The sequence below is a fragment of the Vipera berus genome, assembly GCF_964194415.1.
Source record: "Vipera berus genome assembly, chromosome: 7".
Classification (NCBI taxonomy): Eukaryota; Metazoa; Chordata; class Lepidosauria; order Squamata; family Viperidae; genus Vipera; species Vipera berus.
Window position 1 is genome coordinate 45542853 of NC_138209.1, and position 144179 is coordinate 45687031.

The following is a 144179-nucleotide window of genomic DNA, read 5'->3' on the forward strand; positions in this document are numbered from 1 at the left end:
CCATCGTGACCCCATGGACAATGTTCTTCCAGGCCTTCCTGTCCACCTCATTCTCTGTCGTCCCCTTCTTCCTGTCCACCTCATTCTCTGTCGTCCCCTTCTTCTATTGCCCTCAATCTTTTCCAGCATTAGGCTCTTCTCCAGTGAGTCCTTCCTTCTCATTAGGTGGCCAAAGTATTTGAGTTTCAACTTCAGGATCTGGCCTTCTAAAGAGCAGTCAGGGTTGATCTCCTCTAGGACTGGATCTCCTCTAGGACTCCTCTAGGTTTGATCGCCTTGCAGTCAAAGGGACTCGCAGGAGTCTTCTCCAGCACCATAGTTCAAAAGCCTCAATTTTTTGGCGCTTAGCCTTTCTTATGGTCCAACTTTCACTGCCATACATTGCAACTGGGAAGACCATAGCCTTGGCTATGTAGTAGTAGATGGTGTATAACCTGGAGATTTGGGTCACTGATACAGTAACAATTATTACAGTATTTTTTTCTATAAATGCCTTTGGAATGCCTTATGAAGGCATTTATTCTACAGACAACTTAAATCTTATCTAAATGTTGTTACCTGCTGCAACTTCTGTTTATTATTTGATTTATATAGCTACTAATTTCACATATGTGACTTTAGGCAATTTATCATTATATATATATATATATATATATATATATATATATATATATATATATATATATATATATATATATGTATGTATGTAGATTTCACAGCTTTCTTTGGAAGACCACATAATAACTGTGACTAGGGGGGCCTTCGCCCAGGTTCGCCTGGTGCGCCAGTTGCGGTCCTATCTAGACCGGGATGCCCTGCGTACGGTCACTCATGCGCTCGTGACCTCTCGTTTAGACTACTGCAATGCTCTCTACATGAGGCTGCCCTTGAGGACCACCCGGAAGCTCCAACTGGTACAGAATGCAGCCGCGAGAGTTGTGTTGGGAGTCTCCCGATACTCCCACGTTACACCTCTGCTCCGTGAGCTGCATTGGCTCCCAGTTGTCTTCCGGGTGAGATTCAAGGTTCTGGTAATGGTTTTCAAGGCCCTACATGGCATGGGTCCGGAGTACCTTAGGGAACACCTGTTGCCAGCGTCAACTTCCCTCTGCCCTGTGCGCTCCCACAGAGAGGGCCTCCTCAGGGTGCCACCGGTCAGAGAATGTCGTCTGGTGGCCCCCAGGGGGAGGTCCTTCTCTGTGGACGCCCTGGATTTATGGAATCGTTTGCCGGTTGAGCTCCGGATGGCGCCCGACCTTCACTCCTTCTGACGCGATCTGAAGACTTATTTGTTCGAACAAGCCGGCCTGGCCTGATGGGGGATGGGTTTGGATTTTATTGTTGTTTTAAATGTATTTTAACCTATTGTTATAACTTGGGCATTTCGTTTAATTCTTTCTTAACTTTTGTATTTTTATATGTTTGCCCTGTTCACTGGCCTGAGTCCTTCGGGAGAAGGGCGGTATACAAATAAAATTATTATTATTATTATTATTATTATTATTATTATTATTATTATTATTATTATTATTATTATTATTAATAATAATAATAATAATGGTAAACTGCCTAAAAAAAGATTTGGCCTGTATTTGGGCCGGCAAGGTGTTCAAAATACTCTCTCTCTCTCTCTCTCTATATATATATATATATATATAGATAGATAGATAGATAGATAGATAGATAGATAGATAGATAGATAGATGTAGATAGAGATAGAGATAGAGATAGATATATAGATATATAGATATATATATATATATGTATGTATGTATTCGGGTCTTTTCCCGTGTAGGATTGAGGGTGTCTTGGCGACACGGGAAAAGACCCGAATACGCCAAGACCTACATACCTATACCCGTGGAAAATATATATATATATATATATATATATATATATATATATATATATATATATATATATATATGTGTGTGTGTGTGTGTGTGTGTGTAAATTTTAAATTGCTAACAAAGAATTAAGGGAGACTGATATGCATTTCAAACTTATTAGTTTTCATCAGTCAGCCATACCCTTCTGAGATTCGAACCTGGGCTGATTGCACATTAGGCAGTTGTTTTCGCCTCTAAGCCACAGGATCTCTCTCGCTTTGTTAGCTGAGAAGCAAGGGGAGATATATGTCAAATGCTTGTTCAGTAGTTTTAGATTACCTTGCTAGGCCCCAAACATGGGACAAATCTTTATTTCCTGTGTCAGCCTAACCTGAAGGCCATCGACAGGCAGTAGTCACACCAGTGACAGCTCATATTTGTGTAAATATGAAATATATATCCATATTTTAATGGTGTCATTTTTATTTATTATGAAATTCTCTGGATACTATCTAACGGTCATTATTTTAAATCAAATTTTTCAAAGAAACACATTGCTTGAGCATAAATCTGGTCTGATTTAAAACCTTGTTGGTGCTGCAATAAAACTGCCTACATGATTCTTGATGATTTATTTATTTATTTAATGGGACTTATATACTGCCCTGTCTCCCGAAGGACTCAGGGCAGCTAACAACAGTAAAATACAAGTAAAAATACAAATATTAAAAATTAAACTATATATATAGCCCCAACTACAACCAATAAAACCTTAAAACCATATTAAAAACCCCTTATCATCAGTCCAGGTTGGCCTGTTGGAAAAGAAATGTCTTAAGGTCACGACGAAAGGACCGGAGGTCTGGGGTCATCCGGAGCTCCAGGGGAAGCTGATTCCACAGGGCAGGTGCCCCCACAGAGAAGTCCCTATCCTTGGGGGTCACCAGCCGACATTGTCTGGCCGACGGCACCCTGAGGAGGCCCTCTCTGTGTGAGTGCACAGGGTGATGGGAAGTCATTCCTGGCAGCAGACGGTCCTGCAGGTATCCCGGGCCTAAGCCATGTAGGGCTTTATAGGTAAGAACCGGCACCTTAAATCTCACCAGGAGGGCAACCAGTAACCAATGCAGCTCACGCAGGAGGGGTGTAATATGGGAGTATCGGAATGCTTCCATCACAACCCGCGCGGCCATATTCTGCACCAGCTGAAGTCTTCGGGTGGTCTTCAAGGGCAGCCCCATGTAGAGAGCATTGCAGTAATCAACACGGGAGGTAACAAGCGCATGAGTGACCATACACAAAGCATCTCGGTCCAGATAGGGGCGCAACTGGCGCACCAGGCGAACCTGGGCAAATGCCCCCTGGCCCCGACTCCTATATGATCTTCTAAACTGAGTCGTGCATCCAGGAGGACGCCTAAGTTGCACGGCCTATCAACGGGAGGTAACACCTCTCCCCCCATAACCAAAGATGGAATATCCTGGACTACACGAGATGCCAATACGTAAAGCCACTCGGTCTTGGCTGGGTTGAGTTGGAGCCTGTTCTTCCCCATCCAGATTCGTACCGCTTCCAGGCAACGGGACATCACATCGAGGGCATCACTGGGTTGGTTCGGGGTAGAGATGAAAAGCTGGGTATCATCAGCATATTGATGATACCTTACCCCGAAACCACGGATGATCTCACCCAGTGGCTTCATGTAGATGTTGAACAGGAGGGGAGAGAGGACCGACCCCTGGGGCACCTTGGGGTTGACCTCTGCCCCCGTCAACACCGTCTGTGAACAGCCCAAGAGGTAGGAGAACCACCGTAGAACGGTGCCTCCCACTCCCAACCCCCCGAGACGTCGCAGCAGGATACCATGGTCAATGGTATCAAAAGCCACTGAGAGATCTAATAGGACCAGGACAGAGTAATAACCCCTATCCCAGGCCCGCCAGAGATCATCCACTAGCGCGACCAATGCCGTTTCCGTGCTGTACCTGGGCCTGAAACCCGATTGGTACAGATCCAGATACTCAGTTTCCTCCAGGACCAGCGGGAGCTGCCGTGCCACCATGCTCTCAACAACCTTTGCAAGAAAGCGAAGGTTGGGGACAGGACGAAAATTATTCAAAATAGCTGGGTCCAAGGCAGGTTTCTTGAGGAGGGGCCTCACCACCGCCTCCTTCAAAGCAGCAGGGAAGAACCCCTCACTCAAAGAAGCATTAATCACTGCCTGGAGCCAGCCTCGTGTGACCTCCCAAGCTGCATAAACCAGCCAGGATGCAATGAGTTCATCATAATTTCCAGGTGCCCACTTTTTCACTGTATCTTATTTTAGTCTCTTGCCACTTCTATAAATTTGCTCTTAAAAGTATATGGGTAAAAGTTTTATGCATTTTTATATGCATTAAAGCTAACATACAGATTTTTTTACAATATGTACAATTTTGGAAGTGCTTTTTATTAATAGATGTATGCATTCATCATGTTATAGTACTTAACATTTTTAAAAAATCAACATATACATAAATTACACATATATATTTGGAAAATAAATTGGGCAAGCTTTCATAAAAATACAAATTCAAGCAATTTTTAAACTTTAACATTTTATATACATTTTCACAGATCCATGTATGTTTAATTGGGCTGCTGACTGAATAGGGAAAAATATTTTATTTTATATTTGACGTTAAAATTTTTAGAAAACAAAAATCTAAAAATTCAGCAATAGGTTCAGTTTGTGATAATCTACCTATTATTCTGCATAAATAAATGCATCTGCATTATTTTCTAACTCTTTTCTTATTAATAATTGGCAATAAGTGAAATTGCTCTGTAAATCATTCTTTTAACAGTCACATGCTGAATAAACAGCAAAAAGGGAATTAGAGATTACATTTTAAAAATGGTAAAGGGAAACTTCTAGAATAGTATATGGTTTGAAGACATTTTATAACTGGCAAACAGATAGGCCAAAACAGTTATAACAAGGGGACTATTCAGCAGAAACAAGAGGTATGGAAGTTTAAATTCTAATTTCTATGTATTTAGGGATTTCTGTTTCCAAATGGTACAACAAAATCTTTCTTAACTAAAACACTGTTCAGGAAAGAATCTTGATACCTTCTGCACTGTCTTAATACTTAACTTACTAATAGAGTTAACATACTAATTATGTTGCAAGATGCTGGTGCAATGATTAGTGTGGTGGTTTAGTAAACATGCATGTGCTCCAGGTAATCTGGAAAGAATCCACGACAAATCGGGCACTCCCAACTTGTAATGATTATCAGGGCTTTGCACCTAACACCTTATGAAACTCCCCAAATCAAATCTTGGAATTGCAATACAGTTACTAAGGGCAGCTACAGAATTCAGAGCTTTAACAAGTGGCTGGTTGGTGCTATGTGGGTGTAAAAGGGCTAAAGCACCTTTTCCTTTCAAATCCAAAGATCCCACATCAATCATCATAACCTTAATTATTATCACAAAATTAAAATCATAACATTTACATGATTAAAAAGTTGTCAATCTGCTGGTCTAAGGATGTACACAATGGGATTATATTAACATACTGAGTTTGGTTTTTATTCTTGTTAATGTGTGCTTTCAGCATGTGTAACCTTTAAGTGCATTTTTATTTTTTATTTTTATTAGATTTGTTCGCTGCCCATCTTGTTTCAAAGCAACTCTGGGTGGCTTATAGCATTAAAAGCATTAAATATTTCTAAAACAATAAAAAAGAAATTTCAATCAAAGATAAAATTATAGTTAAAAGATGGGAAGGGGGGGAACAGGATGCACAGGGGGGAGGCGGGATTGCCTCTTAATTCATCAACCATCTCCATTGTGAGGCTCCCCCATTGGGATCCAACACCTTGAATTGCATCTGGAAGCAAACCAGCAGCCAGTGTAGTTCAGGGAGCAGAGGTGAAACATGGGCCATCCTAGGGGCCCCAAGAACTGCCTGAGCTGCTGCATTCTGCACCAGTTGAAGCTTCTGAATGTCCTTCAAGCACAGCCCCATGCAGAGGGCATTGAATAGTCCAAACATTGAAATGCATTTCAAAATGCAGTTATATTTTCTCTAATCTGTGAGTCTAAAAAGCTATTTAACTGGCCCACAGGCATGTTTCAGGGGATTTTGGAATAAGGAAGCTATGCAACTCCAAAGTCCTTTTTATATAGGAAGCAAGCTAAATTTTACATAAGAATTGCAATACTTTGTGGTGAGGGTCATGTTTTGTTTTATTCTTTGTTTTTAAACAAGTATGTTTTTTTTTATACCAGAAGACTTTTATGAAACACGTTGCAGTGGAATACAGAAATGTTCAACCCTTTCAGGGAAGAAAAAGTAAAGACATTTAAAATGCAGAAGAAAGCAAAAGCCACGACCAGTTACTATGTTCAAAGGTCCTCTGAGAGTCAAAAAAAGAAAGCCTGGTACCTATACATAATTTGGCTTAGCTTAATTGTGAATTGGTCCACATAAGAAAATAAGAACATGAAGACCATTTTCTTATCCAGTTTAGCAGAAATTTATACTTTTAGAAACCAAATGGCACTCCACCTTCAGGCAATATGCAAAGATACTGAACACTCAGAGATAACATTTCAGTATTCCTAAGGATTGCTGAATTATTGAGGATTTTGACTGTGCCAATAATTTTTTCTCCTCTTCTTGCTCCTATATGTCATTAAGCAACTTGAAATCTTCTCCTAGAGAGACATGGATTTTTCTGGAATGACCTGGCATGTAACTGTGAACCTGTAACAAAAAAAGAATCAGACAATAGAGACTTACCGGTAAGTAGATGCAATCCACTGCAACCAGAAAATACAAGCCTGATTTTTTTTTCAGAAGCTTACTTTCTAGTGCTAATTATGTGCTGCAGAGAAGGCCAATTACAACCAGGAAACACAACCAGGTTCTGTAACTATGTGCCGTTAATTCTGTCACCAAGATGTGTAATACAGTGGTATTTGTTTACTGATCATTCATTCAATGACTCTTTGACTACATCAGGGGTAGGCAACCGTGGCTCTTTTATGACTCGTGGACATCAACTCCCAGAATTCCTGAGCAAGCATGGCTCAGCTTGGAAACCTCTCCCTTTTTCCACAGTGTAGCTGGCTCAGGAATTCTGGGAGTTCAATCCATGAGTCATAAAAGAGCCAAAGTTGCCTACCCCTGGACTACACCAAACAAGAGGTATTTATGACTGCTCCTCATGCACACAGCTATCCCAGCAATCCCTCAGTCAGGGATTGGCAACCACATTGCATTTAACAATAGTTGCAGCGTTTTGCAGTCACCTAACCACAATTACCTCTTCATGAATTACTGCCTTGTCATGGCGAAGGGGCTTGCGTAATTCAATGAAGCTATGAGCTATGCTGTGCAGGGCCACCCAAGATGGACAGGTCATAGCAGAGAGTTCTGACAAAATGTAATCCACTGGAGAAGGAAATGGCAACCCATTCCAGTATCTTTGATATGAAAACCCCTTGGACAGTACCAAAAGGCAAAACGATATGACGCTGGAAGATGAGCCCCTCAGGTTGGAAGGCGTCCAATATGCTACTGGGGAAGATCAGAGGGCTAGTACTAGTAGTGGCAGAAAGAATGAAGCGACTGGCCAAAGCTGAAAGGACGCTCGTTCAGCTGTGGATGCATCTGGTGGTGAAAGGAACATCCAATGCTGTAAAGATTTATTCTCTATAGGAACCTGGAATGTAAGATCCATGAATCAAGGCAAGCTGGACATGATCAAACAAGAGATGACAAAACTGAACATCGACATCTTAGGAATCAGCGAACTAAAATGGACAGGAATGGGTGAATTTAATTCAGATGACCATCAGGTATACTACTGCAGGCAAGAATCCCTCAGAAGAAATGGAGTAGCCTTCATACTCAATAAAAGAGTAGGAAAAGCAATACTGGGATACAATCCCCAAAATGACAGAATGATCTCAGTTCGAATCCAAGGCAAACCATTCAATATCACAATAGTCCAAGTCTATGCCCCAACCACTGGTGCTGAAGAGGATGAAATTGACCGGTTCTATGAAGCCCTACAGCACCTTATAGAACTAACACCAAAAATGATGTCCTTATCATCGTCCAGTACGCTCACACAGGGAGGGTCTTCTCAGGGTGCTGCCAGTAAAAGATTGGAATGCTAAAGTAGGAAGCCAAAAGATAACCAGAATAACAGGCAAGTTTGGCCTTGGAGTACAAAAGGAAGCAGGGTACAGGCTGACAGAATTTTGTCAAAAGAATACGATGGACATAGCAAACACTCTTTTTCAACACCCAGGAGATGGCTCTACACATGGACATCAACACAGAAATCAGATTGACTATGTGCTCTGCAGCCAAAGATGGAGAAGCTCTATACAGTCAGTAAAAACAAGACCAGGAGCTGACTGTGGCTCAGACAATGAGCTTCTCATTGCAAAGTTTAGGCTTAAACTGAAGAAAGTAGGGAAAAGCACTAGTCCACTCAGGTATGAACTAAGTCATATCCCTGATGAATACACAGCAGAGGTGACAAATAGATTTAAGGAATTAGATCTGATAGACAGAGTGCCTGAAGTACTATGGACGCAGGTTCACAACATTGTACAAGAGGTAGCAACTAAAACCATCCCAAAGAAAAAGTCTGGATCCATAAAGAGAAGGAAAACAATATTGTTTATTGTTGCTGTTCTTTACATATAATCCCTAGAACAGGACTTTTCAACCAGTGGTACGGGTACCACCTGTGGTACACTGGCACCTGGCAGGTGGTACGTGACTATCCTAGAAAAGTGGTAGCAGGAGAAAGGAATGAGCTGAACCGGTGGCAGTACTGCACAAGCCTGAGCGAGAGATGGCTGGAGCTGCAGGGCTGTTAGGCCTCAGTGGAAGCACCAGGATCAGCGCCAGGCTCCAGCTGGAGCTCAGCGTTGATTCTGGCACTTCTGAGCCCAGAAGAAGTGCCGATCAGCTGGAATGTTACAGCATCCCCAGGGTCTTGTGATTTACATTCAGATGCTTGGCAACTGATTCATATTTATGATGGTCACAGTGTTCCAGGGTCAAGTGAAGTGACCAAAACCTGCTGCAACCACCCAGCAGATGGGGGAAATAAAAACCAAACACCCCACCCCACCCCACCTCCGCTGCCAATCCTGAACAGAAATGTTCACAACAATGAAAACCTTGGACAGGAGGAAGAGCGTCACCAGGTGGGCAGGCAGGTGTCTTGCTCGCCTGTGGCTTGGGGGGGCACTTTTTTCAGTGCCATTGTAACTTCGAACAGTCACTAAGCAAACTGTTGTAAGTTGAGGACTACCTGTACTTCATCACTTTTTTTCCTTTTTTTTCTTTTGGTCATCAAGTTTTTGACACCTTGCTAGGCGACTGGTGGTACTCGGATTTTGCCATATCCTAAAACTGGTACAATGGGTGAAAAGGTTGAAAAGCCCTAGACTAGAAGAATGATATTTCTATCCAAGATCTGTAGTATACAGAAGAAACACTCTGTCTGGTCTCAGCACCCTACTTCAAGGAAACCAACAATTTTTCCAGAATACACATAGCACACCAGTTCCTCTGGGTAGATGAAGTGGCTCTGCAAGTACCTCAACTGATTAGATAGGTTAAATCTAGCACCAAATTGCAGCTGGAAGCATATTAGCAACCAACCCAATGCCTGTATCACAGGTCTAGTGTGTTCCTGGCACAAAGTGCCAGATAATAAATAGATTATTTAACTGCTGCATTTTGCCCGAATTGTACCTTTCAAATGGTCATTATAGACTGCATTGCTGAAGGCCAAACAGGTATTAAATCAGGATAGGAGATATAGCAATAGCACTTAAAATTATATACTGCTCTATAGTGCTTTTACAGCACTCTTTGAGTGGTTTACAAATGTCAGCATATTGCCCCTATCCTGGGCTTTTTTTCTCATTGAACGCTCAGAACGGAGTTCCGGCACCTTTTTTGGATGGAACCTTGTAGGGTAGGCAAGGCGGGTTGTATAACATGTGTTAGTTCCGGCACCTTTTTCTTTTACAAAAAAAGCACTGCCCCTATCAATCTGGACCCTCATTTTAACAACTTTGGAACGATGGAAGGCTGAGTCAAGCTTCAGCCAGTCAGGATTGAACTGGCTATGGGCAGAGTTAGCCTGCAATACTGCATTCTTTAGTAAATGTGTTTTCTGCTATAATCTGAATGGCTACTGAGCTGATAAACTGATTAGCAGCTGATCATTATATTGTATTCAGCTTCTCAAAGTAGGAGTTGGCAGGAGTCTTGGAATGTACTTCATTGAGGTTTCAGTATCTCAACAGAAACTTGAAAACTTATCAACTTCCTTCTCTGTTTCTCATATCACAATCAAGGCAGATTGTTTTGAATTTATTGCTCAAGTTTCCCAGGCCTCAGATATCTGTTTTGTAACTGTTCAGCATTCCTTTTCTTCTTCTCTGAGTCAAACCCCCATTCCATCAAAATATTTCCTTGACTTAGAACTCTCAAGTGCAATATTTCTGGCTACATTAATCAAGAAAGTAGTATCCTGTAATTTCCAACACATCTGAAAGAACCTGACCATTTCACTCAAGCTTTTGGCCAGCATAAAAAGAAAAAGAACAAAGGATGATCTTCCTGCGCCAACTCAGAAAACTCAGACTGCCAAAAGAACTGCTGATACAGTTCTACAAAGAAATTACTGAATCTGTCATTTGCACCTCTATAACTGCTTGGTTTAGCATTGCAACCAAATAAGACAGACACAGACTTCAGTGTATAGTTAGAACTGCAGAAAAAACAATTGCTACCAGCCTACCTTTCATTGAGGACCTGTATACTACATGAGCCAGAAAGAGGACTGTGAAAATATCTACAGACCCCTCATCTCCTGGACATAAACCTCTCCCCCCAAGATGACATGATAGTCATTGCACACCAGAACAGCTAGACACAGGGACAGTTTCCCCCCACCCCCGTTCCATTACTCTCCTAAACAACTAATTACCACAACACTGTCAAATTACCTAGTAGGGTTGTATTACTATTATCCTTCTCATCTTTCCTATTATCATATTATAACTTTGTTGTTTGTTATCTTATGATTTATATTGTTCTATTTAGTATCCGACCCTTCATGGATTACTGCCTTGTCATGGCGAAGGGGCTTGCGTAATTCAATGAAGCTATGAGCTATGCCGTGCAGGGCCACCCAAGACGGAAAAGTCATAGCAGAGAGTTCTGACAAAACGTGATCCACTGGAGAAGGAAATTGCAACCCACTCCAGTATCTTTGCCATGAAAACCCCATGGACAGTACCAAAAGGCAAAATGATATGACGCTGGAAGATGAGCCCCTCAGGTCGGAAGGCGTCCAATATGCTACTGGGGAATAGCAGAGGGCTAGTACTAGTAGCACCAGAAAGAATGAAGTGACTGGGCTAAAGCCAAAAGGACGCTCAGCTGTGGATGTGTCTGGTGGTGAAAGGAAAGTCCGATGCTGTAAAGATTTTTTCTCCATAGGAACCTGGAATGTAAGATCCATGAATCAAGGCAAGCTGGACGTGATCAAACAAGAGATGACAAGACTGAACATCGACATCTTAGGTATCAGCGAACTAAAATGGAGAGTAATGGGTGAATTTAATTCAGATGACTATCAGGTATACTACTGCAGGCAAGAATCCCTCAGAAGAAATGGAGTAGCCTTCATAGTCAATAAAAGAATAGGAAAAGCAATACTGGGATACAATCCTCAAAATGACAGAATGATCTCAGTTCGAATCCAAGGCAAACCATTCAATATCACAGTAGTACAAGTCTATGCCCCAACCAACAGTGCTGAAGAGGATGAAATTGACCGGTTCTATGAAGCCCTACAGCACCTTATAGAACTAACACCAAAAATGATGTTCTTATCATCATGGGGGACTGGAATGCTAAAGTGGGAAGCCAAAAGATAACCGGAATAACAGGCAAGTTTGGCTTTGGAGTACAAAATGAAGCAGGGCACAGGCTGATAGAATTTTGTCAAGAGAATACGATGGTGATAGCAAACACTCTTTTCCAACAACCCAAGAGACGGCTCTACACATGGACATCACCAGACGGTCAACACAGAAATCAGATTGACTATATGCTCTACAGTCAAAGATGGAGAAGCTCTATACAGTCAGTAAAAACAAGACCAGGAGCTGACTGTGGCTCAGACCATGAGCTTCTCATTGCAAAGTTTAGGCTTAAACTGAAGAAAGTAGAGAAAAGCACTAGGCCACTCAGGTATGAATTAAATCATATCCCTGTTGAATATACAGTAGAGGTGACAAATAGATTTAAGGAATTAGATCTGATAGACAGAGTGCCTGAAGAACTATGGACAGAGGTTCACAACATTGTACAAGAGGTAGCAACCAAAACCATCCCAAAGAAAAAGAAATGCAAAAAAGCAAAATGCTTTCTTAAATGAACAGTGCAAAGAAATAGAAGAAAACAATAGAATAGGGAGGACCAGAGATCTTTTCAAGAAAATTGGAGAGATGAAGGGAACGTTTAATGCAAAAATGGGCATGATAAAGGACCAAAATGGCAGGGACCTAACAGGCAGAAGAGATTAAGAAGAGGTGGCAAAGAAGAACTATACAAGAATGAGCTTAACGTCCCTGATAATCACAATGAGGTGGTCACTGACCTCGAGCCAGGCATCCTAGAATGTGAAGTGAAGTGGGCCTTAGAAAAGCTGAGCAACAACAAAGCTAGTGCAGGTGACAGTATTCCAGCTGAGCTAATTCAAAATCTTAAAAGACGATGCAGTAAAAGTGCTACACTCAATTTGCCAGCAAATTTGGAAAACTCAACAGTGGCCACAGGATTGGAAAAGATCAGTTTACATTCCAATTCCAAAGAAAGGCAGTGCCAAAGAATGTTCAAACTATCGCACCATTGCACTCATTTCTCATGCTAGTAAAGTTATGCTTAAAATCCTACAAGCTAGACTCCAGCAGTATGTGGATCGAGAACTACCAGAAGTACAGGCAGGATTTTGAAGAGGTAGAGGAACTAGAGATCAAATTGCCAACATACGCTGTATCATGGAGAAAGCTAGAGAGTTCCAGAAAAACATCTACTTCTGCTTCATTGACTATGCTAAAGCCTTTGATTGTGTGGATCATAACAAACTCTGGCAAGTTCTTAAAGAGATGGGCATACCAGACCATCTTATTTGTCTCTTGAGAAACCTACATGCGGGTCAAGAAGCAACAGTGAGAACTGGACACGGAACCACTGATTGGTTCAAAATTGGGAAAGGAGTCCGGCAAGGCTGTATACTGTCACCCTGCCTATTTAACTTATATGCAGAGCACATGATGAGAAAGGCAGGGCTAGATGAATCAAAAGTTGGGATTAAGATTGCCGGAAGAAATATCAACAACCTAAAATATGCAGATGATACCACTCTAATGGCAGAAAGTGAAGAAGAACTAAAGAGCCTCTTGTTGCGAGTGAAGAAGGAGAGTGCAAAACTTGGGTTGAAACTTAACATTAAGAAAACCAAGATCATGGCATCCGGCCCTTTCAATTCCTGGCAAATAGATGGGGAAGAAATGGAGGTAGTGACAGATTTTATTTTCCTGGGCTTCAAGATCACTGCAGATGGGGACTGTAGCCAAGAAATTAAAAGACGCTTGCTCCTCGGGAGGAAATCCATGACAAACCTAGACAGCACACTAAAAAGCAGAGACATTACCCTGTCAACAAAAGTGTGTATAGTCAAGTGCTTTGATTACTAAGCAGGCGAGACAGCGAGTTAACAATCAGCTCTTTTATTTAGAACCAGGCAAAGAACAAGGGAACAAGACTTCTATTTATACTGACAGCTGCCGGCGGCTTGACCAATCAGGGGTGAGTCTGTTCCCGCGCCGTAGTCTCCGCCAATCGGGGCCGTCCGGTTTTGACAGCTCGGAGCTGTCATCTGTAGCGCGTGTTGAACTGTCAATTGTTGGCGCTTGCGCGGTTTCGCCCGGCAGCTTTTGACAGCTGTCAAAAGCTGCCGCGGTTTTACCTCAGCCCTGTAACTTCTGTTTAACTCAATATAATAACAATTAGTAAATACACAACACCCCTTCCCCCTCCCTCTGATTGAGTTGATTTTACCCCAACTGTTTCTTTTTTTGGGTTTCCCCATTCGTAGTCTTTTAGGTAGGTGGGAGGTTTCTTTAGTCTCTCGGAGCGCCGGGGGGTTGTCTCGGTTGGATGTTCCGTTTCTCCTGGGGCTTCTCGGGTTGGCTCCGGGGGCAGGGGGTTTGGCTCCGCCGGTTCCGCGTTGATTGGGGCGGGGTGTTGAAATGGTATGTTCCGATCGGGGGAGCTTTGTCGTGCCAATCTTTGCGGCGGTGCTTCTGTCAACGTTTCGTCGTCACCCCTTCCCCCTATGTTTTGAGGACTGCGTTGGCGGAGTTGGTCTATGTGTCTGCGGATATGTATATTTTGTCCAATGTCAATGATGTATGACAAGGGGCCTGTTTGTTCGATGACTACCCCTTGTGTCCATTTGTTCCCTCCCCCATAGTTTCTAGCCCAGACAGCTTGCCCTGTGTTGAGAGTTCTATGTTGGAGGGGTGGCTCTGGGTCTGGAGGGGATCTGTCTGGGTGGAGACGGTCCAGTCTGGTGGTTAATCTTTTGCCCCAGCGAAGCTCTGCTGGGGACTTCCCGGTAGTTGTGCAAGTTGTGGTGTGTTGGGACAAAAGAAATTGTGCCAGTCTTTGGTGCCAGTTGCCGGAGATGATCTTGCACAGTGCCTCCTTGGTTGATTTTACCATCACCTCTGCCAAGCCATTCGTTGATGGGTGAAATGGAGCCGTGGTGGTGTGCCTAATAGAGTTCGCCGTTGTGAAACTCTGGAATTCGTAGGAGGTAAATTGGGGGCCGTTATCGGAAACTATAACATCAGGGAGCCCATGTGTGGCGAATAATCCCCTTAAAACTTGTATTGTGGCTGAGGAAGTTGTGCTGGCTACTGGCGCCACCTCTAGCCATTTTGAAAAGCTGTCTACGACAATTAGGAATGATTGTCCCTGGAATGGACCTGCATAATCTATGTGAATGCGAGACCAGGGTGTCTTTGTAGTTTCCCATCTATGTATGGGAGCCTGTGGCTGGGCGGCTCTAACTAGCTGGCAGGAATAGCAGCCGGCTACGTGTGTTTCAATGTGTTTGTCTAAACCAGGCCACCAGACATAGCTTCTGGCCAGAGCCTTCATTTTGACGGTGCCCGGGTGCCCTTCGTGGAGGCTCTCTAGCACTTTGAGTCTGTGTTTGTCAGGGATGATTACCCTGCTGCCCCATAAGAGACATCCCTGATGGGTGGATAATTCCTTCCGTCTTAAGATGTAAGGTTGGAATTGTGGGTCCTGGGGTGAGTATTGCCAGCCCGTCGTGACATAGCCTAGGACTCTGCCTAGGATTTTGTCCGCAGCGGTAGCTGCGGAGATATCTTTGACAGACAATGGGCATTCTGGCAGCTCTGAGATAGCCAGTATTCTTCCAGCTGGTGCTGGGTCTGGGTCAACTATTGGTTGGGGCAGTCTGCTCAGGCCATCCGCATGGCCCATGGTTTTCCCTGGCCTGAATTCTAATTTGTATGAATAGGCTGATAGAAAGGTAGACCATCTTAGGATGAGGGGAGATAATATTTGTGGTGTTAGCCTGTTTACTGTAAAAAGTCCTAACAGGGGCTTATGATCTGTAAAAATAGTAAATGGTCGGCCATACAGGTAATCATGAAATTTTTTTACGCTAGCCACTATAGCTAAAGCCTCTTTATTGATTTGAGCGTAATTACGCTCAGGTTTTGACAGCGTTCTAGAATAGAACGCTACAGGGGTCTGTGTTCCTTCTTTAGTTAAATGGCTTAGGACCGCTCCGATGCCGTACGGGGAGGCATCGCAGGCTAGACATAAGGGCAGCTGATCGTTAAACAGGGCTACTGTTGTGCTGCTGGAGAGTAAGTTTTTTAGTAGGTTAAAACTTTTATCATGCTCAGGGGTCCACGTCCAGGTTTTGCCCTTGTCTAATAATCTATGTAAGGGTTCTGCAATGGAGGCTTTATGCGGTAGGAAGGTGTGATAAAAGTTAACTAAACCTAAGAAAGCCTGAAGTTCTTGTTTGTTTTTGGGGGTTGGTGCTGTTTTAATAGCTTTAATTTTTGTGTCCGTGGGGTGAATTCCCTTAGCGTCTATTTTAAAACCTAAGAATTCTGTTGAGGGCACCCCGATGGAGCATTTGTCTCTTTTTAATTTGAGACCAGCCTTCCTGAACCTTAGGAGCACCTTAGTTAGTTTGTCAGCTAGGTCTTTTTCTGATTCCCCTGCAATTAGGACGTCGTCAAAATATGGGCAGACCCCGGGAATCCCTTTAAGTGTTTTCTCCATGATTTCCTGGAAGATTCCCGGGGCTGCAGAGATGCCAAATTGAAGGCGGTTAATTTTGAATGCTCCCTTGTGGGTGACTATTGTTTGAGCCAAAGCGGTGTCAGGGGTGACAGGCAGCTGTAAATACGCCTGCGCCAAGTCTAACTTGGCAAATATGGCGCCTGACTTAATGGCCACGAGGATGTCTTTGACAGCCGGGACCGGGTAGGCATGTGCATTTAATGCGAGGTTGAGGGTCGCTTTATAGTCGGCACATAATCTTATTTGGCCGTTTGGCTTAACTGGGGTCACTATGGGTGTTTCCCACTCGGCCCCTTCTACCGGTTCGAGGACCCCTAAGTTTGTTAATCTGTCAAGCTCCGCTTCTATTTTTTCCCTCAAGGCGAAGGGAACCCTTCTGGCCTTGATTCTGACAGGCATCACATTTGGGTTCAGTTTTAGTGATACGGGCGGTCCCGTGTATTTCCCTAGTGAGCTGTCAAAAACGTCCGCGAATTGAAGGCAGACGGATTCCAAATTTGACAGCTGAATGGCGTTGACACCTGTCAACGCTATTCCTAGTGCCTCAAACCAGTCTAATCCTAGCAGGCTGATTCTGTTTTCTTGGGTCACAAGAATAGGGAGGGATCCTTTAAATTTCTTGAACTCTACGGGGACGGAAGCTTTTCCCCGGAGTTTAATGGGCGTTTTCTGGAAGTCAGCTAGGCGGAGTTTGGTGGGTCTAAGGGCGGGCCTTTTCCTACTTCGGTTACAAATGTCCCTGTAAGTTTGCCATGAGATTAGTGAGACGGAGGACCCAGAGTCCACTTCCATCTCACAGGGAATTCCCTGAATCCGAACGTCCACCTTGATTTTGGGCTTAAGAGTGCTGTGGACCGTATGTTTCTCCGCCCTCCCCCTTACATTAAGCACTAGGGTTCTGGGACTCTGCCTGGCTCTGAGTGTATGTGGGGTCATACCTTCGGCTGTCACCTCCAGGTCGTGCAGGTTTTCCCGGCTCCGGCTGCGGCACACGGCTTTGAGGTGGCCTGTCTTCCCGCACCCATGGCATTTGGCACTGCGGAACCGGCACGTTGCTCTAGGGTGGCTTCCACCGCAGCTGGCACACTTCGCCCTGTTTGTCGGGAAGTTGGGCCCCCTCTGGTTGTTGGCAGGCCCCGCTCTGTAGTTGCGTTGCAGCCTCAGTTTCTCGAACCGCCGTTGTACCGCGTCTATGTCTGTGGGGCCGTCGTCGTCCTCGGAACCGCTGGCCCTGCCGTCTTCCTGGTGCACGGACCCCCTGGGTCCGCTGTCAGGTACCCGTCGGTCGTCTCCGTGGCAGTCTTCGTATGCGATGACTTCTCTGGCCACATCGGTCATTGTCATTTCAGGCTTGGCGATCAGCTTCTTTCTCAGCCATTCGTCCTTGAGCCCTATGACAATCTGGTCCCGGATTCGGTCTTCTAAATCCGGGAACCGGCACCGACGTGCGGCGTGCCTGACCCGGGTTATAAAGTCATTTGCTGGCTCGTCAGGAAGCTGGAGTTTCCGAGCGAAGTTCACTCTCCAGTAGAGTTCTGACTTGAGGGGCATGAAGTATTTACTCAGCCCCTCGGTGAGGTCTGCGTAGGAGATGGTGGCGACCGGCTCCGGGGTGAAGATTTAATTTAATTTAATTTATTATCATTTCTATACCGCCCTTCTCCCGAAGGACTCAGGGCGGTGTACAGGGCAAGAATAAAACACAGAAATTTACAAAAATTAAAAGATAATTAAATGCATGCCCGATTAAAATACAATTGATACATAGTAAAAAACCCCAATAAGAATGATAAAAAACCCCACCAATCCCCCCTCAGGCCAGGCCGGCTTGCTCGAACAAGTATGTTTTCAGATCGCGGCGAAAGGAGCGCAGATCGGGCGCCGTCCGGAGCTCAACCGGTAACTGGTTCCATAGCTCCGGGGCGCCCACAGAGAAGGATCTCCCCCTGGGGGCCACCAGACGGCATTCTCTGACCGGTGGCACCCTGAGGAGGCCCTCTCTGTGGGAACGCACAGGGCGCAGGGAGCTTGATGCCGGCAGCAGATGTTCCCTGAGGTACTCCGGCCCCATGCCATGGAGGGCTTTGAACACCATTACTAGCACCTTGAATCTCACCCGGAAGACAACTGGCAACCAATGCAGCTCACGGAGCAGAGGTGTCACGTGGGAGTATCGGGAAACTCCCAACACAACTCTCGCGGCTGCATTCTGTACCAGTTGGAGCCTCCGGGTGGTCCTCAAGGGAAGCCCCATGTAGAGAGCGTTGCAGTAGTCTAGACGAGAGGTCACGAGCACGTGAGTGACCGTGCATAAATCATCCCGGCTTAGATAGGGCCGCAACTGGCGCACCAGGCGAACCTGGGCGAAAGCCCCCCTAGTCACGGCCACCATGTGATCTTCCAAGGTAAGCCACGAATCTAGGAGGACTCCCAAGTTGCGAGCCCTATCTACGGGGGGTAATAATTCACCCCCCATAGAAAGAGATGGAATATCCGAATAGACCCGGGATGAAGGTATGCAAAGCCACTCGGTCTTGTCGGGGTTGAGTTGAAGTCTGTTCCTCCCCATCCAGACCCGAACCGCCTCCAGGCAACGGGACATCACGTTGAGGGCATCACTGGGGTGGTTTGGGGTAGAAAGGAAAAGCTGGGTATCATCAGCGTACTGATGATACCCAACTCCAAAGCCACGAATGATCTCACCCAGCGGTTTCATATAGATGTTGAACAGGAGAGGCGAGAGGACCGACCCCTGAGGAACTCCACAAACGAGAGACCTCGCGGTCGACCTCTGCCCTCCTGTCAACACCGACTGCGAGCGTCCCTGGAGATAGGAGGAGAACCACTGTAAAACCGTGCCTCCCACTCCCAATCCCCTGAGACGCCACAGCAGGATACCATGGTCGATGGTATCGAAAGCCGCTGAGAGGTCCAATAGGACTAGAACAGAGGAATGACCCCTGTCCCGAGCCCTCCAGAGATCATTCACCAGCGCGACCAATGCCGTCTCCGTGCTGTGCCCGGGCCTGAAACCCGATTGGTACGGGTCTAGATAATCCGCTTCATCCAGGACCAAAGGGAGCTGATGCGCCACCACACTCTCAACAACCTTCGCAAGAAAGCGAAGGTTGGAGACCGGACGAAAGTTGTTCAATACAGATGGGTCCAAGGCAGGCTTCTTGAGGAGGGGCCTCACCACCGCCTCTTTCAAGACGGCAGGGAAGCTACCCTCACTCAAAGAAGCTGATATAACTGCCTGGAACCAGCTGCGTGTCCTCTCCCGGGCTGCATAAATCAGCCAGGAAGGGCACGGGTCCAATAAACATGTGGTGGAGCTCAGTCTCCCCATAATCCTGTCCACTTCCTCCGGAGTCACAGAATCAAACTCTTCCCAAGTGATATCGACAAGACCACCCGCGTCCTGATCGCCAGACTCTGCCCAGTCGGAGTCCAGACCGGTCCGAATCCGAGTGATTTTGTCCGACAGATAATTGTTAAACTCCTCGGCACGACCCTGCAAGGGTTCCTCCCTCACCTCCTGATTAAGGAGGGAGCGAGTCACCCTAAACAGAGCGGCCGGGCGATTATCTGCGGACGCGATAAGGGTAGCGAAGTGATTAGACCTCGCCACCCTTATCGCAGCGAGATAAGACCTAATATGGGTTCTTAGTCGCAATCGGTCGGATTCGGATCAGCTGGACCTCCAACCGCTCTCTAGGCCCCGTCTCCGGCGCTTCATCTCCCGGAGCTCCGCGGAGAACCATGGAGCTCGACGGGATCTGCATCGGGTCAGGGGCCGCAAGGGTACAACTCGGTCAAGAGCCTCAGTGGCTGCCCTTTCCCAAGCTTCCACTAAGGCATCTGCCGAGCTGTGAGTGGGGGAGGCAGGTGGGGACCCCAGCGCTGCCTGGAATCTCGCGGAATCCATTAAGCGTCTGGGGCGGTACCATCTAACTGGTTCCACACACCCACGGCGGTGGGTGGCAAAACGGAAGACCAGCCGCAGGAGATGATGATCGGTCCATGACAGGGGCATAATAATTGGGGAGCCCCCACCAAGATCATCTAACCACCGCCCAGATAAGAAAACTAGGTCAAGGGTGTGGCCTCCCTCATGAGTCGGTCCTGAAATTACTTGCGTCAGGTCCATGGCCGTCATGGAAGCCATGAACTCCCGAGCCAACTCAGATGATCCTCCCAGAGATGGTAGATTGAAGTCCCCCAAAACTATAAGTTTCGGGAACTCAACCACCAACCCAGAGAGGACATCGAGAAGCTCAGGCAGGGCTGCTGCTGCGTGACTAGGCGAAAGGTACACCAGCAGCAAGCCCAACTGCGCACCAGGGCCGCATCTCAAGAAGAGAGACTCACACCCGACTATCTGCGGAACGGTGGCCTCCCGCGGAGCTAAGGTCTCCCTCATAACAACAGCCACTCCCCCACCCCTACCCTGAGCCCGAGGCCGGTGTAGCACCCGGAAACCTGGTGGGCAGAGATCAGCCAGAGGAATACCGCCCTCTGGGCCCAACCAAGTCTCCGTGATGCAAGCCAGGTCCGCCTGCTCACCCTCGACCAAGTCACGGATGAGAGGAGCTTTATTAACGACAGACCTGGCATTCAGGTACACCAGCCGGAGCTCAGGAGGCTGCACATCCTCACTCCCGGGACCTCGGGGTAGAACAAGAGGGTCGGAACGCCTCACCGCTTGCAAGTAGCGGAGAGGCCTTCCCTGAGGTCGATACGGCCCTCTGTTCCTGCACCTGCTGCCGTTCCCTAACGTCGTGGGAATAGGCATTCCCACGACTTGCCCTGGAGCCCCGGGGGCGACCGACCTCCGCTCCTCCCCTCCGCGATCAATCCCGGCCCTGGCCTGAACAGTGGTTTCTGGACTGCCCCCCATATCCGAACAACCAAAAGAAGTTCCCACCCCCCTCCCTAACCTCCTAAAAAATTTAACCAAAAAACTAACCAGGGGCCTCCTATTTGGCTTATATCGGAGGCCCCTACCCATGCCCAGCCATCTCTCAGGGTCCCAACACTCGGGCCCTTCATCAAGAGGAGGTGTAAAAAGTAAGGCGGGTCGCTCCCAGGATGGGGGGGCCCCCCTGAGAGCGTATAAAGTCGTGCTCGAATAAGTCAGACGCATGATCTTAACAAGTCCGATAAAAAAAACAGCAAGGCAGACCAGATCAACTCAACATGGGAGGATCTCAAAATAAATAAATCGAAGGCAAGTGACCAGAGAGCCAACCCAGCTCCACTGCCACTGGAGCTGGGAAATCCCGGGATAGATCGAATCCCGCCCTCTCACGGCGGTCAAAGCCGGGGGGCAACCTGGTACATACAAACCGGGGGAGCAATACCCCCCAGAGCTCTCACCTCTGGGAGGCAGCAGATGTAAAAACTTAACCACTCTCCCACAGTGGTTACAACCCGGGCCTTCTATTATAGGGGAGGGGGGAGAAGGGGAGGGAGTTAGAGCAAAGAATCTATGAAATACATCAGGATTAATAAGCCGGCATGGTCACAAAATGGTAGGAGAGATTCTGGTTACATAAGTCACTTCCATGTTGCAAAAAAGACTGGATGATAGTCAGTCAAGAAGGGAAACCACAACATGGTCCAATGATTTTCTGGCGGCGCAGAGATTAAGTTTTGCCTCACAAATGTCCGAGGCAACAGCGTCCGCGTTCCACCACCAGGCCAGGTCACCATATCAGAGAGGCCCACTCCCTTCACCGTCAGCCATCTCGGAAACCAGCTAAACGACGTCTCCACCACTCCAGCATTTTCGCGCCCCCGCCGCTCCAAGCCGCGATTCATAGTCATTCCAGCAACACGCGGCTGGAAGATCCCCACAGCGGCATCATAAACGGCGGGGCCGCTGAGCCAGAGGAGGGCAGCTGCCTTGGCCCGGTCATCCGTGATCTTCTTGACTACCAGGTATCCTTCTACCTGGCCCAGGTGAGATTCCCAGCCTTCAGGGTGGCGGGTATTGAATTCTCGGATGTGGCCGTGGTTCGTCATGCTGTCTATGCTTATGGGTGCCTCTGCTTGCGTTGAGTGGAAGTTCGGCTTTCCAGTGACTTAGCAAGTGACCAGCTCGGCTAAGGGGAAAAATCTCTTCTCCCCTTAGGTAGTGACTTCAGCTTAGGCAAGCAGGCATCCCATCCTCGTCGCCAGTGCTTTGATTACTAAGCAGGCGAGACAGCGAGTTAACAATCAGCTCTTTTATTTAGAACCAGGCAAAGAACAAGGGAACAAGACTTCTATTTATACTGACAGCTGCCGGCGGCTTGACCAATCAGGGGTGAGTCTGTTCCCGCGCTGTAGTCTCCGCCAATCGGGGCCGTCCGGTTTTGACAGCTCGGAGCTGTCATCTGTAGCGCGTGTTGAACTGTCAATTGTTGGCGCTTGCGCGGTTTCGCCCGGCAGCTTTTGACAGCTGTCAAAAGCTGCCGCGGTTTTACCTCAGCCCTGTAACTTCTGTTTAACTCAATATAATAACAATTAGTAAATACACAACATCAAGGCTATGGTCTTCCCAGTTGCAATGTATGGCAGTGAAAGTTGGACCATAAGAAAGGCTGAGCGCCAAAGAATTGAGGCCTTTGAGCTATGGTGCTGGAGAAGACTCCTGAGAGTCCCTTGGACTGCAAGGTGATCAAACCAGTCAGTCCTAGAGGAGATCAACCCTGACTGCTCTTTAGAAGGCCAGATCCTAAAGCTAAAACTCAAATACTTTGGCCACCTAATGAAAAGGAAAGACTCACTGGAGAAGAGCCTAATGCTGGGAAAGATTGAGGGCAAGAGAAGAATGGGACGACAGAGAATGAGGTGGCTGGATGGAGTCACTGAAGCAGTAGGCGTGAGCTTAAATGGACTCCAGAAGATGGTAGAGGACAGGAAGGCCTGGAGGAACATTGTCCATGGGGTCGCGAAGGGTCAGACACGACTTCGCAGCTAACAACAACAACATTTAGTATCCTAGTATGATTTATGTTGATTGCTTATTTAATATTTTATAACTATTAGTCAGTGTTGTTTCTTATGATTTATGATGAATGTATTTTATGATGATTATGATCATTTAACCCTTGTTGCTTGTATGTACACTGAGAGCTTATGCACCGGAGACAAATCCTTGTGTGTTCAATCACACTTGTCCAATAAAGTCTTCTATTCTATTCTATATGAAACCAGGATTGCTTTGGCCATCGTAGAAGATTACCTACACAAGAAATGAATGTGGAATACAGAAACATTATTTTACTGGACTGCTTAGGAGGGCTGGGCCTTTTGGCCCTATTCTATCTACTATATTTACTGTCGCAGGACTGTGATAGGAGATGACTTCTGATGTTGAAGTGCTGTGTTCTCTTCCTGCTGTTCAATATCTACCTGAAATCACTGGTAGATATTATATGGGGCACTGACTCAGATGCTTTAAGTATGCAAATGGCAGGTAGTTCAGTTACTCTTAGATGTTTAATTCCAAGGAAACAGCCAATTCTTAGCCAATTGTTAAGTTCAATAATGCTGGACAAAGTAAACAAGCTGAAATTAAATCCAGAGGCTATCAAGGATTATTCATCCTGGATCCTCAAGGTCCTGGATTAAGTTCAGCTTGTAGTGGGTAGGATTGTACTTCCTCTCAAAAAACTCTCTCTCCAGACAGACATATCCAACACCAACGGTGGCTGCATAATTACATCTAGTGTGCCAGCTGCAAATGAGCTATATGGAGTGGACCCCCCCCCCCACAGCAGTTGTCTGTATCTTAGTTACATCCAACTTATCTAAAGCAAATGTGTTCAGTCCAGGACTACTGTTGAAATGCATCCAAAAACTGCAGGTGCTGCCAATCAGATTGTTAAGCAGTGCGTAATACCAGAAGATCATGTTGAAAGATTTGCATGTTTGAGCACCGTTTTTTCCAATTTAGTAGTCTTGGCTTTGGTCTTCGGCCTTAATGAATTTTGAACTTGGCTTTCTAAGGGACCACCTATCTCAATATGAACTTACCCTAAGGTCAGCAGGAGAGGCTCTCTCAAACTTGCCTTGCTTTCTAAGGTCTCTTTGCTGGGCACATAGGAAAAAGCTCCCTCCTCTGTTGGCTCTAACGTAGCTGTTCTCCTTCCTCAGGAAATGCTCTCACTCTTTCAACTTTTAGAAAAGGACTCCATATCTTCCTTTTCAGACCTAGCTTTGCAATCTGAACTCTTTAATTTTTACAATCTTAATCAAATCTTAAATACTTCTTTAGTTGTACTTTACTTTTTTTAAAGAAAGTGCCCTCTGGGTAAAAGGGTTGGATACGAACGAAATGAAGGTCAAGACCAAGCTTGGCAAGAAAGTGCAGAAATTGATTTGCTGCTGCAACTTTTTAACATTTTAGTCATGCCACGTTTATCATTAGCATTTAACTTAAAGGTGGAATAAAATATATTGCTTAATTTAGCCCTTTCTCCAACAAATGTCAGCATGTTAAATGTAATAATTTTGAAATCACACATTCCTATAATCCAAAAAGATATAGTCCTATACTCACTTTTGAAAAATATGCTTAATGAGACAGGTCTTACCTGTTATTACTCCTTGGCTTGTCCACAAGTGATTAGCAAGATCCATAGAAATTGGTGACTTTTTCTGAGGTGTATCTGACTGAAAAATAAATTAATATGATGCTTTGCTTCTTTTGATAATTAGTGTGGTACAATGATTAAGATATTAGATTAGAAGCAAGGAGATCCAAGTCTAGTCCTCCCTTAGTCACAGAACCCATTATTCACTCATAGCCCTAATTAGGATCTGGCTCTGTGATAAGTCAGCTGATAAACAAAGCATCATGCTTTGACAGCTTAATTGTAGGAACAAGATTTGGGAAGCTCTGGTCAGTCATTCATGTCATGGTAACCTCCTGAATAGATTACTATAATATATACTACTTAGGGCTGTCTTTGAAGGTGGTGCAGAATGTAGTGACACAGGCAGTTATGTGTGCCCCAGAACAGTACAAATTATACCATTGCTTTGCAAGCTTGACTGCCACTGAATACAAGCCAGGGATTATGGTTTATCATAAACCATGATCAACTTAAAGTCATGGTAATTGATAAACAATCTAGTTTATTAATATACCTTGTGAACTGTGTATAAACTGCAATCACTGGTTAATATACAATAACAAATTAAGATTAGGAAAAAAATAAATGGGTAACTGGCAAATTCCAGACATATGTATGAGAACAATTCCAGACATATGTATGAGAACAATAGAAGGAGATGAAATACACATTTGTTATCTCACACATGCAACTTTGGGGTTTTTTGGGAGGGGGTGGGCAATCATTGTTCCTTCAAGTCAGTGTTGACTCCTGATAATTGCCTGGACAAGTCCCTGCAATTTTCTTGGTAGTGATTTGCCATTGTCTGCTTCGTGGGACGACGAGAGAATGACTGGTCCAAGGTCATGAAGCTGGTCATGAAGTTCTAGCCTAAAATGAGGCTAGAATTCACAGTCTCCCGGACCTAGCCTGATGCCTTAACTGCCAAATTGATTCTCATCCCATGTTTACAAACTTTCAAACCTACCCGGAATGTATGAGTTGTATTGGGCCTTGAAAACTGATCTGTTAAGACAGTTCGCTCTCTATGAGGTTGTCGTTCCAGACCATGAGGTACTGCACTGGATATTCTGCTATGAACATGTTTTCCTCTATGCTGGAAATGAAAAGACAAAAGAAGCAACCAATTACTGGGTAGAAAAATGTAAAATATTATTGGCAGTTGAAGTAAATACAATTATTGTATCCAGGGGCTGTGACAATATGTAACATCTGTACATCTGTTTCCTTGCAAGCTTAAGGAATAGATATCTTACCTTTTTCACCACAATTATTATTATTATTATTATTATTATTATTATTATTATTATTATTATTATTATTATTATTATTATTATTATTATTATTATTTTAATTTGTATACCACCCTTCTCCCGAAGGACTCAGGGCGGTGAACAGGGCAATACATAAAAACAAGATACAAAAATTAAAAATTATTAAAAAGTAATTAAACAGTGCCCGTAATAAATTAATACAGATTAAAAGTTAAAATCCATTTATAAAATCCAACCCCATCCCATCAGGCCAGGCCAGCTTGTTCAAAGAGATGGGTTTTAAGATCGCGCCGGAAGGAGCGGAGATCGGGCGCCATCCGGAGCTCGACCGGAAGATGGTTCCAAAGATCCGGTGCACCCACAGAGAACGCCCTCCCCCTGGGGGCCACCAGTCGGCATTCTTTGACCGGTGGCACCCTGAGGAGGCCCTCTCTGTGGGAGCGTACTGGGCGGAGGGAAGTTGACGCCAGCCGCAGGTGCTCCCCACTAATTATCAAAAGAATTGTTAAGTGAATCATGCAGTTGTTAAGCAAACCAGCTTCTCCCATTGACTTTGCTTTTTGGAACCCAGCTGGAAAGATAGCAAATGATGATCACATAACCCCAGGACACTGCAACTTTGCCAAGCATCTGAATTTGATCATGGGGATGCTGGTGTGACCATGGGGATGCTGCTACGGTTGTAAGTGTGAGAATCAGTTGTTACTTTTTAAAGTGCAGTTGTAACTTTGGTCACTAAATGAATGATTATTAGTTGAGGACTACTATAGATGGATAGTGTCTATATATAGTATCCCTTCCTGCAACACTGCTGTGCACCAGGGCTCAAATAGATCTGAAAGCTAATGCACTGTATATAGTCACCTAAAACTGCTAACTGATGAGCAAAATTCCTGAGAGAGGATTTGAACTCCATAGAATAAGGTCTGGCTATGTATATTTTAATGAGGATGAAGCTGGACATATCCTGCTTCCTGGTGGTCAATGTAACTGTTTTTCAATTGACTTTATTGCCTCCTCACCAATAACTAATTTTTCAACCAGCTTCTGAGCACCTAGATAAGTAGTTCTAAAATTACCTACTTAAGACTTTTTCAAAGGAACTTCAGATGAAATGTGTTTTAGCACGAACAGAGAAAACTTTAATTGCACAGGGGTCTGCTCAAGACTAGAAATGATAACTGTGATTAAAGAATGCTATAGGCTGTGTAAATGGCTGTGTAAGTGGAGCACATGTACTAAATTCCTAATATTTTTTTTTTCAAAAATATGGAATTGCCATGCATGGGAAGGACTTCCCATTGTTTTAAGAAAACATTAACATAGTCTTTTGTCAATGGAATAGTGTTACAAATACAGTTAAAATGGAGCTATTTGGAGTTGAATAATCTACCCAGTTTTACCACCTGTTGCTAACACAAAAATCTGCAGTGTGCCAAGATCTACTTTCAAGTGCAGCTTCAAGTCTCATCCTTTATATCTTCTCTATCAGAAAACCAGACTGGAAAGAGAACTCTGATCCCATAGGCTGCATTTTGTCTGAATTTATAGTTCATGATATTAAGATAGCTGGCATTTTAATCTGTAGACTACAATTAACTTTTTTGATTTCATAACTGCATATATCATGTTTTTAATGCAAGATGCACTGGCTTATTACGTGAATTTTCAAAGCAAGAAAAAAAGTGTCAATGTAACAGAAATAATAAAACTAAAACTAAGCAAGCTGGAAAAACAAACTTTTGTTTATTTCACATTCTTTAACTTCTTAAAATTATGGTTATTTTTTTTTGTTCAGAAACAAAGATAGGTTCACCAGATGACTTTTCAAACTTGTCATTCCAAAGACTTCTAAGACTTTAAAATGTTTAAATAAGCAGTTTCCAAAGTGATTAGAAGTACACTTAGCATACTCAGTGTCATTTTAAAAGGTCTGCTGTGATTGTGAGTTTAATGATTGATCGTTTTGTCTCCTGGCACTCACTGGAGATTGCTATCCAAAATCATATGTGAGTGATTTCCCATCGTCTCCTTCACCAAAGAGTTTTCAAAGAACCGATCTACTCCTTGGCTCTTTAGTCTTTGCAGCAGTCATCGTCTCCACATATAGATCTATTTTATATGCCTGGATAATTTATATAATAGACATTTTAGCTTCACAACAATCCTATGAGGCACAGAGGAAAAGTGTATTGTGTAAGATGACTCAAGGAAGTTTCATAGCTGAAATAAATTATGAATGTGTGGGTGGATGTATACATTTTGGGATTATGCAAAGATATGATTAAAAGTTTTATTGGCAACTTCATCCAATACCTGGTCACACTGTATTTTAATCAAGCTGAGTTTTTTTATTTGATGTGCACACCCTAGATTTTTTTAGAGAGACATGAAAACAAGTATTCAATAATTCATGAAACAAATAATTTAGTTGTCTTACAAAGCTTAAGCGTAGTCCGGGAACTGAAAGATATTGATCAATGGTGTCTGAATTTATGGGTGGCAACTTGTTCCGGATAACAGGTGTAAATGGAGATGGCAAACGATCTAAGGCAGTGCATCTGTAGGAAAGCAGCATGGACATAGGAATTAACTCTTATTTCAGTCCCTTAAACTGCTACAAGAGTGCTTCTTATCCCAGTATTGTGAATAAATAACAGGTCTGTTGCATATATAGAAATATTAAGTCAATCTTCCCTAATACGGTGACTTTCAAAAACTGAACTTCTGGAAATTCTGGATATTATAGTCCTAGCACATCTGGAATGGCCAAACTGGGAAGGCAGATTCTCTTTGAAGCACAAGACATCCACTTAAAATTACACAATCTTAATAATGAATATCTGCCCACTTAAAAATCTGGATCTTATTACTTTAGTTCCTCATACCTGCTTAGTTCCTCATATAGGATTCTTTCATTACTCTTACTATTGTGCTACTTTGTGCTACAAGTGCAAAAAAAGATCTGCATGAGCCAAATTTACTGCAGTGCTAAAAATGAGTACATTTTGCAGTCTCGGTTACATTCTTTAAATTAATTTGTTTCTAAGATTACAATGAGTCTTATTTTCATAGCTTGAAGGATAAAATAACATCTTTAGACTACATAGTTCTCTTCTAAATGCACTATTTGTGTTACACAATCACAACATTATTTCTCAGTGCTGTCCAAATGCTCTTATCTGAACTCAACATGATATTGAAGCTACAGTAGCAAAGAACAGAAATAAGGACTTACAATTTTGTTCCTCGCAGGACCTCATCACTGTAAACATTGGGAGTCTTTAAACGTAGTTGATCTTGTGCTATTGACGGTAACCTACGATGGCTCACTGTTTTCTTAGAGGATCCAGGCAACACTCGAGGTAATGATGAAACATTGCTGTCAGTCATTCGCCCCACTCGATTCTTTGCTGAATTAATACTGGAACCCACACCTTGTGGCTTGTCTTCTTGTTCATGCCTGAAAAACAGTTTCAATCAAACATCACTCCACTTATATAAGATTAAAGTCTTCAGCAACCTGAAGCTAAATAATAAGTGGATCAGCATCTCCCAATAAAGAAATGATAAATTTCAAGTCTCATGAATGATTCTGGCATCAGAGATAAGAAACTCACAAGTGTCTTTTTCTGAGAGTAAAACATAATAATAAATTGAGCAAAGAACAATGTACAATGGACCTGAAGACCTGGCTCTTTGAGCTCTCTGGCCCAGGCTGAGAATTTTAATTTTAATTTTAATTGGGGGCTTTTACTTTTTCAGGGACTGTTGTAATTTTTTTTAATCATTTTTAACTTTTGTATTTCTTGTTTTAATTACCCTGTAAACCGCCCTGAGTCCTTCGGGAAAGGGCGGTATACAAATCTAATTAAATAAATAAATAAATAAATACTATCCTTTCATGATAACCAAGATAAAAAGAGTGAAGCAGCTGTGTCTAGAGACACAATTGGCAATGCATATCTTTAATCCCAAATTACTTTCTCCCATCTTCCTAAAATGTAACTAAATCATACAATAAATAGACTATAGTATTAACAGAGGATTTTGAAGTTTAATTTAGCTGTTGGTTTTATCTATAAACTATAAACTATGTTTCTGTATAGTAGATAGATGTCAGGCTAAGTGGGTTGGGTAAACAGTGTTTTAGAAATTTATAAATTGTGTGTCTGCTTTGCAAAAGGGGAGGAGTTATTATCTTTGAAGTATATCAGTATTCAACTAGTGGGGACTATATGTTTTGTCTTTCATTTTATGCATTCTTTTTTGTGTAGTTTTCTTTAGTTGTGTTTTGTTTTTGTATTTTTTTCTTTTTCTGACGTTTTTATTTTAATGTTTTGAATAAAAATAAAATTGATGTTCTACTTCTACCAGGTATGTTATTCCTTTTATCATTTTATAAACCTAATCTATAATCATAACACACTTTAACTATCTAACTAAAATAAATAAGCCCAGGAATAAATAGATAAATGCAGCCTATAGAAAAGCGTAATTTTATGAGGTCACTTTAAAACATACTTTTCAATGAAGCTTGAATATCTTTGTTGTAGTGGTTTAGCTTGAATTGTCATGACACCATTTAAATTGCCATGTGAACTGCTAGAGAAACGGTGGGCCTAAAGAAAGCAACAGAAAGAAACACAGATATGTCATTCAATGAGGGTGAAGGTCATTCAATGTCACAATATAATTATTCCCTAAAATAGTCTTATTATCATAAAGAAGTAAGAAGAGGAAACAAAGCACACCCTTCCCGGACCAAACATGGGAATATTATTGTCCAATTTATTTTTAGTCTTATTTTTCCCCAAAATGTTAGAAGCAGGCATCAGCCACCAGATAATTGCTCCCTTCTGCATTAAATTAACTATATACAGCTCAACCTATTGATTTTTTTTAAATTCTAAAGAAAACATGAAGAACCCTGTTCTTGATTGGGTTCACTGTGTATAACAATGGGAAATATAAAACTTCTTTAGCAGCATCTTTTTTGTAAAAGCCCCAGGCACTACGCATTGACTTAGGTGAATAAAATGATTCATGTTACAGTTAAAAAATATTCAAGACTATGAGAACAATTTTGTTTAGTACAGTATGATCTTTATGATCTCTCCAGCATATGGCAAACATGTTTTTATTTATTTTAAATACAGTAATCTGAATCTTATCCCCTTATCCACTTGGGCTTTGAGTTCTTAGTTTTTAAAACTTATTTTAATATTTATTAGTTTCTGAGTATGACACAGAATAAATGTAATAAGTAAATTATTTAAAATATTATTACATATGTTCTGTTGCAAACTTAAAAAATGGTGTCATGGAGAGTAATGAAATTAAATTCAAGATATGAAATAAATTAATATTTAATTTATTTTTATTAGTATTAATGTCTCTTGCATGGCTTATTCATAAATGCACATATTTTGAGCTTTAGACATGATGATAAATTACTCTGGTCTTTTGTTATAATATTGCAACTTACCATGTTGCTCAAAAGCCAAAAGAAAAAGAAAAAAAGAATGATCAGGAAAATTGTCCCAGGCTTAAGCACCCAAGAACCATGGAGACAGAGGGAACCAAGTAAAATAGAATATTCAACTAAATACATGAAGAAAAGATTGTTCATTCATACTGTGAAGATTTTTCATATGTTGATGAAAAGATATTATTTTACCTGGGATTGTCCAAAATGCAGACCGAAAGACATGGATCGAACCTCTGACCCTCTGGATGGAGGAACACTGGATGTATCTACCATAGCATGGGAGGCTGGAATATGTGACAACTTATTTCCAGTAACTTTTGATTTCTCCGAATACTTGTTATTTTCTAGATCATTATTACATAAAAATAGTAAATATACATACATGAATCAGGCAATATCAGAACCCTCTTAATTTGCTTCAACTGTGGAAGCAATGCATTATTAACAATTATTTATAATAATCTATCACTTCCCCTATTCAGCTGCTAGGATGATACAATTCTGCTTCCCAAGGTTGGTAGATAGGTGGTTTTTCTAGGGGAACCGACAGAAAATTGAAGCTATTCTGTCAACAGCACATCAATATTCTATGACTTTCATGGGTCAAGGTTGGGAAGGTTGTTTTGTTTGTTCAGATAGAGAGGGTGTTTGTTAAATAGCGGGTACTTTGGCGCAGGAATGAAGATGAGGTAGCTGAGTACAGGGAAACTCATATTTTATTTCGTGCAGAATCTGTATTGAGCAAATGGCTGCAACTAGCCACAATATATAGTCTAGCCCCTAGGCGGCAGCCAATAGGTTTGAAACAACCATTGCCGCCTAGGGATAGCCAATTGCAGCGCTGGAGACTTATAGTCTGGGTTGCTGGAGAGTCGTTAGCTGCTCCAGCAACCCACGTAGTATTACTAATGAGCCCAGTACATAATAGTGTTACATGCATGAAGGGGTTCAGATTTAAAGAAAATCCTAATCTCCTAATGGTTTGGAGGAGCTATTAGGAATATAATTTATTTATTTGATTATTTATTTATTTTATTTTAAACAATTATATAGTCACCCATTTAAAAACCAACTCTAGTTGGCTCCTGATCAAATATAAAAACCATAATAAAACTACAAAACTACCGTAAGCACATTAAAACATTAAAACCAACTAAAATCTGGCACCAAGTCATATATTCTCACTTTGGGGAAAAGTCAGGTCTTCAAAGCTTGATGGAAGGCTAGGAGAATAGAGGCCTGCTCAACTTCAGTGGGGAGAGACTGTTCCATAGGGCAGGGGCTGCCACAGAAAAGGAATATTGTTGATTGCTTTGGAACAATTTATTTCCACCTAAACTGGCATTTTTGTCTCTGCCCTAGTAGATCTCTAGGGCAGAGATTAAAGGCAATTGAACCAATAGCTTCTGAGGTGTCAATCCTTGGTTTATGAGTCTAAAGGATTTCTTTCATGGAGTTCAAGGATACGGTAGGATAACAGAGCCATCTGATAGGCTGAAGCCCACATTATGCCAAGGCTCTCAAAGTGACAAAGCAACTGTTCTTTGCCATTGCCAATGCATTGGCACACCCAGAAGAGCCTGGGTGAGGTCTGTAATCAAGGACCTATTAAAATGGAAGAGGTAACCTTGTTGCCTTCTGTGGCATGTCTGGTAGATACCCACAAACATAATTGTTCATGTTTGCCCCAACTTTGGGTTCTTGGTTATAACAGGTCCTAGTTACCCAGTAACACTAGTAACTGCTATGGATAATTTTCATTCATACAACCTAAGGACATGGATAAAATTCTTAGCAAGATAAAACCAATCCAGTCATACTTGACTCTGGAATGGGACAATTTGGCATGGCCAACTTGTCACAGCCATTTCAACAAGGCCATCTCACCACAACCAACTCACTATGGCCAATTCGCCGTGGTCATTTCTCTGCAGCCAACCCACCACAGCGATCTTAACATGGCCATCTCACCAAGGCCAACTTGCCGTGGGACATCTCACCATGGAACAATTCCATGCCGGATAAATCAATGCAATAAATGTTACCTGCCACTGTTTCTTTGACATTATTTCCATTGACAAAAATGGAAATAATATCAGAGAAACACTGGCAAGTAACTTTGCGTTATCCTGCATGGAATTGTCTCTGGCAAGTTGTCCCACAGCGAGTTGGTCGCAATGAGTTGTCCCACTGCTGTGGCAAGATGGCCACAGCAAGCGCAGCAAAATGACCGCAGCAAGTTGGCCATAGCAGGATGGCCACAGCAAGTTGTCCTAAGCCCACTTGACTCTCATCCCTTCTGCTTGATTAAGTCAACCAGGTAGAATGGTTCAACCTTTCTTTAAAATGTTCTACTGGAATTTTCTGGTGACGTCAGCTGAAAACAGACTCGGGGAAAGGTCTCTCTCCTCCCTGGGTCTGAATTCTACCACCTGGTGGGTCCAAATGGACTGAACGCTGCCCCGTAGAGGCAGCCACCAAAGGGTGAATGTCTGAGGACTGTGGTTAGGCAGTAGCCGGACCGCCAGTCCCAACAGAGCCACTGGAACCAGCAGGAAGAAAGGCGGATCGTATTTCATACAACCCGCTATTGCCAGCTGCTCAGCGGAGACAAAAGACTTCTAATCTGCATGCAAATAGTCAGCTGGGTGAGAATTTCCTTCTACTCTCTTTACAAGCCAAGACTCTTAGCGATTAGCACGTTTTCAGCCTTTGAGAGTAAAGCCTTTACTTGAGGAAGGGGGTGGAATTCTCTTTTATCCCCCCCTTTCCAATTTACAAGCAGTGGTTTAAGCTCCTGGAAAAGTGAAAATGCTACTTTATCACAGAGCTGTTTTTGGCTAGAAGCTTGGGAAAGCTTTTGCTTCTATAAAATTGGGCATTTGTGTGAAAGCCACTATGATTTTTACTTCTTATTTTTACTTTTACTTTTTACCTTTTACTTCTTTTTAAACTTGAAAGTTTTTTTCCCTCCTTGCTCCTTTTTTATTTTGCCTGCAAAGGGTGGGACTAGATAGATAATCCCATCTAGTGGTGAAACTTGAAAATTTCACCCACCCTCACTGAACTGTTTTATTTCACACTGAAATTTGGCTGTTCGCCCAGACATTGCCCTGAAGGTCTTTGGCATCTTTGTTTTCGAAAGAAAAAAGGACTCCCTTTGGTCTTTTTGGCCTGTTGGTTTTGAAGATTACTGTTTAAACAAGTCTGTCCTTGAAGCTATTTGATTCCCTTGGACTGTAAGTACACAGAGATTTGGAATTGCTACTACCTACCTCTGAATATAATGTTTTGGATTATAACTTGGGACACTTCTACCTATTTTTATTGCATTTGACCAATTCATATCACTTACTTTTACTATATTTTTTATTGAAATTTTTTGTTTTTTTATTCTTACCTCTTTTTATTATTAGCCTTTTATGGGCCTTTTTTTCCTTATTTTTATTTTTGGGGCATCTCCTCTTTTTTTGCTCCACTATTTTTCAACATACTTCCTCTATTCTCATTTTTTATTATTATCACTATTTTTATTTTTGCTCTTTTTTCTTCTTCTTTTCTTCTATTTTTTTCCTTTTTGCTCATCTGTTACCTTTTTGGGACTTCTATTTTTTTTTCTGGTTCCCTTTACTTTTTACTACCTCTACTATTTTTGATGGTTCGTCTCTTCTAACTATTAGGAGCTCCCTGGATTACAAAACCATTGGGCGGAGATACCACACTATTTGAAGGAAAAGATGAGTATTTCTAATTTATCCAAACTTGGGAAAAAAGGCTCTTCTGCTCCTGCCTCAATTTCTGCAAACCCAGTCTACCAGAAATCAATAACCACAATGTTACAACAGGAGAAGGCTGATACCCAACAGAAGGATACCCAAGCTATCTTACATACCAAAATTCTAGAGCAACCAAAAATAGTCAAACTTTTCTTTGCATTGGCATCCCAAAAGAAAAGAGGAGTAGCCCTTTATATCAAAGAAAAGATGGGTCCCAAACAAATTTATGCGGACAAAGAGAGGAGAATTTTAATGGTGGAAATTATGATGGATCAAAAGCAAAGACTAATCATTGGAATATATGGACCTAACGATAAACAAGAACAATTTTATCTTAAACTTTATAAGAAAATACTAAATCTAAACTACCAAACTGTTTGCATAATGGGAGACTTTAATGCAATTGTGGATGGATCTTCAGACTACAAAAGTGCCAAGCAAGGAAGGAAAGGAGAAAATCTATTACCTAGAGCATTTTTAAAAATCATAGAAGAATTTAGCATGTTAGACATATGGTGAGAGAGAAACCCAGAGAAATTACAGTATACATTTTACTCAAATAGACACAAATCATGGTCAAGAATTGATATGATATGGATCTAATTGGACTTGAAATCGATGATTCAAGAGGTGGAAATTGAAGCCAATGACTGGGCAAACCATAATCCAATAAAAATGACCTGGAAAGGAACCAAGAAGAAACCTAGATGGTCTCTAAATAAATTGATAATGAAGGAAAAAGAATTTCTACAACTAGCAAAAAAAGGAAATGGAATTTTTCTTCAAAATAAATAAGAAACAAGAAACATCACTCCAAAATGTTTGGGACACTGCTAAAGCATATTTTAGAGGCTTGGCCATAACTTATATGGCTAATAAGAATAAAGAAAAGAAACAACTACAACTAAACTTGAGGGAGGAACTCAGAAGACTAGAAGCAGAAGTACAAACAGATCCAGATAAAGTATCACTCAAGAAACAAATGGAAATAATAAAGCATAGGTAAAATTTAGCTGAGATGGAACTAATGGCTCAACAGATCAAATGGGCTAAACAGAATTTCTTTGAAAATGCAAATAAGCCGGGAAGATGGCTAGCATATAGATTGAAAAAAGAAAAAGAAAACAAAATGATAAAGAAATTACAAAATACAAATGGAGAAATACAGTTTCGAAATGATGCAATGAAAAAAAAATGTTAAAGAATATTATGAGACACTTTACAAAGCAAAGGAAATCCCCAAGGAAAAAATACAGCAATATTTTAAAAAAGCAAACTTACCAAAAATTTCCCAGAAAATTAGAAATATATTGAATGAACCAATATCAATGATGGAAATTACAGAAGCTATAAAAAGGCAAAAAAAAACAACCCAGGGGCAGATGGACTACCTGCAGAATTCTATACTGCTTTACAAGACATCTTAACTCCAACTTTGAAAGAACTTTGTAATGAAATTCTCCTGGAAACCAAAATACCAAAGTAATGGACTGAAGCTAATATCACTTTAATACCTAAAGAAGATGCAGACTTGACACACATAAAAAATTATAGACCAATCTCATTACCCAATGTGGACTATAAAACCTTTGCTTCAATAATGGCAGAAAGAATTAAGAAATTCTTGAGTGAATTTATACATATTGATCAAAACAGCTTTTTACCTAAAAGACAGATAAAAAATATTTTAAGAACAATCCTGGATGTCCTAGAGTACTATGTAGCCCATCCAGGGAAACAGATGGCTCTGATATTTCTTGATGCACAAAAAGCATTTGATAATCTAAATTGGCAATTCATGTTCCAGCAATTTGCCGAAATGGACTTTGGGGAAAACTTTATGAATGCAATCCATGCAATTTATGATAAACAGACTGCTAGAATAATTGTAAATGGAGACTATACAGAAACTTTAATATTAAAACGGGCACAAGACAGGGATGTCCTTTATCCCCACTATTATTTATACTAACTTTGGAAGTATTGAACAGAAACATTAGACAAGACTCTGAGATTAAAGGACTAGAGATAAAGGGTGAAAAATATGAGTTACAAGCATTTGAAGATGACTTGGTTTTTATATTGGAAGAACCATTGGAAAAGAGCACAAAATTGCTGGATACAATAGAACAATATGGTGATGTAGCACGTTTGATAATAAATAGAGAAAAAACTAAAGTTTTGCAAAGAACGTAACAGAAAAACAGAAAATGCAACTTGGAAAAAAAACAAACCTTCAAATAGTCAAAAAAGTTAGATATTTGGGAATTTACTTAATAGCAAGATGTGCAACAATAAAAGAGGATAACTATGTAAAATTACTAAAACAAATAAAACTGGACTTAGAAAACTGGAAAAACCTCCAACTTTCAATGTTGGGAAGAATAGCTACAATTAAAATGAACATTTTACCGAAAAACTTTTTCTATTTCAAACCATTTCTGTAAAATTAGAAAAAGCTTTCTTTGACAAACTGAACACCATAATATTGAAATTTATTTGGCAAGGGAAAAAAGCATGAATCAAAGTGAAAATGTTACAAGACGTTAGAGAAAGGGGAGGATTGGGACTCCCAGATTGGAAGTTATATTACCAAGCAGCTATTCTAATATGGATTAAAGAATGGATAACACTCAAAGATAAAAGACTATTATATCTTGAGGGGCATGACCTGCAGCTCAGCTGGCATGCCTTCCTATAGTATGGGAAGAATAAAGTCCATAGATACTTTCAGAACCATACCATAAGACATGCACTTCTCTTAGAATGGGAAAAAATAAAGGAAAAAACTTATATTAAGATACCTGAATGGCTTTCAACAGTGGAAGCTTTTGCTTACCCAAACTTAATTAATTATGATAAATTTGTAACATATAAGGACTTATTGGATAAGGAAGGAAGATTGAAATCTAGACAAGACCTATATCAACAAGGTATTGATTTAGCATGGTGGCCATACTTACAAATTCAAACAACATATGAAAAAGACTTGAAAACAACGGGGCTCTACAATGAACAGACAGAACTCGATCGTATATTGTTAAAAACAGATAAGAAGCTGAATAAAAATCTGTACAGATTTCTGCTTAATCTAAAGATGGAGGAAGAACAAGTTAAAGAAACAATGATAATTTGGGCAAAAAATGTTGGCCACACTATAGAACCTGAAGAATGGGAAATATTATGGGATAGAAATATTAGATTAACTAAAGCTGTATCATATAAGGAAAATTTGTATAAAATGTTTTATAGATGGCACATGACACCAGTGAGACTAGCGAAAATGTTTAAAAATACTTCAAATGTTTGTTGGAAATGCAGCCAAAGACCAGGTACCTATTATCATCTCTGGTGGACATGTTCTAAAGCCAAAAGGTTTTGGCTTAAGATACATTTATGGTTGGAGAAGATGGTTAAAAAACAAATAGAATTTAAACCTCAATTGTTTTTGTTAGGAATGATAGATCCCAAATATGATAAAGAGACTGGGTATTTAATATTACATGTATTAACAGCAGTGAGAATTATGTATGCCCAATATTGGAAAAATAAGACTTTACCAACTGAAGAAATGCTAATTAAGAAAATATTAGACTGTGCAGAAATAGATAGATTAACTTTAGAGATTAAAGAAAAAGAGCATTTAGTCTACTATAGAACTAAATTTTATCAATGGCTAGACAAACGAATTAGACAGAAAGGAATGTGATACTTATTTTTGACCTTATTCTACTAAGCAAAATATTATAGATTGAAAATTTAACATTGTTTACTGTAATTTGCTATATCTATTACTGTTATCAATCATTATTCTTACTACTTCTATTGATATATATCAACCCAGACAATATGCTATTTGCTAAATATTCCTTGTAATTGGGGGAAACCCCAACCCCTCCCCCAACTTTCCCGCTATCCCAACCCCACACCCTATCCCTTCATTTTCCTCCCCACCATTATAAAAACCAATAAAATTTACATAAAATGTTCTACTTACTTGAAATAGATGATTGCCAGTATTTTCTTATTAATTCTTCCAATATTTTAATTACATTCTTCCAGATTTGATCAAACACTTCAGCAGTCACAGCTTCTTTGATGCAGGAGTTGGGAGAAACAGGAGGAATGCCATGTTTAATCTGTTTTTGGGCAAGCTGAGGATTCCTTTGCTCCAAATCTTCATCATCACTAATGAAATAAGGAAATTAAAGTTTTATTACTAAGCACTATTAATTATTAATAACAACATGGTCGATGTAATCAAAGTACCTTTTGATCAAAATACTGCCACACAGTATTATTTCAGAACTTATCAAATTATAAATTATGATTTTATCACATTATTCTATCAAAACTCAGTGGTAAATGCATGGGCACATAAAAGCTGTATTTTATACACACAGGAAATATGATTCTTACAATTTGTACTGTACAAATTGGCCTTCAGTATTCATCACTTGATCACTCACTAACAATAAAGACAATATTGCAAAATATTCTTACAACATTCAATTTTGAATTAAATAAATCACAAAGAACCCAGTAGAAAATTTCTACTTCCTTTAATAAAAACTGTTATACGTACTGAGGAAATAGTGCAATATTAATATCATAGTAGGATTAGTATTTTACGTATTTCATATATTCTCAGCAATTTTCAAGACAAATGATTTTAGAGTAAAAGTTTCTGAAAAATTCACTTCAGGTTCTTTTGCCTAATTGACCAATTCCAATAAAACTAAGAAAGGCATGCATGGTTGACATGAAATTCTTCAGCAGCTTAACTGTTTATAAAGATAGGCATCAAATCCAAAATGATTGGTAGAGCTTTTTAACATTGCTTTGCTCATGCAAACAATCTATTGGTAGAATAAACTTTTAAATTTTGCCTAGCTGTTCTTAAAAACCTCTTTGTTAAATGACAAAAACATTTGTTAGTTTTTAACCATGAGTGTTTAAATTAGCTAACTTTATTATGAAGAAAAAGCAGGTGAAGGTTTCATTTCGAAAACAGCTTCAGTCTAGAACATATTACCAATCCCAACCATTGACATTCACTGATTTAAAGACAAAATAATTTTGCCTGCAAGTTTCTGTTACCAAAGATGCTGCTTAAAGATACAAACAAAGATAAGTCAGATATATGTAGACAATTTCATAAAAAGTCTGATTTTTCTTTAGTCATAATTATGACTCATGAAAGCTATTAAAATTCAACATTTACAGTTCCTTGTCGAATGCAAGATATTCTTCCATTTTTCCTTCTGCATCATAAACTTCTTCCTCCAAGAATGAATATCCGGGTGATTCAGATAAAGAAATCTCTGATAATTCAGAGCTGAATGCTTTGTGCACTGGAAAAGCTGCTGGTATCAATTTTGATCCTGAGATGCATAACCTAAATTATGGTACACAAAAGAAAAAAAATGCTTTTTTAAAACAGTAATACTATAAGCTGTTAGGGTAACTTGTTAAAATTTCTAAGCATAACACATAGGAAAAAACAATTTACATCAACAAAAAAATAAGAATAAAACTACTCATAAAGTAAAATTCTAATGAAGATTAGCCTCTTACAAGCTTTAGTGTGCTTTGAGCATCTTACAGAACATGCCACATCTCTACTCAGATATTTTCCAATTACATTAGTACAGATGCTAACTGCAAACTGCTAACACATGTTAAGCATCTCTATAACATTTGTGATTATTGTTTGGTGGTGAGTATCCCAACTACCTCATACTACTACTACTGTAGTTGGGCAAAATGCTGCATCATAGAGCAACAAGGTACCTCAAAAGGGCTTGCTTTACAAAATGCATCCAAATTCTGGAACCCGTGACTCCCATGGAATTGAAGTTTGGCAAATTTGTAAAACTTTTTACGACATAAAAATCCTCAGAAAGCATTTTATGACATGATACAAAATGTTATAAACACTTTCTGATGTTTGACTATACTATACAGTTCAACACGGGCTATTTTAAAGATAGAAACATCTCTGAAAGTTTTCCCAATTTTTCAAGAACCTTTCCAGTGAAGGAAATATATTACAAACTCTGCCATTTTGGGGGGCATTGAAGAATTTGTTAAGGAAGTTACCCCTACCCCTGGATTCTGTTGAGTTTTGTAAGGGGAAAGGAAAGAGTGCATGACTATATTATATGTGGAAAGAAAATGACCCAACGGTCATGGGTTGTCTAGTTCTCTATATTCCTGTTTAATCATATAACCCTGCACTCAACAAAATATAAACCTAACAATATAATATGCAAAACAATCACTAACATGTGTCAACAGTTATTTCATTTCTTGCAAATTCTGCTATTTTATCCCATGCAATATTTCTGAAATTTAACTACTGTATAATCTATTTGAAAAGTACCTTTTCCCATTATTAAAAAAGCAGTTTGTGCATGAATTACCAATATGCTGCTTCTATTCGGTTGATTGTGGTTGATTAATACATTGGGAGTACCAAAAAGACATAATCTTAAAATGTCAATCATATACCTCAATAAATAAATATCTATTAAATTGATGACAACATACTCTTTCATACTGGTGTTGATTTCACTCAAACTAGGGAGAGATTTTGAATACACAGAACTAGAACTTCTGCTCTGGTAATGCTGAAAACCCTCATCTTTTGGAAAAAGAAGTTGTTTTCCCAAAATCCTGTAAAAAGAATATATGATAACAAAGTAAGGAAATTGAATGTAGGCAGAGCAGTTCAATTCAACTTGATATACAGTAAGATCAGAAACTTGATATAAGACCAGAATCCTATAACTCAGCTATGATTCAAACTACAAGAGACTTGTAATTTAAGCCACTGCAAAAAGCCAGGCAAGTTAAGCATATTAAGTAAAAATACATGCAGAAAATAATGATCTAATGTGGGGACCTTAGATAAAATAAAGTTTATATAGACTTGCCTTAAATGAAGTGATCTATTTGTCCAGTCTTTGCATTCTGTCTTTAGATTCTCAGTTTGAGAGCTCACTTTTCCTTCAAACAGCACTTCATCCACATCCCAAAACATTTGATGCACTCTTTGGGTATTCGCTTTATCAAACTCCTGTGGATTTTAAAATTAAGATTCTCAAACACTATTTCCACATAGCATTGCAGCTGAATAAAATTGCAGTACTATAGATATTGGCCAGTGATGTTATGGAATTACAGCACCACTCTGAGCCTGATTCTAGCAGCTTCAAAATGAAGATACAGTATTTGTTATCCTGAATTCATCTAAGGAGTGTGTTGCACTGCAAGCCCTTTCATATCCACTCAATCCACCTGGGCATCACCCGATTTAGATAATCTGGGAAAGAAGTTCACATATGCACATAGGGAAAGAAAAAAACCTGAATACACCTAATGGGAACAAAGAAACAGAGAAATAATGAAAGGAAGGAAAGAAGCTGAAGAGAAAATATCTTTGGGGCACAAGAAACCAAAGAAGACTAGACTAAATTAGAGAAAGCAACAGAACATTCCTTGAATTGACCATAAGTGGAATCTTCTGTATAGTGAAATACAGAGAGTCCTCATTTAGTGGTCGCTAAGCAAAACCATGACTGTGCAAACAAACTTCAGGTTTCCTTTGCTTTACAAACCTGCTGTAAATGTGAGGACTAGTCTTAAAGTTATTTTTTCATCACTGTCATAACAACAAACTATCACTAAATGAGGCAGCTATATAGACAAGGACTATTTACTGCATTACATGTTGTGTCAGCGTTATGTGTGTTTGTTTGTTTCTGCTCCCCTTCCCTTACAGTGAGTTTGTTTCTTGTGCACTCAAAAGCAAGCTGCACATTCTCTGCTCTGGGTCAGGTGACCAAACCAAAGCGTGAGTTGAGAATCAGCAGTCCTCCAAGCCAATGCCCCCATTGCACCTCCTATAGCCGTGGTGGCGAGCCTATGGCACGGGTGCCACAGGTGGCACGCAGAGCCCTCTCTGTGGGCACACGTGTCATCGCCCCAGTCCTTGGCTTTCAGCTGGGTTTTATAAACCTTTTCGCTTTAGGCCTCTGCCACCGTGTGCAAAAATAAAAGAGGTTCAATCAAATCAATTTCAACTTCTCGCGGGGGAAAAAAAAGTTCTCGCAAACTTGGAATTGATTGATTGAACTTTTTAGCCCCACCCAGTCTGCCATTACCACCACAGCCATGCCCACCCAATTGGCCACACCCACCTGGCACCCGATGATACATGAGTGGGTTTGGGGTTGCAGTTTGGGCACTCAGTCTCTGAAAGGTTTGTCATCACTGTCCTATAGAAATGCCCTGAGTGATTGTTTCCATTTTTCTCAATTACACCAAGATAGATATGGCCTTTTTTTTAGCTTTCTCTCATCATACTAAATTTGGTCCCGTTCTGCTTGTTTTTCAAATTTATTCTTAGAATGATTAGAATGCAGTATTGCAGGCTACTTCTGCCGACTGCCAGCTGACTGCAGTTTGGCAGTTCAATTCTGACCACTCAAGGTTGACTCAGCCTTTTATCTTCCAAGATCAGTAAATTGAAGACCCAGATTGTTGGGGCAATATGCTGACTCTGTAAACCGCTTAAAGAGTGCTGTAAAAGCACTATGAAGTGCTGTTGGTATTGCTATCCTAGTGACAGGCAGGCAGGCATAGTAAGCTCCATTACATAATTTATTTCCAGTGATTCACTGGGTTGGGAATTAAAGGGGTAAATAACAGAATGAAAGTTAGATTATGTAACAAAGAATAGGAACAACAATCAATTTAGGAAATGAACAAGGCCTCAAATATACAAAAAGTTTTGGAAAAAGTGGATCAGAACATCAGTAAAAAAAAGAATAAATGAAGGAAATGAGAAGAAAAAGCACACACAAAAAATTAAATCCTATTTAAAAAGACATTCATGGAAGAATTCAGTAGGTGGCATTCTTCTGCCAAAATTAGAAACAAACTGACTTGCAATATCAGTTGCTGGGAACCAAGGCAGGAAAAAAGTGTTGCTTTTGTGTCTTGCATGTAGGTTTCTACAAATGGGCCTTGGTGACACAATGGTTTAGCTGGGTCTCAGCTATTATGAGCTTTTCCTTTCTTATACAGCTAAAATAATAGGAAGGAAGGAAGGAAGGAAGGAAGGAAGGAAGGAAGGAAGGAAGGAAGGAAGGAAGGAAGGAAGGAAGGAAGGAAGGAAGGAAGGAAGGACTAAGAAAAATTACTGACAAAAAGTGACCAAAGGAAATACATGCACAAGATGAGTGGGATAAATTAGAAGCAGGAAAAGATATATATTAAATGGGAAAGACTGGTGACATGAATCAGCTAAAAGAGAATGAGAGAAGTGCTTAGCCAAAGACAGAAGGAATGGAATGAAGTTTAAAATGAATAAATTCAGAAGGAATGCAGGACTTGTGAAGAACAACATGAGTTATTTAACAAAAGTTATTTAATGTGGTGCAGAACAAAGGCTACATGGAAAGAGCCTTTCATCATTGATCATTATGCTTAAAAAGCAGAATTAGGACAACAAGCTTCAGCAGTACCCAAGAGAAATAATATCAGAGGAATTTATATTCACTAGTAATGAAAATTAAGAACAAGGTAACCTTAAAAGCAGAAATAGAAGATTAGAAAAAATAAAGGAGGAGCTCAGAAAAAGAATAGCTAAAATAACCCATAGTTTATTCTAAGAAGCTCAAACAAGCACAGGACATGTACACTCTTCTCAAAGTTTGCTAATCATTCTGACATCAATACAGGTAGTCCTTCCTTAACAACCATAACTGGGGCAGACAACTTTGTCACTAAGTTAAATGGTCATTAAGTGAAACATCACGTGATGCTGCATAGCAACAACAGTCCCAGAAGTCCTAGGGGTTATTAAGTGAATTACGTGGAGTTATTAAGTAAAACAAAAGGGACACGGTGGCTCAGTGGGTTAGGACGCTGAACTTGTCGATCGGAAGGTCGGCAGTTTGGCGGGTCGAATCCCGAGTGCCGCATAGCAGAGTGAGCGCCTGTTACTCGTCCCAGCTTCTGCCCACCTAGCAGTTCGAAAGCACGTAAAAATACAAGTAGAAAAATAGGGACCACTACGGTGGGAAGGTAACAGTGCTCCGGGCGCCTTTGGCGTCCAGTCATGCCGGCCACATGACCACGGAGACGTCCTCGGACAAGCGCTGGCTCTTCGGCTATGAAACGGAGATGAGCACCAGCCCCTAGAGTCGGAAACGACTAGCACGCATGTGCGGGGGAACCTTTACCTTTACCTTTATTAAGTAAAACATCACATCCGTTACTTGCAACGTCCTGCTAGTTTCCCCATTGACTTTGCTAGTCAGAAGCTGGCTTTTGCAAATGCTGATCACGTACCACACAATAAAAATGTGTGACAGTTGCCAAATACCCAAATTGTGATCACATGACTATGGGGACACTGTGGGGACACTGTGACAATCATAAGGATGAGTCATAAGTCACTTTTCTCAGAGCCATTCTAAATTTGAACAAATAGTTGGTAAGAAAGGACTACCTTTCTTACTATTATGTACTTATTTTTATTTTATTTTTCTTCCTAGGTAAGAAAATTTATAAGACAACAATAAAAAAACACATTTAACACTGATAAATATAAACTATATTCCTTCATAAGTCTTAAAGAGAGAACCATGATTTAATGTTAATTTGGGGTTTTGTTTCTGGTGTTTATTCTTTTTTGTACTTTCAAGTCAGTCTTAACTCCTGGGAACTGCCCTAGACAAATCCCTGAAATAATCTTGGCGAGGTTTTTCAGAAGTGATTTGTTATTGCCTGCTTTCTAGGGGTGCTAGAAAGTGACTGGTCCAATATCATCCTGTTGGTTAAGGTGGGACTGGAACTCTGGTTTCTACCCTACTGCCTTAAGCACTACACCAAACTGAAAGTAAGAAGAGACAGGACTCTGAATCTATCTTTTATTCAAACAAATGTTAAGCTTTGCTGTTATTAAAAAAACTCCACCATATTTTTAAACACATTTTATACCAACTTTACTACTGAAGGTTGACCTACATCATCGCCCCAAGAGTAAACAGAACTTCTTTCAGTAGAGGGGCCAGTGGTACAGCTCTGTATCCCTGACCAGGAGTTATTCAAATCTGTGGGTGTTGTTTGTCCGCTTGGTGAAAGTGATGAAACAGAAGCCCTGTTGATAGAAACAAAATGTAAATGTAATATTATGGATTAATAAAACATGACCAGTAGATCCCAAGGCAATAAAAGATTAATAATTAATCTGCATCTACTACTAGTGAAGCAAATACAGACATTATTGGCTTACATAGCAGAAAAGCAATGACTATTTCACTGGACAGTAGAATATATATTTGCATAAGGTAAAGGTAAAGGTTCCCCCGCACATGCGTGCTAGTCGTTTCCGACTCTAGGGGCCGGTGCTCATCTCCGTTTCAAAGCCGAAGAGCCAGCGCTTGTCCGAGGACGTCTCCGTGGTCATGTGGCTGGCATGACTAGACGCCAAAGGCGCACGGAACGCTGTTACCTTCCCACCGTAGTGGTCCCTATTTTTCTACTTGCATTTTTACGTGTTTACGTATATTTGCATATTCATTTCCAAATGCAAACTTCAGTGACAGAAATGTTGTAAAGGAACAAATTTACAGAAGTCTTACACTTACATGCTCTCCCAGGAGCATGTCTCCTGGGCATCTATGGTGGAAGAGGAGCAGATGTCAGTAACACTGCTTCTACTCCCTGAGATATGCATTTTACGATTATGTAAATAATGTCATTATTTTCCCCAATATGGATGCTTGGCAATTTTATAAGTTATTATAATTTTATTTTAGTTTTAACATTTTAAGGCCATGTAGAATTGCAGCTATGATTCTATAAATGAAATAAAAAATTAAAAAGTATTTTTGTGTACTATGGATTTAAATTCAACTGTACACCTAAGTAATTATGTGTTATAGTCTTGGGAATACAATTAGCAAAATTAATGGAACTTCTAAGCAGTAGATAGGGAGGGAAGTATCTATTCATCCATTTATGAGTTTAATAGGACTTATTCTGGTAACTAGTTTGTGACTATACTTCCAAAACAGTCTTTCATATGTAAATAAAGTTTTTCAGGTCTCTCTCTTGGATATACCTTGATTCTTGGTAATTCTGCGGACTTCTCGGCAATAATTTGAATGTGTTTAGCCACCAGGATAGTTTTTAAACCTGTTAACCCGATCTACAGGAAGTTTGGCTAGGGAGTGCCATGTCCGTCAGCAACCACAGGTGTAGAATGTTGTGGCATGTTAAAAGCTAACAGGTTCATTCAGGTGTAGGCACATATACGTATTCAGGACAGAAAGGAAAACAAATAAAGGTGAGGCCAAAAGTGCACAAGATGTTAATGTGTGACTGCTATTAAAGTAACTGAAGCTGTTACTTACAGGAGTGTTAAAGGAGGGAATCTGACATTATTTTAATTGTGTCTTTGTTTCCTTTTATCTACTGGTGTCTGGAGGTGGAGACATAAGATGAGCAAGATAGAGAAAATGGCTTTGAAATCCAAGACCAGCCATTTTTACAGTACATCAAGATCACATACATGTAGAAAATGGCAAGTCTTATATGATGATGCTGTATCCACTTCCTTGCCCATTTTGTTCCCCATTCCTACTGGGACCCTAATGCTTGTCCTTGGTGAAGAAATAGATATTAAATGTATTTGTTCAAATATTTATAGTAAAATAGTCTCTTGATTCCAGCACCAATTACAGGTCTCCAAAATACACTGTGCATAGTGCTACGCATGTTCTAACAAGATCCATTTTGCAGAAGTTTCCTTTTAAGATCATTTTCAGTGCTAACTATACAGTGTTTCAGGCAAAGGTTTTTCATGAACCATCTCATGCAAGGCATAGGCTTTAACCCAGAACTAAAATCTGTACTATCAAATCCAAGCAATATTTCAATGCTATATGTATTTCAAGTCACAGGAGGGAAATCATCCTTCCAGAGTTTGTGACTTTTTAATTTCCAGATAAAATGTTCAAGCCACTTTATGAATTGCTTTGAAGATGTTACACTGTTTAAAATTGCCATGCTAGATTGAGATGGCATGGGGAAGCAGAATGTTGAAGTGATGTGTTCTTTGAAGTAAAATCTGTCTTCTCATATCAACTTATTCTATGCATTTATTCACTTTTTAGCAATAAAATGAGACAAATATTAGCTAAATACTTAAATACTAAATGTGATTTCAGAAGTTAATACATACAAGGAGTAGTTATCAATTGCTTCTTGTACACTTTTTGTAAAAGGCGCTGGAAGGCAATATTCATTCTTTGCTTGGAAAGGATGGTCCACAAGTCCTTTTGACAGCCCTTTTCTGAAAGAATTAGATGCAATTAATTCTAATTTAGGTCTTTTTTTCATTCATAACTGCACAATGTGCATTTCCTTTTACAGTTGATGAACACTATTATCGGCATATCTGATAATATCTGATGTCATCTCACCCCATGGTGACAGATGATCTCACCCATTTCCGTGCAGAGGTTAAACAGGAACAGAGAAAGCACTGACCCTTGAAGGACCCAGCACGGCAGGGATCGAGGGTCAGATCTCTTGCTACAGACGTCATTCTTTGTCTTCCAGCAGCAGCACACTAGACATTTGCTTCATCTCTCTCAGTTCTTCCATATATCACAGGGCCCAATGAGATCCATGGGTCGAGAGAGATCGCTTAGGCATAATCATATTTAAAACTTCAACTACACTCCTATTCCAGGTGAAACTAGGATTTCAGCAGGTCTATGCAGCAGATCTTCAGTTATAACTCCCAGCTCCTTCTGAAATCCATTGAGGTCCATCGGTCACTGAGGGCAGACCAATTACTAGGTCCCATCTCTCTGCAGAGGGGTACAACCTTAGAGACGTCCATAGCTATCAGATTGTGATAGGCTTGTGCAAGGGGACCAGAGATAGATGAACCACAAAGGCTCTGCTGTGACAAGAACACCAAACCATGTGGGTGATCATTACTCCTAGCCTGGATGACTTGGGACAGGCCCACAGAAGTCATGGCTTCCATAAACTCCTGAGATACTGTACTTCCCAGGGAAGGCAGATTGAAGTCCCCTGAACCATTAGCCAGGAGCTCCAACACCAACCCTGCAGTAGGCGGTCAGGCAGAGAGGCTACTGCACAGCAGTCCCAACTAGCCCCTAGCGCCCACCCTAAGGAAAAGGGGCTGAGAACTAGTCACTTACGGATAACATTATAGCACATAATATTACAGCACATCACATTAAAACAATAATAGTATGGAATTTTTTTAAAAAAAATATATGTAATTTTTAAAATGCATGTGAAATACTTTGAGCATTCACAAATAGTAGATATGCAAAATTATCAAAACCAAGTGAACTTACTGTTCATGTATTATACTATAATGCTTATCTCCTTATTTCTAATTATTGTATTTCATCCACCTTGCCCCTGCCTCTCAAAGTCAACAAATGGTTGGTAGAAAAAGTAATAAAAAGTACCTGCTTTGGGGATCCACTTTTCTTTTATAGATGCACCAAGTATAAAGAAAGGGGTAGCATCCAACATCAAGTCCTTAAAGTCAAGCTATATAAATGCACTTCATACACACACTGTAGAATTAATGGCTCTCCAGAAATTATGGCATGGCAACTGTAATAATTCTGAGATAGGCCATGATGCATAAAGGGCTATAATTCTATCATTCTCCCAATATATCTAAATTTTTGTTCTGTAAGATAAGTGCTATACCTATATACAAATTAATAAATTGATAACATTCTTAAAGGACAGTTACCAATATATTTAACATTTGGTGCTGAATAATACATGTTAAATAATTTCTCACAAAAATAAAATTTTTACATGTTACCTTTTAGATAAACATCTGTGAAGTACAAGTTGTATATTTACCATGGCCCACAAAATTGTTACTAATTAACCTATTCTTCCAGAGGACATGTTAGGGAAAAAAATACACTACTTTCTTATCAAATGACAGCATTAAATCATTCTCAGGAATATAATCTCTTGTATTAAAACTGTATATAGATTATCACAGTACAGTATACAAAAAGGAATAAAATTTAACACTCTTAACCAAACCCAATTTTTATCTAGACAGATTGACCTGCACTATGTGACACTGTTTACATCAGAAGGGGTTTTGTTACCATTTGATTTTGGAATATTTGCTCTAAATAAAATTATTATTGAGGTAATGAACCTGACCCCCTTAATGAAAGAATAATGCAAAATGTCACCTAAAGCAAACTATTTTGTCTTTAGACTTTTCAGGTCATATTGACAGCTGTTTGCATTGTATTAACTTACATCTTCAGAATTATACTGTGACATTTAGCTCATTACAGCAAATGCATTGTTCACAAGCAAGCAGCCCACCAACACAAAATCTGAGCCACAACCTCAAAAAGGGCCACACAATGTTTCCAGAGAAGCTTGCTTCCTTAGCCCTCCCTTCACAAAGGATGGGGCACAGAGGAGCTGAAACGAAATGCTGTAAATATATGCAGGTAGCAGAACGATCAAAACTAGAGCCCTGTAGAAAACCCACAGATGAATTCACATATATACATGCATGCATCCACACCCATCTGCATCCTCGTTCCTTCTGACTTACCCTACGATAACCAGTTCTGGCTCCGTCTCTTTCTGATGGGAGCTAGCAGCACCAGGCAGGTTGCAAGGACATCGTACCCCACTAGCAAAGCGCATGAAAAACACAGCCCAAGAAGCCCCCACCCCACTGCTCCTCCCTTTGAACAAACTCGGCTATCTCTGTCTCAGCCTTGCTTATTCCCAGAGAATCCTTTCATTTCTGCATGTTGTCTTCTGCCTCCTTCCCTAAGAGAGACGAGCGAATATGCATGCATGCCAGTGCCTTAAAGTGTGTGATGTGGGAGTGTAAATGAAAGAGGAGGAGAAAGAAGGAATGGCTGCAGTTTTAAGCTTTCCCCACCGTCTTCTCCAGTTCTGTTTCTTCGTATATTCTCTCCCACAATTCTCTTTTCAAAACATTGTTACCAGATAGTAACACATCTTTGAAAGATTCCAAAACAGTCAAAATCAAAGGGAAGAAGCAGGAAAATAGATCCACACATTTCACCATAGCATTTGAAATCTTACCTTACTGCAAAAAATGGTTGATTTCTATATTATTGAAACTAAGAATATTATCTGCTGTTTGGCTATAATGGTCAACAATAAGATAGTTTATTTTGAAAATGAGAAAGGATGTCTCACATTTCCAGTTTTTGTTATAATTCATGACCCCCTCCCACAAAATGTTTTTTTAAAAGGACACACACAGCACACACACACACACACTTCTTTTATGTATTCATCATTAATTTGTGATATATCAAGAAAGAAGAGAAATTAAGTAGGCTGGGTACTCTGTTATGCTCATTTTTATGTCCTGCTAGCTGAAGTACAAAGTTGTCCTACTGATCATTTTTAATTATTTATTTTATTTTATTTTATTTCTATACTGCCCTTCTCCCGAAGGACTCAGGGTGGTGTACAGGGCAATAAAATACAACATACAAAAATTAAAATAAGATTAAATTAATCTAGCCCTAACAATAAATAATTACAAATTAAAAATACCCCAAACCCATTAGACCAGGCCGGCTTGTTCAAATAAGTAAGTTTTCAGATCACGGCGGAAAGAGCGAAGGTCGGGAGCCATCTGGAGCTCAGCCGGTAATTGATTCCAAAGGGCTGGCGCGCCCACAGAGAATGCTCTCCCCCTGGGTGCCACCAGCCGACACTCTCTGACCAACGGCACCCTGAGGAGACCCTCTCTGTGGGAGCGCACGGGGCGATGGGAAGTTGACGCCGGCAGCAGGTGCTCCCGTAAGTAATCCGGACCCATGCCATTTTAGGGAGGTGACCTCACACTGCAGCCCTTTTCTCATCCCAGCCTACTTTGAAAAAAGCCTAAATTCCTCCATAACCATTTCATTTTTAAACTAAATTGCTTTGTCTTCTTTCAACATAGGTCTTAGCATAAGAATGTTCCATGATATATGCTTCCCCCCTGGTCACTGGGAACTGCCATCACTTGGGGACAAAAGACACTGGACCTCGGGTTTGTGATGAAGCCTCTGCCTGTGTAATGTCTGAACCAAGAATCAGAAAGTGGCATATGGGCATAATAGCATTCCTCATACAGAGCCAGTTTGGTCAATAGGTTAAGAACCAGGCTTAGGAGTGGGAGACTAGGAATTCAAGTCTCTCGTCTTACCCACAAAGGTCAGCTAGGTGAATTTGGGCCAGTCGTTCTCTCTCTCTCAGCCCAACCCACTTCACAGAGTTGTTGTTGTGGGTAAATGATGAGTAGGAAGGTGTGTTGGATATATTTGCTGCCTTGTGTTATTTGTAAAAATAATAAATGTGAGATAAATGAATAAATAAATTATAATAGCATTCCTTATATCCAGTGGCATATAGATCTTCTGAAAGATCATTAGTCTTGTTATTAAATGTGTTCAGTCATTTTTCCAAAGGCTGGTAGATCTGTCTGTAACAAACAAACAAAAATAAAGGGAGTAGGCCGATGGCTGATATAAACTGGATAAGAGCTGAACTGCTGATTCTGAATTGCTAAATAAGGGCATTGCAGATTTTCCACCGACAAGGGTTTCTGCATGGCTGTGCCTTTTACTCTTTTTATTACTTGGAAAGGAGGTCATGCTACCCTAATGCCACATTGCATATTCCATGAGATGCTTTGAGGTGATGCCAATTGTGGCTACTAGGACTTGCTGCACTTAATTGGTGAGCAGGGGTGAAATTGATAAGAGTTCTGCCAGTTTCCCTTCTAGGACTAGTAAACCTGTATCATAGTTTCAGTTGTTAACATTTTTTGAAGAAATAGAGTATAAAATATATGCAAAGTCAGCCTTTCCATGTTACATTTTGTACTCAGCAAGGATATTTTCCATGGCATTGTCAATGGGGCTGGCATGGATAATCTGAACTCTAGGCAGAAGAGCCACTTGGTAAGACACTCTCTATTTTAATATTACCAACTGGAGGGGGGAAATACTCCATACTGTCATCTGCCATCATCATGTACACCTACAGGGTAATAAATGCAGAGTACACTCCCATAACACAGTATGCAAGCACATTTAAGCAATTAGGAGTTGCATGAGTCCAGCCCAGCAGCCAAGAATGCTGCATAATACAGAAACACAACACACACACACACACACACACACACACACACACACACACACACTTCTTCATGCAGTGCCCCAGTCTCAGGAACATAGTCAGGTCTTTAGGGCCTTACGAAAGGCTAATAGGGTTGAGGCCATTCTGCTCTCTGAAGAGAGGATATCCCACAGAGCAGGGGCCACTGCGGAAAAAGCTCATCTTCTGGACCCCACCAGCCGACATTCTTTGCTGATGAGATCTGCAGTACCTGCAACTGAAGCATGCTCATTCTGCATGACCTGGTTGGATGGGTAGAGATTCTTGAAAAAAGGTGACGCCTCAGATACCCGGTCCCAAGCCATATAAGGCTTTAAAGGTGACCACCAGCACTTTGAATTGCACCTGGAAACACACTGATAACCAGGGCAGCTCACACAGGAATGGTATTATATGTGCCATGTATCTGGCACCATTTACTACCGACACGGCTGGATTCTGCACCAGCTGAAGCTTCTGAATGGTCTTCAGGGGCAGTCCCATGTAGAGCATGTTACAGTAGTTTAAACTGGAGGTTACAAGGCTGTGACTTACTGCAATCAGGGCCTCCTGTTCAAGGGATGGACACACACCATCCAAAGGTGTGCAAAGGCTCTCCTAGCCAAATCTGTTACCTTTTCTTTGAGCAGGTGCCAGGAGCCCAGGAGGACCCTCAGATTGCGAACTGCATCTGTTTGGGGAAGTTCAACTCCATCCAGAACCAGAGATGGAAAACCCTTGTCTCCAGTGAATTCAAATACCCACAGTCATTTTGTCTTGCTAGAGTTGAATTAAATCCAGTCTCCAACAGCCTCCAGACACTGGAATGGGATGTCCGCAGTATCACTGAAGGGGCCTTATTGTTGTTGTTATTTGTGAAAACCCCAAATTACAGGGAGTTAGTGTAAAAAAAAGTAATAAATAAAATAAGGTTTCATTGTATAAGAGAGAGAAGGAGAACCACATTCACTTGAAATAAAACCTGCACCTGACTTTAAAACTACTCCTTTTCTTCTTTATCATGCTCTTAGTTATACTGGAATGACCAGCCCTTTTTAAAGATTAGCACAACCCTGACCTTGGCTGGATTAAAGAAGCTAAAATGTAGTCAGACCTGGTTGGTATTTACATGAGAGAGAACTAGGAAATCTTTGGGCTATTGGCCAGGTGGAAAGTCAAAGCAAACATAGAGGCTCCTTGCTATTGCTTCCCATGTCATCAACAGGAGTTGAATTTAACATAAGGAGGTTGTTTCTCCTTTTCTGGGCAGAATATTCTTTCTTTTGCGTAAATATTATTTCTGATGCTTTATGTCCCATTTCTCTTTAATCTAACTGCCCAAACCCCCTGTCCACTTATGGGAAATACTGATTGTATTTATAGCTATAACGAAGCAAACGTTCAAATTCTTAATTCCAACTTTTGATTCATCTAGCCCTGCCTTTCTCATGATGTGCTCTGCATATAAGTTAAATAGTCAGGGCGACAGTATACAGCCTTGCCGGACTCCTTTCCCGATTTTGAACCAATCAGTGGTTCCATGTCCAGTTCTCACTGTTGCTTCTTGACCCGCATATAGGTTTCTCAGGAGACAAATAAGATGGTCTGGTACACCCATCTCTTTAAGAACTTGCCACAGTTTGTTGTGATCCACACAATCAAAGGCTTTAGCATAGTCAATGAAGCAGAAGTAGATGTTTTTCTGGAACTCCCTAGCTTTCTCCATGATCCAGCGTATGTTCGCAATTTGATCTCTAGTTCCTCTGCCTCTTCGAAATCCTGCCTGTACTTCTAGTAGTTCTCGATCCACATACTGCTGGAGCCTAGCTTGTAGGATTTTAAGCATAACTTTACTAGCATGTGAAATGAGTGCAATGGTGTGACAGTTTGAACATTCTTTGGCACTGCCTTTCTTTGGAATTGGAATGTAAACCGATCTTTTCCAATCCTATGGCCACTGTTGAGTTTTCCAAATTTGCTGGCAAATTGAGTGTAGCACTTTTACAGCATTGTCTTTTAAGATTTTGAATAGCTCAGCTGGAATACTGTCACCTCCACTAGGTTTGTTGTTGTTCAGCTTTCCTAAGGCCCACTTCACTTCACATTCTAGGATGTCTGGCTCGAGGTCAGTGACCACCTCATCATGGTTATCAGGGACGTTAAGCTTGTTCTTGTATAGTTCTTCTGTGTAATTTTACCACCTCTTCTTCATCTCTTCTGCCTCTGTTAGGTCCCTGCCATTTTGGTCCTTTATCATGCACATTTTTGCATGAAACGTTCCCTTCATGTCTCCAATTTTCTTGAAGAGATCTCTGGTCCTCCCTATTCTCTGTCCCCTTCATGGATTACTGCCTTGTCATGGCAAAGGGGCTTGCATAATTCAATGAAGTTATGAGCTATGCTGTGCAGGGCCACCCAAGACGGACAGGTCATAGCAGAGAGTTCTGACAAAATGTGATCCACTGAAGAAGAAAATGGCAACCCACTCCAGTATTTTTGCCAGGAAAACCCTATGGAGAGTACCAAAAGATATTATCCTAGGAGTCAATAAACTTGAATTCATTCTCTGGATAAATATTTTTACTTACTGGCTAAAACTATACCACAGTCCTAGTAGACGACCTGTCTAATATTGGCAGACAGCTTCAAATCTTGAGGAACAGCTATCCAAAAGAAGCTGAGACACTGACTATGGCATTACAGTGATACCATCTTAACTTTAGGGTCAGATCAAGCTAGAACAATATTAAGACAAAGTATCTTAAACATAGAAGGCCAAACAAGTATTGCTGCTTTTTCTAACAATGTACCGTATATACTTGAGTATAAGCCGAATTTTTCAGCCCACTTTTTGGGCTGAAAAACTCCACTTCGGCTTATACTCCAGTGAACAAAAAAAAGAACTGTCCCTTCGTTCGGAACAGGCTGCTGAGAGAAGGGAGCGGCAGAGCCTTGCAGAGCTGGCGGCAGTCCAGCGTTGTTTCTCCCCCTCGTGCGTGCATGTGTGTGTCAGACCCACGGGAATGGCTGGTAGGGAAGCGGCATTCCGGCATTCCCCCCCTTCCTGTGTGTCGAGCCCACGGGGCTTGACACACAGAGAAACGCAACTAGCCATTCCTGCGGGTCTGACACACACACACACACACACACACACACACATACGCCGCCGGGCTCGGCTCCTCGGCAGGAGGGGCAGCCCCCGCCGCGCCCCCCTCCCCTCCCGGCCCGCAGCGCCGCGCCGCCGCCGCTTCCTCCGGGCAAGTCGGGGGGGCTTGCGGGGCGAAGGCACCGGCCAGGGGGCAGGCAGGGCGGGAGGGCGGCAGCGCAGCTCAGCGCCGCCCCGAAGCCACAGCCAGCCGCCGCTCCCCCCCCCGCTCGCTCGCCCGCTGCCTCGCCCGCGCCGCCCCGAACTCACCGCCAGCCGCCGCTCCCCCCCGCTCGCCCGCTGCCTCGCCCGCGCCGTCCCGAACTCGCCCCGAGCCGCCGCCGCTTACCCCCCCATCGCTCGCTCGCCCGCTGCCTCGCCCGCGCCGTTCCGAACTCGCCCCGAACTCACCGCCACCGCCGCTTCCCCCCCATCGCTCGCTCGCCCGCTGCGTCCCGACCTCGCCCCAACTCACCGCCGCCGCCGCTTTCCCCATCGCTCGCTCGCCCGCTGCGTCCCGACCTCGCCCCAACTCACCGCCGCTTCCCCCCCATCGCTCGCTCGCCCGCTGCGTCCCGACCTCGCCCCAACTCACCGCCGCCGCCGCTTCCCCCCCATCGCTCGCTCGCCCGCTGTGTCCCCACCTCGCCCCAACTCACCGCCGCCGCCGCTTCCCCCCCATCGCTCGCTCGCCCGCTGCGTCCCGACCTCGCCCCAACTCACCGCCGCCGCTTCCCCCCTCATCGCTCGCTTGCCCGCTGCGTCCCGACCTCGCCCCAACTCACCGCCGCCGCCGCTTCCCCCCCATCGCTCGCTCGCCCGCTGTGTCCCCACCTCGCCCCAACTCACCGCCGCCGCCGCTTCCCCCCCCATCGCTCGCTCGCCCGCTGCGTCCCGACCTCGCCCCAACTCACCGCCGCCGCTTCCCCCCTCATCGCTCGCTTGCCCGCTGCGTCCCGACCTCGCCCCAACTCACCGCCGCCGCCGCTTCCCCCCCATCGCTCGCTCGCCCGCTGTGTCCCCACCTCGCCCCAACTCACCGCCGCCGCCGCTTCCCCCCCATCGCTCGCTCGCCCGCTGTGTCCCGACCTCGCCCCAACTCACCGCCGCCGCCGCTTCCCCCCCATCGCTCGCTCGCTGCGTCCCGACCTCGCCCCAACTCGCCGCCGCCGCCGCTTCCCCCCCATTGCTCGCTCGCCCGCTGCGTCCCGACCTCGCCCCAACTCACCGCCGCCGCCGCTTCCCCCCCATCGCTCGCTCGCCCGCTGCCTCGCCCGGGACCAGCGGTGGCGCAGCAGCCCAGCCAGCCACGTGGAAACAACGCTTTACTGCCACACACACACACACACACACACACACGCACGAGGAGGGAAACAAGCTTGACTGAGGAGGGAAACAACGCTTGACTGCCACACACACACACACACACACACACACACACGCACGAGGAGGGAAACAAGCTTGACTGAGGAGGGAAACAACGCTTGACTGCCACACACACACACACACACACACACACACACACGCACGAGGAGGGAAACAAGCTTGACTGAGGAGGGAAACAAGCCCCCCCACACACACACACGCACGAGGAGGGAAACAAGCTTGACTGAGGAGGGAAACAACGCTTGACTGCCCCCTCCCCCCCCACACACACACCCACGAGGAGGGAAACAACGCTTGACTGCCGCCTCCCTAGCAGACCTCCCCATTCCTGTTAGAAATGGAGCCCAATACTTCTAATCCTGCACCAAAACAAAGACGCAGGTCATACGAAGCTGCTTTCAAACTAAAGGTTGTGTCAAGAGCAGAAAAAAGCAATAACAGTATTGCAAGTAGGGAATTTGGTGTTGATGAAAAACAAGTGAGGGAGTGGCGGAAAATGAAAGCTGAGTTGGAAAAGATTCCAAAGGCAAAAAAAGCTCGACGTGGTTTAACAACTCCATATGTGGCTCTAGAGACTGAATTGCATAAATGGGTTATGGAGTGTCGTCAAAATGGTTACTGCGTAACACGCATGGGAATTCGCTTACGTGCCCTTCAAATGGCTAAAGATGACAAATTAAAAGTACCAGGCATTGAAAATTTTGTTGCGTCAGCAGGATGGTGTACTGGCTTCATGAATAGGTATGGCCTATGTTTGCGGCAAAGAACAAAGATTTCACAGAAGTTGCCAAAAGACCTTGATGAAAAAGTGATGTCATTCCATTCATTCATCATAAAACAAAGAAAGATCCATAACTATGACCTGGGAGATATTGGGAATATGGATGAAACACCTATGACCTTTGATCTTCCAAGCAACAGAACCGTGGCAAGTTTGGGAGACAAAACTGTTTTACTCAGAACCACAGGTAATGAGAAAAACCATTTTACAGTTGTTCTGTCATGTTTGGCTAATGGAACTAAGCTGTGGCCTGTCATTATTTTTAAAAGAAAGACCTTGCCTAAAAAGGTCAAATTCCCACCACGAATTACAGTGCGCCCACATGTTAAAGGCTGGATGAAGATGGAACAAAAAAGTGGCTGGAAGAAGTTTGGAATGGACGACCAGGAGCAGCCTTAAAGAAAAAACCATCATTGCTAGTTTGGGATATGTTCAGAGCCCACACATCTGATGACATAAAAACATTGGCAAAGTCTTCTCAAGTTACTTTAGCCGTTATTCCAGGTGGGCTTACATCTGTATTACAGCCCTTAGATGTGTGTTTAAATAAACCTTTCAAAGACCGTGTGCGAAAGATGTGATGCGAATGGATGTTATCTGGTCAAGCCCGACTAACAAAAGGTGGAAATATGATGAAGCCTGACATAGAACCGATAGCAAAGTGGGTTCGTGATGCATGGGAAGAGATTCCAGAGGACATGGTGAAGCACGCCTTCAGGAAATGTGGCATAAGTAATGCTATGGATGGCAGTGAAGACACTGCTTTGTATGAGGACGACAACTGTGATAGTGATGACAGCGAACTCTGTGACAATGTATATGATGATAACCTCACACCAGCTACAGCTGAAGCTCTGTTTGCAGATACAGATGAGGAGGAAGAATCCAGTTTTGAAGGATTTTGATGCTTGTGTTTTAGCTTGGTTGCTTATTGAGTTAAGGTTTTTGTACATTTAAAGTTATTGTTAATACTTTAATGTTATATATTGTTTTTGTTGAATATACTGATAATATATTGTTTTTGTTGAATATACTGATAATATATTGATTTTGTTGAATATACTGATAATATATTGTTTTTGTTGACCCTCTTTTCCACATGCCTCAATTAAAGCAATTTTATTGTTATCTACCTGTATTTTTATTTTTGAAATTTACCGTGAGCTGCTGCATTTCCCAGCCTCGGCTTATACTCGAGTCAATAACTTTTTCCAGTTTTTTGGGGTAAAATTAGGGGTCTCGGCTTATACTCGAGTCGGCTTATACTCAAGTATATACGGTAATTGTAAATAACCAAATTTTAGCATCTAAATCAGTTTCATTTCTATATCAATCATAGCCTCCAAATTCAGGAAAGTCCTATCTTTAGCCCAATTTAATGTTCTCACAGTTTGGAAGGAAAATATAGGAGGATTCCTTATATATTGCCCCAGTTACATGGGTGCCCTAGAAACCACAGTGCATACTTTTGTGTTGTCAGGGCCATTCCTTAGCAGTTGATTATCCCCCTTTTATCTAAATTTCCAAGGTACTCTGGTGATTTTAATTCATTATTTATTACACAATTAGGATACATTTATCTCTATAACAATAGCATAATTTTGCTATTTTATATGTAAGTTTTGCCTATAAATAGTTGCCAACAGTCTTTGGTGTTAGGTGTTAACTTTGCTTCATTTTATTAAATATATATTTATTGGTCAATGAAAGAAAAAAAGTTTCTAAATGACTTTCTGCCTAAGTGCCAGCCCAATCTACTGAGGGATAAATGACATGGATTATGTAATTTGTTAACTAACACAGTTATTTTCTATTTTGTATTTTAATTTGATGTATTTTCTCTCTTTTAAAATAATGTTGGTTCATTACAGATTGGAATATAGGATAGTTGTATGGATTGGTTAGATAGCTTTTATCATTCCTAAACTGAAAAGATAAATTTTCAGACTGATTATTTTCTCTGTTCAGGTACAATACAGATGGGAAGGGGCGTTGTCTTACCTGAATGCCTTTTCTCAGCATGATGATGGAGAATCCACGAATGGGTTAACTTTGTCTTCCTGCCCAATTAGACTAAGTCAGTCAAACTTGCCACGCCTCTCCTGGGCCAGGATACCTCCCAGTCATGACAAAGGCGAAGCAAATGATGACAGTCCGACGTGTTGGCTCCCATACCCCTGACACAGGACCTGACGGACACTAAGGGGTGGGTGTGGATTCTCCATCATCATGCTGAGAAAAGGTGTTCAGGTAAGGCAACGCCCCTTCACCAGCATGGTAGATGGAGAATCCATGAATGGGACATACCAAAGTTGCCTTTTCCCTATGGGAGGGAATCAGTCTGGGCCTGTGTCCCACCCTGTGGCACTACCTGTTGCAGCACTCTCCGGCCAAATGAGGCACCTGCGGAGGCAAACCTATCCAGTTTATAATGCCTCACGAAAGATGAAGGCGAGGACCATGTCGCCGCCCTACAAATGTCCTCAATGGATGCCTGTGTTGCCCAAGCCGCAGAAGTTGCAGCACTACGAGTGGAGTGAGCAGTGATATGCCTGGGAACTGACAGGGAATGAGATTGGTATGCCCCTGCAATACAAGCCCTGATCCACCTGCCTATAGTGGAGGCAGAAACCTTCTGCCCCATAGTAGAGGGTTGAAAGGAAACAAAGAGGGCTTCCGACTTGCAAAAAGATGCTGTCTACTTAATATAGTGGCGTAAAGCCCTGCGGACGTCCAGAGTGTGCCATTGCCATTCCAAGGCATGAGATGGATGAGGACAAAAATCTGGCAAAATGACTTCCTGTGCTCTGTGAAGCAAGGTATTGACCTTAGGAATAAAGGAGGGATCCAATCGAAGGACCACCCTGTCAGCATGAAAAACGCATAAGTCCTGTCTGACAGAGAGACCTGCCAATTCAGAAATGCATCTAGCCGATGTGACGGCTATCAAAAAGGCCACCTTAATTGTCAAGAACCGCAGAGTACAGGTCCTCATGGGTTCAAATGGAGGAGAGGTAAGGGCCTGCAAGACCTTTCACAAATCCCAAGAGGGATACCAGTGAACCACTGGAGGTTTGGTGTTGGTCGCTCCTTTGAGAAATGAGCGTACCATAGGATGTTGAGCCAATGCCTCTGAATTGCCCCAAGTAAATATGGTGGAGAAAGCTGCTACTTGTCGGCGGATGGTATTGGGTGCCAAGCCCTTGTTAAGGCCCTCCAATAAATAGTCCAAGATCCTGGGGATAGTAATAGCCGAAAGATCTAACTGGTTCTTTGCACACCAACTACAGAAACTCTTCCAAGTGGAATCATAGATCCTGTTTGTTGTAGGCTGTCTGGATGCCTGAATCATCATAATTACCTCCAATGTGTCAGGAGCCACCGTTCAAGTGCCAGGAGGTCTACTGGAGCCTGGATGATGCAGAGCTCCCTGGCTGAGTGAAACGTGATCTGGAGGAATCCTCCATGGGGGAGATCTTGACAGATTCATGAGGTCAGCAAAACACGGATGTCTTGGCCAGTGTGGCGCAAGAAGTATCACCTCTGCCCGCTCTTGCAGTAACTTGCGGATGACTGCCGGGATCAGAGGGAGAGGCGGAAAGGCATACAGCAAGCCCCCGTGCCAAGGGCTGAGGACGGCATCCGTCCTCTCTGCCCCAGAGAGGGGAACCGGGAGGAAAATCTTGGAAGCTGGGAATTCACTGGAGAAGCGAACTGATGGAGTACTGGCCGACCTAACCTCTCCAATATCTCCTCGAAGAGACCAGGATGCAGGCACCATTCAGAGTGATCCACTGTCAACCTGCTGAGAAAATCTGCCTGCTGATTTGCCTCCCCCGAGATGTGCTCGGCTCTGAGTGATGAGAGGTTGGTCTCTGCCCAAAAGCCCAACAGTTGAGCCTCGATCATAAGGGACCTGGAACGGGTACCCCCTTGCTGGTTCACATGGGCTTTTGCCACTACGTTGTCTGTGAGGACCAGGACATGTTGTCTCGCCACCCTGTTGTGGAAGTGGTGTAGGGCCAGATGTATGGCTCTGAGCTCGAACCAATTTATGTTGTGCTTCAGGTCAGACCGGGACCACCAGCCCTGAGCCAACTGAGGCCCTAGATGCACCCCCCAGCCAAACAGGCTGGCGTCTGTAGTCAGGGTGATCTGAACGGGCTCCTGGAACAAAGAGCCCCTGGCTACCGCTGGTGAGGTCCACCACTGGAGGGAGTTTAGGATCCGAGACGGAACCCTTATCTTTTGGTTGGAGGAGCTGGTGCCCAGTCTCTGAAACGGGAGCAAAAACCATTGCAGGTCCCTGGAATGTAGTCTGGCCCATGGGACTATTCCCATGCAGGAAACCAACTTCCCTAACAGTTGGGAAAGAATGGCCAGGGTGACTACATGCTCCCTCTGGACCTGAAGGACCAGGGCTCTGATGCTGTCCTGACGTTCCTGAGATAAATAGACCCTGCACAGTTCGATGTCTATGACCGTGCCCAAATGAAGAAGGCAGGTTGAGGGACCTGTGTGGCTCTTTTGAAAGTTCACCGAGAACCTCAGGGGTCGGTCCTCTCTCCCCTCCTGTTCAACATCTACATGAAACCGCTGGGCGAGCTCATTCGTGGTTTCAGGGTGGGGTATCATCAGTATGCTGATGATACCCAACTTTTTCTTTCCACCCCGAACCAACCCAGTGATGCACTCGACGTGATGTCCTGTTGCCTGGAGGCGGTCCGGGTTTGGATGGGGAGAAACAGGCTTTGTCTCAATCCTGCCAAGACTGAGTGGCTGTGCATACTGGCATCTCGGGTTAACCAGGTTGTTCCATCACTAATGATGGGGGGTGAGGTGTTACCCCCCGTTGATAGGGCTCACAACTTGGGCGTCCTCTTGGATTCACGGCTCAATTTTGAAGACCATATAGGAGCCGTGACCAGGGGGGCTTTTGCCCAGCTTCGTCTGGTGCGCCAGTTGCGGCCCTATCTGGACTGAGATGCCCTACGCACAGTCACCCATGCGCTCGTGACCTCCCGGCTAGACTACTGCAACGCTCTCTACATGGGGCTGCCCTTGAGGACCACGCGGAGGCTTCAACTGGTGCAGAATGCAGCCACGCGAGTTGTTATGGGAGTTTCCCGATACTCCCGTGTAACACCTCTTCTCCGTGAGCTGCATTGGCTTCTGGTTGCCCTCTGGGTGAGATTCAAGGTGCTGGTAATGACCTATAAAGCTCTAAATGGCTTGGGTCCGGATTATCTAAGGGAACACCTGCTGTCGGCATCAACTTCCCATCGTCCTGTGCACTCCCACAGGGAGGGCCTTCTCAGGGTGCTGGCAGTTAAGGAGTGTCGGCGGGTGATCCCCAGGGGGAGGGCATTCTCGGTGGGCACGCCTGCCCTTTGGAATGATTTACCGGTGGAACTTCAGACCGCCCCCGATCTGCGTTCATTTCGCCGGGACCTGAAAACCTGGTTTTTTGATCTATCAGGCCTGGACTGAAGGGGTTTTAGCTTTCAATATTGTTTTAATTGTTGGGCTTAATTAATTTAATCTATTTTAATTTTATACTATTTTTATATTGTATTTTATGCTGCCCTGCAAACCGGCCTGAGTCCTTCGGGAATAGGGCGGTATAAAAATTTAATTAAATAAATAAAATAAATAAACCTGTGGTCCTGGAGAGTCTTGATAGACAAAGCCAGGTCTGATTGAGCCACCTGGACCAATAGGGACTGGATGAGAATGTCGTCCAAATAGCACTGGATGCATACGGGGACGGACCTCAAATGCGCGGTCAGCGCCACCAAGATCTTGGTAAACACTCTTGGGGCCTACAAAAGACCGAACAGTAAGGCTCTGTACTGGTAATGGTGAGATGACTCAGCAAGATTCTGGGAGCCAAAATTACCACGTCTATTCTGGGCACAGACTAAGTCATGACTGGGAGGTGTCCTGGCCCAGGAGAGACATGGCAAGTTTGACTGACTTAGTCTAATTGGGCAGGAAGACAGAGTTAACCCATTCGTGGATTCTCCATCTATCATGCTGGAGAATTTAGGAATAGCTTTTAACATTCCTAAATTGAAGAGATAAAAAGGCTGAAGATTATCTGAAGATAAGAAAAAGTTTGTTAGTACAAATTGGGGTCTGGTTTCTCTCTTTAAGGTAAAGGTAAAGGTTCCCCCGCACATGCGTGCTAGTTGTTTCCGACTCTAGGAGCCGGTGCTCATCTCCGTTTCAAAGCCGAAGAGCCAGCACTTGTCCGAGGACGTCTCCGTGGTCATGTGGCCGGCATGACTAGACGCCAAAGGCACACGGAATGCTGTTACCTTCCCACTGTAGTGGTCCCTATTTTTGTACTTGCATTTTTACGTGCTTTCAAACTGCTAGGTTGGCAGAAGCTGGGACGAGTAACAGGCGCTCACTCTGTTACGCGGCACTCGGGATTCGACCCGCCACAATGCCAACCTTCTGATCAACAGGCTCAGCGTCCTAACCCACTGAGCCACCGCGTTCCTATCTTTAGTGAACTCTAAATGACCTTTTTCCTTACAATTTATGCCTCTTCTGATGTCAGACCTCATTTTAATGAACATGTGTGATTTTATGGGATGCAAATGTGTAACGTGCTTGACCACATGTAACTGATTTCCTATGCAAAGGGGAGGTTACCGTTATCCTGTCCAATCAACTTTCCCTTTGGATGTTTCTTTGTTATGCTAACTACAAAAGGTGTTGTAAGCTAAACTGGGGTTCCCTCTTTATATGAGAGGAATCCCTTTTGTCTGAATATTTTGATAAGTTGCAATAAAATGATCTTCCTGTCTTGGTTTGTCTCACTGGAAATTAGGCATGCCGAGGCATGAGACTAAAAGAGCCACATTTGGCCTTCACTATGTACTACTAAAAAAATCTGATATTTGATTGTGCATAACCTTCAATTGGATGAAACAGTGCATCAAAGGGCAACCATTTTTTAATCAATGTACCTCAAGCAGGTACCTTAAAGAATGCATCCAAAATCTAGGAACCATGAGATTTGTGGGATTAAAATTTGGCAAAGTTGTGATTTCTTCAGTGCTGCTGAGCTGCCATGCTGCTCCACTGCCATACATCCCCCCTGGTCACATGACTCTCATTTCAACACCCCCTGCCAGCTTCCTACAAGGAAGTAGGCAAAAGGCAATTTGGTTAGTAAAACAGCACAAAGGGGGAAGAGTTGAACAATCTCAAACCCAACATGAAGCTCATTTCAGTTTAATTATACTTCTGCTGCACTGCATGTACAGTAGGTAGAATTCATGGATATGGTGTCACATCTAGTGAAAACAAAGTTTCTTTCTTCAGGTGCAAAATCTATAAATAATTCAAATTCAAATAATTGTTTTCATCATTTCCCTGGATTTTTGTGGCTGAATTCTGTTGGTTTGGGAGCTTCTGAGATCATCCTTCAATAAAAAATTGAAATAAGAATTCAGATGACAGAAATTAGAAGAGAATGTGCATGTTATGTGCATGCATATACCTCTTGTAAAATAGACAGTGACATATCTATGTGTGTGCACACACAATCTTAATAAATATTGAGCCCAAAGTTGGTCATAGATATTTTTCTGGGTAAGGCAAAAAACAAAATGACATTTTTCCCATTCTGATATAGATTATGATGAACATTTCTTATGGTTAATCTTAATACAGGTGGTCTTCGACTTATGACCACATTTGAGCCCAACATTTTATGTTGCTAAGTGAGAAATTTGTTAAGTGAGTTTTGCCCCATTTTACAACTTTTCTTGCCTCATTTGTTAAGTGAATCACTGTAGTAGATAATTTAATAACATGACTGTTAAATGAATTTGGCTTCTCCAATGACTTTGTCTATCAGAAGGTTGCAAACAGTGATCATTTGACCACAGGAAACTGCAACCATCATAATTATGAACCAGTTGTCAAGCATCCGGATGTAAATCTTGCTGCAACAGTCGTAAGTTGCAGCAACAGTCGTGTGACAAATGGTCATAAGTCACTTTTTCACTGCCGTTGTAACTTTGAATGGTCACTAAATGAACTGTTATAAGTTGAGGATTACCTTTACTTAAGAATGGAAGAGGCACAGATGTTTCACTGAAATCGAGATTTCATTGCAGTTCAAATTTCTACATCCAAATCAAAATGTCACTGAAGGATGACAGAAACATGTTTAAACTGTCCTCATGAGATAATGCAATGTCACCACTAGATGTCAGTGTTTATATACATATTAGATTGCAGCAAAATCTCCACAGAATACTACAGCCATTCTCCTTTCATTCCACTTTTTAATTAAATCCGGCCTGACATTTCTCTTATCAGCCTTTTGATGTTAATTTTTAAAGGCAATTTAAACAAGAATTGGATTAGTCATTATAAAATAAATGTCATCTAAGTTAATTTCTGTTTTGTTAAAATGTTCATTTTTTTAAAAGCTGGGATTATATTTCACATGAAAAAGAATATTAAGGCTTAGTTTAACTTTGCAATGTGAGAGTCTACATAAAAAGTAATTATATACTTCAGTCTGACAAATGTTTTGTGGTGAATTAGCTCCTTGTCAATCTCAGATTTCAGTTGTACAATAATTCTCAACTTTCATGGTTTAACCTAAAGAAACAAATTTTGTTTTTTTTCCTATATAAATGTCAAGCATACGTGCAAGAAAAATTTCATTTTCTGTGCTAAATTCTGTTTTAAATATATATTTGAGTTGTATTATATATTTTTAAGTTGCTTATATAAAAATATATATAATAACAGTATACATTTACACAAGTTTCAGGAACAAAATAAAAAGTTCAGTGTCTATGTAATGCAAGTGAAAAATTAATAAAAAGGAATAAAATACTATAATTGCAATAGTTGTCAGGAACCACTAAGTGCCTTAATATGGGCTTCCTAATCCTGTTTTTCAATTAGACAGATGAAGGGAGGAATAATTCAACACCTGCAATATATCATAAACTTGTGGTTGATTTAATACAATCCAAAGACAATGGAACAGCATTTTTACCACAGTGTAATTGTGGAATAACATTATTAGCCCAAGCATGGTCCACTAAGTTGTAAAGTTATAAAATGGAATTCTAGCATCAACATGTTAAGCTATTAATTTTCAAAATTAGTTTATATGACTGAGTGCCAGAATAATAGTTTTGCTTGAAAACCTACAGGTGAAACTCGAAAAATTAGAATATCGTGCAAAAGTTTTTTTATTTCAGTAATGCAACTTAAAAGGGGAAACTAATATGAGATAGACTCACTACATGCAAAGCAAGATAGTTCAAGCCGTGATTTGTCATAATTGTGATGATTATGGCGTACAGCTCATGAAAACCCCAAATCCACAATCTCAGAAAATTAGAATATTACATGCAATCAATAAAACAAGGAGTGTACATAGAACAATATCAGACCTCTGAAAAGTATAAGTATGCATATGTACTCAGTACTTGGTTTGGGCCCCTTTTGCAGCAATTACTGCCTCAATGCAGCATGGCATGGAAGCTATCAGCCTGTGGCACTGCTGAGGTGTTATGGAAGACCAGGATGCTTCAATAGCGGCCTTCAGCTCTTCTGCATTGTTCAGTCTCATGTCTCTCATCTTTCTCTTGGCAATGCCTCATAGATTCTCTATGGGGTTCAGGTCAGGCGAGTTTGCTGGCTAATCAAGCACAGTAATCCCACGGTCATTGAACCAGGTTTTGGTGCTTTTGGCAGTGTGGGCAGGTGCCACGTCCTGCTGGAAAATGAAGTCAGCATCCCCATAAAGCTCGTCTGCGAAAGGAAGCATGAAGTGCTCCAAAATCTCCTGGTAGACGGCTGCGTTGACCCTGGACTTAATGAAGTACAGTGGACCAACACCAGCAGATGACATGGCTCCCCAAATCAACACAGACTGTGGAAACTTCACACTGGACGTCAAGCATCTTGCAGTGTGTGCCTCTCCATTCTTCCTCCAGACTCTGGGTCCTTGGTTTCCAAATGAGACGCAAAAGTTGCTCTCATCAGAAAAGAGGACTTTGGACCACTGAGCAACAGACCAGGTGTGTTTTTCTTTAGCTCAGGTAAGATGCTTCTGACGTTGTTTGTTGTTCAGGAGCGGCTTGACAAGAGGAATACGACATTTGAAGCCCATGTCCAGGATCCGTCTGTGTGTGGTGGCTCTTGATGCACTGACTCCAGCCTCAGTCCACTCCTTGTGAAAGTCCCCAACACTTTTGAATGGCCTTTTCCTGACAATCCTCTCCAGGCTGCGGTCATCCCTGCTGCTTGTGCACCTTTTTCTTCCACACTTTTCCCTTCCACATAACTTTCTATTAATGTGCTTTGATACAGCACTTGAGGAACATCCAACTTCTTTTGCAATTACCTTTTGAGACTTTCCCTCCTTATGGAGGGTGTCAATGATGGTTTTCTGCACAACTGTCAGGTCAGCTGTCTTCCCCATGATTGTGATTCCTACTGAACCAGACTGAGAGACCATTTAAAGGCTCAGGAACCCTTTGCAGGTGTTATGGCTTAATTAGCTGATTAGAGTGGGACATTATGAGCCTAGAATATTGCACCTTTTCACAATATTCTAATTTTCTGAGATTGTGGATTTGGGGTTTTCATGAGCTGTAAGCCATAATCATCACAATTATGACAAATCACGGCTTGAACTATCCTGCTTTGCATGTAGTGAGTCTATCTCATATATTAGTTTCCCCTTTTAAGTTGCATTACTGAAATAAATGAACTTTTGCACGATATTCTAATTTTTCGAGTTTCACCTGTATATTAGAACAAAATATTGATACTGTAAGGTTTTCCACCTAGCTTCACAAACTCCTCTGGGCTACTCAGAAATTTCGAAGAGCCAAAGAAACTCCTGAGCCAAGGTTTCAGCAAGAAAACAACTTTATTTTGATCTAAATAGAATCAGGCAGCCTCTTCCCTTTTCGTGGCTGCTTAGAGGGAAGAAGGCACATCCAGAAAAGATTTCTTGCACTCTTTACACCCTTTCAGAACAAAGAGATTCAGGTCTCTCTACCAGGAGTAAGGAAGCACAGAAAAAACAAATTCCAAGGTGATGACTCATACACATCAATCCAGGCTAGCTCATCTTCCCCCTCCCTATTTCCTGGACCACTAAATCTCACCTCCTTTCATGTAAGCAATCTCCTGTATATCTAGTAGGAGACATTTGCTTTTATGTAAATAATTTCCTAATATAAGGCGCCTACAAAACTGCTTGCACATAAACAAAGTTATATATAAAATGATTACAAAGTATCACTACTAGTATCAATATAGTGGTTACAAAATAACACTACAATATCAACCTTAAGCATAATAAAATCATAAGCACAATAAAGTCCCTTCAATACCTTAACTAAATATCTAAATACCAAAAAATGTAGTTAAACAGAGGTATAAAAAAGGAATGAAAATGAAAGTAATTCAAACTATACAGATAGTCGTCAACTTACAACCATTTGATTAACAAATGTTCAAAGTTACAAAAGCACTGAAAAAAGGGTCTTGGTCACAGCTCTATGTGGTCCTTGCACTCAGGGCTGTTACAGCATCCCTGCAGCCCTATGATCAAAATTCAGGTGCTTGGCAACCATCATGTATGGCTGTGGCATCCTGGGGTCATGCAATCACCATTGGTGACCTTCCCAGGGGCTTCCAACAAGCAAAGTCCCTGAGCAAAGCCAGATTCACTCAACAATCACATTATTCACCTAATTTCTGTACCAAAAATGGTAATAAAATTGGGCATGGCTCACTTAAAAACTGCATTGTTTTGTGATCATAAGTCGAACACTACCTGAACATGCAAATAAACTAAGAACATCTGAGTATAAATTTTTGAAAGAAACAGTATTAATAGTCCAAAGATAACCTGATCACATTTTACTATATTTATGTTTCTATTATGCTCATTTTTATTTATAATATTTATCGACAGTACTTATATATGGAAATGTGTCAATGGAAAATGATTGCTATGTATTTCATATGTAAATAATTGATAAAAGACAAGGAAAATGCAATCAACTTAATTAACTGTTACAAAAAGGAGACTAATTAGTATCTTGGTAGAGGTGTTTTATTTCTTTAGGATCAGATAGGAAGCATTTACTGCAATAAGATCAGGTATCCCTTAAAGAAAAGAGACAATGGGTTGAATAAAAATCTTGGAAAAGGTCCATGTGTATCTAAGAATGGATGAGAATCAAGTCTTATAATAAGGTGGAAACTCCAAATATTAAGAGTCTCTTCATTAGCTCACCAATATCTGTGCTATTAAAGCCTGGGGCAGAACTGGACCTTGATTAGAACTCCCTGCTAGGATGAGGGAAGATAGACTGGAACCGAGTGCAAATCCTTTCTACAACATTCATCACTTGAATGAACTAGGTTTCATACTTCCATGAAATCAGATGAATACTGGTGGGTCTCATTATATCAACATTTTAAATGATACTTTCTGCTGCTGATAGAACAGACTAAGTTACTAATTGCTGTTTCACAAAACAAAAACAAAAGACAGAGCCTTGTGGTATGTATTTACTACAGTGTAAGCTTTTGGAGATCAGAATTCTCTTCATTGGATATATAGGGTATAGTCTTCAATTAGTTAGGGATATCTAGAAACTGCACTTCAGACAGTGAGAAAATACTAGGTTAAAAAAGCAAAGCAAGAGTTATCACTTAAAGGCATAATAAACATATTCTTCACAGCACTTTCCAATTCTGTATAATTTTGTATATAACTACACAGCAGTAACATTTTCAAATTGTATTTTTAAATATGCCACAAAAACCTTGTCATAAACAGAATACACCGAGTTGACAATGACTTTAACTAGATTTTTTTTTAAAAAAAATATATATCTAACTCTGCAGATGTCTACTCCAGATTTATAAACTGCTACGAAAGCAATAAGACTTGCATTGTTCCTCACAGCAACTTTAAGATACAGATAAGAGAGGTATTAACAGGAGATATCAAGATTCAGTACAGTCAATTTTGCTTGGGCTCATGATAATGCAAGCATGATAACAGACTTTGTTGAGCTCAAATACATTTATTATTCCCTTTCAATGAAATCCAAGTTGCCCCTGCAAAACACTACAAGTACTGTATGCTTCTCTATGACTTTCTCCTCTGTAATCATGAATAACAACACACAGTTGAAATCTTGCTGCCATAGTCAAAGGAAGACATCTTGCAATATATTTTAGAACTACATGAATGTGAAATAATATGTAAATACTATTTTCTTTCAAAACTGCTGAAGTTGAGCTCCATTCAGAAAATAAAATACATTATTTTCTCAGAAACCTCTTCCTTCCAAGAGAGGAAGACCAATATTTCACAATATGAGATGCCATTAATGTATATAGCTTGTCACTCAGGGCTAATGCAATCCTGTGTACTAGTGGTGGATTGTTTGTGATCTTGGTTTAATTTCATAAGCTTTCTGGTCATCATTGGGTCATTTCACTGATAAGAACTGTTTGCCCTTTCTCAGCTTGACAAGAAAACTACCAGAGAAAACAAAAATTGGAAAAAAGTCATCTACTACAAGAAATTAGAAAAAAATTCTTCTATTGCACAGCCCTAAAATTAACAAAGATAAAAGTGTTTTTTTAATCTTCTTTGGGGATCTCATTAAATATACATGTACAGGAGTGCACAGTGGATATCTGTCTTCTTTCCTAACTACTGTTTCTGACCTTTGGAACCGTTTACCGGTTGAGCTCCGGATGGCTCCTGACCTTCGCTCCTTCCGCCGTGACCTAAAAACTTACTTATTTGAACAAGCCGGCCTGGTCTGATGGGTTTGGGGTATTTTAATATTAATTTTATTATTTTTACTGTAATTGGGCTACAATGTTTAATTCTTTTTTAACTTTTGTACATTGTATTTTTATTGTATTTATTGCCCTGTACACCGCCTTGAGTCCTTCGGGAGAAGGGCGGTATAGAAATTAAATTATTTATTATTATTATTATTATTATTATTATTATTATTATTGTTATTGTTATTGTTATTGTTATTGTTATTGTTATTATTATTATTATTATTATTATTATTATTATTATTATTATTATTATTATTAACATGCAGGTAAACTCTGTTTTCTCGATGATCACAACAGTTAAAGATCATCAGAGAGATTAAATCCACTGTAATTGGAAAATTGCCCGCCAGCCTCCAACCTTCTGTTTTGGAGGAACCTCGTTGAAAAATGATAGAGCTGAAATTACAGAATGCTGTCTGGTCCCATGGGCAGTCTGATTTGAAACCTGGGTATTGATATTGAAAATCAAACTAATGTCTGACAGGGTTGTTGAGAAGGTGGCAGGATTGCAATTACAGAATACTGTACCTTTAAGAAAATGAACTATCTACACCACAGGTGTCAAACTCACTGCTTCACATGATGTGTCATGACATGTCACAACTTTTTTCACTTTGCCGGAGCTGGGGTGGGCGTGGCCTCTGCATGGTGCAACCGGCCCACAGGCTGGCAGTTTGACACCCCTGATCTAGACCTTTAAAAATATTTATAGCTCAGGATTAAACTGTAGGTTCCTTGGTGCTCTCTAAGCTTGATTGTTTTGTTGCAGACATTTCATTACCTAATTAGGTAACATCATCAGTGCTATAAGGGAATGGGGTTTCTTGTCTTTTTATATACTAGTGGCTTGTCATGTCAGTGTGGGTGGGTGCATTCTTGGTGGTTTCTTGATTAGGCTCTTGCTTGCTGTTAACTTATTTGTCTGAGTTGGTTGTTCTTTGTTGATTGAATTATTGTTTTATTTCTTGACTATTGGTCTTGTGTTAATTTTATGTTAATCTCTGCTCATCTGGATGTCCATTGTTGGTGAGGAGGTGTATCTAGACCTTTTCTAGCTGGTCCTTGGATTGGTCATGGTATAGAGATAGAACTGATTGCACGTCTAGATGTCTTGTGAAGGAGCCAGGAGGAAGAAAGTGATTTTATTGATGTCTGAGCAGTTTTTGATACCACTGATCCTAGTATTCTTTTGGACCTACTGTGGCAAGCAGTAGGTACAATGTTACTGTGATTCTCCACCTTTCTCCATGGTTGTTACCAGTCAGTGTTGTTAAGAGGAGAGAGGTTGCATGAGATATCCGTGATCTCTCATCTGGCCACAGGGCAGTATACTTTCATCCCTCCTATTTGGTGTCTATTAGAAGCTGCCAGCTCAGAGTTATATATCCTCAGTAAGTTGATGGTACTCAGTTATACTTTGCATAACTGGACCAGCCAAGTGATGCTATTTAAGTGATATCACAGTGCTTGGACAACATGAATGGTGGATTCATTACAACTAAATCTGCTTCAAAATATAATGGATGTTTGTGTTTTTAACAATATGTGAGAGAAGAATAATTTTAAATTGTATCAATAAACTTGTTCATTGAGATTAGTTTTGGGGGGGACTATTATTATGACAGGCTTCTATAATTTCTCCATTACAATTATACAAAGATTTTAATCAGATAAACAGATGCCTAGCACACACAGCTGCCAGGAGAGCACAGACTGAAGTCTGTATAAATTTGACTTGGAACTTGGGCTAAGAAGAACTATGATGATAAATATTTCATTAGGACATTTCTTCTAAAGCTTAAGTGGGAATTGTCTAATTAAAAAAATGCTAATGTGATAGTATAGCCTTTCCTTTTCTAAGAGGTGTATCTTATTTCATCTTATATATCTTTTTCTTTTAAAAAAGCAGTCAAGCATGTTCCCTACAGAAAATTTTAATAAGAATACCAGTTTGATTCTGTAAAACATAACATAACCAAATGTAAAAAACCCCATAGTTATAATAACATTACTTATCAGAGTTATTAAAAAGTAAATCAGTAGTTGATATAAAATATAATAATGATAATTATTATTATTATTATTATTATTATTATTATTATTATTATTATTATTATTATTATTATTATTATTTTATTTATATACCGCCCTTCTCCCGGAGGACTCAGGGCGGTGAACAGGGCAAATATATAAAAATACAAAAATACAAAAGTTAAAAAGGATTAAACATATGCCCACTAAAAACAGTAAATACAAATATTAAAAAACAGTAAAAAACCCCACCCATCCCCCATCAGGCCAGGCCGGCTTGTTCAAACAAGAATGTCTTTAGATCGCGACGGAAAGAGCGAAGGTCGGGCGCCATCCGGAGCTCAACCGGTAACTGATTCCATAGCTCCGGGACGCCCACAGAGAAGGACCTCCCCCTGGGGGCCACCAATCGACATTCTCTGATCGGTGGCACCCTGAGGAGGCCCTCTCTGTGGGAACGCACAGGGCGGAGGGAAGTTGATGCCGGCAGCAGGTGTTCCCTAAGGTACTCCGGACCCATGTCATGTAGGGCCTTAAACACCATTACCAGTACCTTGAATCTCACCCAGAAGACAACTGGCAACCAATGCAGCTCACGGAGCAGAGGTGTAACATGGGAGTATCGGGAGACTCCCAACACAACTCTCGCGGCTGCATTCTGTACCAGTTGGAGCCTCCGAGTGGTCCTCAAGGGCAGCCCCATGTAGAAAGGGCAGCCCCATATAAAAGAGGAACTCATCTGTATCAAGCTGCTATGTTTTAAAGGGGTCCCAAATGATTTCATTTAGATCCACTGATATGAATTGTTACTAATTCAAGGGCAATCCATGTTATTACAGCTACTCTAAGTGAAAATTCAGCTGAATGTGTTTATTGATGGATTTAGAAATTAAGGTTGGGAATGGTTCTAAAAATAAAGTGTTTCATTAAAAGATCTTTCTATTTACTGTGCTGTGGGCCAAATGCAATGCAAATAAATTGAAATAAAAAACCAAATTGCTTAATAAATGTGCATTGAGATTAGATTACATCTAAGGATTTGTGACATAAGCAATCAAATCACATAATTTCACGCTGAGAAGCTGACCTGTCTGAAGATCTGAGACAGACTGCAATGGCTGGCCACATTAATATGCCCACTGATATTCTACTTGGAACCTATTTGTTTGGATTCTTTAAATTTTAAATAATAAATATTGTCATGCTTCGGAACAAATAAGCTTCATCTTAAGATTGCTTCTGCACTTTTCTGACAGACTTTTAAAAATTATAAATGGTGGGAGGATGCAGCCAAACAGTGGTTTGCTTGGCAGCATTGCATGTGTCCAGCAATATCCAAAGGTGAACTAGGTAGATAAAGAGGAGACATCTAGCTAAGGAAGGGAGATAAGGAACAAAGTCAGTAGCTTGCTTCCCAGTAAATGATTGTTTAAATAAAAATTACAGCCCTTACTTGTATAAGGGCTTGTATTTATGGGATTGTATAAAAACAATCCCATAAATAATAATCCAGTTTATTCTGAAAATCCTCAGAATGGGATTGTTAAGAGTCTCCATGAAAAACATCAGGCAAATGTATTCAAGATTAATTGAAGTAGACCAGTATTTCTCAACTTTGACACTTTTAAGATACATTAACTTCAACTCCCAGAATTCCTCAACTGTGTTTATAATCTTAAAAAGTAGGTAACAATTTCTTTATAACAGCTATAAGCAGTCCCATCTCATTCTAAAATTATTAAGATCAATCATCACCACTTTCTTTCAAATTAAAAGACAAAAGAGTGACCTCTTTATGGGGAAAAATCTGCTGTTATTAGCATTAAATTAGACCTTCTAAAGTATTTATCTGAAATTTGGTATAGTTTCAAGTTCTTATTTTAGTATCAAGTTTTAATTCAAACTGATAACAAAGTTCAGCAAATTAAAAAGTGCAACACTGACTATTTTTTACCTCTTTGAATCCTATGTAAGTATCTTATTTACAAATCTGATGAAAACGATTCAAGAAAAATATTTAGATTTTTTTTTTGTCTGATGAAAGCAACTCCTAGCAAAAATTTAGGGTCATGTTCAATTTCACATGCCAGCAGTTGCAATTCAACTAGTACCACAGTCAGAAACGTTTGCAAACTCTCTCCCTCCCCGTCTCTGCCTTTAATTTGTAATGAAGAGACTTCACAGGTATAGTTTCTATTGGTATGCTAGCACTTCTAAAGGGTTGCTGTATCAGTGGGTTGTTGTGAAACTGGAATACAGCTAGCACTGTAGGAGAGGCTGCCTGTTTTATATTTTATCTGAAATGTCATTCCTTGAATTAAAGAACATGATCTCATAAGGTGACTACTCAAATTCTACTTTGAGGAACAACAGGAAAACTATAAACCTTTACCCCACTGAAGGATAATGGAACATAAAATAAAATTTGGAGCTTGAAGTTTATTTATTTATTTATTTATTTATTTATTTATTTATTTATTTATTTATTTATTTATTTTAATTCCATTTATATCCCGCCCTTCTCCGAAGACTCATGGCGGCTTACAAGCTTAGCAGTAGCCTTCATTCTATGTATATGCCTGCTTATTAGGGAGGCTTTTCAGACTGGGAAATTCTAACAAGAAAAGACAAGGAAAACAAGGGCCATTATTGTATTTACCCAAGTTCACATTTCCCCACCAATAAAAGAAATATTGGGAATCTAAGAGGACCCTCCATTATCATGTTATTATTTGGAGAGAAAAAAACTTTCTGCAAATAAAGAAAAGTTCATCCATCAAGTAGCAGGCTAAGATCTACATCTGCACAGAGGACTGAGGAAAACTAACTAATGATGGATAATTAAAATGCATTTTGGTCAATGAGACTTGTTTAGTAATAGTTTATACAGCATCACCAGAATAGCACAACAATGCCAAATTTGCTTCATTTCCATGACAACCTTACCCGTTTTCCACACATAAAGAAAGACAGCAAAGAGAATCAAGACAATGCATCACTGCACCCAACAGGTCTTCCTTGGTCACAGCAAGGGCTGGTTTCCACTAATTTTAGAATTACAGTCCAATTTGCAATCTACATCCATTACGAACTGATGGAGAGGGGGAAGTTTTCAGTAAACGGTCATTTCTTTCTGCAATAATTTAGTTCTCAAAATTCTAGATATATGCCTTTGCTGAACCAATAATGATATATTTTCTTTTTAAACATCAAGGAATTTTAAAATAAAATTCACCAATAATGTCAATGTGAAAGCTAGATCATATTGGCTCCTGCTCCTCAAGGATTGTGACATAGACACCAACAGACCTGTCCCCTATATGCAGTTTCAGTTTGACCCAACATGACAGATTGTTCTTCCATTTCCTGATTCTTTTTGAGGCCTGAATCTCAATACAGTAAATGGAACATCAGGACCAGCAAGACTAGCCCTTACCCTGTGATGCTCTTGTGGTCTTTTGAACCATTTAAGTAAGAGTGTGCATCATTGCTATTGATCCCCAGACAGGTTGCTAAAGTATCAGGGCTCATTTCTCCTGGCCTTCTTGAGTCTTAACTTTGGATTAATCTGGCACCTTTTCAAACCATGGTCTATACAAGAACTCTATACAAGAGCCTACCTATGAGCACAGGGAAGACAATCTACTGTACCAAGTGGACTGGACTTGTGAAAACTTTGGATGCCATGCATCCTTAAAGATATCCTGCAAATGGTACTTTACTCTGTAAAGGTAAAGGTTCCCCCGCACATGTGTGCTAGTCGTTTCCGACTCGAGGGGCCGGTGCTCATCTCCGTACTTTACTCTGAGGTATACCTAAAATCCCTCTGTCTTTTTCCAAGCTGTGAAGAGAATGCTCGTTTTTGGGACTGACCAGAACCTTAGATAAATACAAAGCACCTGGTTGTAAACTAATACCGACCAGCATTTCAGAAAGGAGTCAACCATTATAAAGTTCCCGCGCAGGGCCAGGAAATCGGCGGGGGGGGGTTGTCCCTCAACTTGCCTGGGCGCAGCAGTTTCTTCCTGGGGATCCGCGTCCGGCGCGCCCTCTTCGCCGATATCGGGCAAAGTGACGAAAAGCAGCGGTTTGCTCGCGGGGGCGGCCCAAGGCCCGGGCTCCCTGGCCGAACGCGGAGAGCTGCTTCCACTGGCGCAGCTGCCACCCGTCGAAGGTTTCGGCGCCGCGGCCCCGACCCCGACCCCGCTGCCGCCGGGGAATGCCCGAGCCGCCGCTGCTAGGCTTGTAACAGAGGTTCCCCCAGCGGAGGCCAGGGCAGCGTAGCGGACGGGCAAAGACGGGGCGCCCAGCGCGGACGCCGAGGCAGTGAGGAGAGGCTGTACTTTCGGCGAAGGGGCGCCGGGGGCGGGCGAGTAAGAGGGCGAGGAGGAGGAAGAGGCGGTCGGCTTGAAGAGTTTTGCGAAGACGGTGGCCAGGTCGAGGACCGCCACCTTCATGGTGCCGCCGCTTCTCGGCGCCAAGACGGACTTTGGCAGGCGCGGCGGCCAGAATCTAGGCGTCGCGGTTAGGGCGGCTTGGTCGCTTTCTCTTTGCCAGCGCGGGGCTTCCCTTCTGCGGGTCTGCACCGAAGACGGCTGGAGACGGAGCGAGAGAGAGAGCGAGCCAGCCTGCCACCCCGGGTTACGTATACCGTAGGCCAGCCTTTCTGCCTACCCAGGCGGCTGCCGAGGGAGGGAGCGGCGGTTGCTAAGCTAAACAAAAACCGAGCAGAGGAGGTCATTGGGCGCCGGGCAGCCCACTCTCGCCGTCGGGAGCGAGGGGCGCGAGGCTGCGCTTTATCCAGGTTTTGAGGGGAAAAGATTAAGGGGTGGGGAAGAGAAGCCTTGCGGCGTTGCTCTTCCTCCTGCCCCCGATATGTCGCCTCTTATGGACCGGTCTCGCCGTTGTTTCGCCTCCGACGGATGCTTTGACTGAGGAAGCTCTTGGAAATAACCGCCCGAACTAGCTAGCCTAGTTCGCAAAAGGGACCGAGGACGTAGCGTTGTTTCCCCCCCCCCTTATTCGCGGACACGGCTTTAAGCGAGCCGTCCGTCTGAGGCCCGTTGGAAAACTAGAATTTAGCTCCACCTGCCTCACCATTCGCTCTTCTTCCTGCCCGAAAGAGAAGGCTTCTGTGAGAAGGCTCGGCTTTAAGATTGCGTTGGCAAACGGACAGCTTCTCTTTAGCAGTTATTTCCATTTTTGTGTGCGTGTAATATATGCATTTACCGGTGCTCCGTTCCTTCCTCCTCCCAGGGCTCATCGCACCTGAACGTAGCAGGGATTGGGGGAAAAACCCAATCCTGGAGAGAGTCGATTAATTTCTCAGGAGGCCTAGAATATTGCTGGGAGTGTCTACGAGTAACTCTGCTGAAATAGGTGGCTGTTTCGGGCAGCATTGTTAGGCTTTTTAGACCCTGCTCACAAAATGGCTGTCACAAGGTCCTCTGGCTTCTTCGCAAAATGCACCCCACATTTCCCCATGGAGATGCCCAGTGACTTCTTAGACAAACTGTTCAGAATGCATCCTGCCAATGATTTCTAATATCCCAGGTTGCTCTGTAGTTACACAATTTAGCATTTAAGATGCTCTAGAATATTATTTCCCAACAGTAATTCTTCAGCCTGTGCATAAATAAAGATGTTTAAAATTGGCACTTTCCTTCACCTCATGCCAGCTGATTTTTTAAATTTATAAGACTATAAATGATAACTTCCATATTGAATAATAACAGAATAGGGTATTTTTATATTATAGTGTGTATGGAAACATATCTCAAGTCAGTGTAGAGAAACTGATCTAATAATACACTTCTGAATTAAACATCTTTAGATTAATAAGAATTGTAAAATTTAAATTTTAAATTTCTGGGAGTCTATCTCTGTGAAGATCTTACCTGGAAAGTTAATACAACCCAGGTGGCCAGAAAGGCCCAACAGAGACTTCACTTTCTCAGGGTCTTGCAGAAGAACAGGGTAGAACAACAGCTAATGACCCTCCTTTACTGGTGTACTATAGAGAGCGTCCTCTCGTACTATATTGTGGTTTGGTATGCTGGTCTGACAGCCGCGGATAGGAAAGCATTACAGAGGGTGGTGAGCACAGCACAAGACATTGTGGGCTGTCCCGACACCACTGGAGGACATCGCCAGGGCTCGCTGCCTTGGAAGAGTGAGGAAAATTCTCAGGGATAACTCACACCCTGGTCGGTATCTCTTTACTCTCCTACCATCGGGTAGGAGATATAGGAGTATAGCCAGCGGTACCAACAGGCTGAAGAACAGCTTTTATCCATGGGCTGTTAGGCTTTTGAACGGGAAATAATTTTTATAAACTTTATGCATGATTGACTTGCGAAGCCGGTGTGTTGTGCAATTAGCTCACATGGTGTAATAAGATGGAGGGTTTGTGTCACTGTAAGTTGGGGGTGGGGGCACAAAGGGAGGCTCAGCCAATCTCAGAGTATACATGGTTGTACTTTGACAATAAAGGTTCATTCATTCAACTACTGATAATACATCAGGTACCGCCCAAGATTAATATTAGGTTTCATAGAGAAATTCCATTGTCACTTTAAAACTCTCTCCCTTCAGTAGAAAGTCTGGAAAAATGTCAGATTTGGCATAAGTTAGAAAACTTATTTTTTTTCCATTTACTTGCCTCACGAGAAACAACCCATATCTGGAACAAAACAGACCCATCTTAATGACCAAAATATCTAAAATGTATGTTTTTGTTGCTCTGGCTACTCAAAAGCAGCTGTTCCACAGCTGGAACAATTCAGGCAAGGAATATTTTGCTCTTTCCTACTATCAAGTATTTTATATATATATATAAATATTAGAATTTTTTAACATAAAACATTCAGTAATTTATAAACAGAATGTTGTCTGGATAACATTTATAAGACAATCCTTAACAATTAATTTCTATGATCTATATTCCATATGTTAATTTCATTTGATTTCCCCTTTCCCCAAAGTATCTTTCTTTGCAAAACATTAGATTAAGACAATTGTCATTATTTTAATTAACAACAGTTAAGTATATAGTTTCAATAATCCTATTTGTCATTTTGGTTGCCTTATCATAAATCCTGTTACCATGTTTATTTCAGTTTATTTCTCCCTCCAAATTCTAAATATTCTTACAAGTAACAATCTTTTCAACATTTAACTATATTTACATTGGTGGATTTAATTCTGTTTTTTCCATATAAACCCTCTCATGCTTTTATATTTCTTAATAAGTAAAAAAAAGTAGAAAGAGAAAAGAAAGAAAAGAGAACAAGAAAAAAAGACAAGAGCACTGAGATAAAAAAAATAACATACAACTTAAAAATATATATCCCTCCTAATATATATTTATTCCCTCAATTTTTTATTCTTTTTGACCATAGCTAAGAATGTATTTAATCTGTCTGAACTTTGAGCATTCCATTCAATAGTTCTAATCATCTAATCCTTTAACTCTCATTCAAAACACATTTTTATGCTTTTCTAATCATCACATTTAAATAATTAAAACATTTGCTTTTGTTTAAATCATTTCAACTTTTTTCAGAAGAATAAAAAAAACACATTACATTTGTTAAGGAAAAAAAATTATCCCTCTAAGACAGGGGTGTCAAACTCAATTTCATTGAGGGCCGCATCAGCATTGCAGTTGCCCTCAGGGGGCCAGGTGGGTATGGCCTGGGTGGGTGTGGCCTACTGGGTGGGTATGGCTAGAGTGCCTATGGCCTACTGGGTGAGCATGGCCAGCTCTACATCGTTCACATCAAGGGTGCCTATGGGGGCCTGGGCAGGAGTGGGATAGATCTGAGGGTCTCTGGCAGAAGGAGGGTCTCTGGGCCAGGGCCAAGGCAGTGGGGGCCATTCCCTCACTGTTTCCAGGATGGCTTTGCAGGCCACATGAAACCACTTCACGGGCCGGATCCGGCCCCCGGGCCTTGAGTTTGACATGTCTGCTCTAAGTAGTATATTTCAAAAAATTTCCATTTCTTCAGCCATATTCAAACAAATGTTTCTTTTTAAAATATTCTTTCTGATAATCATCTTCTTTTTCCTGAATTTTCATTTTAATCTTTTTTTTCTGGTTGTTGCCTTTCTTAATATGTTTTGCTGCTTCATTTGTTTCCCTATAAGAAATTTTTTCTCATTCTTTTCCTTATCTTCAAAGTTGCTTAGACGTGATGAAATATTTCCCATTTGAATTAAATCATAGGTTTTTTTATATAGTTCCATCTTCAAGTCTCTATTCTCAAAATTATATTTAGTCATCTCTCCTGTATTTTCCTGAGAAAGTTCTTGAAGTGAAATTAAGTTGAAAATAAGTTGATTCATGCTCTCAAAGTTATTCTGCATTTCCTTGTAGTGTAAGGTCATTGTCCTTTGAAATTTTTGCCACTTATCATATGCTTCCTTTTGCGAAGTGATCATTTTATAAGGTTCCTTCTTTAAGTCTCTATCCTCAGAATTTTGTTCAGTCATCTCTACTGTATTTTCCTGGGAACTTTCTTGGAGTGAAATTAAGTTGGAAATGAGTTGATTCATGCTCTCAAAATTATTCTGGATTTCTGTGTAGTTTAAAATCATTGTCCTTTGAAATTGTTGTTGCTTATCATATGTTTCCCTTTGTAAAGTATTCATTGCTTCAGCTTTGTTATTTCCACTTTATTTACACAGCTGCATTTTCTAAAAGCTTTGAGGTTCAGAGAAAAAAAATCCTCATCCACCAGCAGATGTCAGCATTTGCTCATTTTTCTTGTCTTTAGTCTTTTTTCTTTCTCTAAAGGGTAAGTTTCACAGCTACTAAAAGGGAGGGAGCAGAGTCCCCCTCCCCTTTTCCTTCTTCAGAGATCTCTTTTTGGGGGGACTTTCTTCTTCAGGAAAATAGGTAGGATAGAGAAAATCAATATTCTTACCCAGATTCAAACATGCTGTTTAAGATCCGCTTAGTTTAACAGCTTATGGCTTCCGTTGTTTCAGCTATGACTGGACATGGAGTTAGCCAGCCTTTTCTTCCGTTGGTTTCTGGGAGGCTTCTCCTGGACCGTTCGGAGAGACCACCATCTCTCCTAAGTCCCTGGGATTTTCTTCCTTCATTCCACCCTTTCAGGGTGGATTATGGCCCCTTAGGGTCCCCAACAAAAATAATTTTCAGCCGGAGGATTCGGCATTCCGAATCTTCCAGCTGTTTCACTGAAGAACAGGAACAGGAAGCCTACTACTGGCAAGTATTATCATACCATTAAACTGGTTAGCCCTAGACACTGCTGTATCAATTGTATTATCACCAAGCCCTCTTTTCTAGTGCAGCAGATATTAGGATTCTATTCTTGTTACATTTCTTTTTTCCAGTAAGATTATGCAGCAAAGACAAGAAGTTAACTTACTTTGCAGCTCCTATTTCTGGGTAAGAAAGTGGAGAGAGACCAAAGTACTGGTAATATGCAAATTGTTCTATGCATAAACTGCTGTGTATAGGCCAGCTAGTTTTGAGCAGTCAGAAAAGATGGCAAGATGGCAGCCTCCCACTGTGGCTAGAAAATAAAAGGAAGGTCATGTGAAGACCAGTGGGAAGGATGGTGCCCAGGTGTGGCTAAGGCAAAGATTGGCATATAGGTGAAGAGAGAGGAGTTAGGCAGCTGTGGGTAAGCAGCGAAAGGAAATTGCTGGAAAGATTGATAATCAAGTTTTAACATGAGCCATGTGGAAGAGAAGGAGAGAGATTAGTTTTTTGATTTAAAATCAAATACATTTTTGTTTAGTACATAACCCTATGTTTTGGTCTCACCTCCAAATACTTTCACTGTCTTCTCTTGTAGCAAACATTTGACATTCCCGAATGTTACTCATTTGTTTTGTGTGTTTGGACTCTCTTATTTTGGACAGAAAAAAAAAATCCTGGAAGAATGGTTTTGCATTGACTTTTCCCCCCCAATATCATTATTTTTAGTGTGGTATTTTAACCACTGAATGAATTACCTAGAAATGCATACAATATTTGTCTTAAAACAAATCATATTATCCTACTACTAGATTGAAGTGCTGATTTCAACTGCTGGTAAAAGGCATTCAGACGTTCTTTCTGCACAGGCCACTCCAATACACAATGAGATTTGAACATTGCTCTTCGTAAACAAAGTGCATTCTTTAACTTGTAATCAGGAATATCATGTCGAAAAATGAGTATAATAGAATCCCGACTTTGTTCAATAGCTTGCTGTATAGCATGGTACACTTTGAACCTGAAGGAAAAAAAAGACATGTTTTGGCTTAGTAGACTTACTTATAAGTTTCAGAGACATGTAACTTTATGATTCATTAACTCTCTTGAATCATTTAGAATCAGTAATACATTTGAGAGACTTAAGTCATTTAGTGTCATAGAATCCCAGAATTCAAAGGAACTTCTTAAGCCACTAAGAAGTAAGAGCCTTGGTGGAGCAGTGGGCTAATGCCTCCTTAAGTAACACCAGACTCTTAGACTGTGAAGAACAAGATTCTTTGGTCTGATGAAACCAAGATTAAACTGTTTGGCCTCAATTATAAACATTATGTCTGGAGGAAACCAGGCATCACTCATCACTTGCCCACTATCATTGCAACAGTGAAGCATGGTGGTGGCAGCATCATGTCATGTGGGTTTTTCAGCAGCAGAGACGGGACTGGTCAGGTTGAGGGAAAGCTGAATGGAGTAAACTACAGGGATATCCTCAATGAAAATCTGTTCCACAGCACTCAGGACCTCAGACTGAATCAAAGGTTTACTTTCCAACATGACAACAATCCTAAGCACCCAGCCAAGACAACACTTAGAAACAACTCTGTGAATGTCCTAAGCTAGCCAAGCCAGAACCCTGACTTGAACCTTATTGAACATCTCTGGAGGAACCTGAAAATGGCTGTCCACCAACGGTTACCATCCAACCTGACCGAGCTTGAGAGGATTTGTAGGGAAGAACGACAAAAAATCCCCCAATCCCCTAGGTGTGCAAAGCTTGTCGTGACATACCCAAAAGACTCAAGGCTGTAATTTCTGCCAGAAATGCTTCAACAAAGTACTGAGTGAAGGGTCTGAATACTTATGCCAATGGGATATTTCAGTTTCTTCTTTTTAATAAATTTACAGACATTTCCAAAATTCTGTTTTCACTTTTTCATTATGGGGTACTGATTGTAGATTAATGAGGAAAAAAATGAATTTCAACAACTGTAGAATCAGGGAGCAACATAACAAAATTGACAAAAGTGAAGGGTCTGAGTACTTTCTGAATACACTGTATGCCTGGTAACTGGAAGAATTTAGTTCTTGTGCCTTTTATATAAAGGGAAAGATAGCAATACAACATGGGGAATGAGGATGGGAGTTTGGCATAATTCTGATTGAAAAGGTACAAGTGATAGAAATCTATGATCATTTTTCTATGCATTTTTCCTAGAATTCATTTTAAATAGTTCTTCCCTTGTATGGAGTGCATTGGATTATATTTCATTAATATATGCTTCATGTGCACACTGTTGAGTTGTGAACTTTATCACGAAAGTTGTGAAAATGTAGATTTTAATACAAAAACATATTCTAATTTACTTATAAAGATTTAAAAATTACAAATTTGTGAATCTCACATACAGAAGTGAACCAGACAGATTTCCCTGCCAACTTGAAATATTATGTATGTTATTTCCACTAGAAAACAAGGTACTGAGAGCACTTTTCTTTAAGTGACACAAGTTGTATGTTTCTCACTGATGATCTTAGATTTGCAATTCTAGCCCCTGCCAAAGCTTTGATAAAGCCTGAAAACAGCTCCTTTCCCAAATTAAATTTCAGGACCTGGGTGCAAAGGATTGGAAAGAAAGTTCTTTACTAGACAAAGTTTAGGTAAAGGTAAAGGTTCCCCCGCACATGCATGCTAGTCGTTTCCAACTCTAGGGGCCGGTGCTCATCTCCGTTTCAAAGCCGGAGAGCCAGCGCTTGTCCGAGGACGTCTCCGTGGTCATGTGGCCGGCATGACTAGACGCCAAAGGCGCACAGAAAGCTGTTACCTTCCCACCGTAGTGGTCCCTATTTTTCTACTTGCATTTTTACCTGCTTTCGAACTGCTAGGTTGGCAGAAGCTGGGACGAGTAACAGGCACTCACTCTGTTACACGGCACTCGGGATTCGACCCGCCAAACTGCCAACCTGATCGAGAAGCTCAGCATCCCAACCCACTGAGCCACTGCGTATACTCCCGTAAATATTCCCATTTGCAAGAATTTATCCAGGACTGTTAATTTATGATAACATTCCTGCTCAAATAGCTGTGTCACTCATACTGTAATTAAGCACTAGATGTAATAAATAATATATCTTATAATGCATTTCATATACTTTTTGCCTTGTTAAACTTAAATTCTCTTAAATACAATAGAGCAGTCTTGAAATTTAACAAAAATCAGCTCTATTTTTTGAAAGCACAATGTAGTATTTTGTGAACAAGATCTGTGACACGAAAAGTAAATCTGTGCTGTTTAACTGGTACAATCTAAAATCTCAATATTTCCACAGTAATATGTAGAATACATGATTAACTTGAAGGATTCCCACCACCTTCCTTTAAAGATAAGAAAATAGGATTCCTTAGCTGGAAATCCTGGCAATTCACAGACACAACTTTAAAATTAAATACATGTCCTAAAAACCCAAATAGAATGGCAATTATTTAAATATTTTCAACTTACCTTTTACACCAGGGATCTTTTAAGAGATGTTTAGTTACAATAAATATGATTTTTCTACTTCTCTGTATGCTGTTGATGATGGCTTCAAATTCAGATATTCCAGCTTCAAAATCTCGTTCCTCTAAACAAAATCGAATGGCTGGCTGATTATTTTCTTCAAGGGTAATAAAGTTCTTATATACCCAGTTCATGTCCTTCTTGGCATGAATGATGTAGGCATCATATTCAAATTGCTGTTGTGGTCTATCTATTTCTTTGAGGCCTAATACTCTGTTTATAGCCACAGTATACATAAATTTAATTCTCCATCCTTCAAAGTGAACAAGCAATGCTACAAAGATGAGGAATAATACAGAAGTAGTGCACAAAATGTATATTAGCTTAAAGGGGACATTATCACATATAGAAGTATCAAACTGTGCTACTGGAGTAGAGTGATATTTGGGTGGAGTGTTGCATTGATAATTGTTTAAATTTGAGATATATGTTTTGTTGCTATTGAGCCAACTAACAAACCAAGCTATACTGTCACAAGTACAGTCAAATGGATTTGAAGCCATGTTTAATACTTTTAGATGTTTGAAAACAGCACCAAATATTTTTTCATCAATAGCTGTGATCATATTCTTCTGGAGGAAGAGAAAACTCAGAGATGTCAGATCATCGAAAACAGAACTGGGAAGCAGATTTAAGAGATTGGAATCTAAATTCAAGCTTCTCAATAAAGATAAGCCATGGAAAGCCTTGTGTGGAATCTCATCAAAGCCATTTGATTCTAAATCCAATAGACGAAGGTTGTAAAGATCTTTGAGAAAGAGAACAGGACCATCTGGGTTGGTGTGTTTCCAAAGTTGAGCCAGATTATTGTGCTGCAAGTCAAGAATTTCAAGCTGATGCAGTCCATCAAATATATCATCCTTTATGTTAGCAATATTGTTGTTACCCATATCCAGGATTGTCAAATTCTTTAATTTACGAAAAGGTGAGGGGGTGATTGCAAGATTACTGCAACGTACCTTTCTCATTCTCAGCTTTCGAAGGCTTGGAATAAGAGTGAATGACTCACTCGTCAAATTCAACTGATAGTTATATGAAAGATACAGAGTCTCAATATTACTAAGACCTTGAAATTCCTGACCTGTAAGATTCTGCTTAATATAATTTAAACCTAAATCAAGCATTTTTAGTTGCCTTAACCAAGAAAAAGCTTTGGACTTGATGGAAATGATTCCAGTTTTTGTAAGATTGAGAAACTGCAGGGAAGAATTTGCAAGTGAAGCAAATGTCATATTTGTTATTGAATTTATGTTGCACTGACATAAACTCAAGTTTTTCAAATTTTCTAAACCTTTAAATGTATGAGGAGTAATCTCTAGAAATCTATTACCATCCATAATAAGGTAATTCAAGTGAGTTAGCCACTGGAAAGCCGAATCAATTATTCTGACATCTGAGTTTTCCAAGTTCAAATAGTTCAAATTGTGAAGCCCATAAAGAGAATGAGAAAAAAGTTTTGTAATATTGTTATTCATTAGATTTAGTTCTTCTAAATTTGAAAAATATATAAATGAGTTATTTTCAATAACAGACAAATAATTATTTGATAGGTTTAAAATGGTAAGGTTTGTTTTACTCATTCCACTAAAGGTCATATTGGAAATCCGTGAAAGTTGCACTTTGCTCAATGAAAGCTTCTGTATTTTTGTGCCAGATAATTCCAAACAAAGTTTCTCTGTGCCATCATGTCCCAATGGAATGTTGTTCAGATCAAGACCATATATGTTTTCAATAGCATGGAAGCAGCCTGGTTGAAACTAGAAATAATAATTAAAAAGTTTTAAAATTAAAACATGACAGAAACACTGAGCTACAAAAATGTTGAGTCTTCCCACCATCACTAACCCAAAATTTTGAGCCAACTCTCCCAGTGCATAATTTGAGGATCCTCCTAGGCTCATGGTTCCTACTCAAAGAGCAGGTGGCACTTGTAACTAGGAGGATCTTTGCTCAACTTTGCATTGTGCACCAGTTATGCCCCTTCCTGGAAAGGGAGTCAACGTCCCCGGTCACTCATGCCCTGGTCATCTCCCGCTTGGACTATTGCAATGAACTCTAGATGGAGCCACCCTTGAAAAGTAGACATAAGCTTCGCTGGTATATATTGCCTTGTGACCAATCTTGGGATCCCAAAGAACAGTGCATGTAACCCCTCTATTGTGCAAACTGCATTGGATGCCAGCTTGCTCCAGTCCAATGTAAAGTGTTCATGGCATGAGACCAGTTTACCTACAGAAATGACTCTGCCTATTACTTCAGCCCACCCCACCTGATTAGGCAGGGAAGGTATGTTGCAGACCCTGTCACTTAAAGTATTCCACCGGGGGGGGGAGGTTCCAGGAAGAGATCCTTCTCTGCCATTGCCCCCAACCTTTGGAACATTCTCCCCCCTTCAGATGCAAGATGGGCCCCTACTCTCTTGGCCTTTCAAAATATCTAAGAACCTGGCTCTGCCATCCCACAGGGGGCTCATAGAGGACCACAAAGCCATGGAGCTCGTTAGTGCCCAGAAGGTCCTTGCCAAGTCTTTTAATTGACTTTTAATGTTGAACTTTAACTATGTTTGCCTCATATTTAAATTTTATATACAGTTTTTTATGTTTTTATATTTTATTTGTACACCACCCAGTCCCTCTGTGAGGGTGGTGGGCAGTTTCTAAATTTGATAAAGAATTAAAAATTGTTCTCTCTCCAATTTTCACAGAAACCTGAGGTCCAAATTAGACAACACCTAACTCAGGTTGTAATGCAATTAAGGCTATGGATGGAGCCATGTGCCATGTGTTTTTTATTTTAAAAAATAAAAAACAAAATTATTTTTAAGTAGCACAATGTATATGGAGTCTCATACAAAGAATGTGAGATTTCATTTAACCTTATAAAACCCAGGCCATTTTTAATTTAAAAAGAACAATTTCAGGGTCCAGAAGTTGCTATCAAGAAGAGCTGCAGGCAGTGGAGCTGCTAGCTCCACTGGAGAGGTTAAAAGGGATTCCATTCCAGAGTCTCTAAAAGTCAGTTAGAGATAGCTTCTTTATATGGTAGTTGTTCCTTTCGGATAGGTTTCCTGTGCTTAATTTCACACAGGTCATTGTCTGAGTCACTGCATTTTCCTAGAATAAACCTTTCCAGAGAAATTTTGAGAGACAAAACAACAAATCATAAATTGTAGCTATCAGTTTGACTTTTCCTGTTTCTTCTCCATATCTAGTGTACATTCAAGAATACCATCATGGCCAATAATTCTGACCTCTGACTTCTACACACACAGAGAGAGAGACAGAGGCAGAGAGAGAGGAATGATGTTGTTTATTCCTAAGTAACTTTCATCCATATTCTTTCAAGCCACCAAGACCCTAGGCATGATGTTTTCATTTACCTTTTTTATGGGGTTTGATGAAAGGTCCAATCTTTTTAATGAAGAGTTACGAAGAAAGTATAGATCTTCTTTCTTTAATTCTGTAATTTGGTTTTGAGACATCACAAGCTCTTGTAGATTCCCTAATTGCTGCTGAGACCCTAATTCTGTAGATCTTAGGAAATTATGAGAGACATCCAAGAATGTCAAATTCTAGCAAAGAGAAAAAGAAAATAAAGAAAGCAAATTATCTATTTTACATTCATCTCATGAGTTGCAAGTATTTTATTCAATATTAGGCTTTCTAATTAAAACTATGGCTGTGCAGTGCTTTGGATCTGATACATCAGCACAGCCAGCTCTTTTCAGAAAACCTTAAACCATACAGCTCTTTTCAGAAAACCTTAAACCAAATTTAGAAGCCAAAAGCACACTCTCGGGGAAAAAGCAAGCTGCTTTAAGTAGTATCATCCATATGCTCTATGGCATTTTTTAAAAAAAACTTTAAAGCTCTGTACAGCACTAATTAAATCATGTGCAACACTAACTAGAACAAATCTAGATAATTTCTTACAGTTATAGCAAATCTGATATTTAAATGAAAACATTAATTTGGCATATCCTCACGCTCTTCCACCAATACAAAACCCTAAATTCTACATATACATCTAGGGAAAATAAAGAAACACTACATAAGAGCAAGAATAGACAGCTTGGTGACTTCATTTTTGGACTGCAACTCTCATATGAAATAGCCAGGACCTAGAGAGTCTGATAATTACAGTCCAAAATATATTTCCAAATTACTAGAAAACTGAGAAGCATTAATTCATTAGCTTTCTCTCTTCCTACCTATACAAAGTTTGAAAAATTACGAAATTTAAGTCATTATAAATCAAACTTGTTTGTTGGGTTTAACCTTGGTTGTCATTCTTTGCATTTCTGCTGTTAATGTGTGTTTTTAATTATTTCTATTACTTGGTGTTATGCTGATGTTCTCATTGTGCCTGCCACCAGGAATTGCTTTACTAAGTAGGCCATCTAAATCAAATCAAATAAATCAAATAATAATAAAACTGATCCTGTGGTCTTCAACATATGATTATTTGGTGAGTTGTCTTTGATTTTAAGAAATTGAGAGGACTTCAGTAGAGATTGCATTATGGGCATCTCCTACAACAGAACAGCTGACTGTTGGCCCACACCCATTTTCATTAGAGATTTTCCAGAGAATGTGGATCTCTTCAAACTTTCTGTCTATTTGTCTCTGTCTGCCTGCCTGCCTGTCTTTCTTTCTGTATCTATCTATCTATCTATCTATCTATCTATCTATCTATCTATCTATCTATCTATCTATCTATCTATCTATCTATCTATCTATAAAGTTTTCCACATTTCTACCCTATTGAAATCCAGACTCTCAGCAGCATGTATGTTTGTGTATTTTTACACATACCCAGCTTATTTTCTTGTTAACAATATTATTTTTATAATGATCCTATGTGTCATTGTGATTACATCTTTTCTCAGCATCTAAATCTCACTTGCTATACTGGTATGGTAAACCAACTCTTCAAAATAACCCTCTGGAAAGCCCTGCATAGTGAGAAGTTTAAGAAGCCTATGTTTGAGTATGACAATTACATGCTTAAAATAATTGCATACAGAACCCCTTTCCTTGGCAACAGCCAGTGTTACCTTAGAATCCCTTTCCTTTGCTGTGAACCTTTGGTGTAAACTGCACTTATATCTTCTTACTGGTTTACTACTTTTTCATGAAATGACTAAGTTTGTGGAATGTCTAATACATTGTCAAGGAAAACAAAATCTAGAGATGACCATAAATTAGTTGAAACATTCAGGTGTTTTGGAATTGTGAACTGCAGACCCAGCAAACCTGGTAGATACTGTATTGAAAAAAGGTGATATGAGGCTGGAAGAGAGTTCAACCAGCAACAATCTCACAGGTTTATTGTAAGAGAACTTATTTCATTCTACCATTTTGGCAATGCTACCTTGTTTTTTGATTGCATCATTAATGTTCACTGTATTTCTGCTCGGTTGTTCTACAAGGACTATGACTGAATTTGTGAACAACTAAATCACCAAAATCAGGGGGGGACCCCTTTTAAGTCCTTTATTTAGAAGAATCCTGATAGAGTAAGAATGCTAGAAAGTGGTTTCCAGAATGACAGCTGGAAGCAGAAAAGCATCAGTTTCCAATCTGCTTCAATTTAGATAGCAAGTACAGAATTCCAGAGAAGCAACTCTGCAGAAATTAGCATGCTATATGACAGGAATCCATATTATATACTTTGCAGTATAAACACAAAGGAATGTCATATTCAATACTTACACATCCTATACAAGTATGTTTATCTTCATTTATGTACACAATTCTAATTCTGACTCAGAGCAGGCAGCATATCTATATGCCAGTCATGCACGATTTGAAATAACAAGAAGCATGGGACAAGAAAACAATGGATAAAAGGAGACATTTGAGAACAATAAACATAAACTCTTCTATCACTAAATAGCAAAAAATTAGAGAAGGCATTACAGAAGGCATTAAACCCTTTCTGTTAAAGAGATCTTTTCTTCTTCCAGGAAACAGCTCCATCAAAAAATCTGGAGAATCAATATCAGTCAAAAGAATTATTATTTAGGGAGACAATGCTAGTATAACTCAGTCAAATCATATTCACATATGGTCACGTCACGCTAACCTTAAAGTTGTAGAACCTTCAATCATATGAACTTACAAAATGGCAGATCAAAGCTTGGACTTACCTTCAGATTTTTGAAAGGATCATTTTTTGCATTCAGAAAGTTGAATCCCAAATTAAGCTCTCTCAGATTGGTACAAGAAGTAAAAACTTCTCCACGTAATGTACGCAGCTGATTGTGCTCCAGCCTCAGCACCTCTAACCAAGGTAAACTGAGGCACAAGTGCATCTCTAGTTTAGAGATGGAATTGAATCCCACATTTAAATAAATGAGCTGATTGTACTTCGTAAGGTTTTTAGGTGGCAGTGTTTTCAGCTGGTTATGTGAAATATCCAAGGCTGTTATGTCAGTTGGGAGATTGGAGGGAATTTGAGACAGTTTTAAATGAGTACAGTCTGCTATTTTATCTGTGATTTTACAGATATCCTGAGTCGATCCACAATTAGTTGGAATAGTGCAAAGGATGAAAGGCAAGCATGTCCAGCACCTCAAAAGCCTCCTCATTTTCCTGAAAGGAAAAAGTAATCATTTAAAATGAATGTTTCCTCTCTGAATGCACTGTGTACACAAAGATAGATAAACAGACAGACACAATTCTCTTTTGGAGTAAGCAGTAACCCAAGAAATAAAGCATGGAGTACGGAAATTACAGCTAATTTCCTAGCTGTAATTTACTAAGTCTTCCCATACTTTTCTATGCATGAATACTGTATTTGCTTCTTTCTTCATACAGCTTTTGGTTCAAGTTTTATCCTTTCTCTTCTTCAGGTTCACATGAATCTTATCCAATTATAATTTTTTCATTCTTCCTTTTCTCAACCTGTTCACTTTTCCTTCACATATTTTCCCTGCAATTCCAACATCATGCCTTCATGATCAAACCACCTCAGTATGCTTGTTTCATACCTAATTTTGTATTCAATGTGCCTCTGTCTTTCACTAAAACTCTTGTCATGACCTTTAACCTGGCAAAATGCTGCATCATAGAGCAAGCATTTTTGAACCAGGATAACTCGGATGGGCTAATTTACAGAATGTGATCCACAACTTGGGACCCATGAAATTTGGGCAAATTGTGGCTACTTCAGTGCTACTGGTATGCTTTTGCTGTAGTCATGTGATCTTAATTTTCAATATTCCACGACAGTTCCCCAGCTAGCTTTGCCTTCCTTCACTCCTTTCCCCACCCATCAGCAGTCACTTAGCTGCCTACTACAAAGGGAGGGAATTTCTGCCATTTTTGATGCCAGATTCCCACCAGGAAACTCAATGGGGAAACCAGCAGGAAGTCAGAAGTCCCTCTGACTCCACAACTTTTTTTACCTGTCCTTGGTCATTCTGTTTCTTTGTTTAGGTAAAGAAATAGCTCTGAAATGATGACCCAAAGTGGACTGGGCTGTCCAGTTTATTCTAAACTTTGTCATCTCTTATTTAGCCATACACACGTCTTAAGTAATCCATTCCTCGTGCATTCTACTGATTTAATGCTTCTTCTAAAATATCCAACTCTCACTTCCATATAATAAAGAGAGCCAATGCAAGCTCTTATACACAGACACTTTCACTTCTTTCAACATTCATTCCTGGCCATAGACCAGATACTACTCATTTCTGTTCTATATCAGCACTTGTACTTTCCCATTTTTATAAACAACCTACATCAGAAGTCCTGAAGGATCAAATTAGGGACAGATCATCCTGGAGAAATTCTACCTGTGTGGTTGCGAAGAGTAAACACTGACTTAATGGCATATAATCAACCAATAATTCTAGTGTTTTGATACAGTGTAATTTGCAAAAGTCCACTCTTCTTTATCTATCAAATCCAACTACAGAAAGTCCTTGGTTAGCAACCACAATTCTTCAGCAACTATTCAAACTAACTATATCAATGAACAATGATAGTTATGACCAGTCCTCAAAGTTTCAGTTGTCACAGGGTCCCAGCAGTCACATGATCATGATCTGAGCAGTCAGTAACTGGCCTAGATTTTTTTTACTGCCGCAGTGTTTGCAATTTGCAACCTTCCCTGCCAGTTTTGCACAAGCATAAGTCAACAGGGAAGGTGGCAGGAAGTTGGAAGCCATTAGCAACCTGTGTGGTCCTCACTTAATAACAGCAACTGGAGATTACAAATATTGCCATTGCTAAGTGGCACAGTCATGTAATACTACCCCTATGGTTACTTCGCTTACCAATAGAAATTATAGTCCTAATTACTGTTAAGCAAGTGTCCCAGGATTATGTGATTACCTTTTGTGACCTTCTGTCAAACAAAGTCAATGGGGAAGCCAGATTCCCTTAACCAGGGCTTTTCAACCAGTGGTACGGGTACCACCTGTGATACATTGGCATCTGGCAGGTGGTATGCGACCATCCTAGAAAAGTACAGGGAAGGGGAATGAGCTGAACCACAAGCCTGAGTGAGAGATGGCTGGAGCTGCAGGGCTGTCAGGGCTCAGTGGAAGCACCAGGATCAGTGCTTCTTCGGGGCTGTCAGGGCTCAGCGGAAGTGCCAGGATCAGCGCCAGGCTCCAGCTGAAGTTCGGCACTGATCCTGGCGCTTCTGCTGAGCCCAGAAGAAGCACCGATCAGCTGGAATGTTGCAGCATCTCCAGGGTCTTGTGATTTACATTCAGATACTTGGCAACTGATTCATATTTATGACGGTCACAGTGTCCCAGGGTCATGTGAAATAACCAAAACCTGCTGCAACCACCTAGCAGAGGGGTGGGGAATAAAAACCAAACAACCCCCTCCACCCCCGCTGCCAATCCTCAACAGAAATGTTCACAACAATGAAAACCTTGGACAGGAGGAAGAGTGCCGCCGGGCGGGCAGGCAGGTGTCTTGCTCGGCCGTGGCTTGGGGGGCACTTTTTTCAGTGGCATTGTAACTTCAAACAGTCACTAAATGAACTGTTGTAAGTCGAGGACTACCTGTACTTCATCACTTTTTTCTTTTTTTTCTTTGGTCATCCAGTTTTTGACACCTTGCTAGGTGACTGGTGGTACTCAGATGTTGCCATATCCTAAAAATGGTACAATGGGTGAAAAGGTTGAAAAGCCCTGCCCTTAACAACTGTGTTATTAACGTAACAGTTGCAGTGATTCACTTAACTGTGGCAAGGAAGGTCAAAAAATCGGTCAAAATTCACTTAACAAATGTGCTAAGCAAGAGTAATTTGGGGCTCAGTTGAGGTCGTAAATTGAGGATTACCTGTTCAACAAAATTTCAATTCCACTGTAAATATTCTCACTCAGTTTAATGCAAGGAGGAGGTAAATGCAATGTACTGATAGATGTGGGGTTTCAAAAAAAAAATTGGATCAGAAAATATAATTCCAATATCCCTATTTATCTCTGTTCCCAGCGTCTGCACATGTATTGGGGCTACTTATATGAAAAGAATAATCAACCTATGTGATGATGTTTTAACAGCAAATTCAAAAATATTAAAACTTTAAACTGTGGAGAAAATAGAACATTGGTATATTAGAAATGATTTGGGGCAATAGGCAGTCAAAAGAGCCCTGCTATTTTACCCTTTCAATCACTTTAAAAGCAAATGTCATGCAACTTTGACACTGCCAAACATCTCCAGATTAATGAAAATAAAGCTCAGTAGCTGTATCAATCAATCAATAATCAATAACTATAAGATACTGTAAGGTCCTCAGCTGACTTTCCTCTTGCAATAGACTTTATCCTGTTCCCACTTACTTCCAAGGAAAAATGAAAACACGAAAGATGACACAAGCAAAATATTTGACTAGGAATGTTTTCCTCCATTTTTTTACTTTAATAGACACAAAAGATAAATTACATTTAAATTAAATGGGAAAAATATATTTTTATATTTGTCACCTCAGTCTAGATTTGACAAGCTCAGAAATCAGGAATAAAGACCATTAAATCATGAAATCCCTCAGAAGAAATAGAGTAGCCTTCATAGTCAATAAAAAAATAGGAAAAGCAATACTGGGATACAATCCTCAAAATGACAGAATGATCTCAGTTCGAATCCAAGGCAAACCATTCAATATCACAGTAGTCCAAGTCTATGCCCCAACCACCGGTGCTGAAGAGGATGAAATTGACCGGTTCTATGAAGCCCTACAGCACCTTATAGAACTAACACCCAGAAATGATGTCCTTATCATCATGGGGGATTGGAATGCTAAAGTAGGAAGCCAAAAGATAACTGGAATAACAGGCAAGTTTGGCCTTGGAGTACAAAATGAAGCAGGGCACAGGCTGATAGAATTTTGTCAAGAGAATACGATGGTCATAGCAAACACTCTTTTCCAACAACCCAAGAGACGGCTTTACACATGGACATCACCAGACGGTCAACACAGAAATCAGATTGACTATATGCTCTGCAGCCAAAGATGGAGAAGCTCTATACAGTCAGTAAAAACAAGACCAGGAGCTGACTGTGGCTCAGACCATGAGCTTCTTGTTGCAAAGTTTAGGCTTAAATTAAAGAAAGTAGGGAAAAGCGCTAGGCCAGTCAGGTATGAATTAAATCATATCCCTGTTGAATATACAGTAGAGGTGACAAATAGATTTAAGGAATTAGATCTGATAGACAGAGTGCCTGAAGAACTATGGACAGAGGTTCGGAACATTGTACAACAGGTAGCAACCAAAACCATCCCAAAGAAAAAGAAATGCAAGAAAGCAAAATGGCTGTCTGAGGAAGCTTTGCAAATAGCTGAGGAAAGGAGGGAAGCGAAAGGCAAGGGAGAAAAAGAAAGATATGCCCAATTAAATGCAGAATTCCAAAGAATAGCTAGAAGAGATAAGAATGCCTTCTTAAATGAACAATGCAAAGAAATAGAAGAAAACAATAGAATAGGGAGGACCAGAGATCTTTTCAAGAAAATTGGAGAGATGAAAGGAACGTTTCATGCAAAAATGGGCATGATAAAGGACCAAAATGGCAGGGACCTAACAGAGGCCGAAGAGATTAAGAAGAGGTGGAAAAATTACACAGAAGAACTATACAAGAATGAGCTTAACGTCCCTGATAATCACAATGAGGTGGTCACTGACCTCGAGCCAGACATCCTAGAATGTGAAGTGAAGTGGGCCTTAGAAAAGCTGAGCAACAACAAAGCTAGTGGAGGTGACAGTATTCCAGCTGAGCTATTAAAAATCTTAAAAGACGATGCAGTAAAAGTGCTACACTCAATTTGCCAGCAAATTTGGAAAACTCAACAGTGGCCACAGGATTGGAAAAGATCAGTTTACATTCCAATTCCAAAGAAAGGCAGTGCCAAAGAATGTTCAAACTATCGCACCATTGCACTCATTTCTCATGCTAGTAAAGTTATGCTTAAAATTCTACAAGCTAGACTCCAGCAGTATGTGGATCGAGAACTACCAGAAGTACAGGCAGGATTTCGAAGAGGCAGAGGAACTAGAGATCAAATTGCTAACATACGCTGGATCATGGAGAAAGCTAGAGAGTTCCAGAAAAACATCTACTTCTGCTTCATTGACTATGCTAAAGCCTTTGATTGTGTGGATCATAACAAACTCTGGCAAGTCCTTAAAGAGATGGGCATACCAGACCATCTTATTTGTCTCTTGAGAAATCTATATGCGGGCCAAGAAGCAACAGTGAGAACTGGACACGGAACCACTGATTGGTTCAAAATTGGGAAAGGAGTCCGGCAAGGCTGTATACTGTCGCCTTGCCTATTTAACTTATATGCAGAGCACATCATGAGAAAGGCAGGGCTAGATGAATCAAAAGTTGGAATTAAGATTGCTGGAAGAAACATCAACAACCTAAGATATGCAGATGATACCACTCTAATGGCAGAAAGTGAAGAAGAACTAAAGAGCCTCTTGTTGCAGGTGAAGAAGGAGAGTGCAAAACTTGGGTTGAAACTAAACATTAAGAAAACCAAGATCATGGCATCTGGCCCTCTCAATTCCTGGCAAATAGATGGGGAAGAAATGGAGGTAGTGACAGATTTTATTTTCCTGGGCTCCAAGATCACTGCAGATGGGGACTGTAGTCAAGAAATTAAAAGACACTTGCTCCTCGGGAGGAAAGCCATGGCAAATCTAGACAGCACACTAAAAAGCAGAGACATCACCCTGTCAACAAAAGTGCGTATAGTCAAGGCTATGGTCTTTCCAGTTGCAATGTATGGCAGTGAAAGTTGGACCATAAGAAAGGCTGAGCGCCAAAGAATTGAAGCCTTTGAACTATGGTGCTGGAGAAGACTCCTGCGAGTTCCTTGGACTGCAAGGCGATCAAACCGGTCAGTCCTAGAGGAGATCAACCCTGACTGCTCTTTAGAAGGCCAGATCCTGAAGCTAAAACTCAAATACTTTGGCCACCTAATGAGAAGGAAGGACTCACTGGAGAAGAGCCTAATGCTGGGAAAGATTGAGGGCAATAGAAGAAGGGGACGACAGAGAATGAGGTGGCTGGATGGAGTCATTGAAGCAGTAGGCGTGAGTTTAGATGGACTCCAAAAGATGGTAGAGGACAGGAAGGCCTGGAGGAACATTGTCCATAGGGTCGCGATGGGTCGGACACGACTTCGCAACTAACAACAACAACAACATACAATGATGCTACTTCAAAATACTAATACAAACCACAATTTATTAATTTGAATGTAAAGGTTAGAGAAGAAGAAGAAGAAGAAGAAGAAGAAGAAGAAGAAGAAGAAGAAGAAGAAGAAGAAGAAGAAGAAGAAGAAGAAGAAGAAGAAGAAGAAGAAGAAGAAGAAGAAGATCCTGATCAAAATCCATTTCTGTGAAGGAATATGCAAACTTACAACTTCAATAGCAGCTCATGAAAATGAGCCTATTGATTCTGTTCTACCACCTACTGACTATCATCCAATGTCCCAGATCCCAGTGACAAGAATGCAGGAACCCAGGATGTGCCAGAGACAAAGGCTTTCCAACCAGGAGTTCCCCACAGCTTCATCTCCACTCTTATAAATCACACTACAGGTAGTACTTGACTTACAACCTCAATTGAGCCAAAATTTTTGTTGTTAATCAATACATTGGTTAAATGAGGTAATGAAAAAATATATTAAAGATTACTATGAGACACTTTGTAAGGCAGAGGAAATTCCTAAGGAAAAAATACAGTAGTATTTTAAAAAAGCAGACTTACCAAAAATTCCAGAGAACATTCAAAATATTTTAAATGGATCAATATCAATGATGGAGATTATAGAACCTATAAAAAGGCAAAAAAAAGGATAAGACTCCAGGGCCAGATCAGCTACCTGCAGAATTTTACATTTCATTACAAGACTTTGAAAGAACTCTGCAATGAAATTCTCCTGGAAGCTAAAACACGAAAGTCATGGACTGAAGCCAATATCACTTTAATACCTAAAGAAGATACAGACTTGACACATATAAAAAACTATAGACCAATTTCATTACTAAATGTAGACTATAAAATCTTTGCTTCGATAATGGCAGAAAGAATTAAGAAATTTCTGATTGAATTTATACATACAGACCAAAACAGCTTTTTGCCTAAAAGACAGATAAAAAATAACCTAAGAATGATCCGTGATGTTTTAGAGTACTATGAAGTCCATCCAGGCAAACAGATGGCATTAATATTCCTTGATGCACAAAAAGCATTTGATAATGTAAACTGACAATTTATGTTCCAGCAACTTGCTGAAATGGACTTTGGGAAAAACTTTGTGAATGCAATTCATGCAATTTACGACAAACAGACTGCTAGAATAATTGTAAATGGAGACTATACAGAAAACTTTAATATCAAAAAGGGTACAAGACAGGGATGTCCTTTAGCTCCATTGTTATTTATATTAACATTGGAAGTACTGAATAAAAATATTAGACAAGATATTGAAATTAAAAGACTGGGGATAAGGATGAAAAATATAAATTGCAAGCATTTGCAATTTCATATTGGAAGAACCTCTTGAAACAAGCATGAAATTGCTGGAGACAATAGAAAAATATGGTGAAGTAGCAAGCCTGACACTAAAGTCTTGACAAAGAACTTAACAGAAAAACAGAAAACTCAACTTGCAAAAAAACCAAACCTCCAAATAGTCAAAAAAGTTAAGTATTTGGGAATCTACTTAACAGCAAGATGTATAACAATGAAAGAAGATAATCATATAAAATTGTTAAAACAAATAAAACTGGACTTAGAAAAGTGGAAAAACCTTCAACTGTCAATGCTGGGGAGAATAGCCACAGTCAAAATGAGCATCCTACCAAAAATACTTTTCTTATTCCAAATGATTCTGGTAAAACTAGAAAAAGCTTACTTTGATGAACTGAATACAATAATATTGAAATTTATTTGGCAAGGGAAAAAACCACGAATCAAAGCGAAAATGCTACAGGAAGCTAGAGAAAGTGGAGGATTTGGACTCCCAGATTGGAGGTTATATTATAAAACTGTACTTCTGCAAATTAGCTGAAAAGCTACTTTTGTGTAGAGACCTAAGAGCAAATCTTTCACTCATCAAGCTCCTCTAAATCAGAAGGAACAAACATTTTTCTTTTGTCCTTTTATTAGTAAATTTCATTATAAAGGATGGATATAAAATGGTTTAAGCCTTAAGAGTGCTAAGGCAGAAACTCTTTTCAATCATATGATTTTTCCCCATGAACCAAGTCTGTCTTAATGTCTATTTCCTCTCTTCTTTGATTTGCTGTGTAACTGCAGTGCTAAGGCAGAAGTGGGGAGAAATAGAATGAAAATAGAAGCATTCTGAAAAATGTTTCAAGCTAGGCCATCTGCTACGATAGACCTATGATTAATTTGATTGCTCTGAGGATCAGGTATAAGCAGGGACAAGCACATCCTGTTTTCTCACAGGTGGCAAGTGCACGGAAGAGCTCTGCTCAATTCTGAAAATAAAAGGGGAAAAAAAACCTATATTACCATACAAAAATCGTTTGAATTGTTTGACATTTGTTTTAAGTTCCTCTCTTTGTTTCACCAGAAGCTCCAGTGTTCTCCTTATATATAGGTCCTGCTTATAAATTTAAACATTTCCTCCTTACATTGTTTTCTTTGAATATTCCTACATAAACAGTTTAGTTATCTGGCAGCCTAAATGGCTATTCTTATCTGTGGTGACCCCTTCATGGATTACTGCCTTGTCGTGGCGAAGGGACTTGCGTAATTCAATGAAGCTATGAGAGCTATGCCGTCCAGGGCCACCCAGGACGGACAGGTCATAGCAAAGAGTTCTGACAAAATGCAATCTACTGGAGAAGGAAATGTCAATCCACTCCAGTATCTTTGCCATGAAAACCCTATGGACAGTACCAAAAGGCAAAATGATATGACGCTGGAAGATGAGCCCCTCAGGTCGGAAGGCGTCCAATATGCTACTGGGGAAGAGCAGAGGGCTAGTACTAGTAGCGCCAGAAAGAATGAAACGACTAGGCCAAAGCCGAAAGGACGCTCAATTGTGGTTCTGTCTGGTGGTGAAAGGAAAGTCCGGTGCTGTAAAGATTTTTTTCTCCATAGGAACCTGGAATGTAAGATCCATGAATCAAGGAAAGCTGGACGTGGTCAAACAAGAGATAACAAGACTGAACATTGACATCTTAGGAATCAGCGAACTAAAATGGACAGGAATGGGTGAATTTAATTCAGATGACCATCAGGTATACTACTGCGGGCAAGAATCCATCAGAATAAATGGAGTAGCCTTCATACTCAATAAAAGAGTAGGAAAAGCAATAGTGCGATATAATCCTCAAAATGACAGAATGATCTCAGTTCGAATCCAAGGCAAACCATTCAATATCACAGTAGTCCAAGTCTATGCCCCAACCACCAGTGCTGAAGAGGATGAAATTGACTGGTTCTGTGAAGCCCTACAACACCTTATAGAACTAACACCAAAAAATGATGTCCTTATCATCATGGGGGTTTGGAATGCTAAAGTAGGAAGCCAAAAGATAACCGGAATAACAGGCAAGTTTGGCCTTGGAGTACAAAATGAAGCAGGGCAAAGACTGATAAAATTTTGTCAAGAGAATACGATGGTCATAGCAAACACTCTTTTACAACAGCCCAAGAGACGGCTCTACACATGGACATCACCAGCTGGTCAACACAGAAATCAGACTGACTATGTGCTCTGCAGCCAAAGATGGAGAAGCTCTATACAGTCAGTAAAAACAAGACCAGGAGCTGACTGTGGCTCAGACTATGAGCTTCTCATTGCAAAATTTAGGCTTAAACTGAAGAAAGTAGGGAAAAACACTAGGCCACTCCGGTATGAACTAAATCATATCCCTGACAAATATACAGTAGAGGTAACAAATAGATTTAAGGAATTAGATCTGATAGACAGAGTGCCTGAAAAACTATGGACGGAGGTTCGTAACATTGTACAAGAAGTAGTAACTAAAACCATCCCAAAGAAAAAGAAATGCAAGAAAGCAAAATGGCTGTCTGAGGAAGCTTTGCAAATAGCTGAGGACAGGAGGGAAGCAAAAGGCAAGGGAGAAAAAGATACGCCCAATTGAATGCAGAATTCCAGAGAATGGCTAGAAGAGATAAGAGTGCCTTCTTAAATGAACAGTGCAAAGAAATAGAAGAAAACAATAGAATAGGGAGAACTAGAGATCTCTTCAAGAAAATTGGAGAGACGAAGGGAACGTTTTGTGCAAAAATGGGTATGATAAAGGACCAAAATGGCAGGGACCTAACACAGGCAGAAGAGATTAAGAAGAAGTGGCAAAATTTCACAGAAGAACTATACAAGAATGAGCTTAACATCCCAGATAACCATGATGAGCTGGTCACTGACCTCGAGCCAGACATCCTAGAATGTGAAGTGAAGTGGGCCTTAGGAAAGATGAGCAACAACAAAGTTAGTTGAGGTGACAGTATTCCAGCTGAGCTATTCAAAATGTTAAAAGACAATGCAGTAAAAGTGCTACACTCAATTTGGAAAACTCAACAGTGGCCAAGGATTGGAAAAGATCAGTTTACATTCCAATTCCAAAAAAGGCAGTGCCAAAGAATTGCACCATTCTTCACAACTAACAACAACAACATCTGTGGTAAAGCTCTGGAGGTTGGCTTGTAGGATTTTGTTCTGGGCTACCCTAGCATATACTCTTGCCACCTTCTATTCCTACCTTTCAGTGCTCTTAATTATCAGTAGTACCTGGATTCTGTCCAGTGCCATTTTCCCTGGGGATGACTTGTATGCAAATGAAGCGCACAGTTTCTGACAAAGGCAATAAAACACCAGAAAATAGCACTCCAAAAGGATTAAGAGAGCTGCAAAAAGTTGCAAAATATTAGCTATTTCAATGAGAACAACATTTTCAAGGGAACTTATCCCAAAAGGTAATTAGATATTCATTTAAATAAGTCTAATGTGAACTGGAAGAGAGATGCCCTATTTCTTCTATTCCTAACCCAGGTTTCTCCTGATTGGTTGGAATTAGAAATCCCAGAATTCCTAGCAAATTGAATGCCCTTCTGGCTATAGAATGCTAGAAATTAGTGTTCCACTCCATTTTTCTTTGGTCCCTGACCAAGTTCAACATAACCTATTGTTCAACAAGACAGCCTCTATTTTCAGGCACATTATAAATTACAGTATTATCCCTGTCATACCTTCCACACCTATTGAGAGAGGTGGCCTTTTCTTTAAAAAGCAAATTTTCCTTTCACTATTACATTAGTAAGCAGACTGTGAAAGAAGAAGAAAAAAAATGCTACCTGTTTATCAAGGCATACAAATCTGATTTATGCATCTTAAGTCAAGGTTCACTACCAATAGTATCGATGTATTAGTAACCTAAGCCCAAATCAAAGCAGCTTACAAATTACAAAAATAAAAAGGTGAAGACCGCGCCCAAGACCACCCAATCCCTTCATCCGTGCTTGTGATATTGGCACATATATGAAGGGCACATACTTCAATCACACAGCAGTGGCCGCCATCTTGACTCTTTTAACCTCAATCTGCTTTCGAGGCAGATGAGAACAGTCTGCTGTCAGCTGAATAAGGGTTAAAAGTGTGGGTTGCCAAAGTTTCAATAAACCCATGAAGCTAATAAATGTCTGATGCATATGTGATATGCAGGGGTGTCAAACTGCCGGCCCACGGGCCGAATGCATCATGCCAAAACCGCACCCACCCCAGCTCCGGCAATGGGGGAAAAGTTGCGATACATCGTGAAACGTCACATGACGTGGCGAGCTTGACACAACCAGTGAACAAATAGATACTTGTTTTCTTTCAGTAGCAAAATGAAGTACAATCTTATCAGAAAAGTATCCAATGGACCTTGGAAACAGACACGGCCCAACTTCCAGAGGGAGCCCAGCATTATAGATCCAATCTCAGCCCTCACTTAAACCCTGCACCGAACCGCTTCCAACTTATGCATAGGTAACTATTCTTGGCACTAAATACTGATTTAATGGCACTAGTTCACTTTATAGCAGTTTTTCAAACTTGGACTCGCAAGTTTGAAAAACGCTGTTTTCTTTATCTTAAGTTCCCTCCCCATTTACCTTTTTAATAGTCTGGGGTTTTCTTTCGAAAGGTGCTACCAATCCCTTAAGCCTCAATCCCTTAAAATAAAAGATATTTCAGCCCACTGCCAAAGAAGGCAGAGCTCTCCCTGCTGAAGAACCAAAGGCCACGGGGTCCGGGCTTGCTGGAAATTGTGGTCACAAAGCTCTTAAGAGTAGGAACAATTCCTTATTTTTCCCACATTTCATCAAGCTCGCTATTCCTCTTACCTCGGGGAGAATGTAACAGCCAGGTATAAATTGAGCGCCTGCGCCTTCTCGTGCAGCCGTACAATCTCTTTTTAAAAAGGGAAGGGCAAAAAGTTTCGATCTTTAAATAAGGACTTGCGGTGGTGCAAAAGAAAGATAAAATCCCGAGTCAAAAAAATATGCAACAGCAATTTCCCTCTCCGCTCGTCTGTCCCCCGCCAAAATAAAAGCGTTAAAGTTACTCTTTGAAATTTCCCGTTAGCTCCCTCTTCAAACAACTTCGGAGACTACAGGGAAAACTCTGCACGACATCCGGGGCACACGAAACTGCAGAAGAAAACTTGAAGGCTGGGCGCTGAACCGGCAAGTACGGACATTAAAAAAAAAAATTCTTGTCTGCAGTTTCTACCTCGGTAAATCACCCAACTTAAAACCTAGCTTGATTACTTCCTGGCCCGCCTCTATTGAGCACACACGCAGCCTGTGCAAATACACCGCGGCCGTAAGTTAATCGTAAACTGAACCCGCAGAAACAGCGAAGTATTTTCTCCCCGAAAATTTCCCCAATCGTTGCTTAAAAATACCCGAAGCCTGTTTTTGAACGGTGCTTAGTGTTCATCTAACCAGGGAAAAGGACCTTTTAGGGGCCGGATTTGAAGGAGGCAGCTTTCATTTATTTGCAGACTATGGGAGGGGATGTTTTCTTTCTTAAAATCTCATGCCTCAAAAGTCTTTGCCCCTGCAGACACAACCGACTGGAGTGATACTCTTGTGATGACGTGTGGATACATACTTTGTATTGATACTTGAATGTTGGAGACAATGAATCTGCATGCAGACGGGAAGCTGAACAACTAGCCTTGTGGTGCAGCTGGAACAATCTTGAATCGAACACACTTAAAACTGTAGAAATCATAGTAGAGTTTAGCAGAAATACTCTTATTCTACCACCTCTTACAATACTAGAAATCACAGTATCAACAGTACAGACCTTCATGTTTCTAGGTTCTATTATATCTCAGAATTTAAAATGGACACCTAACATCAAAAATGTCATCAAAAAAAGCACAACAAAGAATGTTCTTCCTCTGCCAACTCAGAAAGCTTAGACTGCCCAAGGAGCTGCTGATAAAGTTCTACAAAGGAATTACTGAGTCTGTCATTTGCACCTCTATAACTCTCTGGTTTGGCACTGCAACCAAACAAGACAGACACAGAGTTCAAGGGATAGTTAGAACTGCAGAAAAAACAATTGCTACCAGCTTGCCTTCCATTGACCGATCTACTGCATGATCCAGAAAGAGAGCTGTGGAAATATCTACAGACCCCTCATATTCTGGACATAAATTATTTCAACTTTTCCCCTCAAGACACTATAGAGCATTGCATGCCAAAACAACTAGACACAAGGAAAGTCCCCCCACCCCCAGGCATCACTCTGCTAAACAACTAATTCTCACAATACTGTCAAACTACCTAGTAGAGCTGTATTACTATTATTCTTCTCATGTTTCCTATTACCTATTTCCTTATCCTCTTATGACTATAGCTTTATTGCTTGTATCTTATGATTTATATTGTTTTATTTAGTATCTTAGTATGATTTATGTTGATTGCTTAATTAGTATCCTATGACTGTCATTAAGTGTTGTATCTTATGATTTCTGATGAATGTATCTTATGATGATTATAATCATGATTTATTACTTGTTGTTTGTATGTATACTGAGAGCTTATGCAGCAGAGACAAATTCCTTGTGTGTCCAATCACACTTGGCCAATAAAGAATTCTATTCTATTCTACTCTACTCTACTCTACTCTACTCTACTCTACTCTACTCTACTCTACTCTACTCTACTCTACTCTACTCTACTCTATTTCTACTCTACTCTACTCTACTCTACTCCTTTTATTCTATTCTATTCTCCTCTATTCTTTCATTCTACCCTACTCTATTCTCAGCACACGCAATACAGTCAACTATCAGTCAACTGTCAACCTAACCTATCCCAGAGTAGAAAGCACAAGATAGCCAAAATAAGTGAACTTACTGACTAGTGCATGAAAGTGACCGATGCATTTTTGATAGGCAAAAAAAGAAAGAGGATGAAAGAAAATCCATTAAATATGGGAGCTACACTTAGTGATTGCTGAACAGTGGCCTATCTTAAATTATCCTTTACATACTGTGTTTCCCCAAAAGTAAGCTCCCCCCCCCCAGAAAGTAAGCCTCAGCTTGATTTTCCAGGGTGGGCCTAATATAAGCCCTAGTCTGGGGGCAAGGGTGGGAGTGGGGGTGGGTGAAGCTGCCCCATGAGTCCTGCACCTACAGAAATGGCTTGAAGCATCATGCGGCATCCTGCCGCAAGCGATGGCAATGGCTCAAAGAGCTGCTCGGCTTCTTCCCGTGAGTGGTGGAAACAGCCTGAAGCCCCATGCAGTGTCCTGCCACAAACAACGGCAATGGCCCAAAGAGCCACTCGGTTGAACAGCGGAAATGGCCTGAAGTGCCATGAGGTGTCTTACCGCAAGCAATGGCAATGGCCTGAAAAGCCACAGCAATGTCCCGAAGCACTGTGCAACCTCCTCCTGTTAGTGGCGTCTCTGGCGTGACGAGCCACACTACTTGACAAGTGTTGGGACATGAGAGGCCTGGCTACAGCGGTCCGACTGGCAAGGTAAGTGGGTGTGGGGCATGTGGGGCAGCTTCACCCCCACCCCACCCCTTAGCATGGCAACAGTGCAATATGGCCACATGGCTCCAGCTGCAAGTGGCGGCAATCAGCTGCTGAAGAAGTCAAGCAGTGGCGCGACAGGTGTCGGGGTGTGGGAGGCCTGGCTGTGGTGATCATAAGGTAAGAAACACACCCCCAAAATAAGACCCAGTGCCTCTTTTGGAGGCAAAAAATATATATAAGACCAGGTCTTATTTTCAGGAAACATGGTAGATACCATTCTAAATGTTGCCCTTTTTCTTGCTCACCATTCAAGGTTTAAATAGGTTTATGCCACATAGCCATTCTGGAAAATAACCAGATTTGTCCCTAATGAAGCTTCTCCAGGGCTATGATGTAAAAATTATATTGCATTTCCACTGTCTATCATCATCACCTTTGAGACAGATGACTACTTTAGGAGAGCAAGTAGCAATAATCTTTGGCTGAGGAGCAACCAGTTGGTTTCCTCTGGTTATCCTTGTTATTACTGCAGGACTGGACAGGATGCAAATGCAGTAAATGGTATATGGAGGATTCCATATCTGGAGTGTAGCTGGAATAAATGCTTTGTAAGCTAATAAGATAAAATAAGATGGTAAGGTAAGATGGTAAGGTAAGATGATAAGATAAGCTGCCAAGATAAGGTAAGGTAAGGTAAGATGCTTGTTTATATGAGGAAGCTATCAGTCAGAGCAAAGAGTGGAGAAACTGTCATGAGAGGATGACAACTTTGGAAAAACTAAAAATTGTACAAATTGGATTTGTTCTGCATTAGCTTAGCCATATTTGGGAGAATATTAGAGGTAGAGAACTAGTGAACAGATGAGAGGACATTGGGCAAAAAAAAAACACCCTAAGACTGGGAGGAGATAATCTCTACCATTCCTTACTTAGTTTACTTTTCATTTATTTTATATAAAAATCTAGAGACAAAGGAGAAATTGGTTTCATATGTGTTTAATTTGGCCCAGATTCATCAAATAATGGGAAACAGTTACAGGAACTGAAATTGGTACATCCTGCAATATCTCTTGTATTTGCAGCACATAGCTCCAGTATAATTTGTGCATCATTGTTTCTTTAGAGACAATGTACTTTTTGGGAGCAAAATTATAATGTTCAGCACAAAAAGACAAAACCCCAGTGTCAACAGATATTTGCTAATGTTGAATAAAATATTATTGCAAATGTTATTAACACCAAGTTTAAGTTATTATAACATTGAGAAATTAGATCTAGCCTTGTTTTCTTTGCCTTCCTCATCTAGATCACAAACCAAACATTATGCGAGGAAATGTTTCTTTGCCCTCCAAAACACGCTATTTAGTAGTGACAGTATATCAATATTTTCTTCTACTATCATAAAAGCTTGTGGACATGTGATAAAGCAAAGAAACATTGGTGTAGGATTCATACATTAATGCAAAAAATTCTTAAAGTGAACATAAAGATTAAACCAGAAACTTTCCTTCTGGGTCTAATGGAAAAAGACTTGGGAAAAAAAATTGAACTCTGATTTTATATATGGTGACCACAGCAAGACTGCTCTATGCACAAAAATGGAAGGATGCTTCGATTCCGACCATGGGGTGAATGGTTACAAAAGCTGATGGAATTAGCAGAAATGGCTAAATGGCTGTTTTGATAAAAGACTATAAGTACTTTGTTTATACTTTGAAAGCATTTCTGGATTTTGTGCTTGAGGTAGAAAAAAATGATACTATGATTTGGGGTTTTACTGATTAGACTGATTTGTTGATACAGAAATGTCTAGTGCATACTACTATAGAAATGTAAAAAGTTGAGATTCGATCTTAATGTCTTATTTCACTGCAACAGAGAGAGTTGGAAGTCAATGCCCTTTGTTTTTTCTCCTCTCCTTCTCCACACTTTTTTATTTTTCCCTTTCCCTTTGTTGCCCCTTACTATTTGGTTTTGTATTTTCATATTTTATGTTGTAGATGAATAAAATTATAAAAATTAAAAAATATGAAATAAAAGCTTGCAGCTACAGTCTTGTTCAGCAGTGACATTTTTAAAAGATTACCTAGACAGAGCCCCTGACAAATATTGTTTGAATTTGCACTTATTGCATTATTCACCATCTTCTACAGACTCAGTGATGAGTAGGAGGCACTTTATCTTGGCAACCAGAAAGGGCCTTGCCACTTTTAGCCTAGCAACACTTTGTCTAGGAAGGCTGTCACTCCCAAACAGTTGCTAAAGATATGCATGTAAAATTGTTAGATCAAGTCTAATTTGCAGTCTCAAAATAACAGTCTAATTTAGAAATATTTCCCGTCTCCTTTATTGGCTTTCCTTCACAGTTATAAAACCCTGAAATATAAGATGTGCACATTTTTTCCCTTTCTCATACCTTTTTTTATCAACTACGTGTGTTGTACAGAGAAGTAGAAAGCCTATAAAACTGTAGGGGATCCAATGCTCTTCTACATGAATATTCCTGAGCTGGTTTGAAAATAGTCGTGTACTTTTGTGTTTCCCATGTTGAACTGATTTATTTTTAATTCCATAACCTAATATCACCTATTTTTCAAATACTTCTGAGTATTTGAGAATAAAAGTGGTGATATAAGAAGGGCTTTTTTCCTTACAAGTTACTGATTTAAGGAAAGGAAGTAGGAAAGTTCAAGTATTTTGGAACAAAAAATTTCCATAAGGAGAGCAAGGACATTTCTCCCAACTCTTTCAGTTTGGTCCACAAAAATAATTCAAGATTTTCTGATTTCTGAAGTAGAGGTAGAGATTAATTTCCAGATTAATCTAAGGTAGGTTTGGAAGAGCATACATGATTTCTGGAAAGTTCTAGAAGCTTATCTCAAATTTATATAAGACTTACTCTCAAACTGGCTGCCCCAGAAACCCTTTGAGTCTTATGCCTCCTGCTCAGGCACACTAGCTTAAAAATTCCTTCATTTATCTTCCTTGAATTTCCTAAGCTAGCATCCTTTTCTGATTCTGCTATATGGAAAAGATTATTCTTTCACTATCTATACTATATTTCTGACAACTAAAATGTGAAAATAAAAATAATTCCACCTTATAGCATTATAACCTCAAGACATGCAACTAAAAACATTCAGCTCCATCTTCCCTCTTTTGGAAAATGAAGCCAATTTCACAAGGGATAGACAAAAGTAAAGTTTATTAGGGGGGGAAAAACAATACGAAACAATTATGGATAAACTTTACATACAAATTACCTGAAGAGTCTCAATAAACAAAACATATTTTCAGGCATACTCTGAGGTTAGGTTCAAGGCAGCAGAAGACCCAATTCTCTTAAATGTTTCAGAAAGAAAGATGTGATCGCACATAAAACACCTCAAGCTTACAGTAGTTCCTAACTAAAGCATTTACATAGGAAGCCCTCAGCAAATTTCCCTTTCTACTCAAATTTGCAAGACTTCCTCTTTTCCCCCCTGAAAGTTCCAAATTTAATCTGGTGTTTAGAGAACTATGTCTCCTTTCTTTTTTTCCTAACTTGTAGCCACTTTCCTTCTTTCCTTCAGGAGTTCTGCAGTAAAATCTTGCAAAGGGGAATCTGTCTGCCTACATGACAGGGAGATCAACTCACCTACCTCAAAAGACAGAGAAACTTGAAATGCAGGCTGGCATTATTTGTGACAACGTGACAATCAGGTCAACATACACAACACATTGTTTAAGTCTTAAGCACTTTATTCTTATTAGTAATTTTAAAAAACAGAGCCTTGGTGGAGCAGTGGGCTAATGCCTCCTTAAGTAACACCAGCTGCCTGCAATTAGTGCAGGTTCGCATCCCACCAGGCTGAAGGTTGACTCAGCCTTCCATCCTTCTGAGGTAGGTAAAATGAGGACCCAGATTGTTGGGGGCAATTAAGCTGACTTTGTAATAATGCTGCTGGGGCTGGTTGGCAAAAGCCCTAATAAGCAGGCATATACATAGAATGAAGGCTATTGCTAAGCACATTGATTTGTGCTTCTTAGATTGTAAGCCGTCCTGAGTCTTCGGAGAAGGGTGGGATATAAATGGGATTTTTTTTTAAAAAAAACTTGTCAGCTCTGCCTGGTTTGGCTTGGTGCTTCACAGGCATCAAAAGCTGGAAGGGGGAAGGAAGGGGGAAGGATGAAAGGGGGGAAAACAGTATTTAGCAGCCTGGAAATATTTTCCCCTCTCAGAAACTGGATGAGTCAACTCCCAACATATTAAAGGCCCCCAAACTGCTTGAAAAATTCCACAACTGATACCCAGATAAGCCACATTGAACTGTTTTGCTAATTGAGAAATTTTCTGTATCTCTCCCTCCCCTCCCCTCTTTTTCTTTTTCTTTTGCGGGACTAACATCTCTCTCAAGGGGGTCAGAAGGTCAGCTCTGCCTGGTTTAGTTTGGCACCTCACAGACATCCTGCTATCAAAAGCTGGAAGGGGGAAGAAAGGGGAAGGATGAAAGGGCAGTAAAGCTTTGTATGTGATGGGAAATTGTGAAGGGGGAATAATAGGTATAAGGACTAGACCAGAGCTTTTCAACCAATGGTACAGGTACCACCTGTGGTACATTGGCACCTGGCAGGTGGTATGCAACCAACTGAGAAAAGTGGTAGTGGGGGAGGGGAATGAGCTGAACCAGTGGCAGCACCGCACAAGCCTGAGTGAGAGATGGCTGGAGCTTCAGGGCTGTCAGGGCTCAGCAGAAGTGCCAGGATCAGTGCCACCTTCCAGCTGATCGGCGCTTCTTCAGGACTGTCAGCTGGAGCTCGGTGCAGATCCTGGTGCTTCTGCTGAGCCCTGAAGAAGCGCCGATCAGCTGGAATGTGGCAGCATCTTGTGATTTACATTCAGATGCTTGGCAACTGATTCATATTTATGACGGTCACAGTGTCCCAGGGTCATGTGAAGTGACCAAAACCTGCTGCAACCACCCAGCAGATGGGGGGAATAAAAACCAAACACCCCACCCCACCCCACCCTGCTGCCAATCCTCAACATAAATGCTCACAACAATGAAAACCTCGGACAGGAGGAAGAGCACCGGGTGGGCAGGTGTCTTGCTTGGCTGTGCCTTGGGGGGCACTTTTTTCAGTGCCATTGTAACTTCGAACAGTCCTCTTTTTTTGTCATCAAATTTTTGACACCTTGCTAGGCGACTGGTGGTACTCGGATGTTGCCATATCCTAAAAGTGGTACAATGGGTGAAAAGGTTGAAAAACCCTGGACTAGAGTAGCCAGATCTCGTTTGTACCAGCATCCCACAGTCAGGCATAACATGTGGATTATCCCCAAACATCTCAGAATTCTCAAATCACCCTGGCGAGCTCTGGTTGACTGGAAACAGAGTGGTCCTGGGGGTGGGGGAAATGGGTGTAAATAGATATTATTTTTAAAAAATGAAATCTTGATTTTGGGTTTTGCAGATTAACTTAGTTGTTATAGAAATAACTTATATACTTACTAAGCTGAGGCAACAATTTTAATTTGTTCTTTACTGAATTGAAAAAATGGGAAATCAATACTTATTTTTCTTCCTTCCTATCTCTCATTTTCCCCCTCTTTCCCTTATTTCCCTATTATCTTTATTACCATTTGAGTTTTACATATGATAATGTTAATCAAAATATATAGTAAAAAAAGAATTTACACCTTATTTCACTTCCCTGGGTAAGCTACTTTCATGGCCTGTAATCAGTAAAAAGTAAAAAGACCACCCATCTATACATGCTCAAATGAAATATTCTATCATAGTTTATATATAATTTTTGAGATGAGCTTCCCCGTGAACTTCCTCTCATCTTTTAGTTGCTTATGAGCAATATTTCTTCCACTGTTTCTCACAGGAACCTATTTCAGGGTAACTGAAAATTGTGTGTGTTGGGGAGAGGTTGTTACTATAACAGAGACAGACAGACAGACAGACAGACAGACAAGTAGGTACTGTTTTTCTCTCACATAACAGATATTAAAATCCCTTTATTTCTCTTCATTGCCAAGCAGGGGGCCTGCTTACTTCGCCAATAGCTAAAAATAGATTGAGGCTAAATGGCTTTTGTTTCCTGAAAGATAAAAGGAGCTACTGTTCTTTTCACTCACTTCCTTCTTATCAGCTAGCTGGGCACTGAGAGCCTGAATCATGGGCTAACACTATTCTGTTCTTTCTTTTCTTCTGATAAAGGAGAATATTTGTAGCTCAGGGATGAAATGATGAGTCTTTGGCCTCTCTGTTGCGTTCCAACAACCAGACCAACAACCAAGAAATAAACAATACCCCAATCAAGGAACTGCCAAACAGGGTAACAGTAAACAGCGCAACCAAAGAACCTCCAAGACCATTCCACCAACACCGACAGGGCAAGCCACCAGAATGTCTTTTGTTCCTTGCAATTCTTCCCATGTGTGCCTACTGCAGGGGAAGCAAGCAGGGGGTGAAGCTGTTAATTAGCGAACCCTCAAAGATGCTTTTAATGAGGCAACTGGACTTTCTTGTTTTTCTTTGAAGATGTTTCCCAAAGCAACTTTGAGACAACTATGACTGAGAATCTCCATAAACTGTTAATTAGTGTTTGTTTGTTTTTTTAAAAAAGGATTTTATCTTCACAGCTGTCAGGCCTCTGGGCACCATAGCAATGAATCTCAAACCTCCAGATACTTGGCACAGTAGTCAGCAACTTACTGTAACAGAAGCTCACAAAGGTGTGTCATGGTTAGATAAATTGTTTCAGTGCAGACAAGAATAAAGCCATATACCAGAGAAGATTTGTTTACTGCCTTCTTTTTATTTTCAAAGCCTTCCTATGCTTGGCTTTTAAAAATGTCTTATTTTGAAGACAGAAATTATCTTGAAAGAGAAATTTCCCATTCCTAGAATGTCTTTGAAATTTTGTGCAGTTGCAAGCTCCTAATCATTACATTGAGAGCCAGTCTGGTGTAAAGGTTAAAGCATCAGGTTACAAACTGGTTAGAGGTTAAGGCAGAGGTCCCCAACTTTTTGGGCACCAGGGACGAGTTCAATGGAGAGAGGTTTTTCCATGGACCAGAGGGGGCGTGGTTTTGTGTGCTGCCTGCATCTCGCGGATGGGGCTTTGCTTGTTTGTGCAGGCCAATTGCTGGCATGCCACAGACCGGTACTGGTCTATGGACTGGGGGTTGGGGATCCCTGGTTAAGGCATCAGGCTACAAACCTGCCTTAGGGTACAAAGCCAGATGGCTGACCTTGTGCCATTACTCTCTCACAGCTCATGAAAGGAGGCAATGGCAAACCACTTTGGAAAACCTTGCCAAGAAAGCTTCAGCGACTTGTCCCAGAAGTCTCAGAATCAGACATGATTGAATGAAAGAAAAACATCATAAAATTATTTCCTAAGATTGTAATATATTGTTCATTTTGTGTCAATACCAAATAGCATTCCTCCATTTTCTTATATACACATAAAGCAGTTAATTTCTAAGACAGTATTTTCAGTTTAACACTTTGACTACAGCAGAATTGTTCTTCAAGAATTTGGAACTAACCTTCCACACAATCAAAAGTTAAACACAATAGTCTTCATAAATACTTTCCACAATTAGAAATATTAGGATCCTATAGCTCTAAAACACAAGCATTTGTACCATTGGCTAAGCATGTCTCAGAAGATAAAAGGAAGAAAATACTTATAGTACAGTATTAGATATTTCATCTTGCATATGACCAAGCAAAAGTTATACTTAAAGGTTTTCAGTTAATTTGCACAAAATCAGAATGTAAACATTGTAGTGGCTATATACTGTATGTCTCCTTAACTCAACTTAGTTTAGCAATGATCAGATATTAGTATCAAAATGAGAGGTTTGTGGCCTGACTTATAAAACATAGACTGTTGTGGTTTATGTAACATAATAAAGCATAAAGCAGATGGTCTGAGCTTAAGCATTAAATACATCAAATTTGTATCAATTGTTCATAACCACATAGATTTTCTGTAGGATGATCTCCTCCTCCTCCTCCAATACTACAGACATTGTTATCATAATTGAATCCATTTCTCTTTTCCTTCTCTTTTCTTTCTTACTATCTTTCCTAGCATTATAAATTTCTCCAGAGAAATAAGTCTATAACACTGCGAAAGATGGAAGGAAAGAGAAGAGAATGACCAGCAACAAGGTTGATTGCAGTGGTGGTGGGTGCACTGTTGGAAGACCTGAAGGGCCAAATTGTCCTGGAGAAGATCTATCTCTGTAGTTGCTAAGAATTGAAACCACCTTGATGGCATATAATCATAATAAATCATTGTTCTTTGAATGTTCTTTGTTCTCCATTTATATGTAAACATGGGCACATTAAACAATTATTTGTGAAGTCTAATTGATATTATTTAGTCAAGCCAGTACGTCTTTGTTGTGTCATTAATGACTATAAAAATACTGCTCCTTCTTTATTTATTTTTTATAACTTAGGAGGTTAACAATTTGATATTCTGATTGAAAATGTACAATTTTAGTTCATGAAGAGACTCATATTAAATATTATCCATATCAGCTGTGTATCTTCTGAAGAAACTCCGAGCCAGTGTAACTGGAATCTTGAAATACCTGATCAAAGAACATTGTTTTGACACAGCAAACAGTCTTTGCATATATAAAATACTTGAGTAAGCAAGTACTTTGATTATATTTTCTTATGTTCTCTCCATGTTTTAGTACAAAAATGCATTGGGTTTTAGCTTTTTAATCCACAGCCACTAGATGGCAAACTTAGCTTCATATAGAATTCAAGCATGTTACATATTGGACTGAACTTTTGGAATAAGTGTTTTGTTAATACAGGAAGAATATTCTTAAAGCCAAATAGATTCTGCTAGAGACAGAATTAATAGAACAAGGATTTATTCTTAACAAAATGCAAGCAAATCTCAAGAAAGCTATACATTCTAATAGGCTGGATGGCTCTCTGGGACTGTACAGGATATAATGGGAAGACGTTCCATCTATAATTACCTGCACCTATTCTTATGGAAACCCTGTTCAGTATACTGCCATATTCAGTTGTAATCTATCTCTACTCTGTTAAGCAAGAGGGAAAAGTGAGGGGAAACAAAAGTTGTGCCCCAACTTTTTTCTTGTCTGTAGTTTCCCTGGGTAGTTGGATTATGTAGTAGGCTAAATTAGCTGTCAGAATGAGAGTATGGATTCCAAAAGAAGGCAAAAGGCTTTTATTATGCAGATTATATTTAACAAGTAAATGAGAGTGGAAGACTCTGGGGTATTATGTATTTACCTCAGTGCCTCTTCTTTCATACACAAACACACAAAATACAAGTATAAATAGCCGTCGACTTATGACTATTAAATTAATGACCATTCAAAGTTATGATGGCTCTGAAAAAAAAATTAACAATTAGTGCTTACAACTGTTGCAGCATCCTCACAATCACAATATTGCAATTCGGGCACTTGGCAACCAGCATGTATTTATCCTGGGGTCACGATTGTCATTTGAGACTTTCCCAGCCAGCTTACAACAAACAAATTGGGGTGGGTGGGTGGGGGACAGTTTTGCTTAACAACTGTGCAATTTACTTAACAACTGTGATGATTTGCTTAACAACTGCAGTCAAAAAGGTTATAAAATTGGCCATGGTCACATGATGATTCTCTTAATGACCACATCACTTAGCAATGGAGGTTCCAGTCCCAGCTGTGGTTATAGGTTGAGGACGACCTATAGAACAAATATAGATAGAACAAAGTACAAGGCACAGCTGAGATGATTCCTAAATACAGCTGCAATGAAAATCTTAATCTCATCTAGTTCCATTTGTCTATGGATAACTATTTTCTATTGATTCTCCAGCCCTTCTCTGGGTTAGGGTGGCTTTCTTATCTGACTGAAGTAAGTAGATGAAGAGGTACCCTCCCATGAAAAGATCAAAAGCTTACAGCAAAATGGAGCTGCCCCCTCTCACTTTCATCTTTGATTGTAATAAACTGAAACTGAAATCATTTTTAAAATGTGATCTTGGAAAAAGGAAAAAAAAAACTCTGTTCTTCATTGATTGCCAGATTTCCTGGGCTAGGGTGGTCTCTACCTGCTGTCTAGATTATGAGGTATACTGTAAGTCCTTTAACACTCTTGTGCCTAAATGTTTCTAGAATGTACTTTTGCCCAATAGGTCACCATATCATTTCTAAAACATGTTCAGAAGTATTACTGATAAAATTCTGTATGATTTCAAGGAAACATTCAACCAATGTTGTGCCGTGTAACAGTAATTCTATATATACCATATATTTAAATTAAAGCAAATATTATCCAATTATTTCAAGGTTAAACATTGCCTCATCATTTGGAAAATATATACTGATGAGTGTGTGTCATGTCCCACCATATAATTTGTGTGTGTGTGTGTGTGTGTGTGTGTGTGTGTGTATACACACACACACATGCACACACACCCTCACTCCCAGAACAAGTGCACGCTGGACTCCATTTCTTTTAGCTTTTGGAGAGAAGCAGAAGCACCAGGAAGAATACAGCCTAATCTGTGGCACATGTTCATCTGAGGACAAAATCTACATCCCATACACACAGCACTGCTGGTGAGATTTAGATTTATCTATATTTGTTAATTGTTATATCCACCAGCAACTCAATACTGCTTATTTTGTATTTGGATTTTTATTATATGCATTTCTATTTTTCCCCCAGTTTCACCCATCCTGTTCCTTTAATAAAGCATTCAGATCTATGCACATGGTCTGTTTTATTGGAGGATAGGTGGGTTTAGCTGCCTGTCAAACTGCACACACAGTAACATGTAGTAAGGACAATTTTGGCAATTCAGATAATAGTCTGATTTTGTCTCTGGCCAATCTAAAGCTCCTCAATGCGGCTTAAATACCTGCACCCACATTTTAGTTTGGAAATCAGAACATAATTATAGTGACTAAAACAATGCATTTTGTAACTTTTCTTGCAGACATTTTCAAAAATACTAATAATAATCCATGAGAAAAGAAAACATGTCAAACTGAAGATAGATAAGGGCAGCATTTTTGTCCTGGATTTTTTTGTAGAACATTATTGTTATTATTATTAATGGATTAATTTTCAGGTAAATTTTATTTGTACAAAAGGGTTAAGTCTCCCAAAGTGCATGCAAATAGGTTAAGATTTGGGGGATATGAAAAAGTAGCTTTTCTAGTTTCAAAAAATAAAAAACCCTGTTTTTATTATCAAAGCAATATAAAATATATGAACAGTAGAATTAAGAAAACTGAAATATTTCCAAATAATACATTTGTGCAAAGTGTAGTTTGGTGCGTGATGAAGGTCTTTGCTTTCCCCTTTCACTTACATTACTATACAACAGATGTATTGAAAAGAAACCTCTACAATTTTATGAGATTTAAGTTTCAGATTAGGACAATTGTCTATGATTAAACCTGAATCTGACTAATCTGCTGAGAAAGCACTGCTTTCTCTTTCCCTTGAAAAGCCATTTTCACAGAAATCAAATAGGGTAGTGTGGCAGACATAAATCTTTAAACCCAGCTCTAGACTTCCGGTTTGCTGACGCGGCTGCCATGGACATTTGGAAGGCAAGCTCCGTCTTCTGCATCCAGTTTCGCTTCGCTGGGGGACCCTGGAAAGGGTCGAAAGTCGCCCTTTAGGGGCGACCAGCAAGAAGGGGATCCCCTCTTGATCGTGGGAGGGTGGTAGTCCTTCTGCTCGATCCGGGGCAGCCCTCCAAACTGGTGCATGAAAGACCAGCCATAGCAATATGGCTCGTCACTAGACTGCAGACAGCCGAAGTCACACTTACCACCAGGCAATTATAAAGGAGTGCAAATGAGACTGGGTGAGATCTACCTCTCTTAAATCCTAACTATTTTTTTACCTACATAAGCTGCTTAAAATACTATCCCTCCTGTGGAGAGGGAAGGGAGATTTTATCCGTCCCTCTATGAACAGTGGCGACTGACTATCCAGGGGAGTTTAAAACATTGAAAGAATAACTTGATCCTAATTGGAATTTTATTTTTTAAAGTTTGTGAACTAAAAGATTTTCTATGCTTACTGAAGATCTGGGTTTTTACTTATAAAAAAGAAGCAGGTAGGGGTGACATCTTGTGGCTAAACCTGATACTTCAACTGTTATTGATTAAAAGAGACTTGGCCAGTAGCCCAGACAATAGATAAGATTTATGTAACCTTGAGATATCGGCTGTGAGAAGCCCAGCTGTGTTCCATATCCAGTGACAAAAAATTTTTGGGGCATTCTCTGATTATGAAGCTTTTAGCTTAAATACACTACTAAGAAAATATGGATAAAGATCAGGAACAGATTCTCTCTATGTTGAAAGCTATTCATCAAACTATTCCTACAATCACTGATGAAATAAGAGGTTACATAAAAGAAGTCAGCCCAGGTACACGAACTCAAACTATGAGTACAACTAAAAAATCAACTACACAGAATATAATGGAAAAAGTGGAACAATTAAATATTATGACAGAAGATTCAACTGATCAACAAATACAGTCAATGGAAAACCCAGAAAAGGAACTGACAATATGAAAAAAGGAAAAGACTTTCTACATAAATCAGAAGGAACCTGAAGATCAAGAAGAACAGACTGAAGAGAAGATAAACAGTTCAGGACAACTACATCAAGAGAGAGATGGTTTCTTAGTCCTCTCAAAAATATGGCAACTGGATGGTTTTTTCTACGTCAAACAATATACACAGGGAGATTTGTTTGATAACTCAAAAGCATGGACATGGAAGACGATTTGGCAAAGAAAGAAAGCTAGACTAAGACTGAAGAAAATTGGAGTTTTGACATTCATGAGAATTAAAATAGAATATACTCAAATAGATAAGATGTGTACTTAGAATATTAGATATTGCTATGAGTTGAGATAAAGAAAACTTTGGTCATTTATAACTTAGAAGTATAAATATTAACAGTTAAATTTGAACATTGGTATGCTTATAAAGGTCAAATGTAAACGTAATTAAGATATATATAAGCCAAAAATCTATCGATGAATGTAATAAATATACTTTTACTTAGCAGTAAAAAAATATTAGCTTAAATATGAGATAGTAGCTATCAAGATAAAAAGAGAGGAACTATTAAATGTTGAAATAAGAGAAATTTTGGTTACTAAATTTACGGTATTTGGAAATTACCAGAAAATAAGAATATTATATTGTAAGATGCTGAGAACCTGGACATTAGATCTTGTGATGAATTGTGATAAAGGTAATTGGGATTACTTAAAACTTGGAAATTATAAATATTAAACATTAAATTCAAATATTAATGGGAAACTAAAAATTGGGAAAAATTTACCAGGACATTGTCTGTCTAAAAAGATTGAATGTTAAAACAACTAGGATACGTATAAACTAAAAATTATTGACAAATGTAAGAAAATTCTTTTGCATTTAATCGATATAATAAGAATTGTATTAATTTAAATATGAAGACAGTAAATACCAAAGGGAAAAGAGAGGAAACATTTAATGTAATAGTTTGAGCTCTGTACTAAAGATATTTGTATGTTACTGAATTATTGACCTACTCAGCCACCATGTTGCTTTTCAAATATTCAAATGTAAAACTAGAAAATCAATAAAATTTTCTTTTAAAAAAATCTTTAAACCCAGCTCTAACCCACTAAGGTCAAAGCATTTATTCTCTCTCTCTTTATATCTTTGCATATATATTGCCATATTGTGCAGAGGTGGCTATAGTTTTCCCTGAAAGTTAGAGTGAAACCTTCTTTAATGTATGCCAATTTTAAATCAATTACTATATGTCAGACATGTCAAACACAAGGCCCGGGGGCCGGATCCGGCCCGGGAAGTGGTTTCATGCGGCCCGCAAAGCCATCCTGGAAACAGTGAGGGAACGGCCCCCACTGCCTTGGCCCTGGCCCAGAGACCCTCCTCCTGCCCCACTCCTGCCCAGGCCCTCATAGGCACCCTTGATGCCAACGATGTAGAAATGGCCACGCCCACCCAGTAGGCCACACCCACTCTAGCCACGCCCACCCAGGCCACACCCACCTGGCCCCCTGAGGGCAACCGCAATGCTGATGCGGCCCTCAATGAAATTGAGTTTGACACCCCTGCTATATGTGCTATTATTTTAGTTGGTTTAGCCAATGTTGCCACTTTTATCTAATGCATATTAGGGATGTGTAAAATATAAAGAGTTGCTTCAAAACATGTGGGAGAGCAAACGAAATACCTCTCTCTAAATCCTCAAAACAGATGATTCCAGGATGCCACTGCTGTTTTTTTACATATATACGTGTGTGTGTAGTGCTGCTTCACGTACTTCCTAGCAACATACAATGGATATCAATACATATACATGTGGACAGAGCTGAGAGTGGTGTTCGAAACAGTGTAAGACTGAAATAAATCACAGCCGCTGGAAGTGTGACTAGTTGCACTTATACTTCAGCACCTCACAATATACTGGTTATAAAAATAGAAGGATGTAAATAGAAATTTCTTCTGAATCTCATCTTTATCTCTCTTTATCTCATTCTACCTATACTTTAAGGGACGCAGTGGCTCAGTGGGTTAGGACGCTGAGCCTGTCGATCAGAAGGTCGGCAGTTTGGCGGGTCGAATCCCAAGTGCTGCATAACAGAGTGAGCGCCTGTTACTCGTCCCACCTTCTGCCAACCTAGCAGTTCGAAAGCACGTAAAAAATGCAAGTAGAAAAATAGGGACCACTACGGTGGGAAGGTAACAGCGTTCCGTGTGCCTTTGGCATCTAGTCATGCCGGCCACATGACCACGGAGACGTCCTCGGACAAGCGCTGGCTCTTCGGCTTTGAAACGGAGATGAGCACCGGCCCCTAGAGTTGGAAACGACTAGCATGCATGTGCGGGGGAACCTTTACCTTTACCTTTGCCTATAGTTTGCAAGATTACTAATCTCAATATACATTTTCCCTGCCTTTGCTTTCCAAGTTACTTGCCCTCTAACTCTCTACCTGATAGGGATGTAGCTATTTTAAGTTAGGCTTTGCCTATCTCTTGTGTATGTATGTGTCTGCCTTTGAGGGTCAACTCATGGCAAATACGTGGACCAGTCCCTGCAGTTTTCTTGGCAAGATTTTGCAAATGGTTTGCAATAGCCTCTTTCCTATGGCTGAGAGAGAGACTGGTCCCAAATCATCCAGCTAGCTTTGTGCCGAAGATGGGACTAGAATTCACATCTTCTGGTTTTTAGCTGTTGCCTTAACCATTACATCAAACTGGCTCTCATTTGCTTGTTCCCATCTATTTTCTGTAAAAAGAAAACTTCTTTCTGTTAATGTTATAAGAAATTGCTTCACTGGTCTTTCATCTGGTTAGATCTTGCTGTCCAGAAATGGACTGAAATCATTTCCTCCAACAACAGCTGCCTTGATCAATTAAGGAAAAGGGCATACTGTAATTTGCTTTTCTACATGTTCTTAAGCATTTGTTTTGAATGTTTTGCACAGCCCTATTGCTGCAAATCAATAGATGGACCACTGATTTAAAAGGAGGAGGGGGAAAAGACTATCCAAATGTAGCGCTGCTCCCGAAAGGACTGCTGAAGTCCGGGTTCTCCTGGCCCTCTTGGTCTGGCTGCTGGCCCAAGGGGTCCCTTACTTGGACACCTCTGCTCAGCCGAGACCCGTGGTGTGGTGGTGCTCAGTCTCTGTCAGCGGCAACTCACATGAGATAATGGTGGTCAGTCTCTTGCAGACAGCTAACGTGAGGTGATGGTGGTCAGTCTCTCTTAGCAGGCAGCTCACATGAGATGATGATGGTCAGTCTGTCAGCAGCAGCTCACATGAGATAATGGTGGTCAGTCTCTAGGTAGGCAGCTCATGTGAGGTCCTGGTGGTCAGTCTGTCTCAGCAGGCAGCTCACATCTCTGTCAGCAGTAGCTCACGTGAGATAATGGTGGTCAGTTTCTCACAGGCAACTCACATGATGGTGGTCAGTTTCTAGGTAGGCAGCTCACATCTCTGTCAGCAGCAGCTCATGTGAGATAATGGTGGTCAGTTTCTCACAGGCAGCTTATGTGAGGTGATGATGGTCAGTCTCTCTCAGCAGCTCACAGGAACCTCCCTTGTTCTATCTCCTCTCCACCCTCTGGCCTTGCCCCACTGGAACCCTCTTTCTCTCCTTCAGACGTGCCCCACAGAAACCTCTCTCTTTCCTCTTCCCTCTCCGTCCAGCTTACCCCCCCAGAAGCAGAAGAAAAAACAAGCCAACCTCCTTCCTTGCTCTTCCTCTGTTTCTTTCCCTTTTTCTCATACCAAAAACCAAAACCCCTCCCCTTCCTTTTCAGTCATTTCCCCTCTTCTCCCCACATCTTCCTTTTTTCTTCCAGTCAGCCACCTTCCAGACTCTAACAGAGCTCCAGCCTTGGTGGCTGTCCCAGTCTAACCACTGGCCATCCAGCTGGTCTTCTTTGGCAGTGCTGATCAGCTTGGGCCCCATCTACCAACCCCAGGGCCTCAGCAGAGCGCCGGCAGCCCCCCAGCCAGTGCCAATCCTGCCTTAGCTCCTCTCTCTGCTACACAAATATTCTTTGCCACAAACATGTCTTAGGGATCTTATAATGAAATTTGGCTCAAAGTAAGAAGACATGAAGAATCCCAGTAGCACCAAATGGTATGCTAACCATCAATCTCTTCTGATGAAATACACATAATTTTTACTTCCTACCTCAGCTTATATAATATTTCAACAGATAAGTAGAGAGTAAGTCATATGTGTGCAAGAGAAAGAATCGGGCAGCGTATAAGATCATTCTTGTCCATGCATTAGACTGTAAGATGAAATGTTGTCTTTCTTATGTGCTTTCAAACAAAATAGTGATCAGAGCAAAATTGTTTAAGAGCTTCTGGAAAAAAGCTCCTTTGACAGGGCAATTTTTTGCCGACAGTTATGATCTTAATTCTCTCTCAGCCTTTCCCACAGCTGTTCCAACAACATTATTTTCCCAGTTTAAAGTACTGAGTTCCACACAACAAGCCAAGGTCGATGTTTGGAACATTTAAATAAAAAATAATCTTGATTCTATCCATGAAATATTATCAAAAGCATAATTACATTCACTCATACTTTGCTCAGTGAACCTTCTCTTAAAAGTTGTAGTGTCACACTATCATCTAATACATATTCATAAATAAGTCCTGCAACATTCAGTGAAAATTGTGACCATATTTAAATCATGAAAGAATTAGCACTACCACTTCTGTTTTCCAAACTTCTGCTCCATGAAGAAATTTGATATACAGAATTAGTAGAAACACCTTGTCAGTATACAATAGATATCATATGATATGCAGATGTCTCAAGTCTAGAGTAGAAAAACAAGGATGTTATCCTCTACCATCTCATGTTTGTCAGTGATGTTACCTACCTCCAGTCACCTATATTTATATGACCAATCACCAATATATCTAGTCAACTGGATGGTTTTCAAAAGCCATATATTTTTTATAAACTAATGAATTTATGTAATACTTTCCTTTAAAAAGAATGGCTGAATTTAACTTGTGCTGAAAGTCATATGGTAGTTGTTTATAGAAGAAAAGACTAGTCATTTCATACACACACACACACACACACACACACAGACATATATATATATATATATATATATATATATATATATATATATATATATATATATATATATATATATATACACACACACACACACACACACACACACACACACACAGAGCTTAGTCATACTCAGAATGAGTCACACTAAAAAAAATCAGTTGGATTTATTCTATATAAATGTGCATTCTTTTTTATTTATTTTTTAATATATGTTTTATTAATTTTATACTATTTACATTCAAATATTTGTGAAGCAATACGGTGGTTGGGTAATCAAAAGTAAACAATATCAAATAACAGGTTATTTGTACATAGCTCAGGTTACATCAACAAAAATTCCCTCTCTACTTCCCTTAGTTATAACATAGTCAAATTAATCAAATTAATTCGTTTCTAATTGTGACCTAGTCAATTAAAAGAATTAATACATAATACATAAAAATATCCTGTTTTTAGGTTTTACCTAATTGCAATGAAGCAATCTAAAGTAGCCTATACTAAATGAAAGAAAGCTTACTTTTGGGTGACCACATTTCCCTCTTTCAATAAAAAGTAATTATCCTGTCTATAAAACTTACATTATTCATTTCAAAACATTCTTATTTTTACCAATATCATCTATTTATTATCTTAACAATTCACCACTTATATCAAAATATCTTATATTATATCTTTCCAAATTCTATGATATATATCGATTCTAATAAGTTTCTTTTAAAAATTAAACACAAGATGAGTTTCTATCTGTATCATTACAACTAATATATTCTATAAGTCGTCTTAACCGTACATCAATTGTTAAAATACTATCTTTTGATATATCATTCCAAATTCTATAATATAGTTCAGAATTATATTCTAAAAGCTTAAGTTTGTTTTCCCTTACAGATCTAAAACCTAAATGTAAAATCAGTTATATTTTTAGAGATTCCCCTTGATCCATTAAAAGGTATTTTTATACTCTATCTTTAGGAATTCCAAAAAAGAAACAAGTTCAGTTTTTTAAATCTAACTCTTGCCTTCCTTTTGTGCCAATCAGGCTTCCCTTTTGGTGCCTTTAAATTCTCAAATGTATCTCCCATTCTTCCTATACCCCTTATTTGAATCCAGGGAGAGTATCCAAATGTCAGTTTGGCAAAGAAAGTGTCTCCTTTGTAACCATTGAAGTTTTGCTTTAATAATTCAGTTTTTGATGATTGATGTAATATAGTTGTCCTTAGATCAGTCAAGTCTTTTTCTTCTTCCAATTCCAACTGGATTAGGCAGAAAGTAGTAGCTGGTGTTATGGTTGTCATTTGATTAGTTGATTTCTCAATATAGTGTATTTGAAGGCCTTTAGTGTCTTCACTCTTAATATTGCTTTCTTCAGGTGCTATTGCTTTTTGAGTTGTAAGTTTTGTAGTTGACATTGAAATTTGGACTTTAAGGTTCTCTGTAGATTGCATTTGTTGTTCTTTGTAATCTATTTTAGTGTTAGTTTCCTTTTCTTCTATTTGCTTTTGGAATATCATTTCCTCATTTAAGGTCAGAATTTGATTTGGTGGCTTTAAGTTGTCAGATTTTTCTTGCAGTTTGGCTTTAATTTGCTCTGTCATTGCCAAAATCATGTCCAGTATCAGTTTATAATCAAGTGGTGGGATATATTCATCCATTTCATTGTTGTTTGCAGTTAAATCTTCCATGGAGGCTATTTTAATAAGAGTCAAAGATTATCCACCTCCAAAAGAGTTGTTTTCAGTGCCAGGTGTTCCCACACTTATCTTTAAAAGTAATGTCAAGGACAGCTCTGTTATTCAGTCAGCTCTCACAACAGGAGAAAGATTTACTTGCTGTACCAACTTTCGCCACAAGATGCCATCAATAGCATATAGAATGCAATGTAAAAAATTTCTTTTTCCCCCAAATTAATATAAAACTTTTGTAGCATTAGTCCAATTTTTTTCCTTAATTCACAGCTTAGAGAGAAAATAGGGTAGTAGATCCCCACCAGAAAATAGGAGATTTTTAGTAAATACAGATAAAATTGCTTAATTTCTTTGCTGAATTACTTGATTTTCTTTTAAGGCTTTAAGGCTTTAAGATTTATTCCCTGAGTAAATATTCACTGTTTTTCCAAAAAATGGGGAAGGAAATTTTCAAGAAAGTCCCACAGAAAAATGGTTAAGGGAATAAGAAAGGTAAAGTCTCACCCAGGTCCTCCAGATTGTTTCTTAGTGCTAGGTAGTGCTTTTGGCTTTTGGCAGGGAGCGGCTTTATGATCGGCCATCTTTATGGCCAATCTCTTCTTCTTCGGGCCAAAGGAGCTGTCCTGGATTCAAGCGGAGGGCTGATGCCCTTCTGTGATCACAGGGAAGGCCTCCTCGTGGTAGTCGCCCCTCCAGGGTGATTTTCGACCCTTTTCAGGGTCCTCCAAAAAAGAAAGAACGGACGGCAGGGAGCGGACTCTTCCTGTGTATCTGGAAGCGCCGCATGCGCAAACCAGAAGCCATAGATGTGCATTCTTGTTAACCAGACCTATACTCATTTATGCAAAAACAAATCCAGTGGGGACTCTTATAGTTGAGGCTGAAGGTTCATTCTCTGAGCTTGTGTGTTGGCTTCTGAATATTTCATTACCAGAATTGGTAACATCTTCAGAGGAGTTTAGGGAATGTCAGTATCAGTGTTCTTCTGTTTAACAGTAACTCTTATAGTTACTGTTGGGTAAATATGCATAATATGGGTAAGGCTACAGAAATCTCAATATATATACTTTTAAACCTCCCCCTTTAATTTTTTTTTTTTACCCTTCTGGGAGTTGAAACAGGATCACGGATCCTCATCTCCATGCAAAAGTCAGTTATCTTCTTGCAGATGAGCTGCAGAAGAGAAATTCATCTTATTCAATCAGCAAAAGTTCACTGAAGTACTTTTCCTAGTGCCAATCAGGCAACCTTATTTGCTTGATGTTAATTTCTTTGACATCCTCACTTTTCCACATTGTGCCAGTATTACTTAGGCAGAAAGGAGACACTTGTTTTAATCAGGCCTATTTTCTCCTGTTTCTGCAGGCTATTTCATATGCACACGTCGAAAAACATATCTTATTACTACATCATCATTCAACTGACATGAAAATGAGAAATTCAAGGTTCTAAATAAAGGTTGATTTGGGGGGATGTTCAGCCACTCAAGTTCCTGGAGCAGAATGCCTCTGAGTTGACCAAGAGTGGCAGTATTCTGAATTTTTTGAACTAGTTGCTCCCTAAGACCTTAGATAGGACCAGAAAGGATTTTTCCTGTCTTCTAATAAAAAAGCTTAGAATCATTTATTCTTTTTTCTTGTACCTTTCCTTGAAGCATGAGACTAATCTTTGCAATTGTAGACATTATTTTTAGGGGGCACATGCAGCTGGGCAGAAATTGGTCCTTTCTTTCTTTTAGGATGTGCATAAACTCTAAAATGTTGAAGACTGCCAGCAATTTGTTACTGGACAGCATGTCCTGGCAACAGATCAGGTTTTTAAAAGGAATATTTGGGAATATCTCCAGAAACATATCTCTGGCATCCCAAGTCAACTGACCCAGTCTACAGATCAACACCCAGTGCTGTGAAAGTTGTCCTTTCACATCTCTAAATTGGAAAGCCACCTTACAAGATTATTCCAAGACTAGCCTGAAAGGTTTGGAATAACAAGACTTTTAATTAATTAAAACTCTATTACTGATGTTTTTGAAATGCTGGCGTGACATTGTGACAGGTAATGGCATGTTAAAAAAGAGATTATCGTATGTGATGTTAAGTAACCTTCATCCTTTAGCTGATAGGTGAAATGTGACAAATTGGACAGGAAGAAGGAACATTAATTAAATAAGGTGGGGGAAAGGGGAGTTTTGACATATCCTGTTGACTGGAGAAACAATGCAATTCCACCCTGTCAGGCAAATTCATTTTAAAGGCAAACAAGCTGCCTCGAAGGCTTGATCTGAAATTAGGGTGTTTGGAAAACAATGAAAATAAAGGCATAGGAAAATGTACTTCCTAAATACCTATGTACACTGTTATGTAATATCAGTATATTCATACTGGAGGGGAAATTCACATTATTTACAACAGATAAAAGCATTTTTTCTATTTTATTTTGTTAATCCATATGGTTTATAAAATACGTTACTTTTCTTTTTTTTCTCTCCTCAATGACGGGACATGAATGACAGCACTTTAACAATTGAACTTGATCCCACGGCCATTTATGACTTTTGAAGCCCTACTTTCTATCGGTTTTAAGTAGCACTTTCCTCTTTAAAGTAGGGATGAGTGGGGATATGGCAGCAGTGAATGAAGTTGGAATTAAAAATGTACAGTGGTCCCCTCTGGCCCTTTTATTCTCACTTTCATTCATATTGTCACTCATCCATCTATGATTTTCTCTTATCCACAAATACAATTTCCCCCCAGATCCCCAACATCAGGAGGGCCAGGTGAGTAAAATAACATATAAGAAGATCTTTGTTCCTCTTAATCAGGGGACCAGTAACTGTCTGGTTTGGTACAGCAACTGAACAGCAGAGATACAGACTTTGATAGAGAGTGAAGACTGCAGAAAAACAATTGCAACTAGTTTGCCTTGCACCAAATACTATTCCTTTCAAAGTACATAGCTTTATTCATCCACAGTCAAAACTGTAGTAAGGAGGGACTGATTCACAATGGCAGTAAAAGGGATAGACCTGATACAAATCATTCTTACAAGTCATACAATTTGCCATGTTCTGTGCTGGCTAGAAAGGAAAATAAGCACCTTCTCTAAAACCATAACAAAACCAGGGATCAGTGACAAGGATTGAATAAACTATACTCTGATTTAAATGGGATAGAGTTATATTTGACCAACAGGACAAAACCAGGCTTCAGATCTTCTTGTAAAATTATTTTTTTTAAAAATCCAACCCTACATTTATCTGGGAGAAGATTATCACATGTCTCCTCTTTTAGATATTCTATTTTTATGAGGGCTCCTAACACAGAGCTTGTAAAAATAGAATATCTAAAAGAGAAAAATATTTCTTTGCTCTGGTCTATAAATAATATTAAGTTGCAGGGCACGATCATCTTTATTCCTTGGTGATTCTGAATTGAATCTGCATAGTATGAACTCCCATCCTTGTTTTGCAGAAACTGAAGGCTTGTAAACTGCTCTTCAGCAATGCAATCAAAATTCCTTCCTTTTGTTCCAGTGTGGAACATAACTGCAGTTGCATAATTAAGCTTTTGAACTAAGATTCATGCAAAAAGAAAGGAATTTGGACACTGTGCCCATAACGTCTGGCTTTGTGGGGATTTGCATAGCCTCTTCTCTGGCATGGTAACCATGTAAATAATTCCCAGAAAAGTTTCCCAAGACTCATTTTCATAGATATACCTTCACAGATGGTCGGGGAGAAGCATTGCAATATAGATCTTACCACATCCCTTCCACCATGCTATCTCTCCTAATTTCTTTCTATCAACCTCTGTCATCTTATTACATCAACTGTTTGGGCTTTATCATATTTCTCAAAATCCATCCTTTCCTAGAAATCTGTAATTCCCAGTGTAATGCACTGGCCTTTATTTGCTGTAAGTGTTTGCTTGTGTTGTATTACTTGCTAATTGCTTAAGTTCAAGTGTATGTGTAACGGTTGCTGGGCCGGCCTAGACTGGTTGTCTCCAGCTGGCTAAGTAGGTCTTTGGGTGGGAAACCACTGCTTTAAACCTATTGGTCGCTGCCTATCAGCCAACGGTATAAATAGCTGCGCAGCAACTCCTATGTTGCTTCTGTTATGTTCTAACCTTCAATAAAGCCTGTTGCTGTTTGAACCTCCCATCTCGCTCAATGCCTGCAAAGAACTGGCTGCCAACACTGGTGACAAGGGTGGGATGTGCTGCTTCATCGTAAGAGCCTGAAGTCACTAGGGGGCGAGACCAGCACAGACCCTGGTAGGGAACAGCGTTCCCCCCCCCCGCTCGGTCTGCCTAGCAAGCGATGCTGGAGACCACCCTGCCCTGAGGATCCGTCCCAGGGCCTACACAGAAGCCAGCAGCATGAGGCAATGTGAGACATGAGCTGTGAAGACTACACACCATGGTGAATGTCAGAAAGCTCGAGGAATTTGATGTGACACACCCAGAGAGATGGTCATCCTACATTTCCCATGTAGAGAACTACCTGCATGCAAATCAAGTCAGCGAAGATGGACTGAAGGCCGCAACCCTCCTCTTCATGTGCGGCCCAGCCACCTTCAATATCACCAAGAACTTGGTCACCTCGGCGCTACTGGAAACTGTCATGTATGCAGACCTCAAGAAGAAACTGCATGACCATTTTGAGCCAAAGCTATTGGTGATAACGTGGAGGCATGCCTTCAAACAACGTGAACAACAACCCGGCAAGTCAGCGACAGAATTCATCGCAGCGCTTCATCAAGCATCATGACTCTGCAATTTCTCCAACCTAGAGGAGCAATGAAGAAACCGCTTAGTCTGTGGACTTTCGAACAGAGAGCTCCAACAAAAACTCTGCGAAGGAGACTCTCTCACTTCAAGAGGCCTTAAAGGAGGTCATGGCGAACGAAGCATTGGAGGGCATTGCAGCCCTCCAAAAGTGCACCATCTACAGAAACTATCCACCATGAAGACACCAAATGATTGGAAGACACCAACTCCAACCATGAAGTCGACAAGATTCAGTGGCACCATGAAAGAAGAACGAGGCTGGCTGACAAGGCAGTTCTGTTCCCGAGGTGCTTGGGCTGTGGAGGCCACCATCAATGTGCAGATTGCCATTTCAGGACATCCACGTGTCAGATGGGTGGAAAACCAGGCCACATTGCCACCGTCTGTCGAGGTCGCCAGAGGGACCGCCAGCCAGATGAGACTTTCAGGAGAGGTACCAGGGCCCCGGGGCAACACTGAATAGGGTTCTGCTCCAGCCGCTGGAGCATTGCTGAATGGCACCTATCTAGGCAGTATTTGGATAAATTGTCCAAGTAGATCAGGATATTGAGTCAAACATTATGGAGCAGTAGTTCCCAAGGAAAGCAGGTAAGGAAATACAAAGTTACAGTACAGAACACAGTTTCAAATGGCCAAGCAAGCAATTTCGGAAGACTAGTCTATAAGTAAAAGTTAAGTGGCCAGAGGAACAGAAGTTTGTTTTCTCTTTAAGGAGAAAACAATTTCTCCTTTCAATTGCTCCAGATATTTTGTATTTCATGTCCAATATCCCGCCATTACTAGTTACTTCCATCCCTATCTGCAAGTCAAATGCTACTAGATTGCTCAAAAGTGGCAGTCCTTCCTAGCTCTGAATTCACAGATACTTGGCCTGGTGTTATACAGAAGTGACTCAAAATGTTCATCTCTTTGCTTCTCTCTCAGGCCCACTCCTCATCTTCTTCCAGGGATTCATTTCCTCTTCTGTAAAAGCTAGCAAAGCTTTTAACATTTGATATGTAAAACGCAGTCTGGAAACTGAAGAATTCAGGGCCATGGAACCCAATGGGCTGGACTGGAGAGAGTTGTTCTGTACCAGCCTGCTACTGGCCCTGCAGAAAAGGCAGGGACAACCCCTTTTACAAGAAGGCAAGAGGCTGGAATTAAGCCTGCCAAATTTATTGATACAAAAACAAACAAGACATGAACCAAGAAACAGGAGCTTTTCAAGCGGTTGCCTTCAGCAAACCAGCCGTCCCATGCATTCCCCTTTTAAACAGTTCAGGGCGTGGCTTCTCTCTGCCTCCTTCCAAGGTGCTCCATTGCCTTCCTCTGTTTACTCCTGCGTCGGGCGTCCTTGAACAGGGCCAGCTGTGGGTCATCTTCATCCACGCTGTCAGGCTCACACAGCTGGGTCTCTGTCGTGACCAGGTGGGAGGGGCCTGGCTGAGGGCTCTCATCAGCAAGCTCTTCAACACCCCCCTCCTCCTCCTCTGAGTCGTCTGACCCAACTGCCAAACCCACAGGCTGACCCTGAATCACAACAAGAGTCTAGATTTCATAAATTTGCAAGTTAACATGTTAGGTTGCTAATATATACTGAAAACTTGATTCTTGTCTAAAATGAATGACGAAAGGAAAGACAAAGAGAATTGATCAATAATATATTTCTCAAATATAATATATTTTTCAAAAAAAGATGTATGTGATCAACAAGTAGTTCATTTCCTTATGTCTGCTTCATTGGTTTTAGTAACATCAAAGGTAATGTATGTATTAATTCAGACAATTCTGATAACACTTACTGGAAAATTAGTATCCATGGTCAATGCTTCCTGGAAGAAACACAAGGAACGTACATATACGTATGAAATAGAGAAGTATATTTAAATATAGCAGATTTCAGTACTACAGAAGAGCATTTCACTGCACAGATGCTGTAAAAATTTTACACTGTAGCTCTTACTCTCTCAGCCAAATAAAATTGCTGAAAGCAAAATGACTATATGTTCCAGAATTGCCACTAAATAATAATGGTAATGCTTCACTGCATCTTAACTGTGTATCCTAATCAGTGAAAGATGAGATTGCTATTTCCTGTTTCTCAAATCTTCTCATTTTTTTTGATGTCTGAGAAGGCTATCATAATAACCTAGGTGTTCTAAACATATTTTGGAAGCTATACCTATTGGCAATTGTGATTTTCTTTTTATAAGAAATGGGTATGGTTAGCAGATTCATCAGTTACTGTTGGGAAAAGGAGAGGTTATATATCCTACATTCAAGGAGAAAGGAAAATCTAAACCAGGGTTGCTAGGGAATTCTGGGAACTGAAGTCCACAAGTCTAAAAGTTGCCAAGGTTGGACACCCCTGATCTAAACTGACCTTTAATGCAATGTAGCCACTGTGATCTGCTTAAAAGTTGGATTCTGGTTATATTATGTTTTTTTTAAAAAATTAAAGGTTCCCAGATTATTTGTATTTATGAAGAGCTGATATTATCATCTGTCTTTGCTCTTTGAAATCATTACCTGAGCAATAATGATAATATAATATAATATAATATAATATAATAATATAATATAATATAATATAATATAATATAATATAATATAATATAATATAATATAATATAATATAATATAATATAATATAATATAATATAATATAATATAATATAATATAATATAATATAATATAATATAATATATAATAATATAATATAATATAATATAATATAATATAATATAATATAATATAATATAATATAATATAATATAATATAATATAATATAATATAATATAATAATAATAATGAGCATTTGGATAGAGGAATAAGCAGAAATAACTGATTAAATCCAGGTAGAGGTTTTTGAGTAAATCTTTCACATTTCATTCAAAAACATCTATTGGGATTTAAATACATATTCATACAATGTAACAAAGTAATACTAATTCTTGGAAAGGCACTTTTATAGAATTTTTTGCTCCTTGTTGTAATAAAATACCAGAATTAAATAAATAATATGTGCTCTTTTAATTAAAATCTATCACCCACCCTCATTAATGAAGACCTGGTTCCCATGCTTCAGAAGGAAGCCCTACACTTCTCAAATCTACATTTCTGCCAGTAACCAAAACATGCAATTACTTTGTGCATAATAAATAAAATTAGTAGTAAAGATTTTATAATCAGTGATAAACTTTATTTTATATGTACATATAATTATTTGTTTTATTAGATTTTTAAAATAAAAATGCACTTTTTGCACTTTTTTAAACAACACTTCGCTGAATTTCAGACAAGACTTAATTATTTTGCTACATTATGTGGTGTAAGACATCTGCTGAAGTGGATTAGCTCCTTGTTTAACAGTTTCATTAACATTTTTAAAATAGTTTCCTTAATATCAAGTTTTTTACTGTTTTCATTTAAGGAAGATTATGCTAAGAACTTAAAACACTTCACTTCAGCTAATCCTGTTCACTTGACTTATTTTTCTAGCAAGCATATGCAAATGCTGCTTTATAAAGCTCTCTATTGTGAAACATCAATACTGTTATTTACCTTGTTCAGTTCACTCACAATTATGGAAAGTTAAATATTAGTCTTGTCCACTGAAGGCTGTTTTGAAGAGTAAGAAATGAAAGAAAATGATTTTTAACCATCTCTTTCTAACAGTGGTATAAATACAGTGAAAGCAGGCAAGGCAATTGCCTTAGGCCTGAAGACCTTGCTAGGCATCCCTTGTTGTTCACACCATGTTCTTTGACTTCAATGAACATGATTACTCATGATAAAGCAACCAATCATATCTGAGGAATAAAAATCCAGACTGTCAGACTTTTTTAACAGCAGTCAGGATTGGAGATGATCCATCCAAGAAAACAGGTCTCCTGAGCTCAGTTTAATAAGATTTACTAGATTAATTAAAGTTACAACACAATAATTCTATCTAATACTTTTCTTTCAAATGAGAAATTTCTGTTTAGGTAAATTAATACAGATTCAATTTTCACTGTTGCTCCTGAGTTGGCTGTTGAACTGGAGATTGGAGCAACATGGGGAATTTGAGATTTTTCATCGAAACAACTTAGTCTTATTTGGATTAGGTATAAGTTAAAGTAGAGTGGGACTTTGGCAAAATTTCAATACCCTAACCACATAATGGTACTTTTCAAGTTGCATACAATGTGCTTTCATTGGCAGAAGACTCAGAATAAATAACCAGTTAAGAGAATGATTTCACTGATATAATAGGAATCACTGTGGTATAACTGATCGTATTATTGAACTTTCCTACCACATCTGGTTCAGTTTAGTACCTGCATTTTCTGGTGAAAAATGGAAACAATTAACTTCAGTGAAACTGATTGTTATATCTTCGGTTCTTTAGGCATTAAGCAAGACAAGGTGTTGAAACAGCAAACAAGTTTATTAACTCAGAACAGAACAGAAGCAAGCTAATGGCTGCTGCGCAGCTATTTATACGTTTGGCCACTAGGCGGCAACCAATAGGTTTAAAGTAACAGTTTCCCACCCCAAACCTAATTATCAGCCTGGAGGCAGCAAGTTTGACTCAGTAACAGCAACCATTACACAACACAAAAAGTAGGTCAGACATTAAGCAAGTGATCAGACATTAAGCAAGTGATTTTAAACAGAAATGGCCAATACATTACACTGATCATATTGGAGTTTGGAACATAGTTTCAAGCTGCGAAGACATTTACTCTGCTAAAAAGCTCCTTGCTTTGTGCTGCATAATTTGAGGGCGCTGAAATACATGTCTTTCATGAAATGGGTATGGGCCTTATCTTTATAATCAATGTTCATGTTATAGTATTTGTTAGATTTAGATCCTGCCATAACTTCTGGAGCTCAAGGCAACATCATAGCACTTTCTCCTCCAATTCTTCAGTAACAGTCCTGTGAGATTGGTTGTAAGAGAGAGTAAGTGGCCTAAAGCCACCAGTAAGTAACCATGATGGAGGTGGGCCTATGCAGGTTGGGATCTGAATTTCCATTGCTAAGCAAAGTGGTTGTTAAGTTAGACCAGGTATAGGCAACCTTGGCTCTTTTATGACTCGTGAACTTCAACTACCAGAATTCCTGAGCCAGCATGGCTGGCTCAGGAATTCTGGGAGTTGAAGTCCACAAGTCATAAAACAGCCAAGGTTGCCTACCCCTGAGTTAGACACACCCAGTTTTACAACCTTTCTTGCCACAGTTGTTAACTCTATCAACTTTGCTTGTTAGAAGCTGGCTGGGAAGTCACAAATGGTGAACACATGACCCCAGGACATTGCAACCATCATAAATACATTTTATTTTATTTATTTAATTCCATTTATATCCCGCCCTTCTCCGAAGACTCAGGGCGGCTTACAAGCTTAGCAGTAGCCCTCATTCTATGTATATGCCTGCTTATTAGGGCTTTCACACACCCCCAAGCGGCATTATTACAAAGTCAGCTTAATTGCCCCCAACAATCTGGGTCCTCATTTTACCTACCTTGGAAGGATGGAAGGCTGAGTCAACCTTGAGCCTGGTGGGATGCGAACCTGCACTAATTGCAGGCAGCTGGTGTTACTTAAGGAGGCATTAGCCCACTGTTCCACCAAGGCTCATGCCTGTTTCCAAGTGTGTGAATTTTCATCATGTGGCTGTGGAGTCATAAGCATGAGGACTGGTAAGTCACTTTTTCAAATATCATTATAACTTCAGATGGTCACTAAACAGATGGTTGTAAGTCAAAGACTAACTGTAATTGTATATGAAATGACTGTGAATTTTAAAAAGTGGGAGACTGTGAATTCAAGTCCCACCTTAGCAATCAAAGTCAGTTGGATAACTTTGGACCAGTCACTCTTTCTGTCAGCACAATCCACCTCAAAGTGTTGTTGTTGGGGGGAAAATAGGAGGAGGAAGGTGTGCTGGATATGTTTGTCACTGTGTTATTTGTAAAAATAATAATAAAAGCAGGATAAAAATAAATTTTAAAAAACAGCATAACCAAGGGCAGGCAATTCTAGGAGTGGTAGTTCTGTAACATATGAAGGGTTGCAGAGAAATTGAGAACTTCTAATTCCAAAAGCTGCATTTCAATTTAAGACATACATGGAAAATGCCTAATTTAATTGAATCAAACAATGTTGAAAATGAATAAATGTAGCTTGTTTCTCCATGTGCTTTTGCAGAAGTAGATCTTACTATTCCTATTGGAGAAGTCTACTGGAGCTGTGATCATTTTGTGCAGTTTTCTTTTGATTCCCTTTTCTTGTTTCATAAAGGAAAGATGAGGGAAGAACTGTTTAAATTAGTAAATCTCTGTCTTAAATGCTGTTGGGTGTTGGTTATATAAAACTGATTTCCACCAATTGACAGGGTATGAGTGTAACCATGGTAACACTTCTAACTCTAGTTTCATACTGGGTACAGGACAAATAATGCTATGTATAGGTATAGATGTATGTAATTAAATGTCATTTAATTGAAAATGATGAGTGAAAATTTAACTGATTCTCTTCTTCTCTCTGGACACAATCTGGTATCATCTGTGTTCTAGCTCAGGTGGTATTAGCTACTATAGAGTGAATGCCCAGCATTTCAGGTCAGTTCTAAGTCTAATCTACTCAAATTGCACCGTACGTCCCTATGCATCTACACTTGTTTCCTATTTATATCCAGTTTACACTGAAGACCTTTGCCTATATGTTTTTCTGGAGTGGCATTTTTTTCATCAGGACATTGGAACTGCCTTATTTAGGGCTTAAGAATCATGTGTGGACAACCTATTTTGACCTACAGCCTGCATTTTTAATGACTTGGCTTTTGTAAGCTATGGAATTCTATCTGCTGGCAGGCAGGATGAAGCCCTGCCATGCTGCTGGGTTGAATATTTTTGTCTTTGGTGTTTTTAAGGGTGTGCAGGTATGTGTATTTTGCTTTGCAGAGGCTTAACAGATAAATTGTTAATACTATTTTTTGCTTTTAAATCAGGAATCGGGTTTTTATCATTTTATTTAACAATATTTATAGGTTTCTTCAATACACACACACTATGGCAGCATACAACAATTCAAAATATAATACAATTTTAAGACACAATTAAAATAATAGTGCTTATGAATTTGGTTACCCAAACCAAGCTGGTCATTTGCTGTCAATTTTAGGGCAGCTCTGCCCCAAACCATGGTTCTCAAAATGAGAACTGTAGACAACAAGTGACTCTTTGGGATCAAGTTACTCCTCTCTGTTTTAAAAAATGTGCTGTACAAGTAGTGCTGCTTTGTTGTGGATTCGCCGTATATAAGTAATAATTACTATTATCATATGACAAAAGTATTCATGTGAATCCTGAAATCTATGACCTCATGAACACACAGGTATTTAAACATAGCTTCACTGTATATAGTGTAATCTAACAGTAAATAAATATGTGGTGGCTCAGTGGGTTAGGATGCTGAGCTTGTCAATCAGAAGGTCGGCAGTTTGGTGGGTCGAATCCCGAGTGCCGCGTAACAGAGTGAGCGCCTGTTACTCGTCCCAGCTTCTGCCAACCTAGCAGTTCTAAAGCATGTAAAAAATGCAAGTAGAAAAATAGGAACCACTACAGTGGGAAGGTAACAGCGTTCCGTGCGCCTTTGGCATCTAGTCATGCCGGCCACATGACCACGGAGACGTCCTCGGACAAGCACTGGCTCTTCGGCTTTGAAACGGAGATGAGCACCGGCCCCTAGAGTTGGAAACGACTAGCACGCATGTGCGGGGGAACCTTTACCTTTTACCTAAATACTCTGAAGCCCTTTCAAATGGTAAGAGGGGTGAAATAATATGCTTTAGAATACTCTTGAATTCAGATTAGATGAGGTATTTAAAACATATAGAGCTCAGGGTAATTTATTGTTTTTGGCATACAATACATTATAGTAAGATTTGAACAGTGATCATTTTATGGACTAGCCCCCGATTTTCAGTCCCATGGTTTATTGAATTAGTTTTATGGATTCACACAGCACAGTAACTCATACACTAACCAAAGTTGCAGAGTGCAACAACATACTTTTCTTCTCCATTCTTAATAGTTGTGACAAGAGCTACTAAACTTTAAGTACAGAAATATTTTTATTCCAAATATGATCTCTGCAACTTTTCTTTTGGTGTTGTACTTTTTAGTCTGTACAGTTACAAGCAAGGAAAGACTTGGTATTCTTTTAATCATTTTAACTTATTTTGGAAGACTTTTCAATTGAAGTCTTAGTCAAAGTGTGTGAGAGAGTGAGTGTGAGTGTGTGTGTGTGTGTGTGTGTTTGGAGAGTCAGTTTGGTGACTTTGGGCCAGTCACTTTTTCTCAACTCTATAAAGAGGCAATGGCAAACCACTTCTGAAAAACTCTGCTAAGAAAACTGCAGGGACTTGTCCAGGTGATCTCTGAGAATTGGACATGACTGAACAAAAGAATATATACACATATATACACATACACATATACACAGACACATATGCAAAGAGATAATGCTGAAATCTGCAGGATGGGAGACTGAAAGTCCCAAACCTCCTCTTAATGTATTTAAAATGTAGTACAAGCTTAAATCATGATGAACAGCATATAATAGTAACATATAAAATTATGTAGTGGTGCAACCACCCAGGGTAAATAAAAAATTTAACATGACCTTGTAAAGACTTTATTCCTGCAATATTGTGTTTCATGAAAAATTCATATAACTCCACTCATAGTTTCTGTTGATCTTTTTCTATTTGTATTTTCCTGAATATAAATGATAGTATTTGAAATGATGGACTTTGGAAAGTTATCAAAGCACATGCTATCCAAGCATATTTATTATTTATTTCTATATCATTTGATACCACCTCAGTCCAAAGGAAATCTAAGTGACTCAAAAAGGTCAGTTAATATAGTCTGTAGTACCCTAGGATTTTTTCCCCACCTTATTACCCTTTCAGTTGTAGACAGGAGTTACACATTTCAGTTTTATATGTGAAAAAATTACCTGGTCTCATCTCTGACATGCTGTTTTTCTATCATCAAGCAACAGTTTATATCTGTTAAATCCCGTCTGCAGACATACAGGCTTATTTCTATTATGCATTTGTATAGTAGTTATTGTGAGATAACCTGGAAAAGGGTTGCTAAGGTCTATTACTATTTGTTCAAGATAACACTAAAGACTGAAGCAAGCAATTTGAAAGAGAAGTATGATGAAAGAATAGGTATATCTAGGGACAAAATAATAGATGGAAATTACAGGCATGCCCTTGAATATAACAAGAGAGTTTGGCCTGCTTGATCCAGGATTTTATTTTCACAGTAACTGAACAGGTGATCATAAGAAACCTTCAAGGAAGAACATAAGAGCAATATGTCTGACTCCAAACTGATAATCCAGGATAAATACTGTAGCTTCTAACACTGACAGTAAGGTATAGCTGTAGAGGCAAAACACCACAAGGAGTCCTTACCAGGAATCTTTACCCCCAGAAATGTTCTTCTTCCCTTTTATAAGACCCAAACTGGTAGCCATTCAACATGCACCACTGTATGACATGAAGTAATTCCCTATTTTGTACAGCAGAAATGATGCTGACCCTTTGGCTACCTACCATCTGCCTGCAATTTACCTCCAACTATGACACATTTTCCAACAAATGTCTCTGTTGTTTTCCCCAGGAGGCCTCTGAAGTTTATTCACTGCTTATCTAGCAAATCCTAAATGCTTCCTTGCTCTGCCAGTTCATGCTGGGCACAATGAATTCAGGCCAGCTATCAATAAATCCCTCTTTCAAAAGTCCATTTTTATTTTGCTAGGATTATGCTATAACTATGCTAACATTTTACTACCCCTATAATACTTGGAATCCATCACAGTACTTGACACCTTGTCCTTGATTTTGTTTATTTATTTTGCTCCAGTGGCTGAATTGTTATTAACCTCTTTAAAAAGAAATCTTACTGGGCTAAGTCTATTTCCAGTTTCCAGCAAAATCACTTTGAGTCATGAAGTCATTTCCATTTGAGGTTGGGAGGGCTGGTTTCCTCCTGCACATTAAATGGCCACATCAGGCAATTGTCGTAGAAGAGGATGAGTCATCTTCTTATATTGTAAGAAATTTATATTCCAGGATATTAGATAGCTGAACTGGCAAAGGGCCTGCGCAACAGAGCTCATGGAAAAAAATCTATCTAGGTGGTTGCTAAGAGTCGAAGATTACTTGATGGCACATAATTAATCAACCATGGGCAACAGGGCCAGTTCTGTCTTTGGGTGGGTTCAGACAACTGCTTCATATGGCAGGTATTGGGACTAGATAATGGCACCGAAGCAGATAGAGCTATCTCTGTTATAGAACTTGGTCTGTATCCCTTAAAATTATCTATTCTGATAAAATGCAGTGAAAGATATTGGTGGGTGAGAAGTTTTCTGGTAAGACCAAACTAAATCAAAACTGGCTGGATTCACACATCATGATATGCAAGATTTTGTGAGAAAAGCACTGTATGTGACTTTTGATGGGGTCACACTCTCAAAAATAGTGGGTGAGGACAAATACTAAGTTTGCCACTTAAATGTCATTAAAATTAAATTATTCATCATATTATCTTATGCCACACATTTAATTATTTTCCCCTTGATTACTTTACCGTCTATCATGTTAAAAATCTCCAGATGACAGCAACTTTTAGAGATCTCTAGGGGTATCACCAAAGATTCTCATGAACCACATACTATTCTGGACCTGAAATTCTCCAGCTCTGCCATGAATCATGGCTCATGA

The 144179-nt window shown here is 40.2% G+C and overlaps 2 protein-coding genes across 7 annotated transcripts; both read right to left on the minus strand.

The window, feature by feature from the left end:
- Nucleotides 1-4263: 4263 nt before the first annotated feature.
- FAM149A (family with sequence similarity 149 member A) lies at nt 4264-79971 on the minus strand. Of its 3 annotated transcripts, none has more exons than XM_081332728.1 (14): nt 78955-79971; nt 48726-48836; nt 46505-46637; nt 42403-42545; nt 42017-42142; nt 40689-40862; nt 39462-39652; nt 31878-32032; nt 30722-30819; nt 29436-29660; nt 28638-28758; nt 25891-26019; nt 24882-24960; nt 4264-6588 (listed from the first exon to the last, which is right to left on the minus strand). In XM_081332728.1, exons 1-14 carry the CDS (start codon nt 79404-79406, stop codon nt 6518-6520), a joined length of 2208 nt encoding a protein of 735 aa, XP_081188854.1. In that variant the 5' UTR covers nt 79407-79971; the 3' UTR covers nt 4264-6517. The 3 variants fall into 3 exon arrangements, with proteins under 3 accessions (XP_081188854.1, XP_081188853.1, XP_081188855.1); XM_081332727.1 differs by having other exon boundaries at nt 41978-42142; XM_081332729.1 differs by lacking the exon at nt 78955-79971 and adding an exon at nt 51138-51338 and having other exon boundaries at nt 41978-42142.
- Nucleotides 79972-81425: 1454 nt separating this feature from the next.
- Nucleotides 81426-106884, minus strand: TLR3 (toll like receptor 3). 4 transcript variants are annotated; one of them, XM_081332249.1, is made up of 6 exons: nt 96767-97057; nt 93890-94334; nt 91118-91309; nt 89315-89495; nt 87682-87802; nt 81426-85202 (listed from the first exon to the last, which is right to left on the minus strand). In XM_081332249.1, exons 1-6 carry the CDS (start codon nt 96775-96777, stop codon nt 84974-84976), a joined length of 1179 nt encoding a protein of 392 aa, XP_081188375.1. In that variant the 5' UTR covers nt 96778-97057; the 3' UTR covers nt 81426-84973. The 4 variants fall into 4 exon arrangements, with proteins under 4 accessions (XP_081188375.1, XP_081188372.1, XP_081188373.1 ...); XM_081332246.1 differs by lacking the exon at nt 96767-97057 and adding an exon at nt 106605-106884 and having other exon boundaries at nt 87682-89495; XM_081332247.1 differs by lacking the exon at nt 96767-97057 and adding an exon at nt 100986-101053 and having other exon boundaries at nt 87682-89495.
- Between the last annotated feature and the right edge of the window lie 37295 nt (nt 106885-144179).

Coding starts and splice junctions, on each gene's coding strand:
- FAM149A (XM_081332727.1), bottom strand. CDS start 79,406: ATGAAGGTGGCGGTCCTCGACCTGGCCACCGTCTTCGCAAAACTCTTC. Junction 42,143..42,402: donor AATAGATCACTTCATTTAAG/GCAAGTCTATAT, acceptor TTCTTTTTACAG/GATTTTGGGAAAACAACTTC. Junction 6,589..24,881: donor AAGCCAAGGAGTAATAACAG/GTAAGACCTGTC, acceptor TTTTTGTTACAG/GTTCACAGTTACATGCCAGG.
- TLR3 (XM_081332246.1), bottom strand. CDS start 94,330: ATGAGGAGGCTTTTGAGGTGCTGGACATGCTTGCCTTTCATCCTTTGC. Junction 91,310..93,889: donor ATCCTTTCAAAAATCTGAAG/GTAAGTCCAAGC, acceptor TCTCTTTGCTAG/AATTTGACATTCTTGGATGT. Junction 89,496..91,117: donor CATCAAACCCCATAAAAAAG/GTAAATGAAAAC, acceptor TATTATTTCTAG/TTTCAACCAGGCTGCTTCCA.